At 39.4% G+C, this 135,751-nt stretch overlaps 2 protein-coding genes across 3 annotated transcripts; one reads left to right on the top strand and one right to left on the bottom strand.

Moving 5' to 3' along the window:
- The first annotated feature begins 46,513 nt into the window (after positions 1–46,513).
- CSRP2 (cysteine and glycine rich protein 2) lies at positions 46,514–59,861 on the top strand. 2 transcript variants are annotated; one of them, XM_070946916.1, is made up of 7 exons: positions 46,573–46,584; positions 52,251–52,310; positions 54,939–55,057; positions 57,565–57,733; positions 58,667–58,796; positions 59,180–59,273; positions 59,635–59,861. In XM_070946916.1, exons 3-7 carry the CDS (start codon positions 54,946–54,948, stop codon positions 59,709–59,711), a joined length of 582 nt encoding a protein of 193 aa, XP_070803017.1. In that variant the 5' UTR covers positions 46,573–46,584; positions 52,251–52,310; positions 54,939–54,945; the 3' UTR covers positions 59,712–59,861. The 2 variants fall into 2 exon arrangements, with proteins under 2 accessions (XP_070803018.1, XP_070803017.1); XM_070946917.1 differs by lacking the exon at positions 52,251–52,310 and having other exon boundaries at positions 46,514–46,584.
- A 10,986-nt stretch (positions 59,862–70,847) lies between these two features.
- ZDHHC17 (zinc finger DHHC-type palmitoyltransferase 17) lies at positions 70,848–123,510 on the bottom strand. Its single transcript, XM_070947359.1, has 17 exons — positions 123,398–123,510; positions 111,962–112,065; positions 109,854–109,976; positions 107,831–107,908; positions 99,558–99,702; positions 98,124–98,188; positions 96,330–96,492; positions 86,605–86,730; positions 86,160–86,302; positions 84,329–84,429; positions 83,241–83,365; positions 82,191–82,253; positions 79,141–79,234; positions 74,448–74,531; positions 74,028–74,185; positions 72,757–72,851; positions 70,848–71,299 (listed from the first exon to the last, which is right to left on the bottom strand). Exons 1-17 carry the CDS (start codon positions 123,458–123,460, stop codon positions 71,161–71,163), a joined length of 1,869 nt encoding a protein of 622 aa, XP_070803460.1. The 5' UTR covers positions 123,461–123,510; the 3' UTR covers positions 70,848–71,160.
- Between the last annotated feature and the right edge of the window lie 12,241 nt (positions 123,511–135,751).

The following is a 135,751-nucleotide window of genomic DNA, read 5'->3' as shown; positions in this document are numbered from 1 at the left end:
GCTCTGCGTCGGAGGCAGGAGGGGCCATCTGGGAGTTATGTGCAGACTCTGGAGCCTCCAAAGTCAGACATCAGAGAGGCAGAGGAACAGGGGGAGCCTGTTCCTAGTACGTACATGTGCAGAGCTGCCAGAAGGCAAGAACAGTTAAAACTTGGGAGTATGACTTGGAGATGATTGGCCCCTCCCATAAAACATAAAGGAAGAGCAAAGGCACATGGGCCTTTGCAGGAAGCAACGTTGTGGATGGTGTTGGTTTGTACTTTGTACTTTACTCTGTGTTTCCATGTGGCCTTGCCAAGATAATTGCCAATTAGGTTTTTGGCAGTGTGTCAAAGGAAATAAAGGTGGCTGTTTACCAGCCTTATCCAAAGGACTGTAGCAGACTTCAGTTGGACTATTTATAAACTCTTGGTGATTCACATGCTGTGAATGAAAGGAATTCACAGCCACTAAAATAAAAAAAGGGTTTTTGGGACTAATTGTGTGCTTTTTACTATATCAGGAAGCCTAGGTCAGAACACCTGGGAACCACCTTCCATGACCATTTTGGCTTTGGCTGCCAAAGAGAGATAACCTCTCTAGCTTTCTTGACCTAATGCTAGGCCTGTCTCTAACAGTAGGTCAATTGAACTCAGGAAAGCAATGAGGTCTGCCTGTTGGATGTTCCTGATTATGTCAACTGTTACGTACGTACATATGGATGTAAGAATTTGCATGGCCACCATGGATTGGATGGAATTCGCTGCAGAAAAAATGAAATGCTGTCAGTGGCCAGCCGGCAAGCCTAGGGGAGTTTAAAAGGTGACCTGCGGCTGCCGCGCTGGCAGTTCTGTACGGTGATCAGCTTAATAAATATACAAGAAATAGTTTTGGAATCCCATCTCTTATTTCCCACGCTTCGAATCTAACATCAACCTTGACTTCATTGTAGGTTTTCTGCCAATTCTACAACAGGGAATTTTGTATCACCATCTCCATGCTACGAAAACTCTTGTTGTTATGATCTTTAACTGGGCAAAATGGTGCATCAGAGAACACCGATTTTTGAACCAACATGTCAAATGGGCTGACTTACAGAATGTGTCCAAAATCTGGGATCCATGACTCCCAAGGGAATGAAATTTGGGGGAGTGGAGGCTGCTTCAGTGTCACTGGCTGCTGCTGTGGTCATGTGATCTTCATTTTGAACAAGTTGCCAAACATGCAGTTCCAAGAGCACACCTACACTTTCCTGACCCTATCCATCTCACATTAAGGAAAGTGGCTGGTGGTTGATTTTCCATGCTTCATACAGGAAGAAACAATACCAGTGCAATCAACCAGTCTTTTCCCTTAACCTGTTTAACATTAAAACACTAAAGATAGTACCAGTCTTCAGCTTTGTTACTGTCACAGAATTGAGCTTAGCAATCAGGGCAGCACATTTTATACCAGCATGCTTTTATGCCTTCTAACAGATAGTGGATAGTATTTGACACCAATCACTGTCTCTTAGCCAATTTATTTCACAAGTTCTTGCAAGGAATTGGGGAAAACGCTTCATCCTGAAGAGTTCCCTTCATCTTTCAGAGTTAATACAGGACAGAAATATAATAAATTAACCAAGTATCGTAACTGTTTTCCAAGCTGTAGCTAAAACTAGTTCTTAAGAAAGAGCCACTTAAAAAACAGGAATGTAAAGGCAACATTTTCAATTGTTCTGCAATGAAGAGAGGCACGTTCATCTCCAATCTTCAATGGAGATTGGGATCCAAATTTTACAACTACAATTGGGATCAGAATTTCCACTGCTGAACAAAGCCATTGTTAAGTGAGTAGGACCTGATTTTATGACCTTTTTAACCTTTCTTGCCATGGATGTTAAGTAATTCACTTATTTAGTGAATTACTAGTTATTGAGTGAATCACATAGCCATTAAGCAAATCCAATTTCCCCCATTGGTTTTGCTTGTCAGAAGCCAGCTGGGAAGGACACATATGGTGATCATATGATCCCAGGATACTGCAACCATTGTCAATACATGCCAGTTGCCAAGCACCTGAGTTTTGATTACACGACCAAGTGTGAGAACCGGACATAAGTCAGCTTTTTGATTGTCATTACAACTTTGAGCAGCTGCTAAATGAATGGCTGCAATCTGAGGACCAGCTATACTTATCTTCATTTTTGTACAGCTGTCTGATATACAAGCATTTTCTACCCAGACCTTTTTCTAGATTATGAACAAGGGGCAAACGAATGTGAACGCCATTGTCTGGCTGTGTAGACATATTCTGATGATGATGAATATGCTACTTTTACCATGGTAAAATATTCCTATAAGCATTAATGTCTCTCTGAACATACCAGTAATGAGAACAGATCCCAGTGGTTCCTTCTTATCATTCTATTTCACAAGAAATATGCCATTGTGAACAATTCAATTTTTCAAAATTACCTTGTTTTTTTTCTGACATATATTTTAAGAGTCCATAATCATGAAGCCATTAAAAGAAATAGCCCCAGCACGAAATAGTCAATTATGATTTGAATCAGGAACAGCAATAAGAGAATGCATTTAGGCTTCCAAATACCTACGGCTTTATAATACTTTTCCCCTAAGCATGTTGAATGTGAATTATAAGAAAAATATACAATGGTATGGAATGTTTACAATGTAAGCCAAATTTCAGCCCTCTCGGAACTGTTGTCATGATTCTGATATCTTTTTAATTGATTAATAACTTGATATACCATAATCAAGTTTTTACAGTTCCAATATTTTCCCTTAAACTCCTTGAGCCTCATAAACATATGGATTTATCTGATCTTGCAAACATCCAGGTCTGCCAATTAGGAATGAAAAGAAATCAGTTATTTTTAGTTGTGCTAATGCCCAATGTAGCCAGATTGCATGCAAGACTGAGAAAAAGTGTGCTAATTCTACTCTTATGGAAGGAATTTGGAGGAACAAAATGGCTTTAAACATGTGGCTGTGTTGCAAGTATTCTGTCCTAACAACTCAACATACTTGCAGAAAGAAAAAAAGTGAGACAAGAAATTGTGCCCATTGAGTTGCCATGTCTGCATGCTTATAGACATGGAGAGGTTGTGGCAGCCAGTTCAGAGTCATGATAGAGGCTGAGAAATGTCAGACAGCCCAAATATGCCAGTCTGGAGGAAATGACATTCAACTACTGTTGTGGTTTGCCAGCAGCCGGTGGAGCTGGCAGCGGAGTCGGACAGTGATGAGGCTGAGGAAGAACATGGGCCAGTCCTGAAGGCTGGGGAAGGCCTGGATGAGGGCTCTGCGTCGGAGGCAGAGATGGGGCCAGAGCCATCGTGGAGTGATGTGCAGACTCTGGAGCCTGTTCCTAGTGCACATATGAGAAGAACTGCTGGAAGGCAAGAGCAGCTAAAGCAAAGAGGACGACTCAGGAGTAGGGTCAAGAGATGATTGGCTCCTCCCATAAGGCTTAAAAGACCAGCAACGGCTCTTGGGCTCTTTGTTGGAAAACAACATTGATAGCATTGCAGCACTTATCTCTTGTTGGCGTCTTCTGCTTTTGACTTTTGCCAAGAGAAGCGTTGGTGATTAGACTGAAGAATTTGTGTTATGAAGAGTTTGTTTTAATTTAGTTTGGACTAATTCTCAGCTGTTCTAATAAAGTCTGTTTGTTTTGGAACTGTTTGCTTCGATTACAACCTACTTGGGCCTGGGTCACAACAACTACTGGGTCATGTAATGCAGGTCATTAAGAGATGGTGACTGAGCAACTCCTAATCTGGCTAGCAGAGGTCTGCAGAAGAGATCCTTTGACAGAAGTAGGGGTTGGCTAGCAGAGATACAGGAAGGGCTGGCTGCAATGGCAGGAATTACTTTGTAGCAAAGGTGGTGCAGTGGAAGTTGAAGAGATAGATCAGGGTCACGGAAGAGGCAGGTCAGGGTTACAGAAAGAATGAGCTCAACTTTAGCTTGACCAGTCAGCAAGTACCAAGTCACATCCAAGCACGGGGAGGGGGAGCAATGATAGAGGAGGGAGCAGAGATCAGCAGCAGTTTCAGACCGTTCCTCCTTTCCCAAGTTATGGCCCAAGGGATGAGAAATAAAGAAATAGACTAGTCATTAGTCTGACCCCAGCATTCCCCAGTGGTGGCAAAGGCCACCTGCAAGAGACAGATCTGGAACAAGAGGTAAAAGATAGGGATGAAAGGGACAGCTAAGGTAAGCCCAAGCTTTAGGTAGAGTCACGAGCACTGGAGTAGGAAGAATCAATGTGGAAGACATTGGGAAACAAGGAAAGGAAAATGAGCATATAGAAGATAAAAATCAGAGACCTGAAAAGGACTCATACCATAATGTAAACCACTCTTAAGTAACAATATACACTTCTGCATTTTCCCAATGGGAGTAGTTCTGTGTCCTGCCTGAGTTTGCCATGCACATGAACGTACATCATCCCTCATCTCTGGAGACACATTGTGGCTTCTGTAGGCTTCAGTGGATGTGTTTAAAAGGCACTTCCAGCAGGATCACCTTTTTTATGCTAACACAGTCTACAGCACGTTAAGGAGTAGATTAAGCTGAGAAATGACAACTGCTTCCAAACCACTGTTCTGACCCAGCCTTAGCAGAAGCAAGAAACAGACTCCTTGTCCTGAAATCCCACTCTTTATTTAGCTACTGTGAATTCATGGCATTCACACACAGAAAAGCCCAGGCAATAATCCTTCCAAGGGTTAACTGCACTCAGACCTTATCAGTTCCTTGGATAATTGCCAGGCTGAGAGCTTCCAATCGCAAAGCTGTAAATTAATTCCTGGTAAGCAGTCTCTGAGAAACAACAAAGATAAGCAAATCTTCTGAAAGAAATATGAACCATTGTCTCCTGCACCATCACTCCCCTTTTGCTTCTATTTATACCCCAGCCAGGAGGGGCCGTTCAGAGTCCACATGTACCTTTCTTCCAAAGTTGGCTCCTGTTCCTCAGTTGTTCTCCTCTCCTGACAGCTCTGTGCATACTGGAACAGGCCCCAGCTGTTCTTCTTCCCTACTTATCTCCAACTCCAAAGGCAGCTGGGAAATGTCGGATGACCCTGGTTCTATCTCTGCTTCCGACGCAGAACATCCATCAGCCTCCAGGACTGGCCCAAGTTCCTCCCCAAACTTCTCATTGTCCAAGTCTGCTGCCAGCTCTGCTAGCAGCTGGTGGGCCACAACAATCACCCAGGAAACTTCAAAGCCTAAAGAAGGACCTGAACCCAGGATTTCCCAAGCAAATTAGGAATCATCCAAGCAGCTGCTTTAATAGGTTTTTCTCCAGTCCTTAACATGGCACTAAAGAATTCCAGAATAATTTGCTTTGTCACTGGACTTCAATGTCCTACTTTAGATTTCAATTACACAAACAGAGTTGGCATGGAGATTAGTAATTTGCTCTAGGTTAGGAGATACCAGCTGCCAAGGAATGTAAACCAAAAGAAGTCTCTGAGAAAACAAGCTTGCCTGGGTGTAGTTTTTCTTTTAGTAGGAACCTACAGAAAAGAAGTCAAATCCAGTCTGAAATTCATGTAGACAAGTCAGGTTTGTCCTGCCAGCCCAAGGTCAGAGTTTCACAGGCAGGATTTACAGGTATGACAATGAAACATGGGTCAGAGCTCCCTCTTAAATCATGCTACACCCAGCTGTCTTTAATCAAAATATTTATTCCCTTGCTTGGCAAGAAACTTCATAGAACGTTTTTGTTTTGCTCTTCTGTTCTCACTGGATGCAGGAGCTGGGAGGCCTGTCATTGTCACCAACTGACTGCTCCTGTGTTTGATCAGCCTTTGTCTGAAATAGAATAGGGTCTCTACTTGAGCATGGAGTTGGGCTAGAAGACTTCCAAGGTCTCTTCCAACTCTATTATTCTGTTATTTTGGTGATTCTTGGCTTTGTATCTCCTGAGGCTGTCATTCCACAGGTACTGCTGGAACAGCCTCTTCAAAATCAAGATTGAGAATCTGAATCCTGGTCCATGGCAGGGGTGAAATCCAGCAGGTTCTGACAGGTTCTGGAGAACCAGTAGCAGAAATTTTGAGCAGTTCGGAGAACTGGCAAATACCACCTCTGGCTGGCCCCAGAGTGGGGTGGGAATGGAGATTTTGCAGTATCCTTCTCCTGCCATGCCCACCAAGCCACACCACGCCCACCAAGTCACGCCAACAGAACCAGTAGTAAACAAATTTGGATTTCACCACTAGTCCATGGTGTCTGCTGTCAGTAATGCCTCTGACTCTGCTCTATCAGACAGAAAATGGTGCTGTCTTGACAATTTTAAAGTAGAATAAGGAAAGAATAAATGGATTCTCTGTGGGTGGGAAAGACAGTCACTTTCCTTACTGCAGGATAGGGCTGATGGAAGAGGAAAGATTTGGCAGATGACTGCATGCAAGTCATCTATCAGAGCATGAACAGTTGGGGAGCTGGTCTGCCTGTTCTGCTTTACTGTGAAACTCCATCACTAATACAGATTTCCCTGGGTCATTTCTGTCTTTCTCACACTCATAAGCTCTTTTAGACAGCCTTTCTCACTCTTATTCCCTCTCTGTTTCTCACCCAGTCATTCAGGGTTGTGTCTTTTGCACACTATCTTCCTCAATCTCTCATTCCCCAGAGCAGCTGACACAAAAGCTGTCAGGTGGACTCCCTACTCCTCATGCCACACACACACCAATCCTAGCCTTATCGCTTGTCATCTCCCACTCCCACTGCCAGAATGACAATCAAAAGCTGCAACATTAATCACTTTATGAAAGTGCACTTCTGAACTGAAAAACGGGTGTCCACAGCAACCCAAAGCAGCCGATAGGAGCTGGACAGATTCCAATTCCTGACCACACTGTCACCATGGTCATCACCGAAGCATTAGATATCATGCATATGGCAAGGCTTGTACCAGGAAAAGATAGAAAACACAATTTTAACATCAGATAGATAGATAAATGTGTTGAGTATGGGTTGGAGTGAGCTGAAGGCTATGGGAGGACAGTCATTGAGGCATGCTTGAGTTGCAGTTTAGAGGATGTGTGGATGAATCCATAGTCCCAAAAGCCATCCCTTCAAAAAGAAACATGGGGCTGGGTAGTATATGTCATTTATGTCTTGTCTTTTGTCACTGCCCCATAATTGTTTTGTTCAGTCTGGAAATTACAGAGTAGTAATGAATTTTCAGCAAATGTTAATAGGACTTATTTTCAGATAGACTGGAACACAATTTTGCAAGATTATGTTACTATATAACCTTATCATAAAAGTAGTCTTAGCATGCATGACTTTGGTTTTCTAATCTGGTCCTTCTTGAAAGGCTGACATCAATCCTGCAAGTCTGAATGCGCTTCCCCACTCCCTCCCTTCTTTGCTGTCTTCATACTGTTGTTTTAGCTAAGGTGTTTCTCCTGCTATTATCAGACAAAACAAACAAAAGACAGAAAGGAATGTTACTGCAGAAACACAAGTCCCTGATGTCATCAGGAGCTCTTGACATGAACAGCCAGAAATATTTCCTCCACTTAAAGCAGTCAGGGAGTTTTCCTGACCAGCTTTTTCTGTTATAACCATTCATAAATCGCTGATGTTATAATAATTACCAGTGTTAATTACAGTGACCTTTCTGTGGCTGGAGATATAAACAAATCAATATGATCTTAGGAAAATACATCCCAAGGACCTTTTTCTCCCTGTTTCATTGTCTGAAGAGTCAAAGCATCACCAGGAGACAGGAAATTTGTCTCCAAAGATATGTATATTAAGTACACAAAAGGAGCAGCCTTATAAAATAATCTAGCAAAAGAATATAGAATGCCCTTCTTTTAAAGCAGGTCAATGTACCCATATCATTCGTGTATGGACCTCCAGTTTTCTCCATTTCAGTGTCTCTCAACCTTGGCAACTTTAAGATGTGTGGACTTGTGCTCTGGAAGCCAGAAATGTGCTGTTGAAGGTCACACATAGCCCATGACAAAGTGGTTACATGATTTTCAAGGACAGCTCTGAGTATTCCAGGCAACCAATTCAGGATTCTCAAAACCAAGGAGAGATAGATTCAGGTATAATGGAAGCTGCCCTCCCAACATCTGTATTGAAGTATGATGCAATTGTCAGTCTGGTCAGCTTGTAACCATTGAATGAGAAAGGGGGGCATATTATTGTTTGCCTTAGTTTTAGTTAACTCAACTGAAGCAAATGGAGAGGATTAAAAGAAAATCAAGCATGTTCTTTATTGTTTCTCACAACAAACATATAAAAGAGACTTAGAAAGGAAGTTTATTCTACTAACAGAGGTTATTTTAAAAATTAAAAATATAAATTTGGTAGGCAAAGAAAAGAAGGAAACATATGGTTCGAATGCACTGTAAACTGCAGTAATAATATGTAATCTGTTATAAGAAAAGAGAAATGCCATATATCCTGAAAATTATATTTTAAACAAATAGTCAAAATACCACAGCTCTTTGGTCTGTTCTTATTAATATGCAGAATTGCAGTTTCTGAAATTTACAGCATGTTGTTTTCAGACTATTTGTTTTCAAACCATTTAGAGACCAAAAAGGAAAGGAAAAGGATTTCTGATTAACAATTTCTGCTACCTCAAATTTTCAGGGCAGGTACGACAAACTAAAGATGGCTCTGAAAAAGTGGAGCTGATGACCGTGACAAAGATCAAGAAACAAGTGATCAGGCCAGTCTTTTGAAACTTCTCCAGATTAGGAGAAGATGGGGGTGTGCTTGCTTGCAACTTGCTTGCAATCACAGCAAACCTTTTAAAGAACACTAATTTTGCAAACTTCACTTTCTTAAGACACCTTAAGGACTGTAGTGCAAATTTAAAAAGAGAAAAGGCCAATGACATAGTTTTCTTACATACATCGTAAGTTAAGAGGAACTTAGATTGTTTTTACTGCAGTAATTCTCTTATACCATCCCCTCATCTCACGCACATAAATAGCAAATAAATAGAAATAATGGGTGAATATAATATTACTGAAAAAAGGCTTTTTGCCTATGCTTCACACAACTCAGAAATACTATAGGTAGTGAAAAATCTGTTACCATCATATATGAGGTTTCTTGCAGCTTGAAAACCAGGGTACCTACCTTTTTCGTCTGAAAGCCTTTTAACAGAGCTACCTTTGTTGGCTCAATTTCTTCTTGAACCCCTGTAGCTCCAACATATTCAAATTTTTGAGTTTAGGAACATGTTTGCCTGCCATTTAGTTCCTTTAGATCTGTGAAATCACACAGGCACCAGACACTCATTTCTTTGGATTTTCAAGCTTCTTTTTAAATAGCACACTTGTTCTTCAAAACAAGTTTTCAGCATAACCAGTTGGCAGGTTCTATTTTGTTTTCCCACTGTAATTAAAAATAATTTGCAAGCCCACAGGAGACAAAAGGTCTATTCACAGATTAAACACAGGAAATAAACTGCATCAAAATGGCACTGGAATTACATTGACAGACCTTGCCTTGGTTTTTCTACGTATATCAGTTTTCTATACCTAAATCCCAACCTATGCATTGCTAATAGATTCTACTTTTTCAGGGTCTCACATGATTGGAAAACTTGCTTCTTGTATCTATCATTTTATGAAGTTATGTAACTATGTTTAACATATATATTCATACACACACAGAGAAACAAATTTGTCATCACCCTATGATGATTACATGCAAATGATCATGTCAGATTGGATATATGGCCTTACAATTTTATTAATTTATAATTATGTGTAATTGATGACTGATCTGTTACCCTACTCAGCCTGGCTTACAGAGCCAGAACTCATATCACATAATCTAAATAAAAATGGAATGAATTTGAAAATCCTTACATAAGAAAATTTAGCAGAACCCTTTCTCGTGTATGTTTGACATTTAGTTCATTCAGTTCACAGGCCATTTGTTTTTAACATTGGAATGTACATTCATATAATTAAAATCACAATTTCAAGTGCTGCTTACCATTTTCTACATGGGCAGCACTGTGAGTTGCTTACTTTGATTTAGCAGAGTGTGTGAGCTGTAATGTATAAATATTGCTTTGTGAACGTTTGAAGGGGAGAAAACTAGAACAAACCTCTTTTAGTGAGTGCAGTATTGCAGGCTACTTCTGCTGATTGCTAGCTGCCTCCAATTTGGCAGTTCAAATCTCACCAGGCTCAAGGTGGACTCAGCCTTCCATCCTTCCGAGGTGGGTAAAATAAGGAACAAATTTGTTGGGGATAATATGCTGACTCTGTAAACTGCTTAGAGAGGGCTGTAAAGCACTGTAAAGTGGTATATAAGTCTAAGTGCTATTGCTATTGCTATTAGGAATTGTATTAAAATGTGAGAAATTGTGTAGAATACATGTCAAATGGCTTGGCTGACATTTCTTTAGGTTGTAAGGGACTTCTGTATGTTTAGTCTTACATAACAGTTTGTACAATCAGAGGAATTCCTTTAGAGCAAGGTTAGGGTTAGGGTTAGGGTTAGGGTTAGGGTTAGGGTTAGGGTTAGGGTTAGGGTTAGGGTTAGGGTTAGGGTTAGGGTTAGCATTGTCACATAATTTATCACAACTTTTTTCCTCTTCACTAAACTGGGCGTGGATTTAGCCAGCACATGATGCATCTGGCCCATGGGCCATGAGTTTGACACAGGGGTGAAATCCAGCAGACTCTGACAGGTTCTGGAGAACCGGTAGCAGAAATTTTGAGTAGTTTGGAGAACTGGCAAATATCACCTCTGACTGGCCCCAGAGTGGGGTGGGAATGGAGATTTTGCAATATCCTTCCCCTGCCACGCTCACCAAGCCACACCACGCCCATCAAGCCATGCCCACAGAACCGGTAGTAAAAAAAAATTGGATTTCACCACTGGTTTGACACCCCTGCTTTAGAGGTTTGTGTCCCTATTATCCCATGGCATTCTTCAATTAAATCAAAATTGTGTTAGTGGTCCCAGGCTGTACCTGTTGGGTAGCCAAAATGTTTGATTTGCTGTTTTAAAATATAATCTTATTGTATTTAGAAAACTCTGAGTACAGTCATTCTTAAGGAAGACTGCCTATTTATCTAATGGGTAGTACATGATTTCTTGTAATTACAACAAACTTTTAGATGTATGATGCATCAACTAGGAATACATAAATACGTTTACAGGGTCTCATATGCTACATATGAGCATTGCCTGGATTGTATGAAACAGAGAAAGAAGTAAAAGCAGGGGTAGTTGAGTTCTATTTTAATGCTGCATAATGAATAGAGATGAAACCCTGTATCACTTTAGTTCATTTAAGTGCCATTGAGTCAAGCCAGACCTCTACTAAGTGACCAGGGGTGTAAAACTTGATTTCACTGAGGGCCACATCAGAGTTGTGTTTGACCTTGAGGGGCCAGGGTAGGCGTGGCTGGGGTGGGCATGGCCAGCTTGATGTTACACATGTCAGGGTGCTTGTGCTGGCCTGAGAACTCTGCCAGCAAAAATGGGCTCCCAAGCTCCGTTTTCAGCTGCAACTTCCTTCTGCAACCCTCTGCCAGTGAAAACAGAGCTCGGGAGGGTCACCCGCAGCCCTCACGAGCTCCTATTTTGGCTGTGATGGCCTCCTGCAACCCTCTGAAAAATGGGGCTCCATTTTCACTGGCAGAGGCACCGTGGGCCAGTCCTTCACTGTTTCCAGGACAGTCCCGTGGGCCAGATCTAAGCACCCTGCAGGCTGGATCCAGCCCCCGGGCCTTGAGTTTGACACCCCTGATATAGACAAATGTTTGTCATCTTGACCCATTACAGGCAATAATCCTTAGTTCTTCCAAAGACATTCTATGTTTTCCTTGATCTTGTTTGTCTACCTTATCCAGTGGATAAGATCCAGTAGACTACTACATCCAGTTATCTAGTGTTTCTTTTCTTCCCTAGACCTTACCAAGCATACAGTTTCTTGGTTTTGTTTTGGTTTTGGTTTTTTGTTTAGTTAGTTAGTTAGTTTATTATATTTATATACCGCCCTTCTCCCGAAGGACTCAGGGCGGTGAACAGCCATGGTAAAAAACAATATACAGCAAAAATTAAAAGCTTATTAAAATAATTCAATCATTCGGCCAAATTTAAAACATCCAACTAAAATCATTTTAAAACTCCTATCAAAACCCAATTTAAACCCTTTATCCTGTCAGACCAGCTTGCTGGAATAATAGGGTCTTCAGAGCGTGACGGAAGGCACGGAGGTCGGGGAACCTTCGTATGTCTGGGGGCAGTTCATTCCATAGGGCCGGGGCCTCCACAGAGAAGGCTCTCCCCCTGGGGGTCGTCAGCCTACACTGTTTGGCTGATGGCACCCTGTGGAGGCCCTCTCTGTGGAAGCGTATTGGTTGGTGGGAGGCAATCGGTGGCAGAATGCGGTCCTGTAGGTAACCAGGTCCTAAGCCATGGAGCGTTTTAAAGGTGGTTTATCATATGTTTGCATTATATGCCAACATATGTGAGTTTCTGTTGTTTGCTGATCATTACGTCAAGGAAGCAAACAATGGTTATTTCATCCAAAAACAATTGATTGGTTTTTCTTGCACTCTAGGGTATTTTAGTAGCTGTCCAGAGTTCTACAATTCAAAACTATTTATCTTCTTTCTATAGACATTTCTCAGTGCCTAGTACCCACAGCCATTCATTAATATAGAAAAAAACATAGCTTTAACTCTTATGCTATTTCTCATTATAGAACCGCCTTTGTTCTTCAAGACCCTGTGTATACTGCTGTCCTCCTTAGAATTAATCTGCTTTTTACTTTTCCAGCATACTTTAACTGCTCTTAAGCCTAAGAAAATAAACTATCTACTATATTTCTTTGCCATTACCTGAGAGTTAATGGAACATGCAGGTTGACATTAATTTTGTCTTCTCAGTGTTTAAACAACACCCATTTCCCCATTTCCCTTTATCATATTTACTTTTCAACTAAAAAGTGTTTTCTATTTTATGTTTCTATACCCAGAGAAAAAAAATTCAAGATAAAATTTCTTGTATAACCTTTAAATTTTGAGAATTTATAGCTAGCTCACTTTTTAAAAATGAATTACACCTTCACACTTATTATACAAAAATGTCCCTTCATAAGAGGATTTAATGCTAAGATTCATTAGCAAACAATTTTGGCCTAATTAGCCTTTTAATGTATCTGTTATCCTTTATAGGGATATGCCCTCACAAATTAGTAAAATGGCTGTAATTTATGCTAATCAGCTTAATCTGGCTTGTCTTTAATTATACATGCAGTGGGGGAATCTAATTAGAAAATTAAGAATATTGTGGAAAGGATCAAACTTAGGCAAAGGAAAGTTACTTTATATAGAAAAGTTGTTTATATGTGTATATGTTAAAACAGGGTATACTTCACAAACCTACAAACAATTTTGTTTCAAGAACTTGCAGTTAAATTTGGTTCATAAAGATAATAATCCTTATTGTTTATTTAGTACAAGCTTCAAATCACTTTCCATATATATAAAATGCAATTTTGCCTATAACATACAAAATTCTAGCATTACTGAATATTTTAGTATATTCCAAGTGTGAAATTAACATCCAAGCACATCTTGGGGAAATTGTAGCAGTTTGTGAGGTAAATGATTACAGCATTAGGAGAATTGTTAACTGGACCCATAAGAAGACTGGTTTCATATAATCATAGGAGATTTGTCTTTTTGTATCATAATGCAGAAAAGAATGCTTTGATAGAGCTAATCAAAAGAGATATTATTATCAAACAAATTTAAAGGACAATTCTGCAGCAGTTGGTCTATGCTACATAGACCACCTGCTGGGATACTTCTGCGCATGTGCATTAGTGCTGCATGAGTGGGCAAGTGTGCGCATGCACATGAGCGAACCAGTAGCAACGGGATTTGGAACCCGCCCATGATTCACAGATGGCTATTTGAAAAACTTCAATGTCTTCTTCACTGTAATCATTGCATATTGCTGAGTAGTCAGTGCCTTACCTGATGGAAGACAATTATTTGAAGTTGTATGTTCTGAGAATGCAGGTCTAGACACTGGTGATACATAAATATTAAAAAATTGAACTCAGGCAGCTGCCCAGCCAAATTTACTATTATAGGGTCCCCAGGATCTCTCCTTTCAAGATATTGCCTTGGTTTACTTAGTTGTCAGTTGGAGAATGGAAAGTTCTACTTAGGCAATTTTGAGAAAAAGCATAGGCTACAACCTGAGGTGGCTGCTCTGACAAAGAAGTCTGATATATAGTGCTTATTCAGAAGATGGGATAGAAATCACACTTAGTCTTCTTTTGTTTTTTACCTTGACCATTTTGGTGTTTTTGATTGCTTTTTCAATGATTTCCCTGGTTTTGCACTTTGGAATAAGTACAGGAGGATATTAATTTCAATATGCATAAAAACCCATCTGATGAACAATGCTTTTTTGAGACATGGTAGATACTCTAGACCACTGATTCTTAAACTGTTTGATACAATTACTCCTTTTCTTGGTCTCAAATTATGTCATCATCCCTACCAAAAAATCAAAGTCTGTTATTCTACATGAGCATCTAGCAGCCACAGTCCCATATTGGATCTTCAATTCACAAACAAGCAATTACAAATTGTTCCATTACTGCTAGGATACAGCTAAACTACCAGCTTGGGGATAATTACCCCTAGTTTAAGAATCACTATTCTAGAATGAGAGAAATATCAGAGGTTGAAATTGCTGTAGCCTGACCATTTCAAAGTCTGATCCCAAGAATTCACTCTTAGTCATGACAAATGGTTATAGTAAGCCACTTTAGTAAAGACTTAGAAATACCTACAGGCAGGGGTGAAAATTTGTTACTACCAGTTCTGTGGGCGTGGCTTGGTGGCGGGGTAATGTGACTGGGTGGGCGTGGCCAACTTTTTTTAGAAAAAACTTTTCAAAGTATTTTTTCCTAATGCTTTGAAAAGCTTCTCTGCCGATCAGGCAACTCAGCTGGGATTGTCAGAGACTTTTCAAAGCATTTTTTTTACCACCTCTTCAGCCAAGAAGTTGTAAAAAAAATGCTTTGAAAAGTCTCTGATGATCCCAGCTGAGCCGCGCAATCATCAGAGGCTTTTTTTTTTCTTTTAAAAGCATTTTTTCGTCAGAAGAGGTTGTAGAAAAAATGTTTTTAAAAGTAAAAAAAAAAAAAGCCTCTGATGATCGTGTGGCTCAGCTGGGCATGGGGGGGGGGCAGGGATTTTTGCTACCGGTTCTCCAAACCACCCGCTGCCATCGCTACCGGATCAGGCGATCCAGTCCGAACCAGGAGCATTTCACCCCTGCCTACAGGCCTATACCATATTCTCTTTTCTAAGCCACAAAACGGTGGAATGGAGCCTTCGAAGCCATAGAAATTAAACCATTTCTTTTTTCATCTCTTTCATCCTCTGTTTATCTGAACTTTGTCAAGAAAACTTGTAGATGAAAGCAGCATTCTATGTCAACAAACAGGCTACTCAACACCGACTAAGGAGATTAACATGAACCACACCTAAGCAAATGTGGAAGGCAGGGAAGGGTGAACTCTCATCAAAAACATATAAGCTCCTGAATGTTCCACATGAGAATTTATGCAGGCCAAATTACAGAAACCACAATAAAGAATTTGCTTATTCTGTGGCAAAACTTATATCTTCTACTGCAGAAAATCAGTAAATGTCATCTGCTACTTATAGTTTATATACATCTATTAAAAACCATCAGAAGACACTCAAAAAAAAGAAGCTAGTAATTTCATGAGTTATGTCTTTTTTGTGGTCTGCAATGAATGTTCAGATGAATATATTAAATTTTATTGCAAAAGAGGCATAGCAAAAGCAAGCTAATAGTAGATGACATAATATTAGGTTTCTAGTCCAGTTTATTTAATCTCCAGAACTCAGAAAGCTTCCTACCTGAAATCCTGAATAACTATTTCCTGGCACTCAGTGTAGGACTCTGCTAATCAAGATGAACATATAAGTCCTCTAGCGTTTTATAAAGAATCTGGTTCAGAAACTTTCCTAGCTTTCTGTCATTGATATTTCCCCAAACAGAGTTTCAATGTATGATCCTGAAGGACTTTCCATTCTGATCTTTTTGCTTGACATCCGCTGCTGTCCTATGGCTTTCTCAGTTATCTCCGTTTTAAAAGAGCCCACTGAAGGTCGGAAAAGGCCAAAGGCAAGGAAGGTTGGATGATTGTCAAATTCAGAATTTCAAAAGCCAACAATTCATATTTCTAATAGTTGTCACATGATTACTGTTCTAATACAATAAGGAGAATCTATGCAAAATTACAAATAAAATTTAGTTAACATCAGCTAATCTCTTTAGGAGAATATAATTCATGGAATAGAGTACAATAGTTAGTATTCCAAAATTTAATATTTTTTTACTTATTTTTATGAAGAATTCAAGAAATTTGTCCAATTACCACTTCTCCATTAGGAAGATAATGCCTCCTATGTATTTCCTCAGCTCATATAATAACAGAACTAGAATTGATATAATGTTCATACAATATTTGAATAAAGTTCTAGCTCTCATTCAGAATCAAATTCCAAACTCACTGCATCTCATTTCTGGTACATTCAACCCACTCATACTAATTGTTTTCTTCTTTTTTCTGAAAACAGACCTCCCACTCACCCTCTCTGTCTCCTGGTATCTTACAGACACGCAGCTAAGACACTTATACTCCCTTCCACTTTCCCCTACCCTTAAGCCCAGGTCCATTCTCCTGCTCTCTGTAACCCTTAGCCACTTCTTCCCATGCCTAAGCTGGTCTCTGCCTCCTCCTTTCCTATTTTGTTGCATTCATATCAACTCTTCTTCCTACTGCTATGCTGGGTTTATCTCAGTTTTTCACTAAGTTCCCCACAGTCATTTCTAAGCCTTCCCTCCTACCAGATAGTGATAATGGGATCTTGTTGCTTTTTGTGGTGAAATGGAAGCTGCCAGTGCCCATCATCATTACTTCCTAAAAATGTTTGTTTGTCTACATGGAAACCTACTGAAAACACATCATTAAAAAAACTATAAGTTTATCTTATTAAATAAACAGATTACGTTTATAGATTTATAGAATATACAGTATCTATTTATAGATAAATAGGTGCAGCTTTGCAGAATCTCATTAGAAAGTTTCCATAAAAGAATATGGCTTCTAGGATATACTAAATAAATGTTTGGTTTTGTTTTTTCCTGCCAACTCACAGTTGAAACCCCTTCCGCAATAACACTTAATGGATGCAGGGAGAGAAAAGAAAAATATAGTTTCATTAGTATATCTATACAAATGGCATTGAATTCTATCTTATGACTGCATCTGAGCAGGCACACTTGGAGATAAGTCCCATTGAACTCAATGGAATGTAAGTATGCAGGTTTGCATACAAATAAGCATTTGTGGTCTTATATATCTATATATTACTAAGCTCTTGGGTCTATAACTGGCAAAATGGTGTATTCATACGGAAAATCTTTTCAACCAAGTACCTCAAATGGGATGATTTATACAATGCATCCAAAATCCATGACCCAAGTGTAGAATTGAAATTTGGAAAATTTTATAATTTATAAATTTTTAACATAAAAATTGTCATAAAGCATTTTATGACATAATATAAAAAAATCATAAAACATTTGCTGTGGTCAACTGCTGAGCTTTGTTTGTGCTGTGCAGTTCAACATGAGCTACAGTACTTTCAAGGTAGATATATCTGTGAATATCTCCCTGAATTTTCAAGAATTAGCCAAGTACATAAGAAGCTCTGCCACCATTAAAGGCATTGAGCAGGGCTGTCACGCCTGTGGCCCACGGGCCAGATGTGTCACAAGCTGATCACACCCATGCCCCCTTAGCAAAGGAGGGGAATGTTGTGATACATCACATCATGTGACAATGCGAGTTTGAAACCCCTAGCATTGAGGAATCTGGTAAGGGAATATGATGACCCAATGGGTGCTTACAAAATTAATGCTTTAAATGTCATTTTTTAAAAAACACATATTGTCTCACTTTATTCCTTCTCTTATGTGAATGTCTGTAATGATGAACGCCATCTTTGAAGTGACATAAACAACAAAGGAAATGAGCATAATTTTAGTTCATGGTACTTAAGACTCTGTACTTTCATCTCACTTCCTGTCATGAGCATGTTTACCTTTAAAAGTACCATTGAATGAACTGAAGCATCAAACAGTTATAAAAATTGGTACAAATGAAGCTGTGAAATGAATTACTGTAGATGGCATTTGACATTACTGTTAATAGTCATATTGTTTTCTGACTAAAATTTACCAGCTAGTCTATGGAAAATACGTTTCTGAGAATCAATGTATTTGGATCAGGGCCACTTTTCAGTTTGTGGCAAATTATTATTTACTCCCTCAGAATTTATGGTAACAAGACTACTATTAATAAAGTTGGACATTGTGAATATAACTGTGACATGGAAAATCTGTCATGTATGGAAAATCTGTTCTCACAGTGAATGCTAAAGGCCAGCATTTACTGTTTAAACCACAGTACTAACAAAAGATTGCCCTGTGTAATGAAAGGGCCATCATCTTAGAATTTGACAAATTGAAACAAATTAAATAGTCCATATCCTGTGAAGTATATCAACAAACCTAATGCAATTTATATTTCTAAGTAAAGTAATCCCAGTAGCTAATCTGTTAACCTTGATGCTCATCCATCATTTTCTGCTCAATTCATTAAATTCCTACGCAGTATTGTTACTGTGGCTATAGCAAAAAAACAAACAAAAACAAGGGCTTCAGTCAGGGCTTGGGAAAGTTCTGTAGTATATAGTAAACGTACACAATTCTTCTTGGACTGATATATGTAGAGTTCCAGAATTACTAGCATTTGGACAGTGATTATCAGGAAGCAAAGTGATTTAATTCAGGCCATAATCAAGAGTTCCAGAAGTTCCATAGTTCCATAGTGGTGGCCTAAGTAAATATTTGCATACTTCACATATGTAAAGTGTTTGGTTTAGTGAATTATATAAACCCAGCAAAAACAAAATAAATTTTAGTATAATGCATGAACATAATTATAAAGTATTCATTATTATATTATTGAAGGTCTCAAATAATGTCCATTGTACATAATTTACAACTAGTCTGATCAGAATTTTGACATTACACATTTACATTAAATTTTCAATCAATTAATAGTAGAGTGGAGCATGGATTATTTTCAGTACTAATATAATATATACTATATACTCTTTAAATATGTACATCTTTTTCTTTAAGGAGCTCAGCTTGACCTACAGTTCATACAGACTCATTCAAGCCAGCAACATATTTAGCTTAACAATTGCTAAATATTAAAAAAAAAAGGCATTACTTTGGTTTAATATTTTTCCATCAGTAGTTCCAAAAGAAAGATATAAAATATTCCCTACATAAAAAGGATTCTATTCATACAGGCCAGGGGCCCTTCAATCATTGATCATATTTGGTTATGTTGCAATTTTATACTGATCTTAGAAGTTCTTTACTGCTCTCTTAGTTAAGCAATTCCCTGGTCATTCATATGAATTCTGCATTCAGTATATGCTATTAGATAAAGAGGCCAAAGTGAATTAAATGACTACTAAATTTATATTACTATCTGTTAAAACATGGGATCAAATGGTTAAATGCAGATAAGTTAAGGAAAGATCAAACTGTACAATAATATCATAATGTTCTCTCTTTCATGCTTGTTCAATCCCACTTTAAATAATTTAAGATCATATCTATCAAGTAGATTAAAGCTATATCCATGTATTGGTATTATTTTTTAACATTTTCTTTATTTTTAGTATACTATGTAAAAGTTTTAACATATTACTTTATAAGAAGATGAATATTGCCTTATTTTATATGTGTTTCTAACAATCACCCAATTTATTTTAACATATATGTCTTAATTCAGATTTTAGTATTACTGCTCTTATTTCTTTTTTATATCTTCTCATATTGGTCAAAGACTGTAATAAAGAAAGTATAATATATAATATATACAGTACCTGAAACTCTGACGATTCTACACAGTGTCTTAGTTATTCCTATCACTGCTCCTGGACCCCTAGCACTCTGTTCTGGACAGAGAACTCTGATATTGTTCCTGGAATCTGTTGAAGTCACTGTTCCAGCTTAGGAGTTACTGCCTGAGTGCGCTTATCACCATTAGGGCCACTTTGGCCTTTACTTTCTACATCTTCTTTAGTTCCTCCCTTCTTCAGGCCCCGGTACTTCTCCATCTTCTTATAATTCCTTCTTCCTGGCATTGCTGTTACTTGGCACCACTACTTCTATCACCACCTCTGTCTTCTGGCCTTTGCCTACTAGTATGGGGTCTGGTTGATTGGCTAGTACCTACCTGTCTATCTGAATTGGAAGTCTCACAGGATCTTAGCCCTATTATTCTCCTGGACCTTTTCTGCAATCTCCCATCTGGGCTAAACTTGAGAGAGTGTAGCCTATACACTGGGCAGAGGTTCCTGTACACAATGCCAACTACTTGGTTGGGCCATTCAGTGTATGCTGTACCTGCCTGCATTTTACATCCTGACACTATATGTTGGACTGACTCTGAGGTCTCTCTGCAAAGTCTGCAACTTAGATTCTATCTAGTGTGATAGATCCCTACTTCTAGGGATGACTGTGAGATTTATTTGCAGGTTGTTTGTATGTCTGCTATGTGGCCCAGTGCTGGTTAACTACCTTCCTTCTCTTTAGTACCATTCAGCCACACATCTCTAGTCCAAATGAAATCCCAATGTCCTTACAGTAGACCTGTGTCGCATGGATCAGTGAGTTGATGTCTTGTTTACTCTTAGCATACAGCTTGATGTCATACATATAAAGGAGGAAGCCAATGGCAGTTCCACTTTTGAACCTGCATCTGTTTACAAACACAAGTACATACACACACACATATCCTTTCCAAGTTCTTATTTATCTGTGGCCTATGGTATACCATATTTTTCAGAGTATAAGATGCACCTTCCCCCCCCAAAAAAAAGGGTGAAATCTGGGTGTGTCTTATACTCAAATGTAGCCCCGCCCAGCCTTGCAAATGGAGTTTTCAGAGGCTGAAAGAAGCCTCTGAAAGAAGCTTCAGAAAAAAAAAGCCTCAGAAACAAAGCTTCAGGAAAAAAAGCCTCCAAACAGAGCTTCAGAAAAAAAAGCCTCTGAAAGGCTTTTATCTAAAATAATATGGCAAGCAGCAAAAGAAGAGTCAGTAAAGGTCTAACCAAACTATGCTAACAAATCTGGAGAATGATACAACAACCAACAGATCGGAAGAAGTTAATCTATATACCAATACCAAAGAAAGGAGATTGAACAGAGTACAGATAGTCCTTCAGAATAAAAGCCTCTGAAAGAAGCTTCAGAAAAAAAGCCTCCAAACAGAGCTTCAGAAAGCTATGTTTCTTTTTGAAACTGTTTCTGTTTCTGTTTGATGCTCTGTTTCGGAGACTTTAAGAGGCAGGAAAAAAAAGTTTTTTCTGAAACAGAGTTTCAGAAGTTTCAGAGGCAGAAAAAAAAGCAAGGCACAGAACTCACAACCAACGAACCTGTTGCTAAAAGTCACCTCTGGGAACAGCTGATCGGGGGTATTCCAGGAGCTGATCCACCCAGCAATCAGCTTTTTTCTTATTTTCCTCCCCAAAAACTAAGGTGAGTCTTATACTCCGGTGTGTCTTATACTCCGAAAAATACGGTAGATATAGTCAGAATGTATAACTGGCCTAAGGTGACTCATTGAGCTTGAAGGCAAAGAGAAATTAGTGGAGTAAATTATGCTGGGCAAATTCAGTGTTTGAAGCTTGCTGAAATTATGATCTACTCTACATCTCAACATGCAAAATAAAATAAAATAAAATCAAGAATAAATTAAATTACCTAACATCTTAGAATTTAGCCTGCTGATTATAAATGGATTCCCTTGAGACTTAATCTAAAATTAATTAGTTGGAATCAAAACATTAAAATAAATTTAACATGCATTTCTACATAAGAAGTTACTTCAATACTTCAGCTGAACAGAAAAAAATGAGAGTTGTCAAAAAGGATTTAACCGGTGCAGCAATACAAGTATCTGTAATTTGTAATTTCAAATTTGTCTTCTTTTTTTCTACGAGATGCCCTTTTTTTCCCACTCTGCCATCTTGTTTTTCATAAAATAACATAATGTTGGATGGTTGAAACTCTGCTCAGAATTTAAATCTTCAACTGGTAGAATTGAAAACCTGCATCACTACTGGCCTAGAGAGCAATTTCACAAAGTCAGGATTGTTTCACACTTCATATTCCTTCTTCCTTCAGTGATTTCTATGCCAGGCATGATATATAAGTACTTTAGCTAGATCATAGTTCACAAACCTGCAATATGGCTTTCTATTTTATGCTGAAAAGGGTGGAAATAGATCCACAAGCCACCTCAGCTCCATATTTCCTCTTCTGTGGAACCTCCAAAGCCCCGCTTACAGGACCCATATTTGCTGCATAGTTGTGCCGGAGTAGAGTTAGAACAGCTTTTTCCAGCTCTATGCCTATGGATAATCCTATGGATAATCTATGCCTATGCCATAATCTGTAGCTAATATGGGCAGTGATTACATTGTATAAAAACTCTGGTTAACTTTCAACACATTTGGAAAACACTAACTTAGTGTAGGCCCATCAAATGTCTCAGTTAAAGAATTACAATATTTTCACAATTTCTGATTATATGTTATTACATATATTAGTTGTGCTTTCAGTGTGTTATTCAAGAAGAGCATATGTGCAGAGTCATGAATAGAAAATTGTACAATTTGATGAGGTGTTATTTTGAAATAATTTCTCCACCCTCATCCTTTTACCCACATCTTTCACAGCCAGCAATTCAATCTTTCATTGCAGAATAGAAGGGGGTATTTGCTTTATCATATCAAAGTAATAATGAATTTATTTTCAGCATTTCGGAATACACCCATTATACACAGTGATCTGAGGTACGTGAAATATAATTGTGAAAAAAAGACAGCAATGTAATCCAGAATAGGCTTGCACTCTTTGTACTGAAGTACTCTTGATTAGCTGTCATTGAAGCTTCAAAATTAATGAATGGTAATAATTTATAAACAATTGCTGCTAATCAGAATGAGTTTCGGTAGTAATTGGATACAATTATGTAACACATGATTGTATGATGGCATATTAGATAATTGATTTGTTATGTGTCCATTTATGGATGCAAATTGAATCCCCTCTCAAAAGCTCTGAATAACAATTTACAAAATAATTGACCCAGGAACTTGTGAACTTGTTTACCTTTCATTTTGTGTTTTGGAATAAACGGATGGAACATCCATAAAAACAGCATGGTTTGCATGCAACAATCTGATCATAGCCATATTTTAGCTTTAGAGTACAGCTCATGACTAAGAGTATAACCCTATTATCTAATTTCAAATAAGAGTCTATGCTTGCAGAAATTAAGAATAAAAATTAAGAAATGAGATGGCAAAATTACAGACAGACAGACAGATGTCTGTCAGATATACAATAATTTTGCCATCTCATTTCTTAGTCTCTATTCATACATATATGCATAAAATACATGCACACACTGTATAGAAATCAAATGATGATGGAGGCAGGTCTTGAGAATATTATCTGGGAAGAGTTTGATTCTGTGACTCCCGAAGACATGGACAGGATACTGGGCAGACTGAGTGCAGCCACATGTTTTTTGGACCCGTGTCCCTCCTGGTTGGTGCTGGCCTCTCGGGAGATTATACAAGGCTGGCTCCAGGAGATTATAAATGCTTCCTTGAGTGAGGGTGTCTTCCCCGCCACCTTGAAAGAGGCAGTGGTGAGGCCTCTCCTCAAGAAGCCTTCTCTGGACCCGGCAGTGTTGGCTAATTATTGTCCAGTCTCCAACCTTCGCTTTGTTGCGAAGGTTGTTGAGAGAGTGGTAGCACGACAGCTTCCTCAGTACCTGGATGAATCGGCTTATCTGGATCTGTTCTAGTCTGGCTTCAGGCCTGGGTACAGCATGGAAACGGCATTGGTCGCATTGGTTGATAATCTCTGGAGGGCTCGGGACAGGGGTTGTTCCTCTGTCCTGGTCCTATTAGACCTCTCAGTGTCTTTTGATACCATTGACCATGGTATCATGCTGCACCGGTTGGAAGAGTTAGGGGTGGGGGGCACCCTGTTGCAGTGGTTCTCCTCCTTTCTCTCCGACCGGTCGCAGTCTGTGTTGGCAGGGGGGCAGAGGTCGACCCCGAGGGCCCTTGTATGTGGGGTGCCACAGGGGTCGGTCCTCTTGCCCCTTCTGTTCAACATTTATGTGAAGCCGCTGGGTGAGATCATCCATGGTTTTGGGGTGAAGTACCATCAGTACGCTGATGACACTCAGCTGTACATCTCCACCCTGAATCACCCCGATGATGCCCTTGAAGTGATGTCCCGGTGCCTGGAGGCTGTACGGATCTGGATGGGGAGAAACAGACTCAGGCTCAACCCATTCAAGACCGAGTGGCTGTGGTTTCCGACGTCCCAATATAGTCAGTTGGTGCCATCACTGACTATTGGGGGCAAGTCTTTGGCCCCCAAAGAGAGGGCTCGCAACTTGGGTGTCCTCCTGGACTCACAGCTGTCTTTAGAAGAGCACTTGACAGCTGTGGCCGGGAGGACTTTTTATCAGGTTTGCCTGATTCGCCAGTTGTGTCCCTTTCTGGATTGGGACTCGTTAAGTACGGTCACTCATGCCCTCGTCACTTCCCGCCTGGACTACTGCAATGCTCTCTACATGGGGCTCCCTTCGAGGAGCACCCGGAGGCTCCAGCTGGTCCAGAATGCGGCCGCGCGGGTGGTTATGGGAGCAATGTGGTGCTCCCATGTGACTCCCCTCCTGTGCGAGCTGCACTGGCTCCCAGTGGTCTTCTGGGTGCGCTTCAAGGTTTTGGTTACCACCTTTAGAGCGCTCCATGGCTTAGGACCGGAGTATCTATGAGACCGCCTTCTGCCACCAGTAGCCTCTCACCGACCAGTATGCTCCCATAGAGAGGGGCTTCTCAGGGTGCCGTCGGTCAAACAATGTCGACTGGTGGCCCCCAGGGGGAGAGCCTTCTCTGTGGGGGCACCTGCCATCTGGAACGAGCTCCCCCCGGAGATACGAAGGATCCCGGATCTGCACACTTTCCGCCGTGCCCTCAAAACATTTTTATTCCAGCAGGCTGGCCTGGCCTAACTTCCCTTTTAAATTGCTTTTTAAATTTGTCTTATAAATTGGGGTGTTTTAAATTTGTTTTGGGCCAAAGTATTTAATGTATTTTAAATGGTTTTTTAACGTTTGTACTATGTGTATTTTATCTTTTGGTTGTTCACCGCCCTGAGTCCTTCGGGAGTAGGGCGGTATATAAATTTAATAAATAATAATAATAATAAAAATAATAAAATGTTTTATCCCTATAACTATTAAAAAAGCAAAGAAAAGTAGAATATAGACAATAGAGAATTGGTTAAACTTGCCACTGTGTCTATCTTCTTTAGCAAAACTACAGATGGATGAATTTGTGAAGCTTATTCCTGTAATTTTCACAAAATATAGTTTTCAAACATTTCACAAATATAGTTTTAATATGTAAAAAATATTTTCATTTCTCCAAATGTATGTTATTACTAATATTTAGATTAGAATGAAATGCAAACTATATGATATTTTTTTAAATGAAGAGTTCAACAGTAAGTTTGCATTTAAGTTTTAGAAAAGAAATGATAAAAAAACTATTGTTAATCCAAAAGAACATAATTAGTTATTATAATCACTGTAGCAATAACAATGTAATCTCATGCAATTGGGTGTTCTTTTGCAAAAAAAAATATTCACAGTTTAAAAGGTGAGTCACATAGGAAATGACTTCATTAATTATAAACTCTGAATGAACATTGTTAAAACATGTTTGCTGTAGTTTTAGTAAGAATTATCTAGCTCTAATCAACAGTAGAGGAACAAGCAATTAAGAAGTACACTGCAGACTCACAGTTGGTAGAGCAGCCATGAAGACCTGAGAAAGGGTATTAAAACGCCATGATGTGTCTATATCTACAAAGATCAGAATCAGGCAAGCCATGGTAGGAAGCAGGATAGGAGGAATACTGACATTTTTGAACCTCAGTGTTTAGGAAGACTCTTGACATATTATGAACGGCCAAGAAAACAAACAAATGGATCATTGAATAATGAATCACTTGAGGTCAAATTCAGATTATCCTACTTTGGACACATTTTGTGAAGACCTAGGTCTCTGGAAAAGGCTCTAATGCTGAGAAAAACAGAAGAGATGAGCAGATGATCACCCACAAAGCGGATGGACTCACAGTGGGGATAAGGGCACTGTTAGAATTTTTTTTTTTTTTAATTTGATTTATATGCCGCCCTTCTCCGAAGACTCAGGGCGGCTTACAATGTGCTCAGCAATAGCCTTCATCCTTTTTGTATATTTATACAAAGTCAGCTTATTGCCCCCACAAACTGGGTCCTCATTTCACCTACCTTAGAAAGGATGGAAGGCTGAGTCAACCTTGAGCCTTGGCGAGATTCGAACCCTGCAGTAATTGCAGGCAGCTGGTCTTAAGCAGCTTAATAACAGGGTGCCTTAAACCCTTGTACTACCAAGGCTCTTGAATTGCTGAAGAACCCTTAGGAAGGGTGGGAGGGAGGGGGGGAGGAAGGAAGGAAGGAAGGAAGGAAGGAAGGAAGGAAGGAAGGAAGGAAGGAAGGAAGGAAGGAAGGAAGGAATTGCATGCTCCTGCTGACATTTCAGAGATTTACATAACTTTCATTGGTCATTGGCAGAATATGTATGTTGGAAAACTACTATTAATTAATCAGCATCTCACCAGGAAGGGGAAAAAAAGCAGAAAGCAGCTGCTGACACCTATGATTAATTGGATATGTATTTTTCTATAACTTTTATATATTGCTTTGATTTTATATAAACAGCTTTTTGCTTGGATATCCATGATTAATAGTTGGGATAGTAATAATAATGAGTACTTGGCTGATATTTGCAAGACAAAGTTCAAAGACACCCCCAAATAGTTTTTAGTTAGCATTATGGATTATTTTCCATAATGATTATCAGCTAAGAAGGTCAAAGTATATTCATCATACTAGTAGGTTCTTATCTGGATGTTCTCCTTGTAATAGTATGTGGGAATAACCTTGGGAGATAGTAGGGAAAGCCATAGACTGGGCAACCCTGTCTAAAACCACTGAAGGAGGGAGGGCATGGGAAGCATTTCAGAAGGCACCCTCCTTATTTTTCTGTTTTGGGCAGAAAGCCAGATGCTTGACCTTGAGACAGTGACTTTTTCTCAGCCCTAGGAGGCAAGCAATGGCAAATCACTGCTAAATAAACCTTGCCAAAGAAACTTCAGATACTTGTCCAGGTAGTCTCCAAGAATCCAACACAATGTAACAGAAGCAGTGGTGGGTTTCTACTGGTTCGCCCCAGTTCGGGCAAACTGGTAATGGCAGCAGTGGGAGGCCCCGCCCGGACGTCATCACGGATGCTCTGTGCACGGGCAGAAAGTTCTGCACACGCGCACGCTCACAGTTCCGAACCGGTAGCGAAGGTAAGTGGAACCCACTACTGAACAGAAGGCAAAAAGAACCTTACAATAAAGATAGAGCTAATACTTTTGGTTGTGCTTCTTGTCTGTTCTACTTCTCAGGGTTAATGCTCCTTGAAAGTTATGAAAGTACTGCATGTGAAATAGAAAACAACACCATGCTAAAGCAATAGCAGCTAAAATATCTGAAAATACTTTAAATGAAACCCTGATTCTGAGAAGTGATCACAAGACTGACAGTCCCTCCTTTACAAGCATTAAATACTGACACTCAACAAGCAGGTACATTATTATATATGATATGTGAACATCTGGTACCTAATGTCCCCAAGAACCCAATTAAATAGCTTATATACCAAGGCCATACAAATAAATGTGATGTTCAGTATTTTTAAGGGATACTGGGTTGCCAAATACCTTTACTGAGCAATATAATTGTAGACATTTTTGAATTAGATATATTGTTCTATTGTTCTAGCACAGAACAAAGAAATATCATTTCACTTCAATAAATACATGCTTTTGACTTTGCAAGGGGCTATTGTTAAAAAAACTAGAACCAGTACATATCATAATAAAGCTAAAATCCATAGAAAGTTAAACAAAATAGAAAGAGAAAATGAGACTTTTAAATAGCTGTGATTGATGCCAAAAAAATTATGGAAAACTATCTATTTTTCCAAACTATATTTTGAGCTGTACTGAAAAGTACATACAATTTTTGCCAACAATAATATGAACTTTTAATCAAGTATGTCTTCCCAGATTTATTTTATGACTATTTACGACAAAATGCTGCAAATTTGTTTAGGTTTAATTACATAATAGTCAAATTGATATATAACAATTCCCTGTCGTATATTTCCATAATACTTTCCATACATAAAATTTTCCATAATATATTTGCTTATCCAGAGATTATTGAATCCTTGTATCTAAGAAAACCCATTGCATTTTTATCAATAATGTACTGCTAAAGTGAATGTATGCAACCCAGAGATTTTGATTGATTATCAATCTTTTAGTGTATCAGAAAAAGAGAATGCCAAGTAAAAAAGAAAGCAAGAACTGGCTTTGTGAGAAATCAATGGAATAAAGAATTGTTTTTGGAATACAAGCTGCAGTAGGTTTTCATAAATTATCTATGTAGTGAGCCAATGTTCATATATCTCCTTCACAATACAGTTGTGCCACAATACTTAGCGTTAATTTATTCTGGGAGGTGCAATGGGTACTAAAAAGGATGAGTCCCAAACAAAGCATGTGATTTACATGTAACTGTTTGTTATGGCTGGGAAGAACTTTCTATCTTTTCCTTTTCCCATGTCAGTGACTTTCCCAGCATGGCTGACTTCCTATCTGTCCTCTGTAGCTATCCCACTACTTTTGCAGAGACCTTCAGCATGCCTGACTTCCTGTCCATTCCCCAGAGCTGTCCCCCTCTTCCTATAGCAGTACATCAACTGCTAAACAAAGGATGGGTACCGGGACATCATTTTCATGTCAAAATGCATCAAGAACCAAATTCAACAAATTCTGAAGCAGTCAAGTATCACTGTATAATGATATTTACACGTTCTACTAGATATCAGTTAACTTTTGATTATGCCATACTAAACTATGTTCATTTGAACCATGATTTGTTGCAATAAACTGTATTTATAAACCCCGCTGCTGGATTCATACTGTTTCTTAAGTCTTCAATTTTGGCTCTGTGTGCTATGTAGATATATTTCAAAGTAGATATGTGTAAGATTTCATTATTAGATTTATTACCAACATTCTTCAACAAGTATATTCAAGTTGTAACTGAATCCTTATGACAATAAAGGTCTATTTCTTGTTATCCAATGAGACAGGGAAATTCCTTATCCAAACAAAAACTATGTTCAAAATTCTTTAGGCATAATCTCTCAGTTTTGCTGAGGCAAAAAAAAAAAAAAAAACTACATGGGAACACTCTTCCAATGCATTTGAGACTACAGTATGTGGCTAAAGCAGTGAGGACAAAAAAATGATGGCAGTGAACGCCTACATAAAAACGACCTAAAACCAATAGCATTTTCAAACAAAATAAAGGTCACTTGAGATAGAGCAGGAAATAAAGTCATTGGGAAAAAGAATGCAAATCATGAAGAGAAAGGCAACAGAATTCAAAAGCATCACCACTTGCATTCTTGAATACAGATAATCTTTTTTTTTTATTGCAAAAGTTTTACAATTACATTTTCACCCCTTTCCCCCCCCCTCAACCCACCCCAAACTTCCCAGCCTCCCTAACCCACCCTCACCCTCCCCTCCCCCCGGACTTCCGCACAGTGTAATATCAGGTAAAAAAAGAAAACACCCTCCTTTGTATAAAACTTATATAAAACTTGAACCCCTCCCTCCCCCTTATAATTTTTCATCTTCATTACATTAAAATATTTCTATCTTAATATAAAATTTTCAAATAAAAGCTATTTGATACTTCCTAGTTTGATATTTGTTCTGAACATAATCTATCCACTTTTTCCATTCCCATTCATAAGTCTCTTGTGAACAGTCTTTTAAATATGCTGAAATCTTCGCCATCTCTGCAAAACTGGCCATCTTCAAAGTCCATTCCTCGATCGTGGGCAAAGCTTCATTTTTCCAGTATTTACCTATCAACAATCTTGCTGCTGTTATCATATACAATATCAATTTTGTTTCACCCAATGTAAAACCCTTAACTATACCCAATAAAAACAATTGTGGAGAAAATTGAATTTTTTTCTTCAAAACATTCTGCATGACCCACCAAATTTTTATCCAAAAAGCCTTAACTTTCCTACAGGTCCACCAAACATGGTAATATGTAGCATCTAAACAATCACATCTCCAACATTTTGGCTGAACATTAGGGTACATACACGACAACTTTTTGGGGTCTAAATGCCATCTGTAAAACATTTTATAGAAATTTTCCCTCAAATTCTGCGACTGTGTAAATTTAACATTCTGAACCCAAACTTTTTCCCATGTTTCCAACATCACTGGTTCCTCAAAATTTTGTGCCCACTTAATCATACAATCTTTAACCAGTTCAGTTTCTGAATCCCTTTCTAACAAAACATTATAAAGCCTTTTAATATGCATTGAACCTTTCTCTTTAATGTGTCTAACCAATTCTTCCTCATGCAACATAATACCAGTTTTTTGGTCCTCTTTCCATCTCAATTGTAATTGATTATATTGTAACCAAGTTAAATTAATCCCTTCGTCCAACAGTGTCTGTAGTGTCTTCAACTGCCATCTGCCCGCATCTGTAAAAAGAACCTCTTTGTATAAAACCCCCCCGAGTGACATTATATTTGTATTCCACATAATATGACCAAGATCCAGCCATAGCGGTATTTTATAATCCCATTTGTATCGGTGCTTCTTCCAAACTCTCATCAAAGAGTCTCTAAGTATATGGCTTTTAAATGCTTTATCCACTTTGTTGTCATAAAACAAGTAAGCATGCCATCCAAATTCAAGATCAAAACTTTCTATATTCATTATTCCAGTCTTTTTCCTTCCAAACCAATCACTTGCTAGAGACAAAGCTGCTGCTTCATAATATAGCTGTAGGTTTGGAAGTTTAAGGCCTCCCCTTTCTGGAACATCTTGCATAATTTTCAATTTCACCCTCGGTTTTTTCTCGTTCCAGACAAACTTATTCACTCCAGTTTGCCACACTTTTAGTTGTTTATCACTTTTAAGCACCGGAATCATTTGAAACAAAAAAAGAAATCTTGGCAAAATGTTCATCTTAACTGCTGCTATTCTTCCAAGTAAAGACAGCTGCAGTTTTTTCCAAGTCTCCATATCTTTCTGCACCTCTCGCCACAACACCTCATAATTATTTTGAAACAATTTCATATTTGATTCTGCAACCTGAACTCCTAGATATTTTACCTTTGGTACAATCTCAAAACCTGCCCTCCTTTCAAGCTCGTGTTTACGATCTTGTGTCATATTTTTAACTATCATCTTAGTTTTTTTCTGGTTCAGTCTAAAACCTGAAACTTTACCATAATCTTGTATAATGTCCTTCATCTGGATTAATGATTCCATTGGCTGTGTTAGGGTAACAACCAGATCATCTGCAAATGCCTTTATTCTGTAATCCTCTTGCCTTATCGTTATACCTTTCAAGATATTAGAGTCCCGTATTGTGTTTAACAAGACTTCTAGTGTTAAAATAAACAACAGTGGGGACAACAGACATCCCTGTCTTGTTCCTTTTTCAATTTTAAACTCTGTTGTCAAACTTCCATTAATAATAATCTGTGCCTTTTGCTCTTGATAAATTGCTGAAACCGCCTGTATAAATTGATCCCCAAAATCCATTTTTTTAAAGTCTTTAGTAGAAAGTTCCAGTCCACTCTATCAAAGGCCTTCTCTGCATCCAAGAAGACCAGCACTGCAGGGATCTGTTTATTCTTCTCAAGATATTCCAATAAGTCTATTACTTGCCTTACATCGTCCTTCATGTATCTACCCTCGATAAATCCCGCTTGGTCATCATTGTCACTGCGTTATTTTATTTACCAGCTGAGCTCATTATTTCTGGACTATCTGACCCTCCGTAGCTTGCCAAGAATTGTTATCAGTAAGCTACGTGTTTCCGCATCCACCCACATTCCTTCACTTGCTTCTCACTTTTTTTCCCTTTGTTCTCCTGCCAGCAAGGTCCGTCTTGGACCGGCAGGAAAATTATTTTCAAAAATGTAACAATTAACTTTTCTTAGTTAGTGAGGTGTTTTATTTTCTTTATAACAAATAAATGAGTTTTATTAGAAACCTTCCTCGCGTTTCTTTTAAGATTATTGACAACTTGGATTAAGCCACGACCCATCTCCTCTAAACCAGGGTAATTAGTCCCAGAGCCAAACATGGGATTAATAAATGCCCTGACAACTGCTAGCACGAGGATGGTCTGATTTATGGCTTTTTCCTTGTTTTGTTACTTCTGATAAGAGCGCATAGGCAATTAGTTTTTAGCTACTGAGGTACGCTAATTATATTGCTAAGATGCCGAAACAGAAGAAAAAAGGAAAAATGAAGCACAGAGCTTTATCCTCTTTGGAAGAAGAACAGGAGATAGTAACGCCCTCAAGATTCCAGCCTCTTGCTACGGCTACGCAATTGGAACAAGAAGGTGCCATGGGTGAAGAAGATCTGAAAATGCTTTCGGAAACACATCAAAGGACAGATATCAGAACAGCTGCTTTTGAAGATAATGAACTGCGACTGAGGTCGGTAGCTTTTTCTTCTCAATTTGCATGCTATGAATCTATTCTACCAGAGCCCACAGATTACGATGTGCATGGTGCCAGGCCAAGAAAGTTTCCACAAACGGCAAAGCTTTTTCACTCCCACGCAGAGAGAGAAGTAATTCATTACTCTTCTCAAAGCCCTGAGCTCACCCAGCGTGAGATGGCCATCAAATCCTGTCGTGAGCATGTAAAATATTATGAAAATGAACTGTCTCGATTTAAGAGAGATTTGTTTATGCTTGAGCATGATAAGGAAGAATCCCGTGACTTAAATTTTTCAAAAAGCGCCATATTGTCTTCTTGCTCAGAGCCAAAGACACTCCCCCTAGTGGATTCTGTGTCAGGCCAATTAAGACAGACGGCACTGCATACGTCACATGAAAGTCTCCCTGATCAAGTTACATATAAACATGCCACGTCTGCAAAGCTGCCCAAAGGTGCAGCACCATCTGCTGGCGAAAGTAATTTACTACAGGAAGCTGAAAGAGAAAAGAGCTTAGATGAACATTTTAAATTACTACAGCAGACCCTGGCAAACCTGTCTCTAACTCACTCAGAGATTCAAGCTGAAATGCCACAAGTGTCTCCACGGGCTCAAACTCCAACACCCCCTGGTGGTGATGGTGTCTTTTTAGATGGAACACAGGCAAACTTTATGCAGCAAAGGCAAATGACTGCATCTCCAGCAGGTCATGCCAATATTGCAGATCAAGCACAAATGGCAACTGGAACACAGCAGATTCCAGTGCATCAGCCACAGCAGCTACAAATGCCTGCATATGTGCCCCAGCCACAAGTGCAAATAGGGCCACCTCCTGGCCCGCCTCCAATGGCACAACCAAGACCATTTTTAGGTCCACAACAGGCACAGCAAATACCACAGGCATTTCTGCCAGCACAGCCAGCATACCAAGTGCAGGCTCCTCACCAGGCATTTTCTGTCTCTCCACTAACTGGTGAGTCAAAACTAAAAATGTCAGGACATAATTACAAAGCCTGGGTCAGTGAGATTACACTATTGCTTCTTAGAGAAGGTACTCATTTTATGGTTTTTAACCCTCCTGCACAACCATGGGACTATGCAATAAGAGATTTAGAGATAAGGGCTCGCACAACATTATTGATGTCCATGGATACTGAACTGCAGGTCACTTTTCCACCAAATACAACAGCCCGACAAATTTGGGCTGAATTGGAAAATTGCTACAGGCCTATCTCAATTGAATCTTCATGTTTACTCATGTCTGAACTCCACGGTTCGAGATTGAAACCTGGTGAACAAATTGGAGGACATTTGACCAAACTGAAAGGTCTGAGAACAGAATTGAGAGAAAGAGGCCATAACATTGAAGATATTCAAATGATCAGCATCATTATTAACTCTTTGAATTATGAATGGAAAGATGCTGTTACAAAGATTAACCAAGTCCCTATTGCTCAACGCACAGTGGACAATGTTTGTAGACTTTTAATTGAAGAAGAGGCATTCATGCTAGCTACTCCACACTTGAGAGGACCACCCGCATCAAAAGCTCCAGCTAGGCGCCCCTTCCGAGGAAGAACCTACGCTCCAAGGATGCCAAGATGCTACACCTGTAATCGTGTGGGACATGCCACCCGGGATTGTCCCCAACGAGTTCCAGCTCCCGTCACGTACCAGCCCAGAGGAACAGATTCCAGAGGCAGAGGCAGAGGCGGTAGACAAGGTCGTCGTGGTCCCCGGCGTGATCCACAAACTCCACTCGCCACACTGGCTTTAACCAATGATCCACAACCTCAACCAGAGTACGACAGACGACTCCTGTGGACTTTGGACAGTGGTGCAGCATTGCATGTTACCTACAGAAAGGAACTTTTCACAGAAATGCACGAGCCTGAACCAGAACTACGTGAACTTTATTCTTTCTCAAATCATCCTTGTCAGGTCAAAGGAAAAGGAACTGTTTATGTTGAAGAGCTCGATGCATTCATTCCTGATGTTTATTACATACCAACAGCAACCAGTAATTTGCTTAGTCAGTATCACTTGTCTAGAATTTTAAAGTTCCAAGTTCACCACCTTGAAAAAGCAAGTTACATAGTTAAAGATGGAGATATTGTTGCTGAAACCATATTAATTGGTGGTGTTTATTACTTAAAGCCAAAGCCTAAAAAACAAACACAGGCAAGTATGCAAACTCCAAAAAGGGAGAGCACAGGCCCAGAGAGAGATGCTCCAGTGAGAGATCCTGTTGCTATTCCTAAGGCTCCTAAAGCCAACAAAAATAAAATTGGTAAACAGGTTGCTCAGAGCAAGCCTGAGGTTCCGCATAAAAATGTTAATGTTGAGAATTCACTAACTGGTAAACCTTTGCATTCCAGGTGTATCCATAAATGGCATAGAAGATTGGGGCATGCCAGTTTCCGTGTTCTTAGGAAGATGCCGGAGTTCGCAAAAGGTTTGGATCTAAAGGGGTGTAAGGTGTTTTTGGATTGTGCTGTATGCAAGAAGGCCAAATCCAAAGCAGCAGCCATTCCCAAACGCGCTACACGCCTGTCAACACGCATTTTTGATTTGGTTCACATTGACATAGTTGGTCCTTTCCCGCCATCATTTGGTGGGAGAAAATATTTTCTAACAATTGTTGATAATTACTCTAGATATGGATATGTATATCCTATGAAAGAAAAATCAGAGACCTTTCAGATCTTTAAAGACTTTGCAACCCTTGTTTCTACCCAACACCAAGTTCGCATCGCCAGAATCCAGAGTGATCGTGGTGCCGAGTTCATGTCTCAGCGTTTCCAGGACTGGATGCGTAAGAATAGAATTATTCATCAGACTTCGGCCCCTGACACATCGGCTCACAATGGAGAGGTACTGCAAACCATGATGCGTTGTCTCCTAGAAGATGCCAATCTTGATATGATATACTGGGGTGAAGCTATCAAGTACGCAAATTACATTGTCAATCGTACTTGGAGCAGTGTAACAAATCAGACTCCTTTCTTCATGTTGTATGGCTACAAGCCCGATCTTAAAAACATTCATATTTTTGGTTCATACGCTATGGTGAACATTCCCTTAGCTCAAAGAAGAAAAGGAGGTCCAGCAGCAAAGAGACTGAGATTTATGGGTATTGATGATAATTCAAAGTGGAGCAAATTTATTGACTCTAAACATGCAATTGTGATTTCCCAATCTGCTAATTTTGAAGAAGACATTGACTGGTCCAGGATTCATTCCAATGATCCTGGAGTTTATTTTCCCAGAGATGATACTGCTGATGCTACGCAGATTGATGATCAAGATTCCACTGGTTCTTCTCAACCCGATGTTCCGTCTTCGCAAGCCGCGGATGCTGACGCTAGCGACGAAAATGAGGACGAGGACGAAGCAGAAGAAGACTGGACAGTTGTTCCGAGACGTTCCAAGAGGGCCACAAAAGGGATCCCTCCACAACGATATTCTTGGCAACTGACAAAAGCACCCTTGCCTTTGATTTGTAATGTTACACTTCCACCTGATAATTTCACACAAATCAAGCAGCTCCCTGATTCAGAGCAAGACAAATGGTATGATGCAATGCAGGTTGAAATGGACAGTCTAAAGAAACTTAAAGTATTTACACCTGCAAAACCTCCAGCAAACAAAAAGGTCATTGGCACTCGATGGGTCTACAGAATCAAAAAGAAGCCAAATGGTGAGTCATTGTACAAGGCCAGACTTGTAGCTCAGGGTTTCGCTCAACGTTATCCTGAGGATTACACAAATACTTACTCACCGACAGTCAGAACTGAGAGTGTAAAAATTGCTTTAGCAACTGCAACTATCCTTGGTTTAGAAGTTTTCCAGTTTGATGTTGACACGGCTTATCTACATGCAGACCTAGACGAAGAGATCTACGTGAGAAGTCCTCCAGGATTCCGACAGCAAGAAGGGGATACCTGGTTTCTAAACAAAAGTCTCTATGGTCTGAAACAATCTGGTTTAATGTGGTACTTATGTCTTACTGACAAACTAAATTCAATGGGCTTTATTAAGTCCGAAACTGATGAGTGCGTGTTCACAAAAAGATCTAACAATGCATATGAGATAGTTCTTGTTTATGTTGATGATATTGTTTATATTGGTCCAAATAAGCAAATGAGTGAAATTTTTGCCAAAGCTTTGCAGAGATACTTCACATTGAAATCATTAGGTCACATTAGCACTTATTTAGGTGTTCAGATTGAAAAAACACAGAAGGGGTTTAGTCTTTCACAAGAAGATAAAATTGAACAAGTTTTGCATCATTGCAACATGAAAGATGCTAACACAACAAAGACACCCATACAAACAGATTTTCACAACTTGACACAAGAAGAAAGTCCTGAGTTCGAGGATCAAACACTTTATCGTTCAGTCATTGGGTCACTATTGTACATTAGTAGTTGGACCAGACCCGACATTGCACTTAGTGTTAATCTCTTATCTCGACACGTAGGTAAGGCAAAACAGTTTCACTGGACATGTATTAAGAAATTATTGAGATACCTAAAATACACTAAACATTTGAAGTTATTGTTAGAACCAACACATACAGATTATGCAGAATTATGTTGTTATGCAGATTCTGATTGGGCAAGTGATAAGAAATCACGTAAAAGTACTTCAGGTTATATGATGTTCTTAAATGGATGTCCTGTTTATTGGCAAGTACGTAAACAGAATTTTGTTTCTTGTTCATCTACTGAAGCTGAATATGCTTGTGTTTCAGATGCATGTAATTCTCTAACTTGGTTTGATGCTTTAGTCACAGATATCTGGACACACCCGATCCGACCGATCACCGTGATGGAAGACAATGAATATATTTCTGAATCTCATTTCACAGGTTCTAGGTCCAGACACATTGACATTCGTTACCAAAACATAAAACATTTAGTGAAAAAAGGTTTTGTCAAAATGCAATATGTATCTACACATGATCAAATTGCTGATATGCTCAACAAACCACTTCCAGCAGCTCAACACGAGTATCTGCGTGAGAAGATGTGCCTTATTTGATGATGAACTGATATTCGCTCAACTGGCAAAAGAAGGGGAATGTCACTGCGTTATTTTATTTACCAGCTGAGCTCATTATTTCTGGACTATCTGACCCTCCGTAGCTTGCCAAGAATTGTTATCAGTAAGCTACGTGTTTCCGCATCCACCCACATTCCTTCACTTGCTTCTCACTTTTTTTCCCTTTGTTCTCCTGCCAGCAAGGTCCGTCTTGGACCGGCAGGAAAATTATTTTCAAAAATGTAACAATTAACTTTTCTTAGTTAGTGAGGTGTTTTATTTTCTTTATAACAAATAAATGAGTTTTATTAGAAACCTTCCTCGCGTTTCTTTTAAGATTATTGACAACTTGGATTAAGCCACGACCCATCTCCTCTAAACCAGGGTAATTAGTCCCAGAGCCAAACATGGGATTAATAAATGCCCTGACAATCATGAATCACCTTTTGGATTACTGGCATCAACCTGTTGGCTAGTACTTTTGCATAAATTTTATAATCAGTATTCAGAAGAGATATTGGTCGATAATTCTCCGGTTTTTTAGGACCTGTTTGCTCTTTTGGTATCAAAGAAATATAAGCTGTTGTCCATGATGGGGGTATTTTACCCCCTTGTTAAACATTACAAAATAAATCTCTAAGTTGTTCCACCATCTCTGCTTGCAAAGTTTTATAATACACTGTAGTCAAACCATCCGTTCCAGGAGCTTTAGCTGTTTTTAATTGTTTAATTGCTGCTATTATCTCCTCCTCTGTTATAGGATAATTCATTCTTTCCTTTTGTTGGTCAGTAATTTTTGTAACTCTTTTATTATCTAAGTATTTTTCTATAAGTCCATTCTGCACATCATCTTTAGCATATAGTTTAGTATAATAGTCCACAAAAGCTTCTTTAATTAATTTTTGTTGAAAAATTTCTTTCCCTCCAATATCAATACTATCAATAGTCCGTACACTCTGCTTTTTCCTTAATGTATAGGCCAGATAATACAGATAATCTTAAAGACTAAAGCTAGTATATATAGTTTGCATAAGTCAAATATTCCCATTTTTACAACTAGCAAGTATTCACAAAACATTAGTTATATGTTAATATTGTACAGTGAAGGTGATGGAGGGTTTTGTTTTTGTTTTGTTTTTTTGCAGAATCTATATTGACACATTTTATTTCCTCCTTTAGGAAGTAAGAATAACTGAGGCACCAAATAACAACTCTGCCAGCTTCCTGTAGAATTGAGCCATAGCTTGCGAATAAAATCAAAACGCAACATTGGGATGAGGTAATTTTAATAAAAATGTATCAAAGTTGGAATGTATCAATTTAAATAATAATGTATCAATTTAAATAATTCCATAACTTTATGGAATTAACAAAACACGTATCTTTGTAGGGAAATAAATATAGAAAATAGTATGTATAACAGCTAGACTCTGGTTACAGCTAGAATCATAACAATGTATTAAGTTGTAATGTAATTATTTGCTTAGTTTCAAGCTCATCAAGTGCTGATCACAAACAAAAAAACAATCCTCCTGAAGGAGATTTAATGATAAAAAATGGGGGTTAGAGTACAAACTTTTGAGACCTCATATAGGATTCTTCCAGCCCTCCTTTCTTAATAAGTTCAGTAAGGATGGGTTTCTTTGAAACTTTTTCATTTCTTTTTCCCAGGCTGTTTAACATGGTGAACTAAGAATCTGTTGTTTGGATAATTCTGTGGTCACTTCTTCTCATTATGGCTCTTCAGAATGCCAGCAGGATGGGAACCATCCAGATTTTGAGAGGAACCTCAAATAATTTGAGGCAAGCAGGCAGAATTCTGAATTAGAAATAAAAACTCTTCTGCGTACTGTCTTTGCAAAAAAAAAAGAGCCATTTAAAATTAATCTCTTGTAGTATACAGGTAGTCCTCTTCTACTTACAACAGTTCTTTAGTGACCATTCAAAGTAACAACAACATTGAAAAAGGTGACATGACTGTTTTTCACACTTACGACCATTGCAGTATTCCCATGGTCATGAGATCAAAATTCAGGCATTTGGCAACTAACTTCATATTTCTGATGCTTGCATTGTCCCAGAGTCATATAGGCATCTTTTGTGACCTTCTGGCAAGTAGAGTAATGGGGAAGCCAGACTCACTTAACAACCATGTTATTAACTTAACAACTGCAGTGATTCACTTGACAACTGTGTCATAAAATGAAGCAAACCTCACTTACCAAATGTTTCATTTTGCAACAGGATGTTTGGGCTCAATTATGATCGTAAATCAATAACTACCTGTATTAGGACAAGGGAAATATTAGTTTATTTGTCAAAACAATCAAAAAAGTTAAGTTGGAGGATTGGGTAAAACAAAAATGTTGAAAACAAAAATGTTGATTGTACCTAATTCAAAAAAAGGAGGGTATTTTTGCATATTGATTTATGTGTTAATTTTTAAAACATTTATATAATTTGTCCATTATTTTGAGAAATATTTTCAGTCATTTTCCCCCAATAAACCTAGTTTATATCTTAGGTTGAATTTATTAGTTTTTGTTTCAATCCTTTGTAATGCAGTATTTTTTTTTTAAGAAAACATTTATTCCTCATGTATAATAAAACCAAGACTTAAGTGACCACCTTGTTGTTTTCAGATAAGAAGCTCAAAACACCAGGGCAAGAACAAGAGCATTGGACAAAAACAAAGCAAGCAATGACACAAGTCACTCTTTTAGCCCTTAGAATGCAGTACTGCAGGCTACTTCTGTTGACTGCAGCTGCCAGGAGTTTGACAGTTCGAATCTCACTGGCTCAAGGTTGACTCAGCCTTCCATCCTTCCGAGGTTAGTAAAATGAGGACCCAGGTTGTTGGGGGCAATATGTAAAACACTTAGAGAAGGCTGTACAGCACTGTGAAGTAATATATACAGTAAGTCTAAGTGCTATTGCTATTTATACAGCTGTCCATATATATTTCTTATTAAAGTGAACATATTTCAGTAGAATTGTCCAGAAAAATGCAGGGAAGGGGTTTGCTCTCTGCTCTTTTTCACTTTTCTCTGGACTTTTCCACACTATCCCTTTGGTACTTTAAAATAGTAAATTAAAAATATGCAGGTTTCAAATTAGCAAGCTTCTAATTATACTAGTATTGTAATTGTTGTGCAGTTACAGAATTCATGATAAGGTTCTAGAAAACATTAAAAAGTAATAGAGCAGTTAAGAAAGGCTTTAAAAAAAAAAAAAAGCTCTTTCCGTGTGTGTGTGTAAAATTTCACTTGATATATGTGGACTTTCTGGTCCCAATTATTATTTAACTGTAATACTTAAAATGAAGTATGTCCACAGCTTGGAGTTTAATTCTAACAGGACTTAAGGTTTGATTTAGCCTTTCATCCTTCCGAGATCAGTAAAATGAGGACTCAGATTGTTGTGGGTAATATGCTTACATTGTAAACTGCCCAGAGAGTGCTGTAAAGCACTATGGGGCGGGATAAAGGTCTAAGTGTTGTTGCTTTTATTACTGCTAAGCGAACACTGCTTATATTAGCTTTGTAAGCTATCAGAAGACAAAACTAAAAGTTCTCAGGAACAGGGACTTGTATTCTGCAAAAGGCCACACCAAGTACAATTAGATTGACAGGTAGATAATAAGCATAGCCTATGGCAAAGAATTCCATGTTTTAAATTGTTCTCTTTCAACACTAATCCAGGGCTTCTTGGCATGTAACACCACTATTTTTTTTTTTTGTCTGATTCAGTTTAAACCAGGGGTGAAATCCAGCAAGTTCTGACAGGTTCTGGAGAACTGGTAGCGAAAATTTTGAGCAGTTCGGAGAACCAGTAGTGGAAATTTTGAGTAGTTTGGAGAACCGGCAAATACCACCTCTGGCTGGCCCCAGAGTGGGGTGGGAATGGAGATTTTGCAATATCCTTCCCCCAGGAATGGGGAGGGAATGGAAATTTTGCAGTATCCTTCCCCTGCTACGCCCACTAAGCTATGCCCACCAAGCCATATAACGCCCACCAAGCCATGCCCACAGAACTGGTAGTAAAAAAAATTGGATTTCACCACTGGTTTAAACATTCTAAGTCAAGTCAGAATTCAGGCACAGTTTGACTTTACTTTTCTATACATAGTTTTTCCAGTTGAAGAGAAATTTAGTCTATGCTCTGTCTGTCTGAGGATGCTGTTATTGTGTGACATGAATATGTGTTACATAACCATGTTTTTTATAAGTGGCATTGCTGGGGACAATTACTGAGCAAATGTTGATAACAGATTGCCATCAGTATTTAAGAAATTCTTAGTGTCTTTGTCATACTTCTACTAAACAACTCCTTCAGGGAGAGGGGACTATTACCAAGGCTGTATTTTAACAAGCAGCCCTCAAGGTACAAAACTGTTCTCTCCGTACTGTAGTGGAGGCAAGGAGAATGATGCAATTACAGACACTATAAAAACTGAATCACTTATGTGGGGTAATGATTTGAAAAAGTTCCACAGGTGTTTAGGGCAAAAATGTCTTGCCTGAGGTAAACATTAATTTGGGATGATATATACAGTAGATGATGGGACTTCAATTGTGATAGCCTTCATTCTGGCGCATGAGGAAAGTTTATTATTATTATCTAAGAATGATGAATCTCTTCATAGATTCATCCCAATTTTTTTATCTGGCCTTTTAAAAAACTGTCTAGCAAAGATTTGTTTGTTCCCTTCTGTTTCTAGCCTCTCTCTTCTTCTATTCCTTCTCCATTGATTATATCTTTAGGTCAGTTTTTTTAGTGGTGGTGAACAGCCACATCTCTTTTCCGCTCAATTGTACCTGCAGCTCTAGTTGGCTGCAACAACACAGCACTTTCATGTGGTATTATTCAGAAAGCTAGAAAAGAAGAATCTGAGTAGCCCATTAAAACAGCATAGAAATGGGAAAAAATAAAAAGGTCTATCTTGGCTCAGGTTTCCTTGGAAAAATATAGCATGACATACTCATGACCAGGAAAACAAGCATCAGCAATCAGTGGTTTGCATTACACATTTTCATTAATTACATTTAGGACTACATTGAAACTGTGCACTTTGTTCTTCTTGCTTTAGATACATCTGCTTAACACCTCCATATACTCATATGTAAAAGAAACACGTTTCAAAAAAGAGATCTTATGTTTCTGATTGTGGATTTTGTAATTGCTTAAAGATTTTTTTTAAAAAAAACTTCTATGTTCACCTATCAAATGAACAACCACTTTCATAATAACACTGTAGACTTTGCTGACTAGACATTATGTAATCACTCACTTTTAAGGTTATATTAAGAGTACCTTTAAACTCATTAGACACTGTTATCATACATAATAGTTCATGGAGGAAATTAAATACACATAAGGAGTGCCATATTAATGTAAGCAAAACTGTAAGACAATCTGGAGCCAATGCCAATTTAAAATTCTTCAAATTTATTATTATACATTTCCACTGCAGAAATTTTAGCACAATTTTTAAGTAATTAGATATACAGTAAGTTAATCAAAGACTGTGCAATACAAGTACCTTACAATCACAACATCACATTAATTGTTGAACTTTAAAACCACACTGAAATTGTTATATAGAGAATAAACTACAATGGATTAAGTTCACATATCATTTTTTTTTCTTACACCACTTTTACTCTGGAAGTAAAGTAAACCTAACACTTCTTCCTCTAATTTTTTTCCATCAGAAACCCTGTGAGATGTTTGGATTAGAGATAATGACTGTCCCAAAAACATTATTAGCTTCTTGCCCTAAACCTGAGTTTTCCTAGTTGTAGTCCAATATCTATAGCTTTGATAAATCATCATTTATAAATACAGAGACTAGGCCCAAATCAAACAAACAATATTATAACTCAGTAAGATATGTGAACCCAGTCTACATCAATCTTCCCCAAACTAGTACCCAGCACAAATGTAGGATTTTCAATATTCACAATCTGTAGAATGTATGGCAAATAACTCTGATGGACAGGAATTTTGAAAGGAAGAAATCTAATTCAGTACCATGTTTAAGAATGCTGACTTATATTAAAGAGCAATGCCCTTTCCTATTGTCAACAAACTTCTATAAACCTTATTCATAAGTAAGACCTACTCACTAATTTCCAACATTTCTTTTTAAAAAACTTCTTGTTTTAAGGCTCTGGTCCTTACACTGGTTCCTATTGACCATGGCTGTTGATTACTAATGAATAGCTTCATTTTGGACCTTTGAATTATACAATATTAATTTTTTAATATTAATTTTATACAGGCTAACTATAAAGTATGCAATTGTGTATATACTATGCATATTTGGGACTTTAAAATTCAAACTTACAACAAAAAAATAGAAAGCAATTGAATGAGTCATGAAAATATGCCTACCTTCAAATCAAAACAATGGTTTTCTATTACAGTGTTATTTGGCAGTTATGCCTAAATGACAAAACAAAACAAAGAGAGCCTTGTGTTTCGAAGTACTACTCAGCTGATACAAACATTGATCCTCAAAAGTTCAACTGGCACTCCCCTTGCAAACTGAATTAATGCTTTTTAGTCTAATTAATAAGGCAGCTTTGATATAGGAAAGTAGTTTTCTGAATGTATGTTCAAGGAAGAATATAAAACCAGTTCTCTGTTGCAAATCTTTAATCCAGTATGGATAGAGACTTATGTTTCACAAAACTAGATTAAATTATAATTAGCAAAAGGCTTGCGAAATAATTTTTTTTTTTTTTAAATTTATATACCGCCTTTCTCCCTGAGGACTCAGGGCGGTGTACCGCCAGAATTAAAAAACATAAAATACAAATATTAAAAAATAATAAGGCAAAATTTTTCTCAGGGAGAGAAAAATAATCTTGTTAATAGTTGCCATTTTCCAAAGACCACAATGAAAGTTCTGTGCTTTAATTATAACTTTAAAAAAATCTTTTATAAAGCTTAAGGCCAAGAATGAGGTATGGGGCAGCCACCCTGAACTCCCATTTAACTAGAAAAGTTTACTTGGGGCAAAGGAAATACATCTGGTCACAAACACTTCTGACCACAACCAAATCGGATTCCGACCAAAAAATTCACATTTTTTTCCTGCGGCCGATTTCCCCTTCTGCACCATTTTTTTTGTAAGCGCCAAATTTCCAAAATTAGGTTCGGGTCACTACCAAATTGGGTTGCAACCAGTTATTGAACGAATTATAGTCGTGACCTGAGGTTCTACTGTGTAGGGAGGCCATTCCAGCCCTCACAACCATGGACTTGTCAAGAGTCACACTTAACATTTGTATAAAGTGAACCAATGCAGGTTGTTCTCTGCCACAAGATTGTATAACGGTTCCAGTTGAACAGTCAATGAACAGCTTTGTTTTCAGTGTCAGTTCTGCAAACCAAAATGGCAGCTTATAGGTTCTCATGTAGATTAAGATATACCTCTTGTGGGTGTGGGGTAGCAGGACATACAACTTGGTTAATATGCCACAGTGGCTTTGCATTTTCTGACATGGAGCAAGCCAGGATATGAGAAATTTTTTAACTGGGGATATCATATTGTGGATAGATGAAGGCATAGTGGCACTTCAAGTAATGCTGTTTTGATAATGATGTTCAGTAGGTGGGCCGATCTTTACTTCTTTAATCTGATTTAGGACTATGGAAATAAAATAATGGTTGATATCATATACACCTTCAAGGCAGGCTATACATACAACAAAAAATAAATGAAAGAAAGAAAGGCCATAATGGTTAAGTCAAAGATCTATCTGTGTTCAGGACCTGATTGTCACAATGGGCATAACTAAATACAACTAAGAAGTTTATATCTCCCTTCCCTGTAATTGCTTTCTAATAATTAGTGCAATCTCCATATTCCATCACTGTTCAAAGCTAAATACAAGTTTACCGGTATATCCCAAATAGCCTTTATTAAATATATTCCTAATTGGGATTAGATTAGATTACATTAGATTACATTACATTAGATTACATTACATTACATTACATTACATTACATTAGAATTCTTTATTGGCCAAGTGTGATTGGACATACAAGGAATTTGTCTTTGGTGCATACTGTATGCTCTCAGTGTACATAAAAAGAAAAGATACATTCGTTAAGAATCATAAGGTACAACACTTAATGATAGTCATAGGGTACAAATAAGCAATCAAATCATACTAGGAAACAATCAATATAAACCGATGCTGAGAGAATATCTAGAAATGTTTCTACTTAGCTAGCCAGGGATTTCATATTTCAAGTTTACTTCACTCTGAATCCTAAGATTATTAAATTCCAAGCTTGCCTACTCTTCTGATGAAATGCAAGTGGGATGGCCTTCCAGAAGGGGACATCAGAAGCTCGCGCGCGGCCAAAAAAAAAAAAAAAAAGACGACCCAAAACCACTACGACCACGAAAGACAGCACGAGAGGATTATTTTACTGCAGCTGGCGAACGTCAGGAGGAGGCGGGGACTCGGTTGGAGAAGCCGTCCGAATTGCTCCACCTCCTTGCGAAAGCCTATAAACAGACACCAAGGAGGCTCTAGGTTCGTTTCTTGGAGACCCGCGGCTGAGGTGCGGGGGGCCTCTCACTGCAACCGGCAGGTAAGTGGCGAAGTGAGGCGCGGCTAGCGCGCTACGTAGAGAAGCCAGTGGAACAATGCCGGGATTTTTCCCGCGATTTGCTTTCCTCAGCCGCCTCGACTATCTTCGCTTTTGTGCCTTAGCCCTGCTTGGAGGCTCCTGAAGTTAGTTGCCGCCTGGCCAATCCGAGGGATTCTGCGGGGAGGCTTCACTCGGCTCAGACCGGTGGCAATGACGGAATCGCCTTTGCAAAGGCCGTCAAACGCGACCACCTCTAGCGGGGGCGTTTCCAAAGGTGCTTATTCCAAAATGGAAGGTTTTGCGAGGGTTTTTTTTTTTTTTTAAGCGTCTGCTGGAATGAATTATTTCTTTAGCTTGGAAGACTGACTCCCTCCTAACCAAGTACGGGGTGGGTGCAGAACCTCTGTACATCAGTGTCTGTGGGAGTTTCCTGATTTGACTAGGATTGATCCTGTCTCCTCCCTTAAGTAGGTTAATTGTCTTCGTTTTCTTCTCCTGCATTCTCCTCTCCGTCTCCCACCCTTCATTAATTGCACTAATAAGGAACTCATTCAACCCAGATGTCTTCGTTTAACTTTTTTTTTTTTTTACTTTAAGCTGCAAGCTTTCCTTCCAAAAAGGCTTGCAGGATCTCAGCGTCCTCCCTGGCCCGACTTGCTCTAAGCTAGAGGATGCTGAACTTTTGTTTTGGTTGGGCTTTAGATCAAGCGCTGGGTTCCCATTCTGAAGGTATTTGGGGAAAGTTATGTCATTTTTAATTAAGAAATGGTAATCTCCTTAAAGGAATCTATTACATCCTGGCCTGAAGATAGCTGTATTTTGTGAAAAGGCTGTGAGTATATAGCTTAATGGAATGAAAAAACCAAAAATTTAAAAGAAGAGATGGGACAAACCATTGGTCCAGAATGGTATAAGGTTTTCTGTTTGATCACCGGGTTGGACTAAAAGACCTCTGAGCTATTCTGTCTTCTAATTTAGCTTGATCCTATTAATGAAATCACTGTAAACTCTGTTGCTTATGAGAAAGCAGGTTATATGTGAAATCGTAGCCTCTAGCTAAAAATTGAGAGTTTAGTAACACCTTTTCAGATTCACACATTTTATTAAAAGGCACCACTTTCATGAATTGTTGCTCATCAAGTTTATGTCTGCCAGCATACTGCTATTAAAAGGTGCACTGTTCATATAAAATAGATTATATTGGATTATATCACTGGGAATAGACATGTTAAAAGCTCAATAAAACACAGTCTCCTTTAGTGCATGTGGATGTGCTAGTAAGGAAATGTTTGAGATTTATTGGTTTATGATAGATTCCCACTGGGGTTAAATATTAATTTAAAATGGAAGTGATTACAGGATAGCTGCCCTTTTTTAAAAAAAATTCAGCCTATTTGCTGGAGATTCCCATATTTCTCTTTTGTGAGACCTTTTTTACATTAAATGATCCTTAGTAAAAATATGAGTGGTAAACCTCTTAATAGAAAACTAATTGATGCATGTAATGTAGCTTAATCACATTCATTGACAGTCTATGTCAGGGCTGTCAAACTCCCGGCCCATGGGCTGGATGCGTCACATGCTGGCCACACCTAGTTTAGCGACGGGGGAAAAGATCCATAAACATCACATGACCCCACTGTGGCAACATGAGTTTGACACTCTTGGTCTATGTAGTTGGCTTGCTGATGTTTATTATCCTGTCCTCAAAGCTTGTAATAATGGAAATTCTTGTCTTGAAAATGAATGAGAACGCATTGAGAATCTAACAAAAATTTTAAATGTTTACTGAAAATGGCTGTCCATTGTTGGATGGATTTGTAAATCTGACACTGTCATCTATATTGCAAAATAGTTTTGTTTGAATTTTGTCAGTGCAATATTTACAAACTTCTCAGTTTGAATACTTAATAACTTCTTGAATAGTCTCAAACAAGCAATTTATATTCTGTTTCATCCATCAAAATATTTTTTATTTTATTTTTACATTGAATTCTTACTCTTTAACACACAGAACAGGTTTTTCATAAAGGTAAAATGAGGAAAGATGGAAAGTCTAACGCTGTTGCTTTCCTATGGTAGATCCCAAAAATTATGTAGCCGTCTTATCTGATTCACATAACTTGTTCTACAGCAGTGGTTCTCAACCTGTGGGTTGGGACCCCTTTGGGGGTCGAACGACCCTTTCACAGGGGTCGCCTAAGACCATCGGAAAATACATATTTTCAATGGTCTTAGGAACAATTTTATGGTTGGGGGTCACCACACCATGAGGAACTGTATTAAAGGGTCGCGGCCTTAGGAAGGTTGAGAACCACTGTTCTACAGCCTCCAAATTGGACTATAGAAAATTTTCTAGGCTGGAGGGTTAAATAGCATGGAAATGCTTGGATAATAGAAGCTAATTTTAGATATTTTATTAAAACTTATTTTATCCTATTTGCCTTTACTGTGATGAGTATATTCAAGGTAAAATTGTGTAGTATGGAAATACATTTTATCTTGCTTTACAATCATGAAAGCATCCTATTTTAGAAATACTTTATCAAACTTTGGAAAAAACATGGCCTGAACACATTTTTAGGCAGATAGAACTAGTAAACAAGTCATTTTTGAAGTAGATGGAATAACATAAAAATCCATATTAAGAGAAATATAGTACATTAGCTTGTATCCTTTTTAGCTCATTACAATGTATGAAATGCCTTGCACTGATTTTCTTTTCTAAAAGAGCCTTTGAGATTTAGGGCCAAAGTACCGATACATGTTACATTATTATTAGGTTGTGTACTTTAAAACTTTAGATAATTATAAAAACTGAAAATGAAGATTGTCATTGGCTAAAGATTAAAGATATTTAATATAGTACAGGTAGTACTCGACTTACAACAGTTCATTTAGTGACCATTTGAAGTTACAGTGGCACTGATTAAAGTGACTTATGGCCATTTCTCACATTTATGACCGTTGCAGCATCCCCGTGACCTCCTGACAAACAAAATCAATGGGGAAGCCAGATTCACTTAACAACCATGTTACTAATTTAACAATTGCAGTGATTCATTTAACAAATGTAGTGAGAAAAGTTGTAAAATGGGGCAAAACTCACTTAACAAATTTCCTACTTAGCAAAATAAATTCTGGGCTCAATTGTGGTTGTACATCAAAGACTACCTGTACTTTCATAGAGGCCTTAGATCTAAAACATCAAGTAGTGAAGTCTGAACAATAACAAATACTCAATAAGATATTGTTTCAGATGTAATCAATCTTTCTCTTTCCCAAGCATTGTTTTACAGTTTATCGGTACAATACACATTTTTCTTGCCTGGATTCACAAAATATTGTAAGCTAAAATGTGTTGATTAGTTTGTGGTTCAATGTGATTAGTTTATGGTTCAGTATGGTGTGAGAAGGCTAGAAAATCTGATTAATTCCATTAGCCATGGGTACTGAGTGTCACGTGAACACAGCCTGTCTATGTTGTCATTCTCCAGGTATCTCTACATTTTCTTCTATGGAATGATGTAAAATCTGAGCTTAGTTATTTCTTTTCTATTAAACTATAAAGAACTGAACTGGTGACTCACTATGTTACAAGGTTACCTTTCATATTCAATTGCTGTGTGTTTCTTTGTGCCATTGAGGATTGAGTTAGAGGGCTAATCCCAAAGTTTAGATCCTACAAGTATGACCAGAATCAGTTTTGTCATTTTTCATAACAAATAATACAAATCTGGCACACTTTTTATACTATCTTGTTCTTCTGGGAGAAACTTTCTTTTTCAAAACATGAATACATGCTAGAATGTTAAATGATTGTATATGTCAGATTAAAAGCAATCATTTTTAGGGTGACCTTTCTCTGCCAGGCAGGGGCCACAGGCTATTTTGGATAATTGGTTAAAGTTGCTCAAATCTGCAATATGTTGGACTCCAACTAAACATGTCTGGCAGAAGTGCTGAGGGCTTTGGTATTATCTGGGATGAATTTATGATATTAAGTATTGAAGAAGCAGATAAGGGCCCCTGCACTATTTGTTTGGTCACTTGATTCTTGGACCCAAATTCCTCTGAGATCATTAAGGCAGCCAAGCAATGGGGAGTATGTGGTGGTGTCAGCCTTTCTGAGAGAAGAAGTGGTGCCTTCCACCTTGAAGAATGTGGTGGTGTTTTTCATCTTCAAAAGACTAATCTTGGACCCAACTATCAATTACCTTCTAGTTACCAACCTTCGCTTTTTAGAGACAGTTGACCAGATGGTATGATTGCAGATAACTGTGAAGAAAGCTAGATTCATTCTAATCTGATTTCCAAGCTGAGATTCAGTACAGAGGTGGTCTTGGTCACACATGTTGTTGATCTGGAGCAAAGCTGGAATGCAGTTAGTGAATCCATCCTTGATATTTCAGCAGCTTTTGATACTGTCAATTCTGGTATCCTCCTGGACTGACTCCAGGGTTTGGGAATTGGAGGCACCATATTGCAGTGGTTCTCTTTTTTTCCTTCAAGGCTGGTTTCAGTCAGTGTTGGCGAGGAGGGGAAGAGGTTGCTCCTCATACCTCTCCTTTATGGAATGCCACAAGGTTCAATGCTTTCTCCTCTTGTTCAACATTCACATGAAACTGTTGGGGCATCTGCCATCTTAGGGTCTAATTTCAGTATTCTGATGATAACCAATAATATCTTTTAATTCCAGGACAACCAAGTGAGGTTGTTGAAGTAATGTTTCAGTGCCTGCAATATGTGTACGCCTGGAAGGGAAGGAATTGATCTTGGCTCAATTCTACTAAAACCAAAGAGCTATGGTTCTTAGGATCACCTAAAGTGAGATTTTTCTATCCTCACTCCTGGGTGAGTTGCACTTCCCCATTCAGAAGTGATCTGCAATCTGGAGGTATTCCTTGATTTACCACTCCTGTTGAAGGAGTGGCAATAGCCAAGGCAGCCATTGCACAACTTCAAGTGGTGCACTTGTTGCAACCCTTCCTGAATTGGGAGACTTTATAGACAGTCACTGATACCTTTGTTGCGTCACGGTTCAACTGTTACTTATTTATTAAATTTATATGCTTCCCATCTTATTATCCAAAACAACAGGACGTTGCCCTTGAAAATCACTTGGAAATTTCAACTGAGCCATAATACAGCAGAATGAACAGTGCTGGGCCTTCTCAGCATGCCCACATAATAGTCCTGATTTGTGAGCTGCTTGCCAGAATGCTTCTAAGTGCAAATCAAAGTGCTGATTATCACTTATAATAATCTATATGCATAGGACCTAGTCATTTGAAGAACTGCCTGTCTCCTGTGATTTCTGTCAAGCTGGTAGGAGCCAACAGAGTGGGCACATGCTAGGTCCTCTCAGACTGGCACCCAGGAAGCACACTTTTTTTGAAGTGGCACTTGTCCTCTGGAATGAGGTTCTCCCTGAGATCCAGAGAGGTCCCATCATGATGGTATACCAGAAAGCTATAAACGCCCTGATGTTTTCCCAGGCCTTGAGATACAGGGAATAGAACCTCCTTGTTAGATACGTTTATCTTATGTCATAAGATGTCATATCTTATGACAACTATGATAAAGTTTTCTGGATTTGCTTCTATATTTCCCTTTCTGTATTTTTATTTATTTTGTTGTATTTGTCTTGTTTTTTACACTGTCAGTAGTCTGGAATCAGGCAGCACCAAAGACAAAATAAAAAAAATACTTCTAAAGGATTCTAGGTATGCCACTGAAAGGGTTTCCAATTCTGTCCTTTTGTTTCATGCAGAATTGTACTAAATGCTGCTTGACAGAATGCTGTTGGAGTTTGACTTTTTAGGTGAATGGTAACACAGAACTTGGATACAATATTATAATAGTTCATTGACTAAAGCATGCGTCATCTTGGTTGTCTCTTACATCTTGGACATTGTCTATTTATAGAAGGTGATAACAATTTTCTGATTAAATCAGAAAAGTCTGACAAGTCATTTATGATGCTAAACCAAAGGCAAGTCTAAAATGGAAACAGACTACACATTACTATAAGTGTGAAGCTTGTATATAAATCAAGCAGTGAGATGTATTACATGAAATTTGAGGGCCAACTGCATTTAATGTAAAACTCTTCAAGTTGTCATACTATATTAATTTTAAAAAGTAAAACAAAAATATGGATTCTGCAGTGAAACACCATAAGGAGCAATCATAATATTTCTAAATTGCTTCATGAAGAACAGTTTTCTGAAACACACCAAGACAGACTGGAGCACTAAATCCTAACATGTATTTGCCTGTGTCACAAAAATGAAAATGTGAATTATTTCTAAAACCATCCAGGGAATACTATATATCAGTATTTCTCAACCTCGATCACTTGAAGAGATGTGGACCTCAACGGAGTTGAAGTCTACACCTCTTCAAGTGGCCAAGGTTGTGAAAGATTAAAAAGGTAAAGGTAAACTTTCCCCTTGCACATATGTGCTAGTCATTCCCAACTCTAAGGGGCAGTGCTCATCTCAGTTTCAAAGCCGAAGAGCCAGCGCTGTCCAAAGATGTCTCCGTGGTCATGTGGCCGGCATGACTAAACACCAAAGGTGCACGGAACGCTGTTACTGTCAGTGCTGTTTGGAAATTCATTTATTTTGAGATAGCATCGAAACCTGACAGTTACCTTCCCACCAAAGGTGGTCCCTATTTTCTACTTGCATTTTTTACATGCTTTCGAACTACTAGGTTGGCAGATTAAGGGATCTCTACAATTTTAAATGTCTAGATTCTTAGACTCTGAAGAATTACAGAGATTGTGATATCTTGCTAAAAAAAAGTAACAAATATTCCAAATAAAAATGGCAAATCTGCAAGAACACCAGTTTTAATTATTTGTAATAATATCAATGAATTATTAGTGTTGTAAACAAAAGGAAAAATTGTTTATGGTTACTTTGTTGTCAAAACGAACTGTGGAATGACAAGCTTCTGCTAATCTTTAGGAGATACCACAAAATGTGGGAGTCTTCTAACGTTAAGATTTTGAAACACGTTTGCCTGTCTTGGGCTCATACTTTGAATAATTTTTGAAGAGTAATACTGTAAAACAAAACTATAGGATAAATATATCATTTTTAGTGTGAAGTTATGAAAAAGTACAAGTACTTGAAGTATATGGCACATTGTCATTTTCCACTTCCTTTTGATCATTACATAATGCAAAAACTATGCCGTTATCTAAGATTCTCAAAAATATAGCACTACTGGCATGCTACTACTAAATTATGCATGTGCTGCAATGCAACAAATGGGTGAATATATTTTATTTGGGATTAATTATTAATCCTAGCCATATTCCAATCATGTTTACATCTAAGCAACCATTGCTTAGCAGCTCCTCTATATAAGTTCTACAGGAAAAGTAAATCATAAACTGAACCTCACTTTCAGTCTAGTCTATTATTCTTCACTTAAGCAGCAGAAAGAACAGTAAACATGTCTACCAGATGCCTGTAATACTGGTGAGCCTCTGTATTGAAAGAACAATTGAGTGGAGGATGGCTGGAAGCTTCATCCAGCACTGTTCCTTCATCCTAACATTTGCACTCATTATTGGACAAAGGTTTACCAGTCTTCCAAATGAATAGGAGACAAATTTACCACTCTTCCGCTGACAAGCTACCAGTGTTGGCAAATGCGACTAAAGCCTCTGTCTCCCATGGATTCATCTTTGCCCATCTATCAAGTGGGTCTTCAGCAGCCAGTAATTAATTGGCACCAGAGAAGATATTGATCATCACTCCTCCCTCAATGTCTTTTGTAAACAGAACCCACTTTCTCTATTACTGAGACTGAATAAGGGTTGGAAGTATGGTCAGCACTTCCTTAAACCAGTTTACAGCATGGATTATAATGCTTGGGGGTTAGGGCAGAAAGGCTTTAGTGGGAGCACATTTTAAGCTATGTGCTTAAAGCTCGAAGCATTGTTAGAGACCCCACACACCCACTTCACAGCCTGTTTCTGTTGCTCCCCTCTGGGAGGAGGTTTCAAGGTATTTATAGCAGGACTACTAGATTCTGTAACAGCTTTGTTCCCTATGCCATCCATCTTGTAAATTCATAGGATGCTTTTTCCTCCCCCTCATGTATACATTTGAACTAGACTGTGATGTTTCTCAATGTCATATGTGTGTGTGTGTGTGTGTGTGTGTGTGTGTGTGTATAATGCATAATAGTTATCTTTTGAGAGCTGAATGCAACTAAATTTCATTTTAATGTATGCTGATTAGTGTACATTTAAAGTGACAATCAAGTTCAATTCTATTTCTGTTTCTAATACTATTCTATTCTATTGTTAATTGTTAACATTTATTCTGCAGACTCAAAATGCCAAACTGGGGAGGTGGAAACAAATGTGGAGCCTGTGGCAGAATAGTATACCATGCGGAAGAAGTCCAGTGTGATGGGAGAAGCTTCCACAGATGTTGCTTTCTTTGTAGTAAGTACTTAGGAAACTCTTTTTGAATGAATTACCAGTATTTGAGCAGTATGGATCATAAGATTATAAATCTCAAGAACCTAAATTTAGCATTGAGCTATACAGTTGCCACCTTAAGCTCCAAAGAACAAGCTCCAAAGACCTGCGCACGTTTCGCCGTGCTCTCAAAACTTTTCTATTTCAGCAAGCTGGCCTGGCCTAACTCCCCTCTTTTAAATTCTTAAATTTTAAATTTTTGAATTCGTGATTTTATAAATTGGGTGTTTTAATCTGTGTTTCGGCCGAAATATTTAATAATTTTAAGGGATTTTTAATATTTGTATTGTCTGTATTTTATCTTGGCTGTTCACCGCCCTGAGTCCTTCGGGAGTAGGGCGGTATAGAAATTTGATAAATAAATAAATAAATAAATAAATAAATAAATAAATAAATAAATAAATAAATAAATAAATAAATAAATAAATAAATAAAGGTCAGGATGTAAAATGATATAAGGTTGTATTTTGCAAGTTTGTATTCCATATCTCCTGTGTGATTCATGCAGACTCTTAACTTTGCAGAACAAATGTACGGTTAAAAGAATGCTTTCAGATAGTCATTTCGCTCTGACTAACATTGGCAGGTTTAAAAGAGTATAATTTTTAAATATATCACCATACCTGCTAATGATACACAAGATTGTCACTTTGATCCATGTAGACAACTTTAAATATAAAGCTTATTAACTCAGCTTTATTCTGTTGACAAAAATGTACTAGCAGAATACAGAATTATTCCATCAAGATACAGTTCTCATTTGGTACGCTATTCTAGAAATCTACATTTTAAATATCATTTTGAGAAATTATTCACTAGCTTGATTCCATTCAATACTTATATCAAAAAAATTAATGATGTGATCTACAGTAGTCGATTTTCTAATTTCAGCCTAATGGAGACAAAATTCTCTTGGGTTTTGCCAGAGGTTGTAGACTCTTTAAAAACAGAGTTGATATGATTGTTCAGTTCAGATTGTTAAAATGCTGAATTTTTGTATCTTCTAATTATTTCATACAATTGGCTGATGAGGTGTCAGGAACAGTACAGTACAGAACAGAACAGAACTGTTCATGACACCTCATCAGCATTTGATAAATGATAATTGTAACTGATATAAACTAAAAGGAAAAAAACCAATTAAACTGAAAGTTGAATTTGGAATTTTTATGAGGTACATTTAAATAGAAGCAAGTTTTATAGTCTGCTTTCAGGATTGCTTCTTCACATTTTACAAAACTGAACATCAAGAAGGAATACATTTCTAAAATATACAGAATATACTCAGTGATGAAGGAATACATAATTTAGCTTCTCTAAGTGTGGAATTGAGCTCAAGAGTTTCCCTGTTAAACTTATAATTGGTAAATCCAATGAATTTCAAACCTGGAAACATGATAGTGTCTTAGGGAAGTCTGAAACATATTGATACTGTACACAATTACGGTATTATATAAAATAATTTAAACTGAAGCATGGAATCCAGTTTAAGTACCTGAACAAAAACTGATACCAAAATCTAAAAGTTACTGCAGTGATACAGCTAAGTTTTAATGTAGAAAAATGATTTCCAGAGAGGATATCACAATGGAAAAGTGTCTTCACTAAATTTTGCCAACAACAACCTAGTTGAGGAAAGGAGTTAGAGACAGATCTAATTCCATAAAGAGTTAATTCTTTTACACCACTTATTTCCATGCCCTTGGCTTGAAAATTTAGAATGGATCTTCATTTGTATTAATATCTGGTTTGACTATGATGCCAGTGTTTCAGCTTTTATAATCTTAGTTGTGGAGGAATCTTAATTTGCTGAGCAATCATTATGGTCCATTACTATATTTATTCTGGAATCTAGAATTCTAGAGTTTTTGATCAAATACTCAAAGCAATACAAATCTAAATTGAACTATTTTACTCTTAATTTTCATAAAATGTATATAATGCAGAACTGTAAGTGATTGTATAAAAACTGTTTTTATTTGCTTATTAATACTGAGATACTTGCTTGTTTCCCAGCCAACTAAACAAGCAATATACATCTAAAAGAGGAAAAAGTAATAAGCTAGTATGGACATGGATTTAAATTGGCTGTCTATATATTTTAGCTGTTTCATACAAAAATATTAATGAAAGAGCTAGGAAAACACTCCTTGTTTGGCATAAAGTTGTAGATGTTTTGTAAAGGTAACGTGTTCTTGGAAACTCTTGCATGATTAAACTTATTGGCACTGATGTAAATAGTTCTATGAGGTTTGAAACAAAGAAAAAAATGTTTCTTTCATAGCCTCACAAATTAAACTTAATCAAGTTTCCCTTCTGCAAATGCAAATCATAAAAGCCAAAGAGGACAGAATGCATTAATAGAACAGAATTTAATACTGTTATTCCAAGAACCAGCCCCCTCAGTTTTCAGTAGACATAGCTACTGAAACTTACTTTTAGGTAATAAATGTATCTAATTTTTTCCTTAGTGGTATGCCGGAAAAACCTGGATAGCACAACTGTGGCCATGCATGATGAAGAAATATACTGCAAGTCTTGTTATGGGAAAAAATATGGCCCCAAAGGATATGGCTATGGGCAAGGAGCAGGCACTCTCAATATGGACAGAGGAGAAAGGCTTGGCATAAAACATGACAAGTAGGTACAGCAGTTATTTACCTCTAGCTGGCTGCAGTTTGAACTGTAGCAAATAACTGGATGTAGAAAATAACCATCTCTTTGCCTTAGGTCTATCTTGAGACATTAAATGTATTACCTATTAAATACAAACTATCAAGACCACCTTAAGTAAAAATGAAATAAAAAGATCACTCTGGTTCTGTATTTGAGCGTTCATGAGTTGAGGCTGTTCAAGAGACCAGCATTTCTAGAAAATTGCCAGTTCTTTTTTATTTGTATGTAATGGATTGTTACATCCTGTGAGAGGAAAGCTCAAAAAAGTAAGATTATCTTTTTGTCAAGATCAATTCCTGCTATTGACTAAAATGTTTTATGATCAGATGAAACACTGTGAGGAAGAAGTAAACTTCTATCTGGTTGAATCATGTTAAGATATTAAACATGAATGTTAGATTGATCAATCTTATAATTCAATTCAATGCAACACAAATCGTGGCTTCCGACTGGAAAAACAAGGTTGTATGTTCTTCCTCTTCAGCTTACAACTTTGGCAGCAGTGATTTCCTCTTGTGTCAAACCAATATGTATTAGCTTGCCTTTTCTGATCACAGAGGCAACAGACAACTTTAGTAACAATAATAACCAAAGCATTATTGAGGAAAGACTTACTGAACTATGTCAAGAGATCAATGTGTTATATCCTTTGCTGCCCATTTTGTTCAAGATCTAAAGATTCCTTTTTTCTCTTGTCACAATTGAAGTCGACTTATGGCCCTCCTGGGGTCAATAAAGGCAGCTAGATTTCAACAATATACTCTTCCTTTGCCGTGGTTCTTTGTAGAGCTATAGTTGCTCTTAGGGGAAGAAATAAAATGATTTTGCACCCTGTTAGCCTACTTGTTCTTTGCTTATTCAGAAATGCACTCATTTCAGCAGTTCTTTTCATTCTAGCATACCTTCTCATCGACCAACAACAAGTCCAAATACTTCAAAATTTGCTCAGAAATTTGGAGGGGCAGAAAAATGTTCCAGATGCGGTGACTCTGTGTATGCAGCTGAGAAAGTAATAGGAGCTGGAAAGGTAAGGTGATATGCAATAGTTTGCAAATGCCCTGGCAAACTATTCTGGACTTGCTTGGTGATTTAATTGAAAGTGATGACCTTGACCTGTTAGAATTGGATTGATTTTGTTTGCTTTAAAATGAATTTTGTAAAAAAGAACATCTGGGAATGGGAACTAATTCATTTTCCCAAATGAATTTGTATCTGTGGTAAATGCTTTCTACTAAAAAGAAGCAATCTAACATGAAAAACAAAATTATCTCTAGAAGACTTGATTGATTGATTGATTATGTGCCATCAAGTTGGAATCAAGTCCTCTTAGTGACCACATAGATTTTCTCCATGTGCATTTACTGAAAATGATAAAACACAGAAGTCTGAAATAGTTTGTTTTCTTTTTAGCCTTGGCACAAAAATTGTTTTCGCTGTGCCAAGTGTGGTAAAAGCCTTGAATCAACAACTCTGACAGAGAAGGAGGGCGAAATCTATTGCAAAGGTAAGGTAAAATATTAGAATTGTTCTGGTGCAAGATGTGTAATTTTAAATCTAAAAAGGAGATGGGATTACTATTACTTTAATGTCATTTATCACACTGATTTAGTTTAAGCAGATGAAAATGTAAGTGACAGTATGCTCCAGTCACTGTCATATGAGACAGCTTTATTGAATGGTGAGAGATCTCTATATAATGTATATTCTATGTAACATCTGCACAAGATACACATGTAGGGAGATTGGTTCACATCAGCAAGTGTAAAACTACATTGTAAACTAATATTTCTGCACCTGATTATATTTTAAAAAAATACCATATTTATAGTTGAATGGAACTAATAGTTTATTCTTTGTCTTTTCAGGTTGTTATGCAAAGAACTTTGGCCCCAAAGGATTTGGCTATGGCCAAGGCGCTGGTGCTCTTGTTCACGCTCAGTGACACATTAGCTATTTGGCACAGAGAAGGTTCCCTTTTTCCAAGGCACAACTTAAAATGCTACTATTAACTGTGAAACAGCTCTTGGCTTATGCGACTGCTTTTCCTTAGCTACCGCATGTATTCCAGTCTTGAAGCAGATTTTTAAATAACCTGTCAATCAATTTCAATAAAGCTTTGTACTTAGACACTCATTTGCATTGAAATGTCTGATGGAAAAAATCATTCACATTCTATTGCTTAAATAACTGCAACTGTTCCTTTTTAAAATAAATTTGATACACTATGCATATATTTTATAGCCTCATAGAAAATTGGTGTAAAAGTATAGTAATCTAATACAACTATGTTTGGGCTGCATCATGCAAATGTTCCAGAAGTTCAGGAAAAAAAGGTTTATGTCCCTAGCATCCTCCAATTAAACAATTTCTGTTACAGAAAATAAAACAGAAATTACTTGTGTGCATTGAGCATGTCATTTTAAAGACTCTTGATATGAAAAAGATCCCCAGAATTATAATTCATTCTAATTAATACTCGATTTCAGCATTCTGAACAGACTAATTAAACTAAATATTAAAAAATTTCATTGGATAAAGTGTCACTTTAGCAACAAATAACAGGGTTAAATCTCTTTAAAAAAATAGTTTGGTGTAATGGTTTAAGGCACTAAGCTAAAAACTGGGAGACCATGTAGGAAGAAGGATAAGGGCAAAGCAAATCTGAAAATGTTGCCAAGAAAATTGCAGAGACTTTTTCAGGCAGTTGCCTGAAGTCAGCATTGATTTACAGACATTTCCCTCACACCAATTCTTTTAAAAAACATCTTTTAAAAATTTAGACTCAAGCTAATCTTGACTTGATGGTATAAAACCACAAAGAAAATTGCTCTTGATGTTAGGAAATCTCAGCTAGACTTCTACTCCTTAACATATTAACTGATTGAGTATTAGACGCCATCAAGTCTGTTACCAATGCTTAGTAACCAGGTAGAAAGAACTGGACTGTTATTACCTATCTAATAGGTAACAAAGTTGAGATTCCATTGCAATCTGGATTTATGTGTGCAAGGAATAGGTCATTTACAGAGTGTTTCTGAATTCAGCCAAAATAAGTTTGCCATAACGAGGTCACTCAATTCTAAATCTAAATGATTACTCAATTGCAGCAACAATTATATTTCATTGCTACCATCAAGTGAAATTTACTTTTATTGCCCAGATAGAATACACTCTGTAAAGCGTAACCTGTGATCAACACAGAAATAGAATCTGAATGTGGAAATGGTATGGTAATGTGAGACGCTAAGGAAATCTTGCACATTTAATTAGGAATATTTTTGGAGTGGGTATTGAATTTACTAGCATATACATTTCCTATCTTTCTCATTAATTTTTCAGCCCTGTCAATAGAGTCCTTGCAATGTTTGACACAAGTAGCAAACACAGCCTCTGCAATGTTTCTTCTCTCATGTCGGAAATGCAGGAACTAGAAAGGGGGAAAGTATTAACTTATATTGAAAAATATTAAAAACTTTAATAAAATATATAAATATATATAGTTCTAGCCCAATGCTAGGCCACATTGATGGCAGGGATATTTCTGACCAGTAAGTCATTCTGTGTGCATGTTGGCTCTAGGAGACACTGTGAAAGATGGATGGTTTTAATAATGCCACATTCACAGTAAATATCCTTGTTCTCTGGAAGAACCCCCATTTTTCCATGTGGTCTTTAGTTCTAGCCAAACCATGCACTATTTAAACATTTTCAAATCATCCACTCCTCCTATATACTTCTAGGCAACTCCTCAAGTGGTTCTATCCAGTTATAAAGTTGTTTATCTTGAAGTTTCCATCTTTTTAATTGTTCTGTTTGAGATGTAGTAACAATCTCCTTGACACAATCTAAATAGGTCCTTCTTGACTTCAATTTCTTTTGTAAGGGGTACTTGGCCAAATAATGGATGCGTCAGATCATGTAATACCTTTCCTTATTTCACATCTTGTGCCACACTCCTAACCTGGCATAGCTATTCCCACCAAGATAAATAGTTTGCCTAGTGAAGTGGGGAGCAGACATCCAGTAACAATGTGGCATGTATCACTAAATGCCCTGTCCATCTGTGAGGCGGGTGTACTCTTCCAAGTAACACAATGCAAGGGTGGCCATGCATAGATAATGTGGTGGGCACATCAACTAGTAGTTCTAGCCAGCTTTATGAGGAGATTATTACGGGTGGAGATCTTTTGCTTTAAATTGCAACAATGTCTTTTAAAGGTTGATGTTTGATCCAGTATAATGCCGAGGTAACGTGGCATCTCACAATGTACCACATATCCCAGATATAATATAGAGGCTAGCCTGCCTGTTTTTGAGATGGAATACACAGACATTAGTTTTTGATGGATTAGGTTTTAGTCCATTCTCATTATAGTATTCTGACATATTCTTAAGAGCCAGAATAAACTTGTCTTCCACCTCCTCAAAGTTAGTTCTCTAAGCGGTAAGTGCCAAATCATCAGCATAGACGAAGGACAATATATCAGGACCAACAGGTTGATCATTAATATATATTTTGAATAATAGAAGAATGCAAGAAATGTCTGCAGTATCGCCCTTGTATTAGGCTCATAATAGTTAAATACTTAAATCGTACTTTAGGTGCATCATTGAGTAGAGAATAGTGCATTCTCTCCCCTAACTGGGTGTGTCATTCTGTTCAAAACCGGCCTGGCTGATCTTCACAATTACTTTTTCTAAGGATCACTATTATTTTGCAATGTAATGTCTTAATTTGTAATGTCTTAGAGCAACAAGTGTGGATTTGGCCAGGAGCAAAAGATTCAAATGTTTAACTGATGGTAATAACAGTTAATGAACTCATATTCAAGACCTACATGTCTAAATTGTATTAAAAGTAATTGCCAGCATGCAAACACAGGAACGTTGGATTGAGTTGCCTACCTGTTCATTACACCAAATTATTAAACACATAATTTGAATTGGATAATATACGTTACGCAAAGAGAAATATCCTACAATTATATGTATGTTGAGATTGACTTTTAAGCTATATTACCATCTGTTTGTCTCACAAATACATGGCTTTTTAATGATTAAATGACCAATCAAAATTCAGTCATGGTAAGCAATAAGTGAGCTCATATTTATTTTAAAAACTAACTACTGCACTTTTCATTTGTATTTTAATTTAAATGTTCCAAACTCTCATGTCTTTTGTCCTTCAATGTGGTCCATTGACTTTTGCCTGGCCTGTTGCTTCTTTTCATCCAATCTTAATGCCAAATCTCACTCTGGGGCTAAAACTATATTTCAATGTGTAAAGTATTTCTTGCTTCAATTCTTCATGTCCCTAGTTCACTCAAACGTAGCTTTATCCGCTGCTACTTTAGGTTGGTGAGAACAAAATACAAAAATACAAATCCTAGCAACATTAGTCCCATTCTGGAATGGTAAAACTCTATAATCTTTCCTTGTGTGACCATTCTACATGTCAGGTGTGACAAAGGTTGAATGCTATCATTCTTGGGGATTCTGTGAATTGATAAAGAGGAATGTCACTGGGAGATTTTGACATATGACAGTCTTCACAATGCAAAAATAATCTAAAGATTTATCACTCACAGCAAAATTTTCAGATGTGTAGAAAATTTTGATATTAAGAAACTGCATAACATTTCTGTTGCAAACTTGATCCATAAGAAGACCTACTTTCAGAGAAGAGTAGTTTGCTTGGAAACTGCAAACAACATCAATATTAAGTATAGTTTTGAAAGCATAGAGAATACTGTAGGACAATACTTTCCATATGGAAGAAAGACCAGACATTAGCAACTGGGTAGTTGTATAAATATCATTTGGGAAGAAAATGCAGAACTTTGCCAACAGAATGAAAAATACTAAATAGCATTCCATCTTTTAGTTTTGTCTTAGCTTCAAAGATTTCAAACCTATTACAGGTATTCCTCAATTTATCACAATTGAGCCCAAAATTTGAGCCCAAAATTTATGTTGCTAAGTGAGACATTTGCTAAGTGAGTTTTGCCCCATTTTACAACCTTCTTGCCACAGTTGTTAAGTGAATCATTGCAGTTGTTAAGTTATTAACACAGTTGTTAAGTGAATTTGGTTTCCCCGTTGACTTTGCTCGTCAGAAGGTCGCAAAAGGGGTTCACATGGTCCTGGGACACTGCAACGGTCATAAACATGAGTCAGTTGCCAACTGTCTGAATTTTGATCATGTGACCATGGAGATGCTGCAATGGTCATAAGTGGGAAAAATGGTCATGTTACTTTTTACGGTGACTTTGTAACTTTGAACCATCACTAAATGAACTGTTGTAAGTCGAGGACTACTGGTTCTGGGTAAGATTAGTGCCGCCATGTGTTTATTGGACCCGTGTCCCTCCTGGTTGGTATTGGCCTCCCGGGAGGTTACACGAGGCTGGCTCCAGGGGATTATAGGTGCTTCTCTGAGTGAGGGTGCCTTTCCTGCCGCCTTGAAAGAGGCGGTAGTGAGGCCCCTCCTCAAGAAGCCTTCCCTGGACCCGGCTGAATTAGCCAACTATCGTCCAGTCTCCAACCTTCGTTTTGTGGCGAAGGTTGTTGAGAGTGTGGTGGCACAACAACTTCCCCGGCACCTGGATGAAGCTATCTATCTAGACCCGTACCAGTCGGGCTTCAGGTGGGGGTACAGCACAGAAACGGCATTGGTCGCGTTGGTGGATGATCTCTGGAGGGCTCGGGACAGGGGTTGCTCCTCTGTCCTAGTCCTATTAGATCTCTCAGCAGCTTTTGATACCATCGACCATGGTATCATGCTGCAGCGGTTGAGGGGGTTAGGAATAGGGGGCACCATTTTACGGTGGTTCTCCTCCTTCCTCTCCGACCGCTCGCAGTTCGTGTTGGCAGGGGGACAGAGGTCGACCTCGAGGCGTCTCGCATGGGGAGTGCCGCAAGGGTTGGTCCTCTCGCTCCTCCTATTCAACATTTATGTGAAGCCACTGGGTGAGATCATCCGTGGTTTTGGGGTGAAGTGCCATCTGTACGCTGATGATACTCAGCTGTACATCTCCACCCCAGACCACCCCAACGATGCCCTTGATGTGATGTCTCACTGCCTGGAGGCCGTGCGGGTCTGGATGGGGAGGAACAGGCTCAGACTCAACCCCTCCAAGACCGAGTGGCTGTGGCTTCCGGCGCCCCGATATAGTCAGCAGGTGTCATCGCTGACTATTGGAGGTGAGTCTTTCCCCCCCACGGAGAGGGCTCGCAATCTGGGTGTCCTCCTGGACGCACGGCTGTCTTTAGAAGAGCACATGACGGCTGTGGCCAGGGGGGCCTTTTATCAGGTTCGCCTGATTCGCCAGTTGCAGCCCTTTCTGGATCGGGACGCCCTGCGCACGGTCACTCATGCCCTTGTTACTTCCCGGTTGGACTATGGTAATGCTCTCTACATGGGGCTCCCCTTGAAGACCACTCGGAGGCTCCAACTGGTCCAGAATGCGGCCGCACGAGTGGTTATGGGCGCACGGTCACTCATGCCCTTGTTACTTCCCGGTTGGACTATGGTAATGCTCTCTACATGGGGCTCCCCTTGAAGAGCACTCGGAGGCTCCAACTGGTCCAGAATGCGGCCGCGCGGGTGGTTATGGGCGCAACCCGTTGTGCCCATGTGACACCCCTCCTGCGCGAGCTGCACTGGCTCCCAGTGGTCTTCCGGGTGCGATTCAAGGTGTTGGTTACCACCTTTAAAGCGCTCCATGGCATAGGACCCGGGTACCTCCGAGACCGTCTTCTGCCACCAATAGCCTCCCACCGACCAGTCCGTTCCCACAGAGAGGGTCTCCTCAGGGTGCCATCAGCCAAGTTATGTCGGCTGGCGACACCCAGGGGGAGGGCCTTCTCTGTGGGAGCCCCAGCCCTGTGGAACGAACTGCCCCCGGAAATTCGTAAGATCTCCGACCTCCGGGTGTTTCGCTGCGCATTGAAGACCCTGTTGTTCCGCCAGGCCGGACTATCAACACAATAGTTTTAAATTGGGGTATTTAAATTTTTTGGGCTTTAAATCTGAGCCAATTTATTTAATTATTTTAAATTTTATATTGTTGTTTTGTCTGTGTTTTTAAATAGGCTGTACACCGCCCTGAGTCCTTCGGGAGAAGGGCGGTATAGAAATAAAATTATTATTATTATTATTATTATTATTATTATTATTATTATTATTATTATTATTATTATTATTATATATGTTTTTGCATCAAAGGCAAAAGCAGTGGTGGACAATGGAGTTATACATTGCCTAAAATTCCAACTATTTCTATATTTTTCTGAGAATGCCAGATTGCTCAGAAGCATTTTAGGAAAAACAAAATAGTTCTTTGCTGAAAATTCAGCAAAAGCTTTTCTTCTCAGCACTCTGGGAAAAATAATGTAAAAGCAATGCTAACTGCTCCAGCCTGCCCTCTGGACTTTAGTTAGATGAGACAAATGCAGAGCCCCAAACTTCAGAGAGAATGTGATGCTAGCCAATGACATACTTTTATGTAAAAACTAGTTTTGCTAAGATAACAGACTGTAATAAGGTATTTACCTATTGGCAAATACCTTGAACCAAATAAGTGTTTCCCAGAGATTGTCACCTGTGGTCAGCAGCCTGTGAAACCAGGAAAGAAGCAGTATCATCAGTGGTGGGATTCAGCCAGTTCGCACCACTTCGGGAGAACCGGTTAACTTTCTGAGCAGTTTGGTGAATTGGTTGTTGGAAGAAATCATTAGGGCAGAGAACCGGTTGTTAAATTATTTTAATCCCACCACTGAATATCATGTACATGTTTTCGCACACTCCAATAAGAAATTTACTGTTAGAAGCCAGATGTGGTGGTTCTGTGGCTGGGTAGCAATAGCAGTAACACTTATATACTGCTTTATAGCCCTCTCTAAGTAGAGTCAGCAGATTGTCCCCAAGAATTTGGATGCTGAAGTTCTACCTATGACTGATGCATTAAAGTTATTTATTTTATGACTGATGACAATAAAGTTATTTTATTTTATTTAGTGCATAGGTGTCAAATTCGATTGAGTCACATAACATATCGTGACTTTTTTGCCTTTGTGGAGCTGGGGTGAGCATGGTCTGTGCATGAAGCATCTGGTCTGCAGGCCGCCAGTTTGACAGGCCTGATTTAGTGGAACTCCTGATAGCAATTATTTATATCGTAAAAGAAAGATGATTGTAATCAAAATCATGGGGGGGCCACTTGCCTTTTCCGAGGGATATACTTAAGGATCCATATTCCTAGAGATATGGAAGGTGATGCTTGCTGAATATTTATACTATTTGAATTGTGTAAATCAAGCAAGCAGCTATGAAGGTTTAGATAGCTCTTGGCCCATGTGCAATTGTCTACAAAGGAAATCCATGCTGCAGGAAACAATCTCTGTATAATTCAATTTTGCATAATTGCAGACCATTTGCAGATGGCTGACACTGTGCAAACTTCAACAGCTGCTTCTGCTCCTTATTTGAAGGTATTTGTTCCCACAAATTCCAACTGTATGGGAGGAAGTACCACAACATGTATGACCAAGGGCAGACAAAACAGTCCTGCTAGCAAACATCATAATCCATTTGATGAAATGAATAACCTTGTCCTTTTCTCTATTTACAAGGCAAGGCAGTTATTCTATTGTACCTCAAAATATTTATTTGTTAACATTCAAGACTAACTGTAGAATGAGGTGCATTTCATAGTTAAGGCAAATTCTTATTCAAGTGTTCAAAAATTGAGGGATCTTATCTTCTTTTATCAATCAAATACTATTACATTTTACATCATTTTACATCTGATGATTTTAATGGTTGTTTAATATTTATTATGCTGCAAGTCACCCAGAGTCATTTGAAACGAGATGGGTGGCAAATAAATTTAATAAATTTATAATAAATAAATTTAAAATAAACAAGCAAATAAATAAATTACAGTAGTCTCATTATTCATAGTAATAGCATAGATAAAATAAGCAAAAGTTTCTTTCCATGTGAAGGCACACATATGCATTATTTATCAGTCCTCTGTGGCTAATGTCATGAGTGACATCTCTATGAGGAGGGTTTACCAAAGCAAGTATGGGGGGAGTTTTCTCCCTTTTGATAATCTGCATAGGATAATATTAATTGCTATTAAATGCTTCCTGCTTTTCTCCAATCTCAAGGAGACCAGGGCAGGGAGGTGATGAGAAGTTAAAGGTAGAACTGCAGGATAGCCTGTACAAATTATTTTCTTGCCCATCAGCAGTTGAATTATTTTTCATTCTCTTTCTTGCCTATTTGCTAAAAACATTAACAAAATAGATAAATTCTTTTTATTTAATCAGGAAAGATTCAAAGAGCTCTGGCCATTTGTCAAGCTGACAGAAACCTGACTACAGAGGAGAAACAAGTACCTCCTAATTTGGGTTCAATCAGACTCCATCTCTAAGTAAAAAGAGATCTCCAGAGCTGGGCCACTGGAGCAAAATAATCAGAGCAAAATAATAAGCAAAGCAAGGGCAAAAGCTAAGACAAGCAGTAGTATCTATGAGACAAATGCTTATTTGATTAATAACTTACAAAAACGACAACTTTATGGAAGGAGAACTATTTTATTAAACCTTTTACAGATTTTGTTCACAATGTAATACATCAGTCATAACAATAAAATAATACTTGGCACAGTTATAAATAAATTAGAAAAACAAAATACTCAATTTAAAACAGTGATGCACTTTTAATGCATGTTAATTGTTGAAAAGAAAATCAGGGGGGAAAGTTGTGCACTGGAAAACTTAAAACCTGCATAATATATGTATCATTTTTCTAGGTCACATGTTAATCCTTAGTATATGTCAAACTTCTAATCTTTTTAATTGGGTTCACAGAGGCCTTAGGGTGCGGTAGTATGCTACATTCAACAAGCAGAAAAAAATATTCTATATATTTTCCCCTTTTGGGTTCCAAACTATGCATTTCAAAATTTCTGGCAATAGAATAATTCTATTTATTCTATTATAAATATTGAACCTTTATCTTCTACTACTTCTTCTCTGACAATTATGCAGAGTACAAAAACAAAATTTATACTTTTTCCCCACTTAAGTAAAATTTACTTTTTATTGTATGAAGAACACAATTATTTGGACATGGACTCTATATGGTATATATTTTTAGATATAGCAGAAGAGCTACAAATATATTGATCTTCTGAGGCCTTTCAAAAGCAATTGTTTATGTGAAAATACATTTTTCCCAAAGCAGAATCAAGGGTATTAAGATTGTAAACGTGATTATTAAAGGAGAAAACATGATTATTAAAGGAGAAAATAAATAGGGCTTCTCAAACCTGCTAAAGATTGCGGTATTAAAATATGAAATGAAGTGCTGGCTAATCTTTTCAGCTTTAACATTAAAAGTTAGAAGGAATGATGCAAGAATAGTATATTCTTAGTATTTTTCTAAAATGTATCTTTCAAACTGGCATAGGCCTTTTACCTCCCTGCACATAACTTCATTTTCATAACCTCAACTATAGTGTATTATAGATTAGTTGAAGTTTCCCAATATTAAAATATCCAAATTATACTAAGGTTGCATTTCTGTAAATCTTGATATCTGGTACTTGCAAACTATGGACACCTGGCAATCAAAGAAACACCTTGAAGAGGGGAAAAGCATACTTGCAAATACTGAACATCAACTATTTACAGTTTCACTGCTCCTCTTTCTAAGGCAAGGGGTGGGAATACCACTGGATTGCTTTAATACCTGTAATCTCAGTATTACAGGAACTGCTAGTTTTGCCAAGCATCAAACATGCAGTGAAGTTGCAGGGTATAGTGCCTATTAATAGCAATATTGATCATTACTAAAAAGCCCATTAGATATTATCCTACATTTTTTGTTGAATAAAATGAAATGAGCAGCTTTTAAATATACTAACATACACACATGTACATACACACACACTTACAAAAAACTAGTTGATAAATTATTTATATACAGATACATATTCTTTACACTGGTCTCTATTTCTGTATTAAAGATTCCTTCCCTAGATCCTCCTCACAGGATTCTTGAACCACTATACTGCTACAGCACTTAAAGAGAACCTAAACCTATTTCAAGTCTCTCTGTAAACAATATTTAAGGAAGCAGTGAAAAATTCACAAGGAATATATAAAAATGCTGTAACTGAAAATCAGTGCATCACATTCAACAAAAAAATTGCTTCTGGAATGTGACTTTACACCACTCCTTGCCTTTCAAATTTCATAATTTGAAACTAAGTTTATTGTATTTTTCCACTTACCAACATACCATAAAAATCAGGACACCTGTAAATATCATTGTTAACTTACGTGTGCTACAAAGAAATAAATTTAGCTTAAATTTATTTTATCTTTTTAAACATTATTTTAATCTAGCTATATTTCCTGGAACTGCATCCAATATAGTAACAATCATATCCTAATTACTAAGAATTTAACCTTTGATTTTTTTTGGCTCCCATATAACATTTTGTTTACCAATTCTCTAATGACAGTAGAATATATCATGCACAATGTCTCACATTACTTATGAAACAAAGTTGTACTAACAGCGTATATTACATTTTTCTTCAATTTTTGCAGATATTTATCTTATTTTGTAGTCTAATTTTAGAAAGTATCATCATGCACTTAAGTGGTGTTTTGTATTAGGCAGAAAAGTTGATTTTCTCTATGTTGTTTTTTCTGCCCAGGATATACAATTTCATATAAGATTTATTATAAGTAATTTATTGTATCAGAAATAAATCAGCCCTAACAACTGATAATAATTACTGTTACATTTAGGTAAGAGTTTTGTGACGAACATCCTCAACTTCACAATTTATGGTAGACCCCAACAAAACTACATAATTCATTACAGTATTTAATGTACATTTTTAATGCACATAATACTACAGCAAATCTATACAAAATTCCATTGCAGTAAATATAATACAATGATCTCAAGATCTGTTAGCTTCATAAAATTTAACTTCAAATGAAATTGTTCAAATTATGAAATAAATATTGAATCTTCAGCACAGCATGACTTTATTCTGTTTGAATTTTTAACAATTCATGCTTCATTGTGAAACTAAAATATAATTGTGTGAATATGTCTTTCTGAGTTATTCCTGTAGTAAGAACAGTTAAAATTCCCTTCTTCTTCCTCATTGTCAGGATTGGCAGTTTATTCTGTCCTTTTTAAAACTTCTGTTAATAAAACAGATGCAAAGAAGGTACCATTAGATTCACTGTTAGCTCTATTCATAACATGCTACTGTTCAAGTGACGTGGATTCAAAAGAAACAAACTTCCAGGCACCACTCAGATCTGATATGCTCACGGATTGGAAGTGGGAGTTAAACCAGCTGATAGCCAGGTCCAGAGGTTTGGTCATATTCTATTGTATATTGCCGTGTCCAGTCCACAATAACAGGACGAAATAAACCGCAGCATCTGAATTCAAAGAAGTCTATAATATTTCTTATACATCCATGGCTAAAAAGAGAGAGAAAAAAAAAAGGTTTAATACTTAATATTGCAACTAACAAATACAAGGTTACCCCTAATAATAACATGGATGATTTCCACAGTAATTACTGTGCTGATTGGTACTGACAATATTTACTATAACTGAACTGCTACAGTTATAAACTATTAATTGAATACCAGATTCAAATAACTTATTTGGAGTCTTATATACATCTGCCTTTTCTCAGCCGTGTAATGGGGACATGCTACTAATCCATTATTCTGGATTTCAAAAAGGACTGATACTATATCCAAGGAGTAATACATGCCATTTAGCATTAGTGATGAAATCCAAGTTACAAAAACAACAGCAGTTCTGAGAAAGAAGCCCAGAAGAGCTGTTAGTAGTAAAAATCGAGTGCTATATGAAGACTGGGAGAATGAAAAGAAAATTAAGGAAAAATATCAAATGTAATGTAAACTTTTCTGGAATTTTATTGGAAAAGAACACTTGAAAAAGTTGAGTAGATTCATAGGTGAGGATTAATATATTTTACAAGTAATATTTTTGAGATCATCCATCAGACTATTCATTTTTTATGGAATCAGGTTACTGTTATTTTGACCTTATTGTAAAATTTGAATTTCAAAGCGTTCAGGAGAGATAAATGAGATAACAGAAGGTACAGTGAACTGAAACTAGACAAAGTTTGAGGAATTCAAGGGAATATTAAAAAATAGGACTGTCATGGGTCATAAAGAAGTAATTTAAAACTGTTGTGTGACATATAAAGGCAGTTTAGTGTTATATGCTGGACCAGTGCACATGAGGTGCTTTCTTTCATTCACAAATGAAGCACTCCTTTGTATGTACGCTAAACTACAAGGCAGCTAGACTGCTTCAACAATGGGCATATCCAGAAGACACTCCTGCTGTAATAGTGAATGAAGCTTCTCAGTGAATTATTCCTACTGTTCTATTACAACTCTGGTTGATCCAAAATTTGTTATTATTAAGATTATAATTTGAGCAGATTTATTTTTAAAAAGTTGAAATTCAATCACAAGGTGCTTGTCAATTTGAATGGAAGAGTAGCTACCCTGTTTCCCCCAAAATAAGACATCCCCTGATAATAAGCCCAATCGGGCTTTTGTGCACATGGCAATAAGGCCACACGCTTATTTCAGGGTTCAAAAAAATATAAGACAGGGTCTTATTTTCGGGGCAACACGGTAGTAAAAATGGATACTTAATCCATGAGCTATTTTTTGACTACTCAGCTATTTTTTTCTTCCATGATAAAATTCCATACCACCATCACATAAACCTACTGTACTGATTTATTATATTTGACTGAAAAGTTAAAAAGATAATTAAAAAATCTACACCAGTTAACTGTCAGTCATATCTAACCTGTTTCATCTTGAGTATCATATAAACATTTAAATAAACATGCATTTAAACACATTTTACTTATACTTACTTAAATGGACTTTCAATAGATGTTGTTGTTACTTTAAAGTGCTTATATCGTCTGGCATTCATTCTTTCATTTGTAGTAATACCTAAACAAGAAATCTAGAAAAAAATAAAAATAGCCAATTAATATTTAGAAGCACTGAAATTATAGAAGTATCAAGCAACAAAAACCAGAATCAATATTCATTTAAAGATAGTTACATATGACAATGAAAATGTGCTATCTTTTCCAATTGTATGTTAAAAGAATATGTTTTCACACATAAAATATATTTTCACTATATTATAGGTATCCTAATAGCGATTCTGAACCAAGTTAAACACCAAGCCAAAATCTGAGTCAATACTTCCCTTTGTAAAAGAGGTAACTAATAGGACCATACAATACTTTGCATTTGATTGGGCAAAGGAGTTTCAAAACCTAGTGTGAACCCAATCCACTGTACCAGTGACTCATGAAACAACCATGTCTCCTTTCAGGAACAAGCAGTCAGGCACACTCACACATTTCCCAAAACATTGAACTCTTGATGGAAGTCAAAACATTGCACAGTCCTAATAACTGTGGGATTGTGATAACATTTATTTAGCATTAAATTATTCCCTTTTCATTAAAAAAAGTTCTCTTCATCTAGCTGTATTTTGCTTTTTACTAAATGTAAGTGGCAGTTAATAAGAAGGCATGTACATTTTCTGAATAAATTAAAATAGTACTTAAAACTAAACTGTACGAACAAAAACCCCAGGATTTTTTTTTAAAAAATGTTCAGCTGAACTTTCAAGGATCAGCAATATTAACAAACAAACACACACAAACAAAAACAAACCCAAAACCCTGGAATCAACTACTAAAATATTACTCAAGCAGGGTTTGACCAAATTAATGACTCTTAGTAAAAGGAATACTTCCAAGAGCAGATTCCAGACCTGCGTTTTAGGATCCTTGTTTCAGTTCATTCTCAGAAATTTTGGGAGCCAAATTTTATTGGTAGTATTATATTATCCTTCACAAATAGAACAGCTGCATCCAGTATGTACTTCTTTAAGTCTTCTTTAGCCTCTTACTTGTCTCTCCCACTTAGGATAGTTTATAATAAAAGATCCATGAGAACAGATTTAAAATCATAATTTGCCCCCATCATTTGATCTACCAAACTGACCACATCTTGTCTGCCTATCATTTCCTCATGCATTAACTTATTTTCTGTGGTAAGATACAGAGCATATATTCCACAGAAGATTCCTCTATATATCTAGTAAGTTGGTTTTTCCTACCTGATACATTTGACACATTAGTAGTACAGCAACCCACATGAAGTGAAACACACTGTTCAAAAACATCCAGAACATCCAAGGAGAACAAGTGGCAATTTGTGTAATGTACGTCCAAAAACCATCTGTTGTATAACTTGTGTGACAGTGGATTCCCCAGTCTGAAATAAATATATATGTATATATATCAGAATTTTACAAAATAGCTCCATACTATTTTCCTTACAGCATTTAAATGGACTTTTTTTTTTGCTCCAAGAGTAAACTGTATGGAATTGTTTCAAAATAAAAGTATTTAGTGATTAAAAAATCAGATAAAACAGATTAATCAATATGAATAAAAACTTACAAAATTTGATGCAGAACACAGATACATTGAAAAAGCTAGGCAATTAGAAAATATGTGAACCAAACTAAACTTACAAGAGATACAGCCATAAATCATCCAGCAAATCATGAAGAGTAAAAAGAATAAATATCCCATAAAATAACGGTGATTGCCTGCTCCTGAGGAAAAAACAAAGTATTGCAATAAAACATTGTTTTGCACTACATTAACAGTACAACAAAGATAATGTGCAGGCCTAATTTTTCTGCTATAATATTTAAAATAATTGTGTTTCAGCTGGAAAGTGCACCTCATCAGGTGCACTTTGCAAATAAATCACAAGTCTCTCAAGGAACCAATGAAGATGGATGTACTAAAATTAATAAAAATACTAATGAGCATAAACATGAAATATAAAACCAGATGTTTTGTTCAATGGGTTTTAATTATCTCCTGAGATGATAACGTAACACAAAAACGAGTACTGGAAATTATTTGAATGCAAACTTTAAAATTGTGGGTTGTATTCTACATTTTGACCTATCAATGAGAATAATCCATCACAAGAACTTCACTCAAGATGTTTCAGCTCCTGATAAAGACTACAAACCCTGCATATTTTTCAAGTCTTGTATAGCCTCAGGATTTTCTCCTGGAAAACTGAACAGATGGATCCTTCCTAACTGTGAGAGACAGATGCTGATTCCTAAGTTTATGTTTTAAGTTACCAGTATTTTATAAAACATACTGTTTACAGATTATATTTTTCTTGCCCCAAATCTAACTCTACTCTACTTATTTATCGGGTAATTAGTGGATTTTGTTGTTTTTCTCAAATGTTTCTCTTTAAGTTTCCACCAAATTCATATTTCAATTTCATATCAGACGAAAAATGGAGGTTAATTATTTCTAAATTTACAAAATTGACTCTTTTAAGATTCAACAATCAGCTTCTACCTACAATAATAAGAGAATATGGTATGGCTTTATTTATTAATTAATTTATTAATTTGAGCCATTTATTAATGGCTCAAATTTACCCCTCTAAAATTTTGCAACATTAATCCAGCACATCATCATAACTGCTATCTAGAAAAGGAGAAATCCAGGGTAGAGTTAGGTATTACTTTTATAGTATCCCTGAACTTAGAACAGCAAGAATTGTGGCCCCTAACTATTCCTGAAGTACAGGTAGTCCTTGATTTACAACCACAATTAAGCGCAATATTTCTGTTGCTAAGCAAGACTGTTAAGTAAAAATTGTTTCGTTTTATGACCATTCTGACATAGTTGTTAAGTGAATCACTGCTGCTGTTAAGTTAGTAACATGATTGTAAAGTGAATCTGGCTTTCCCATAGGCTCTACTTGTCAGAAGATTGCAAAAGCGATCATGTGACCTCAGGTCACTGCAATTGTCAAAAATATGAACCTGTTGTCAAACATCTGAATTTTGATCATATGACCACGGGGAATTTGCAACAGTCATTAGTGTGAAAAATTGTCATACATCCCTTTTTTCAGTGCATTGTAACTTTGAATGGTCGCTGAACAAATGGCTGTAAATTGAGGATTATCCATAGTCTTGTCCAACTGTCATAGTCAATGACTATTTTTTTAAAGAAATGAGTGTATTATGGACAAAAATGCTTGCCAAACTTTATTGGGTAATCGGAAGATGATACAATTGTTTTCCAAGACTCTCATAAACAGAAATAATTTTTAAAATGGAATGATTTACATGCATATATGATTTTCTACAACAGCTAAAAATTATATTTTTGGAATAATATATAAAATGTCTGTGGTACATCATTCCCATAACTGTTTTCTTATATATTTTTCTATATTATTCCAATAATGGAAATAGCTGCAAAACAGTATGCACATCCATTTTCTTGCTTGTTCACATTAAGTCTGACAAAGTCTGCATGGTAGATATATGCAAAATGTTCCATTTCAGGGATAAAATATTCTGGAGAACATAGATCAGGCTATTGTAGGAAGGTGCAGCAGTCTTCTTGAGGTGAATACTTTTAGGATGGACTTGCTGTTTATCCGTGAACATCCACTGCAAGCCCAATAATTATACTATGGATGGGTTGTATTACCTCCTCCCCTCAAAAAAAAAAAAAAAACAAGTATGAGACTTGGTTGTCCTCCTAGACTCCTGCTGAAACAAAAGATGGGGACCTTTGTCCAGTTTTGGTTGATGACCACTTATAATCTTATTTTGACCAAAATGCCTTGCTGATAGTTACTTATGCCCTAATTGCCAATCCAATGGACTGCTTAAAATGTTATATGTGAGGCTTCCTTTGAAGATACCGTGTTTCCCCAAAAATAAGACCCTGCCTTATATTTTTTTGAACCCCAAAATAAGGGCTTGGCCTTATTATTGGGGGGATCTTATTATTTTGGGGTGCAGGAGACAGCGAGCGTGGCCCCGTCATGGCTTCTGCTGTTTCGCTGCTGTGGCAGCGCAACATAGCTACTCATCAGCTGTTCGCTGGGCACTTGCCCGCTTCCCATCCATCCATCCATCCCCCTTGCCTGCAAACTCACACCCCGCTCCCACCTCTCTGCTGGGCAGCCCCCGGCAGCCCCAGACGCCCAAAGCCTGCGCCCACCCGGCTCCCTTTTCTACAGCACCCGGCTCTTTATTGAGGGCGGTGGCACGTGAGGCGGGGGAGAAGCAAGACGCATCTTGCAGTCTCTTCTTCCCCCTCTCGCCAGGGGCCGGGGAGACCCGAGACACGCGTCTTACCTGCCTTGCAGCTCTGTCGTGTGTCTCGCTGTTGTCTGCAGGCAAACAATAGGGTAAAACCAAACTTCTCGCAAGTTCGAGAAGTTTGATTGAACTTGCAAGATGTTTTTTTACTCTATGTGTTTGCCTGCAGACAACGGCGAGACATGCGATGGAGCTGCAAGGCAGGTAAGACGGCTCCACGCACCCCAGTGGTAACAGCAGCCTGGCTTCTGCCCTTTCCCGCCGTCTCTTTGTCGAGGGGGATGGCAGGTAGGGCGGGGGAGAAGCAAAAGGCATGTAGTGAGACAGGGCTTGCTCTTCTTGCCATCTCTTCTCCCCTTCTCGCCGGGCATGGTAGGGCTTCCTGTCCCTGCCCAAATTGGATGCAATTTGGGAATGGCAGGTGGAGAGGGGTGGGGCCGAGGAGACACACGCCTTACTTGCCTTGTAGCTCTGTCGCGTGCCTTGCCGTTGTCTGCAGTCAAACACGTTGTAGGGTAAAACCAAACTTCTCGCAAGTTTGAGAAGTTTGATTGAACTCGTGAGGTTTCTTTTATCCTACAACGTGTTTGCCTACAGATAACGGCAAGGCATGCGATGGACCTACAAGGCAGGTAAGGCACATTTTACGTCTCCCCAGCCCCACACTTCCCCACTTGCAATCCCCAAATTGCATCCAATTGGGACAGGGACAGGAAGCCCTGCCATGCCCGGCGAGAGGGGGAGAAGAGACGGCAAGAAGAGCGAGCTCTGTCTCGCTCCATGCCTCGTTTCTCCCCCATCCCCCTCAATAAAGAGCCGGGCACTGTGGAAAAGGGAGCCAGGCGGGCACAGGCTTTGGGCATCTGGGGCTGCTGGGAGTTGCCCAACGGAGAGGCGGGAGCAGGGCGGGAGTTTGCAAGGGATCACTTTCCCTTTGCCTTCTCTCCCAAAAGCGCTCCTCGGAGCAAGCCACTTCTGCAGCAGGAGACTCACACCGGCTTTCCGAAGGGTACCATAGCAGCAGCTATCCACAATTTGTTAACCCTTATTTCGTCCTGACCCATGTGGCCCAGTACGGTCGGGACAAAATAAGGGTAAAAAAACTGGATAGCTGCTGCTACAGTATGCTTTGGAAGGCTGCCGCAAGGCACATGGGGCGCATCGCTTGGCCTCCTGCTGAAGTGGCCGCAATCCATGGCAAAAACGGCCATGCTTGCTGGAGGGATTATTTTCGGGGGAGGGCGTATATTTACGCCCATCCCAAAAATCAGGCTTGGCCTTATTTTCGGGACATATCGTATTTTCAGGGAAACACGGTAACCTGGAAGCTGCAATTGGTAAAAAATACAGCAGGAAAATTGCTGATCACACTTTCATCAGTTAGCATAAAGAAATGATGGATTGGTTGCCAATAGGCTTCAGAGCCTAATTGAAAGTGCTAATCATTATCTTTCAAGTCATCAACATCTTGCCTGTCCAGGTCAGACACCAAGGAGGGGTCTGCTTAAAGTCCCTCCTAGTAATAGATTTCCTGAGATGCAGATCAGGTAATAGATACTGTATTTTTGGTGATGGCTCCCAGTTAATGGAATTTTTTTAACTACCAAAAGTACAGGTGGTCATGAAGACTTTCTTTAGAGAAAGCTAAACTGGTAGATGACACTGAGCTTTTAGCTTGTTGGTCTTTTTGAATATAATTATTTTAATTTTGTTTTCATTATATTATGAATTGTTATATGCCATCCAGAACGAGTATAGATTGGGACAACTTAAAAATATTGTTAAATAAACAAACATATATTCAGGAAACAAAGCAGTCTTGAAAATTATTGGATCATACCTGGAACAGCCAGATTAGCATGACCTGGAGTTGAAATGGAACATTCTGGACTTCTATATATACCAAATGCACAGGCACAAGATTGGCTATGCTCACTTATTTGTCTAGAATAAAAATGCATTGCTAGGTACATAAAAACTGAAGTACAATGTTTGTTTAAAATAAAAAGCATATTTGATAAAATAAACACATTGGTCATTATCTCTAAACAATACTTACCTACACAGTTACCCACCCATGGACAGTGATGATCAAACTTGGCTATACATCGATTGCATACACCACAATGTTTGGACCTCACTGGCTTCCGTATCTGTTTGACAGATTTTAATATGCATAGTATATAACAAAAGCTTTACAAATATATATGAAGTTTTAAATATGCAGGGTTACCAAGAATTGTAGACTTGATCTTTAGATTTTAAGCCTATTTCACTATGTAGCTATGTGTAAGACAGAGAGATAAAGAGAATGAGAATATTAATTTAAATCAGAGCTTTCTTTTTATATAAATTCAGTGGTTTAAAAGAATAAAGATAATTTGAAACTGATAAGTTTCAAATGGATAAGAAATAAACAAACATAAACTGGACTTCTATCCCTCTTTACTAGTTCTTTCATGGTAAACAACAGAAGCCTTGATATTGTGACAGGCTTGCGGTAAAAAGCTAGGACTTTAGTAATTAATTTTTTTTACTAATTAATAATGAAATCTTAAGGAAATTTATTGTTACCTAAAGATCAACTAATTACCCATGAATAATAAATGTTAAGTTACAAGGGAAAAAAATTCAACAAGAAATAGTTTCAATATTATGCATGAATATATTTCATCAAAATAAATGTTACATCATACATACAAATTCAATTCAATTCAATTCAATTCAATACGAATGAAGTAAAATATTAGTGTAGGAAGTACAAAATTAAGCTTTAATTTCTTAAACTAAAAATTATATAAAGTGTCTCAAAACTATCAAGATTAACATTCTGCCACCTGCAGTGCCATACTCATTTTTAGTTCACAAACAGAAGTATATTTTGCAGAAATTGTAGGCATTTCTGCAATAGTTCTACATACTCAATCACTCAAAAAGCAGCCAAATCTGATACATCATGATTGTGCTTTTTTTGCTTTAGTTCATGGTTCAGATTAATCTTAAACTCATATACTGCATAACTGAATTCCACACAAAAAGCATAGTGCATATGATTTACTGAACTATAATAAAGCTGTAAACGTCATCTGTAATTGTTGATAGAAATATATTTGTATTTCATGGTTGATAGTTGACATTTAGACTATGCATACTGAATATTTAGGAGAGAAAATAAACTGCAGAAAGGGAACATCTACATGTCAACGAACTCCTGTAATAGTCTGAAAGTTCCCTTGATCTAAAGGAAAAATGAAAGAAGCAGGCTTAAGACAGAAAATGTAGGATGCAGTCTAACCATTATCTGGGACCCAGTATGAAATACATGATACATAATCATAAAAGTACTGTAGTTAGATTGACAATATGGAAGTAGAATGAGGCCAATAATTTAACAGGTGAACTAAAAATGATAAATTAGCCACAAAAATAACATAGGAAAGTCTATAACAGTAACTGAATTGAATTTTTATTACAACTTATATGCTATTCCATTTCAAGGGACACCGAGTGGTTTGCAGCAATACCATAAGATTAAAAACAAAAATACAATTATAACCATTGAGTCCAACGTGCCACCATTCAGAGCAGTCCCCAAATCCATTTCATAGGAACCATGATTTGTTTTTGCTTTGGCTGTCCAACAAAAAGATGATTCAGATATTTGAGGACGAACTATTTCAAATGATATGAGCTATCAATAAGAAGACTTGAATCGGGAATCCCTAAAATGGCATCTCTCAGTGGTAGAATCCTCAACAAGTCTTCTCTCCTAAATCTTATTGGGCAGTTCAATTCAACTTGGAGAAGGCAGTTTCAGAGATGCCAAGGTTCTGTGCCAGGTAGTGGCAAAGGGCACTTGAAATGTACTCAGAAGCTAGCTGGTAGTCAGTGTAGCTCTAATTGTAGTATTACTGCATGGGCAAACTTTGGTGCACCTATAACTATCCACCTGCTCCATGTTACATCATATTGTGGGCAGCCCCATGCACAACACATTGCACATGCAATAAATTGGTGGCAAGGGCATGAGTGACTGTGAGAAATCCTCCAGATCCAGGAAAAGCCACAAACTGAGCATGAAATGAAATGGTACAAAGATCTTCAAGGCCACAGCCCCCATCTGTTGTTAAAGTGGGAATCACGACTGAGTGCTATCAAACATCCAACAATAATAGCCATGTGTTTGCTCATGGGACAGTTTCCGTGAAAGAGCTGCTTTGTGAGCAGAGTCCTTCTGGACTCTGCAAAACAGGAAATTGAAGCTTTGGCCCAAGGGACCAACCGTGAATGGGATGCTCTTGCAACAGTGTCTCAGTCCCAGATTATTGCTTGAATGCATTACTGCAAGGCATTCAATGAGGCTAGTTCTGAACTGGTGCTGAGAAAGCAGATTATCAACTGGGGAAACTTGCTATGTGAGAATTACATGTATTCTTAGGCTATTGCACTGGCTACACAAGCCTCCAAAATTTTATTCAAAGTGCTAGTTAGTATCTATAAAACCCTATATGGAATGGCACCAAAATTTCTGAGATCACTTTACCAAGCATGATTCTGCCCATTCTAGCTGGCAATCTAGGAAAGATAAAAAAATCAACCCCTTTAAAATGTTGCTTGTATTATTTTTTCCTCCTAGTCCTAGTTCTAGTGACTAGGTAAGGTATTCAAAGCTAAATAAATAAATCTAACCCTAATCCTGTAATTTCATATGGATTTCTCTATAGAGTTTTTTTTGTCTTGAAAAGTCTTGAACTTCTGGTAGAGCCATCTGTCAGAATTTATCTATCTAATTTAATATGGTTCATTACAAAATGTTACATATATTTTAATTCAAATTTCTAACAAGAGTCACCTGAACTATTTTTCAGATGTTGCAGCTTCATCAGTGTGAAGACTCCAGTGTGGAACCTTGATATCCTACTTTAAGTTTCATATCAACAAGAATACTGATACTGCTCTTTATGGTATTCAAATGTCTGAATGAACAAAAAAATGACTTATATTCTATGTGTATATATCCTCTTGCAATCCTAAAGTATACATTTTTTAAAACATTCAATATTAAAATGTTTTGTTTAAATTCAAGTAGGTTGGGAAAAAGTATATTACCAAGCAGGTACTGCAGAATATACTGAGATCCAAGCTTCCTGTCTCTGCAAGTTCCACTATTGTCTGTAGAAAAATAAAACAAAAAACATATTAAATCTTTTAAGAACTGATTTTATACATACTATGTACATTTTTATAAACAGACATATTAGCATATAGACCATCTGAGTATCAGGTAAGTAAATCAAATTGTGCAATTTCAATGCTTCTGCTGCTTGGTTGCCAAGCAATTACCATATTTTTCAGAGTATAAGACACACCTTTTTCCCCCTAAAAGGGGGTGAAAATTTAGGTGCGTCTTATACCCTGAATGTAGCCCTGCCCACCCACTGGCCCCCACTCTTTGGCCACTGCCTCGCAGCAGTTACCTCCTTGCAAGCAAACAGCAAGAAAAAACAGCTTTCAGCTTCAGCACAACCTAATTAGCAAAAGTTGATTGGATAGGCCTCCCGACTCTGAGCTGATTTGCTCTCAGCTGTTTTGCACAGGGCTCTGCTGCTTGCTGCAAAGAGGTAAATTGCTGGAGCAGATTTTTTTTTCCTTGTGCTAATCAAGCTATGCTGAAAACGTAAATGAAAGTAAAGTAGGCTGTTTGCTGTAACGAGGCAAAATTGCTCAGAGGCAGAGGGAGATTTCTTTTTCTTCTTTTCCTCACCAAAAAAGGTAGGTGCGTCTTATACTTCGGTGGGTCTTATACTCCGAAAAATACAGTAAACATTAATTCTAATCAGCTGTGTTTGTTGCTAGATTGGGCCCAATTAAAGGATTGTTATTATTCAGTTCTATATGTTTTGTATCAGTCACTAGAAAGACTGTCTGCACTTCTTGAGTCTCTTAAACATTTATTTAGACACAAAAAGATAAAGGTTAAGGAACTCAGTCCATAATCTCCAAAACAAGGGATGGGAGAAAACTGAGAAGTCATCAACCTTGTGATATAAGGCTGAAATTATACTATATTCAATCAAGAAAGAACCTTCAATCAAGAAAGGAACTATTCAATCAAGAACCTACATTTCACTATTTATTAATAAATACAAATCTTGTTACCTTTTTCTTTTGTTCTTCTGTGGCTTTAATTATTCCTGGGTCTGATTTCCAGGACTTCCCAAAATTATAGAAAAGTGCAACACTATTAGCAAGAAATGGAAGGTGAATAAAGAGAAAACTGAGATGTACAATCATTAAGGAATGTAAATATATGTTCAAATTAATGTAACTTTTATTTTTAAAACATCAGTGTGTCCTTGAAAGTAAATTTTTTAATTAAATTAATTTAATTTACTTCTACTGTAGATACCAAAGAATCTTCCTTAAGAGGTCTAGATCAGTGGTCCCCAACTTTTCTGGCTCCATGGATCACCAGCAGCAGCAGGGGAGATGGTTTCACGTGCACAACCTAGCTCCCATGCATGCACAATGAAGCTTCACACACTTGCTTGCCACTTGCACAGCCCAGTTCCCAACCAGCTGCGCACCAGTACAAGTCCATGACCCGAGCATCGGGGATTCTTGGTCTAGATAAGAAGGGAAGATGGGAAACTGGAAAAAATTGTCTAGGCAAGTGGGATCAAGTGATTTTTTAAAAAAGATTTACTAGTGGATGACCATCTGATGAACTGCCTACCACTTTCTTCCTGGTTCTGTCCAAATCTTCTTTCTCCACCTGGGCCACTTCCACAATCATGCTCTCCATCAGGCAAGGCAGGCAATCATCTCTTCTTAATCACATGTTGTAGCTTGCTTGAAATACCACGGCTTCAGCCGTTGTAAAATTCCAGTGTAAAATTGGGTTGCCAATGCTCTACTGTTTTCAGTTCTTACTCAAGTTTACCCCAAAAAACCCTCTACCAAATGTGATAATCAGTGAAAAAAGGAGAAAACCTATGGAATCTAGGAAAAGGAAGATACTAAAAGGAGAGGTCCAAGAATTTCATTAACCACTTTGGACAAATTTCATTTTGCCAGATAAACTTCACTTAGTGTTGTGCCTGGAATAATTTAAACCAATGATTTTATAGTTTTTTAAAAAACATTCTTACTTCTGTTGTATATTATCAAGGAAAATCTGCACTGTTCCCTTCTACACACTTAAACAGTCTTTCTGGCATAATTGCTGAGATCAAGAGAAAGGATATCATTCCAAAACCAGAAAAACCACGTCACATACATCCAAAATTTTGTTGCTAGGTAAATTCCAAGAGGCAGAGCACTATGCATGGAATGATCAAAGAATGATCTGTAGGACAGAGAAACAACATCACATAATTGATTAGTATACATACTACATTAAGATTGAAAATCAGGCTTATCAGATGTTATCTCTTTTCTATCCTGCTCTACGGAGTAGAGAGTTGGTCTCTGACAGAAAGCCATTTGAAGGGACTAAAAGCATTTGAAATATGGATTTACAGACAGCTGTTACTTATAAGCTGGGTTCACAAAATCAGAAATGAGGAGGTGATAAGCCACCTGGGAAAGGAAATCATCAAAACCATAAAAAAGCAAAAGTTAGAATATTTTGGACATGTGATGCGACACCCGGAAAACCACGGCAGACTTCACTTAATCCTCCAGGGAAAAATTGAAGACAAACAAAGTCCAGGCAGAAGAAGAACATCATGGCTTCAAAATTTTAAGGGACTGGTTTGGACAAAACTCAGCAGCACTTTTTCGTGCGTCTGTTGATAAAAATAGGATCGCCAACATGATTGCCAATGTCCGATGACAGATATGGCACAAGAAGAAGATACATGCTACATATTCTTGCTTGCTGGAAAATAGTTGAATATGTTTAAAAGGTCATGTAGACTAAAATAAATATCATTTCACTGGAAAAATATATAATATCATTTGATAAATGCTTGCCAGGTTCACAACTGACTGATTCAAAAATTACATCTGTTCAGCTTGCAAACTTCACATGATGTATCAATTAAGCCAATTTCAAAACTGGAATGTACCATGACCAATGCTGGGAATTAACAGTGTTATGATTAATTTGTCCAGCAAATATATAACACCAGCAACCATCTGGATGAATTTTTAAACATTTGTCCAGTAAAGCTTTCAAATGTTATATCAATTTGCACACACACACAAATTTCACACATTTCCTCTTTCTAAAATGATCAATGAAAAAGTAAGAGAAAGGAGAATACTGAGAAGAGAGAACTGGACAAGAAGTTCTTCATATATTACAAAAAATATTTTCACTGCTACAAGAAAAGTGTTTTAATTCATTAATAAAGAGAAGTCAACATTTATGGCTAACAGATAATCAAACCAAAATTGTGAAAGAGGAACCACTTTTGATTAATTTCTTCAGTGTCGCACTGCAAGATGGAATAATGATTGAACTGGTAAAGCTCCTATTGAAAGCTACATTATGAAAGCCACTTATAGCATCTAACATGAGCAAATATGAAGAATTTCAGATATAAGACCATAAGAGCACATTTCCTTACAGAAGACATTTAATATTTTCCATGTTTCATTATCTGTCCTTAATATTAATGCATAAATTACTGCAAGTTCAAATCTCACCAGGCTCAAGGTTGACTCAGCCTTCCATCCTTCCGAGGTAGGTAAAATGAGGACCCGGATTGTGGGGGCATTAAGCTGACTTTGTATAAAAAGAACCCGCTTGGGGGGGGCCCAAAAGCCCTACTAAGCAGGTATATACAAAAGTATGAAGGCTGTTGCTTAACGCATTGTAAGCCGGCCTGAGTCTCCGGAGAAGGGCGCATATAAATTGAAAGAAAGAAAGAAAGAAAGGAAGGAAGGAAGGAAGGAAGGAAGGAAGGAAGGAAGGAAAAGAAAGAAAGAAAGAAAGAAAGAAAGAAAGAAAGAAAGAAAGAAAGAAAGAAAGAAAGAAACTAAATAAAACTAATTCCTTTCAAAAGAAGCATCTTAATGTATCTGGCAGTATATTACATAATAAACAAATCAACTTTTGAGAGTACCTACTTGGAAAGAAACTGAACCATAGCCCAAACACCACCATACATTAGTCCTTTGATTAGCCAAGAATCAATATCAAGATCTGCTATAAATCCAACCAGCCAAATAACTAGGAATGGTGTTCCTAGCATCACCTTCTGACGAAATTCCTACAAAAAATAGTAAATATTAATTATTCTATTTTTTTAAATGAAGCACTGCAAAAATGTAATTTTTATTCAAACATTTCACAGTAATTTTAATTTAAAAAAATCAAAGAAGAACTATGTTCAGTGAAATATATGAGGTCTACGTATGGTCAGACACTTCTCCCCAGTAGGAAAAGTTATTTTTTTAAAAAGTCAATTTAAAAGATACAAAAGCACAACATTTCAAGTACCTCTTGACATCATCTCAAGAAATTACATGTCCACAAAACCAAAGTTTATCAGTTTTTAAATATAGTTCTCACCTTATCAGCCCTCAGTTTCCTGAGAAAAGATGGATTGTCATAACCTTTTGCTTGCCTTGCCTCCTGAAGATGATTTATCATCCAAACATTTTTTCTTTGCTTTGCTAAATCAAGTGGTGATTCTCCCTATTAAAATATAAAAAGTTTTAAAATAATTTTAGATTAAAAGTGGAAAATATTTAACAATTTCATTTTAAATATTATTTAAAAGTTTTAGAAATATTAAATCAGTTCATTATATTATATAGTTCACTAGTCTGGAACACGAAACTCTCTTTCATATATTAACAAGCAGCAGAGGCAAAGAAAAAGTCAATTTCATTAGCGAACAGAATTTAGTTAACAGATATGTTTGTGTATTATCAATATCTCATGCAGATGTTTACTCTATACATTAGATCAGGGGTGTCAAACTCGATTTCATTGAGGGCCACATCAGGGTTGGATTTGACCTTGGGGGCCAGTGTGGGCGTGGCCAGCTTGATGTAACTCGTGTTGGGAGCATCTATGGTGGTCTGAGCACTCTGTCAGTGAAAACAGGCTCCCAAGGTCCATTTTCAGCTGTGATTGCACCAGTGAGGCTAAAACCAATTTCATTGTATACATGATGTACAATGACAATAAAGGCTATACTATACTGTGATGGCCTCCTGCTGCCCTCTGCCAGTGAAAACGGAGCTCAATGGGCCGCAGGCTCCATTTTTGCTGGCAGAGGGCAGCAGAAGGCTGTCACAGCCAAAAACAGAGCCTGAGAGGACCATGCGCGGCCCTCCCGAGCTCTGTTTTCACTGGCAGAGGCACCACAGGCCGGTCCTTTACTGCCAGATCTAAGCAACTCGCGGGTCAGATCCAGACCCAGACCCAGGGCCTTGAGTTTGACCCCCCTGCAATAGATTGACCACAAATCAATTGGAGATTAAAGTATGTTTTAAGCATCATTATAAGGGATATAATAGAATTCTACTCATCAATTTGCTCCCACCAAATGTTCACATTTTATGGGCATTTTGTAAAGATTAATCCAACAACTGAGCAATTGGGAGTTTTTCATTATTTACAGATAGTTCTTGACTTACAACTCTAATTGAGCTTGGAATTATGGTTGTAATTTGTTGAAGTTGTAAATCAAGGCATCACATGACTGGACCTGATTTTTTTTTTGACATTTTTTGCGACAGTCATTAAGCAAATACAGTGGTTAAATAAATGCCGCAAACAGTAAGCAAATGAATTTTACTCAAGAAGCTTTTTGCCAGAGACTAGAAGTACATGCTAGAAACCGGAAAAAACACTTATAAATTCTGGCCATTTGACCACAGAACAGCAAACTGTTATAAAGGTGAGCCAGTTGTCAAGCACCCAAAATACAATCACATGACTGCAGAGGATGGGGGTTGCAACCATCATAATATGTTGTAAATAGCTTTGGGGGATCTGTGGTAGCTTCGAAGAGTGGCTAAATGACCAGTTGTAAATTAAAGATTACCTGTTAATATTAGTATGAAATTTAAACTAAGAAATGTTTTACGTTTTCAAAATCATGGCTATAACAGATCTAAGAAATAAAATTAATAGTGAATAATTTTTATCCTTCCTCTGAGATACACTACATTAATAATAGGTCCTGATCACTTTAATCTGCAAGTCTCATAAATTTTGCACAACATAACAAAATGTTTTGAGATTGTGGCAATCTCTTTATATAATTCATCATGAAATACAGAAATCCTTCCAATGCCTAAAAAATTAAAATAAACCTGCAATACAGTTTCATGTCAGAGACTTAGGACAAAACAGTAGACCTCATTTACACCTAAGGAAAGAAAAGTTCTTATGGAACAGAGGAGGCAAAAGACAACCAACTGAAGGTACCTTCAGCTCCAGTTTTGCACTCCTCCTCTCTTCTACTGAAGGTAACTCCCCTCCTAAACAAATATTCATGGAAGCTTGAAAAATGGTTGAATCCTCTATCGTTTGGCCCCCGCCTAAAAAAAAATGAAACAGGTACCAGAAACTGAAATTTACCCCGAAAAGGCATAAATCCTTTGAAACAAAGTAAAAATTGCAAGGATTACACATATGTACTCCAGCATCAATAGAAACTAGATATACAGAGAAGTAGGTAGTTAATTTCTATTGGTAGGATTTGAACTCAAAAGCCCTGTGTAGTAGTATCAAAATCTTAGTCAACAAATCATCATGAGAGACGGCAACAGAAATAAAAATCAGCTCACAGTATATTATGGTTCTTAGGAGGAGTGTCCTTGCATTTCCACTATTCATTTAAAAAGTACTTCACCAAACTTCCAAGATATTGGGAGTTTACCCCTCCCTTGAAACATCACATGCTTCAAGGAAATCATTGCCTATATAATCTGGATATGCCAGGTTGGACAATGCCAAACTCTCTCTGGTTCATCTTTTCTGGTTCTACCTAATAACAATTTCAGACCATGCAAATATAATAATGGTTTAAGGCTGCTTAATTGCTTTGGTCCCTGAAGACAAACTAGAACACTGCAACAACTTAGCCCCAAAGTTTGTTCACTGGAGAATGAAGTTTTATACAAATGTGGATGATTCCTAACTAGCCTACTAGAAAGAACAGACTATAGAAAGGACAGTTCAATGTCTTGCTACTTTATTTTAGTTAGAGAAAATGTTAGAGAAAGAAGCAGAAATAAATAATCTATGAACTTCTAGAGCAGCAGGAAATACTAATACTCTTTTGTATGTACTGAAATACAACAGTCTGAATTGCAGTTTTTCTTTTCTACCTCAGTTTTAATATCAGAACCATGCATTTGAAAGCGTATGAACAGAGCCAGTTTAAAAAGGAAAAAGGAAGCATAAATAGTACAAGTCCCAGTTTCCAGGCAAAACTCTTAATCTGAATCACAAATGCATTATGGAAAAATTAAAATAATTGGTCCCTTTCTCACCTATCCAGTTAAAAGTATCTATTTATGTATTTGTATCCTGCCTTTATAATTTAGACAAATAACTCAAGGTGCTGAATATATTCAACACACCTTTCTCTTCCTATTTTCCCCCACAACCACCACCTTATGTGGTGAGCTGACTGAGAGAGAGTGATTAGCCCAAGTTCATCCAACTGGCTTTCATGACTAAGGCAAGACTTGAATTCACGGTTTCCTGCTTTCTAGTCTGGTGCTTTAAACACTAGACCAAACTGTCTCTTAGTATAGTTGGGAGTAAATTAAAATCACTTATGTGGAAAGACCAAAGATTTTGTATATTATGAGCATTCTGACTAGAAGCTGACTAAGATAAAGATTTTCAGGTGGAAAAAATCTGCCATGCAAAGACATAGATGCAAGATCTGATTTTAAAAGTTTCATGTAAAATAAAGAGTGATTTAGAGATTGAATCTGAATTCCCAAAGCATTGTTTCTTTAAATTGGCTACCTATATGCAAATATATGACTTTTAAGAACAAAAATAAGAATGGATTCAAGATTTTGTAATACAAAGTTATAACTCGGTGTCTTATCTTTATGCCAGGATATTCAGATCTTAGGAAAATAAGTAGTGAGAATATTGGGTTGTGTAAAACATTATCAATTATAATAGAATTATCAATTATTCAGAACTGAGAAACTGAAAGAAACATGAGTGGTAACCATTATCAAAACAATAACTATCTTAAGCTCGCACAGAGGCACTCTGCCATAACATGAATGATTTCAGTCCTTATTTTCCTTTCATTTTGTATAGTATAAGACAAATAACTTTTCCCCTATGACTCTTTCTCTAGAAATGGAAACCTGTAGCTCTACAAAAACAAAAAACAAAAAGGCACAGTATCACAAAGCAAACTTACAGTTTTAAAAGAAATAATATTTAGCAGTGACATCCGTATCTTGACTAATCAGAGCCCCTTCTCCATTAACTGGAATAATCTGGGTATCAGACTTTTATAATTGAGGCTGGCAGGACCGGAGCAAATGTTTCCCAGAAAGATATATAATGTGTCTCACCTACTTAAGGCTACCAAGACACCAAGTAAATATCTGTTAAATTGAAATGGCAGAAGGAAAGTTTATAATTTGGAGGATAGATATAGATCTATAAGTTCTCTGTGCTGCAGTAGGCAATTAATTACTTTTCCAAGACCTCATTCTTCTCTGATATTTACAATGAAGATACAACTCTAAGTATCTAACATCTGAAACATTAGGCTAGAGCTGATATACTATAATATACTGTTGAGTCCAGACGTTTGATTGTTCCCAGTGCTATGAGCAAAGAGTTGTTACCCTATGAACTGAGGATAAACATGATGGTTACAGTTACCCACTATCAGGCAAGTTACCAATACCTTGTTTCAATACGGTAGTCACAGGTTATGGTGGCAATTGGGACTGGGATTGCCGTCAATAAGCTATGTCATCATAAAATGTGATGTCACATGACCACATCAGTTAGTGATGGCAATCCTGGGTGCCATTGTAACCCCAGGACTCGCATGGCTGTTAAGTGGAAAGCAATGGTCAGGCAAGGAGTACAGGAGGAATGCCACGGGCAGGCAAACACGGGTGGGCAGCAGGGGGCTCCTTGGGAAAAAAAAAGCAGGAGTGACTTATTAGAATTACTTCCAACCTTCCTTGCTAGCAATGCAATCATGTGACACAGCTCACCCCAATATCATAATTGTGAGCTGTGAACCTGGATCGCAATCAATAACCACAGGGACATTGAGATGGCCAGAATTTCAAAGGTCGGTCATAAGTCCATTTTTTCAGCACTGATGTAACTTTGAAAACTTGTAACTTAAAGACTACTTTTTTTAACAGAATCAAGTGATGATAATAGATGATAATCAACCATATGATAAATCAGTTAGCTCAATAGGCAGGATTAATCTACTAAAGCCAGTGTCAGTTTTAACAGTCCTGACCTGTTTAACAGGAAATAGAAATGCAGCAATTGCTAGAATATGCAAGATCAAATCAAAAGGTTTGAAATTTACTAATCCAGTACAACAGGGGTGTGAAACTCGTGGCCCATGTGGCAGATGTGTCACTTGTTGGCCGTGCCCATCCCCAGTTGAGTGAAGGGAAAAAAAGTTGCAGTATATCATATGACTACATATAATCGCAAGTTTGACATCCCTGCAGTATAATAATCATAAACAACACAATCAATTCTTCTGCAAAGAAACAAATGACATTCCATGCTGGTCTATGACCATAATAAAGATTTGATCTGATTTGCAAGTGGCTTTCAGATCTTTACTATGAGAAAGAGATGTAAGATGGGAAACCTGATAAGCTATATGAATATCCGTTTGCAAGAATTACTTTATTTCTAATTAATAGATTACCAAGAAATGTGCCCTTTGATTTATATGTGAACCTTCTAGTTAATGTATCATTTGGATAAAGCAAAATAATACTTAGGATCATCCAATGGAGATTAGAGCCCTACGTGGAAAAAGAGATGCCAGATGTTCAAGTTGGCTTTAGAAAAGGCCAGGGTATATGAGAAATTATAGTTGATGCGTGTACTGTAGAAAAATTGAGAAAAGCAAGGAATATCCAAAAGAAGACACTGTTGGTTATAGAAATGCTTTTGACTGTGACCATCACATCAAGCTGTGGAACATGATTAGAAAAATGTGCATCTCAGAACATTCATTGTCCGCATTAGAAACTTATATATGGGTCAGGAAACCAAAGCATTAACAGAACACAGAGAAACAGATTGGCTCCAAGTTGGTAAAGGAGTAATATCAATAACCTGCATTACGCAATGGGTAGAATAACTAGTCTTAGAATTAGTAATGACAATATCAATGGTGGATGACTTTTGCCTTTTAGGATCAACTTTCAACAATAAAGGAACAAGCATTTAAAAAATACACTGCAGACTTGCATTAGATGGAACAGCCATGTATGCCTTGTAAAAAATATTCTCTGCCTACAAAGATCAGAATCATACAAGCCGTGAAATTCCTTGCAACACTCAATGGAAGTGAAAGTTGGACTTTGAAGAACCAGGATGCGAAGAATATTGATGCTTTTTAACTCTGGTGCTGAAGACGACTCCTGAAAATACTGGAGACAGCCAAGAAAACAAACAAATGTATCAGCAAACAAATCAATGCAGAGTTCTCACTCAAGGGCAAATGACCAGACTCAAATTATCCTACTTCAGACAAATTATGTGAAGACCTAGCTTCCTAGAGAAAGCTTTAATGCTGGGAAAGGTGGAAGGAAAGAGTATAGACAACCAGCAGCAAGGTGGATGGACTCAGTGGAGATGAGACAGATCATAATGAAGAAAATCTATCAATGTGATCATTAAAGTTGAAAATGCTGTGATGGCACATAATCAATCAAAAAGCATGACAGAAAAAGTCTATTCCTATTTCCAAACCGACAAAGAACCAATAATTATCAATCATCCTGTAACTCTACTGAAGGATCAAGTGGTGAGTTACTTGCTCTAGTATCTGAACCAAATGATGTTGCATCAGAATCAGATAAGTCTAGATGAATTGACCAAGATGATGAATCTACTGCTCATCTAATACACCACAATGTACCTACTGCAGCACTCCTGAGCATAGCAGTACTTTCCTACTTACTGTCCTCATGTAGGATTTCTAATTGATCTTTTGATCAGAGCTTCAAAGTGGGTAATTTCAATTCTGTAAAACAAAAAAAAAACCTGGAAAGGTACAATTATACTAATTTTATAGGACTCAAAGCTGCACTTTATATCCATTTCCCTCTCAATATTAGATAAACTGTTCTAAACCATTTCCCCCTTTTAAAAATAAAAACATTAAACCCACATCTCTCATTAAATTGGATAAGAAAAAAGGCACACTTTTTAAAAAATTAATATAAAAAAGTCATATATCTCAAATACCAGCAGATCTAAACTTACTGCCATGTTTTCTTTCAAATGAAGTCTACCTTAGACAGAACATATGCAATACTACAACATACCTCCAATTCTAGAAGATTTATTCCCAGAAGAGTAACAGACTAATCTCCCAAATAACCAGATAGACATGAAGAAACACAATAGTTAGGAGTTATCTAGAATATTCTGTTTCTAAATTATATGCTTTGCCCATTATTATTGAATACTGGATCATTTTCAATTTTCAACCTTCCTCCTAACACTAATAAACATTCTTGGTGATGCCATATGAATTCCTACTTGCTACACCAGAACCTCAGAAGGGCTTTAAAGTTGGCCATCATTATCTGGCTTCTTTGGAATGGTGACAAAACAGGTTCTTTTAACAGCATAAGACTTTGACACTGGCATGAAGATCTGAGGGTAATAAGATACATAATTAAAAATTATTTATTTTATTCCACATTCTTTGGAGGTCCACTAAGGCAATGTACAATATCTCATCCTGGGCACCCTTTTTTTGAACTATTACCATTTGGCAGATGGTACAGGATAATAAAAACAAGGACAAATAGGCTGAAAAACAGCTTCTATCCCAGAGAAGTAACTATATTGAATTCTACCGTATAGTACAATATTAATGCAATATCAGGGGGTTTTAATTCAATTGTATAGAATGTGAAGGATGTGTGCTTTTGTTTTATTTTTTATGTATAATGTACACTGAAGATGGCATTTAATTTCATTGTACAAGATGTAATGACAATAAAGTAAACTAAACTTATGGGGTATGCCAGGCTGACAGTGATTGAGCCAAAGAATTCAGTGAGCTTCTATTATTGTGGACACATCTGAATCTAAGTTTTTCACCTAACACCCTTATATAAGGTACACTTACATTACACAAAATCAGCATTCTAAAAAACAGTTTCTAGTATTAAAACACAAACACAGGTGATTGAAAGTAAACCATACATCATGCCAGATTACAGTGTAGAAGATGTAATAAATCATCTTCCATTACTCATTCCCCATTCCCCTGGATTAATAAAAAAAAATAGGGGGGGAAACAGAAAAAAAATAAGGAATGCATGAGTTTGGAACATGTGCTTGAGTATTTCAACCACAGAAAACACAAAGAGTTTCTGGGTTTTCACCCTGAGTTTCTGGGTTTTCACCCTTTCACAAGACACAGAAACATAATTTCTTTTATTTTACTGACTGGAAGGTAAACAATATTTAGCATTCAGCTATAAAGAAGCAAGTATCCAATATGCCTTTGAAGGGATACTTCTGAAAACTCTGAAAAATATCTTTTAATTTTTTATAATATCTCATTTGAGAATATTCAGCTCAAATTGCTGAATAATATTTTTATGCCCTTATTGAAGAAAAATTTACTCTGTTTTTTCCTCTGGAACTGCCATTGTCCAGACATTGCAGGCCTTTCTAAGTTATCTTCTCCCTCTTCCATAAATTATAAAACAAGTAACTATATACCTGAATTTGTCAGCTTGCTGCAGCAAAAGCACAAGAAAAACTGTGCTTAGTAAAGATTAATTTGTTAAATCCCAAGCTTCTGTGCCTTACATTCACTTCACTGAAAACAATTGATGAAAATATAGGTTATAGTATCTGTATTCATTTTTAAGGTTCCACAAAATTCTGTATAGGATTTTCTATCTATTCATTACTTTGCAGTTTTCAAAAAACAAAACATGTAAATGTTAGTTCATAGCCAACTGCTGCTTGCCATTTAATGAAGAGAAAGCAGAGATGTTCCAGACTATGGAAACTATTTTTAGATAAATCTATCCATGGCTTTATTAGGCTTTTGCAATTAACAAAATTAACAACAAAACTAGTGTCTCACAGGACCTTAAAGATTAATCAGAATGATGTTACAAGGTCTGATGAAAAAAACAATCTAACGAAGTAAATATTGTCCCACAAAAGTTTACATTAATAACAACATTAAGAAGTTTTCAAGATGTTACAGGCGACTTTGCTTTTTCTTTAATAAATATATGAATACTTTATTTTCATAGATCTAAACAGTGTGTCTGTAGTTACAGTATTTCAAAAAATATTCTTAGAGAATGAAATGATTGCTGTTTGCAGTTCAGTGCTTGGTTTGAAAGAGTACCTATCTATCCAGAAAAAATAGCTAAATTAAACTGAGATGTTAAACTGAGATCTCTGGGCAAAGGAAACCAGCCACACTTGTTTGCCTTGCGGAAAAACAGTTTTGTGACTTGCCATACCCATCATGGTAGCAATTCTGTGACAATATCAGGACATGCTCTCAAAATTCCAAATATGTTAACCACTCCCCAAAGTATTGGGGATCTCTGAATATCTCAAAAAATAATACTCAGTGGAGGAATGGGCAGTAGAAAATGTTAAGTCAAAGGAGATTTTAATGAAGCATTTATATACTCTTTAGCACTGATTTCATAAGATTGGAAATCATGCCACAGATAAAGCAATGGTATTAAATATAAGGCAGACAGTGACAGAAGATGAAAGCAGTCCTAGAAGATATGGGGCTATGTTTGTATAATACAAGAGACAAGATAACTCAAAGAAAAAAAAACAAGTAAATAGTAAATCTGTGACCACAACAAAGGGATGGAGGGAATTTCCATGGAGATTAAACAGTTGAAAAGCAAAATGAACACCAGGCATTGGATATGGGGAAAGAGCCAAAAGTATCTGTAATGCAGAAGAGAGTTTTTACTGAATGTATGTGCTGGAACTGAATCTTGTTCTTATTAAAAAAATAACCAACAAAATGTGAAATTTCTACTACATGAAGACAGACTTACCTTGATATTTTGGGCATCAACATTAGCTCCAGCCTCTAACAGTAGACTAATCACTGTAGTATTTCCTGCTAGAACTGCCCAGTGTAATGCTGTATTCTTATGATATTTGTCTCCCAAATTCACTGAAACATTAAAAGTAAGCAGCAACCGAGTAGGATCCACACTGGAAAATTAACAAAAACATTATATAAACAAAGACATATTATGTTCATTTAGATCAAAATTCCTTGGCGAAAGAGTATATATTCTTTCAGACTGGATCAGGTTGGTTTCTGAATTAATTAAAATACAAATGAGTGATTTATTACTGGTCACAACCATAACAACTCCATTCACTGGAACCACCCATGCATGAAGAAGCAGAACTATCAAAGCAGAACCCAACCCTCAGAAGCAGTCCTGAAAAATATCATGGCCATCTGATAATCTGTTGTAACTGAAGTCCTATCATCTTCTCTATAAACTTCCCTAAAAAGGGAGACTACAAATTGAGTAGAAATTGTCGAAGATTCTTAAACAGAAGTGCACACTGAACACTTTGACAATAACTATGTAGCATCTTTCACAAAAGAGGTATTTATCTCTTCTTGAATCAAGCTATATACACCCCATCTAATTTCTTGAAAGATCCAAACTGGGCATGGATCCATTTTAGTGAAAGCTAACCTCATGTCATTGAGAGTTTTATCCTTTTTCTCAAACTTCACTAATTCAAGTCTCATATGATCTTACAAAATATTGCTCTAGTCATGGCACTAGATTAGGGGTGTCAAACTGGCGGCCCACGGGCTGGATGCATCACACACAGGTCACACCCACCCCAGCTCTCCAAAGGGAAAAATTTCATGAAACGTCATGTGACGGCAACGTGATGCCGCGAGTTTGACACCCCTGCACTAGACTGTCCAAAAGCTGGATCAAATGTCAGGAATTTTATCTGTGAAGAGCCTTCCAAACATGATTCAGGGGCAAGCAGTCAGTTTTCCTAGCTGTTCTGAGAATACAATTACAGTGGAGAAATACAGTTTATCATTGGTCTGATCATCACTGTATACTGCCAAATCTGGGCTGTTCAGTGACATTAATTCATTTCCTCAGTCCCACAATCTATTTCGGTATTTATCAATAGAACTGCCATGTTGTCTGGATTTAATTTCATGTTCTTTTCCTTGTTTAGTCATTACAGTTCAATGATGTCCAAGCTATTGAATATTTCCTTGGAACTGGATAATAAGGAGCAAGAGCTAAGCATTATCAATATAATAATGTAGATGATATGCAGTAGATCAATCCTTGTGTATTTCTCAGCTATTCATTAAAGCAGAATTACTTTTTCAGGTTTCTATGCAAACTTGAAAAAAGATCCTGTTGCTCTAAAAATGTGACAGAATATCAAACAGACCAAGAAACAGCAGAAGAAAAAACAAGAATGATGTAAAATAGACTTATCAGCTCATAGAGACTAGAGCTGGCATGGGCAGGTATACTGTAAGAAAAAACTTCACCTTAATTATGTTAAGTTGAACATGACAACTGCTTTGACAGGCTTTCAAATTTTGTTATGTTACCCTATTGGCAATATTTTTCTTGAAAGTGGCTCTTTTTTCCTGAGTTTGCTAGCTTTGTTGAACTACCTTAATGGACAGTAGAAGAGTGCTATGCATCTGTGAAGTATGAACTATTTCGTTCAAATAATATTTAAGAATACAAAATTCTAACTTATTTTATGTTATGTATGCTATTGGAATGTTAAAAATAATGACCCAGAGGTTTAATCTTAAATGAGCAAATTACCTGTGTGTTCTATAAGCTGCCCACATTAAAGGTGTCATTCCATTTTGATCCATCATATCAACATCCTGATGAAAACAGAAATAATCACATATAAAAAGAGAATACCAAGGGAAAACATCTGGATACCTCCTCTGAAGGAAACTAAGATAGTATAATACTATGCTATTATGAAGTATTTTAGATGTTGACTGAAGGTTTTATATTTTTGCAGATTATATTAAACAATTTTGTGTGCATGCTCTTACACCTACAACAGTTTGTTGTAGGTGTAAGAGCACCATCTACTGTTTTAGGTCAGTCATTTCTGTAAATGAAATTACAAATAATCCTCAATTTACGACCACAATTGAATCCAAAATTTCTGTCACCAAGTAAAACATTTGTTAAGTGAATTTTGGTCCTTTTTACAACCTTTTTTGCCACAGTTGTTAAGTGAATCACTGCAGCTATTAAGTTAGTAATACGGTTGTTAAGTGAATCTGGTTTCCCCATTGACTTTGCTTGTCATAAAGTCACAAAAGGTAATCACGTGACCCTGGGACACTGCAACTGACATAAATACGAGTCAGTTGTCAAGCATCTGAATTTTGATCACATGTCCATGGGAATGCTGCAATGGTCATGTGAAAAATGCCCATAAGTAATATTTTTCAGTGCCGTTGTAACTTTGAACAGTCACTAAATGAACTGTTGTAAGTTGAGGAATACCTGAATTTTATACAGGTAGTCCTCGAGATACGACTGTAATGGAGCCTGCCCATTAGGGTTGTATGTCATGGCCGTCGTTATGTGAAACGTGTCCATTTGTGAGTGGGGACAAAAAGGTGGCTGCATTTTGGTCGCTGCCACATAGCTCGGGGACAAACTACTTTGTTCTTCTACCTTACCAACTGTTGCAGAAGCTTTCAGCAGAACTGTGCAGATCTCTCTAAGGCAGCAAAATGCAGCAAATTCTGGTGTCCATTTTGTCCTGCCCACAAACAGATGGGACAAAATAGTGGCCACATTTGGATCGTTGCTGCACAGGCCAAGGATACATGGTCTGCCTACTTCCACAACCTAAGGTCTGGAAAGGTAAGTGTGAGATGTAATGGCTGTGTGGAATGGAGGCCCAAGCCTTGCAGGATTCCAGCAAAATGGGATGGGGGAGAGAGTCAGGAGGGTGCTATAGGTTGTAAGGGTGAATAACCATAGGCTTCAAAGTATTATCTCCAATTAAACCAATTAAATTCCCTATTTGCAATTGAGTCCATTTAGATAATATAAAACAATTTACTAGTACTATATTCAACTATTCAGTGATAAGTTCTGTTGACTTCAAAGAATTATACCCAGGAAGTTATGCATAGTACTGCATAATCTCAGAAATGCAATTATAAAATACATGTGAATATGTAATTGTCACTCCTAAAGTTATGAAACAAATGTACATACCTGTCCCTTGGCTATTAGGTAAGCAACAATAGATGTATGTCCAAACTGGGCTGCTAAATGAATACAACTACATCCTTCTCCATCAATTAATGATGGATCTGCACCATATTTCATAAGCTGTACAACCATTGATAAATGACCCTGTCTAAAACAATAAAAACAGCATTAAATTTTGTAATGTAGCTTTTCCTTTATTTGTAAATTATTTCACGTAGAGGAGAAATACAAACTTATTTAAGTCTATCTATTTACAAGATCATTTGTTCTCAAAATCATCCTAGGTAACGATTTCAAAAATGTTGCTAACTTCATATTTCTTGAAAGTGAGAATTTTACCTTTATTTAGCCAGCTGAACAACTTGACTGAATAATTTTTATGCTATTCCAAGTCCTTAATATGTCAAATAAGGAAAAATCCATATTTGCTAAGACTCCTAACAATTATTAAATATACAGTGCATAATTTTTAAAAACCATGGTAAATATGCATAAAATAACACATAAATGTCAATGTCCCAAACTAAAACCAAAACAAACTCAGCAGTAACAGAAGAACCCAACTGGCAGCTACTTACTCTTTGGAGCATCTATTTTCAGTGTCTTCTAAAATAAATACAGGGAGTCCTAGACTTACAACCTCAAGAATGTCCAAAATTTCTGTTGCTAATCAAGGCAGCCGTTAAGCATGATTTGCCCCATTTTATGACTTTTTTGCCTCAGTAAAATGAATCACTAGAGCTAAGTGAATCATGCAGTCATTAAACAAATCTGGCTTCCAATGTTGATTTTGCTTGTTGGAAGCTAGTAGGGAAGGTTACATGACCCTGGGACAGTGCAACTGTCATAAATACCATATTTTTCAGAGTATAAGACCACCTTTTCCCCAAAAAAAGAGGGTGAAAATCTGGGTGCGTCTTATACTCCGAATGTAGCTTCGCCCAGCCTCGCAAACAGAGATTGCAGAGGCTGAAAGAAGCCTCTGAAAGAAGCTTCAGAAAAAAAGCCTCTGAAAGGCTTTTATCTAAAATAATATGGCAAGCAACAAAAGAAGAATCAGGTCAAACTATGTTAACAAATCTGGAGAATGACACAATAACCAACAGATCGGAAGAAGTTAATCTACATACCAATACCAAAGAAAGGAGATTGAACAGAGTACAGATAGTCCTTCAGAATAAAAGCCTCTGAAAGAAGTTTCAGAAAAAAAGCCTCTGAAAGAAGCTTCAGGAAAAAAGCCTCTGAAAGAAGCTTCAGAAAAAAAGCCTTTTTTTCTGAAGCTCTGTTTCAGAGGCTTTCAGAGGCAGAAAAAAAGTTTTTTCTGAAACAGAGTTTCAGAAGTTTCAGAGGCAGAAAAAAAAAGCAAAGCACAGAGCTCACAACCAAGGAACCTGTTGCTAAAATTTACCTCTGGAAACAGCTGATTGGAGTTATTCTGGGAGGCCGATTCACCCACCAATCAGCTTTTTTCTTATTTTCCTCCCCCAAAACTAAGGTGCGGCTTATATTCCGAAAAATACAGTACATGCCAGGTGCAAAGCGCCTGAATTTTGATCAAGTGGCTATGGGGATGCTGCAACGATCATGTGAAACCTGGTCATAATTTACTTTTTTCAGTGTTCTTATAACTTCAAGTGGTCACTAAAAGAATGGTTGTAAAGGGGCGTTGGTCCTACCTGATACGCTCCTTCTCGTTAAGTGGAGACAGCAGCCAGGATGGGTAGCAGCAGCCAATCAGCATGAAGGACTGAGTCTATCAATCATCAAGTCCCGCCCTTGTTGCCGGGTAGACCCGCTTTTGGCGAAGAACTGAAGAGATAGACTCGGCGTGTGGGAGACGAAGAACAAAGTTCATAAGAAGAAAGTTAGAAGCACCAGACTGACGAAACACCAAGGGGAGGGTCTGGCTGCTGTCTCCACTCAACGAGACAGAGCGTATCAGGTAGGACCAACGCCCCTTCTCCATTGAGAGTGGAGACAGCAGCCAGGATGGGACATACCCCAGTTCACTGTCCCGAAGTCAGGGTGGGACCAGGCTGGTGCGAAACGTCCTCCCCAGAAACAACCTGTTGCAACACCTGCCTACCAAACGCAGCTTCCGCTGATGCAAATGAGTCAATTTTATAGTGCCGAATAAAGGGAACAGGTGAAGCCCACGTAGCCGCCCGGCAAATTTCCAACAATGAAGCCTGAGTAGACCAGGCTGCCGACATGGATGCACTGCGGGTGGAATGCGCTGTTACACGTGCCGGTCGTGGAAGAGAACGGAAGTCGTAGGCCGAAGCAATGGTCTGCCGAATCCAACGACCGATCGTAGAAGCCGTCACTCGGAGACCCAGGGAGACAGGTAAGAAGGATACAAACATCGACTCTGAACGGCGGACCCCAGCCGTTCTCTTTAGGTATATTTGCAGAGCTCGCCTGACGTCCAAGGTATGCCAACGGCGTTCCCAAGGATGAGATGGTCTGGGACAGAAGTTAGGTAATATGAGCTCCTGGGAGCGATGAAACACCGAGTTGATCTTTGGGATGAAAGTAGGGTCCAGTCGGAGCACCACACGGTCAGCATGAAACACGCAAAGATCAGAGCGAATTGACAAGGCGGCAATCTCTGAAATATGGCAGGCTGAAGTTATGGCCACCAAGAAGGCGACCTTGCAGGATAACAACCGGAGGCTCATTGTCCACAAAGGTTCATAAGGAAGACCCATAAGCGAGTTTAAAACCAATGGTAAGTCCCAAGTAGGATAGCGGTGCAATACTGGAGGAGACATGTTAGAAGCACCCCGGAGGAAACGGTGGTGTGCCAAGGACGAGAGAGAACCACAGTGAAGTACTGAGGAGATAGCCGCCACCTGGCGTCTCAAGGTGTTAGGTGAAAGGCCCTCCAAGAAGCCCTCCTGAAGGAACACCAACATGTCCACAATAGATGCCTGAAGGGGAGACACGTCATGACGGGCACAACACGAGCAGAAAGCCCACCAGGTAGCCGAGTAAACTCGGTCTGTCGAAGGGCGGCGGGAGGCCTGAATAATCCGAATCACGTTGCCTGGAATGTGTGCGTCACTCAGACATCGCCGCTCAACCGCCAGGCGGTCAGACTGAGCCAAGGCAGGTCTGGGTGAAACAAGGCACCTTGAGTGAGAACGTCCCGATCGAGCGGAAGACGCCAAGGAGGGGCGACTGACAGAGACACAAGGTCCGCAAACCAAGGCCTCCGAGGCCAGTGGGGAGCCAACAATATCACCTCCGCCTGTTCTGTCAGGATCTTGCAAATGACCTTGGGAATTAGCGAGATCAGAGGAAAGGCGTACTAGAGACCCTGTGGCCAAGGGGATCGCAGAGCATCTGTGGCAACGGCCTGAGGCTCCGGGTATCGGGCGAAGAAGAGAGGTAGCTGGGCATTCAGGTGCGTGGCAAAGAGGTCGACCACAGGAACGCCGAAGTGATGAATCAGATCTTGAAAAATGCGAGGATGAAGCTGCCATTCCGCATTGTCCACCTGTTGACGACTCAGCCAATCCGTCTGAGTATTGCTGGTTCCAGAAATGTGTTCTGCACGAAGGGAGCTGAAATGGCGTTTCAGAGACCAGCACCATGGAAAGCAGAGACTTCGACCTGGTGCCTCTCAATTTGTTGAGGTGTGCCTTGGCAGTGACATTGTCCGTGAGCACCAGAACGTGTGCACCGGACACCAGGTGGCGGAAGGCTCGGAGAGCCAGGAAGACAGCCTGCAATTCCAGCCAGTTGATTGGACGGGCGGCTTCTTGGACGGTCCAAGTTCCTTGAGCTATCTGCCCCTGACAATGAGCCCCCCAGCCGTGAAAACTGGCATCCGAGGTGATCACCACCCGTTGAGGTTCGAAGAAGAGGGAGCCGGCCGACAGAGCCGGCGACATCCACCACCTGAGGGACTTGCGAACTGCCGAGGGAACAGGAATCGGCCTGGATGATGAGGCCCTGCCCGCCTTCTGTAAAGGTAAAAGAAACCATTGAAGCTCCCGATGTGGAGCTGAGCCCAGGGAACAATGGTTATGGACGAAATCATCTTCCCCAAGAGTTGGGAAAGAACATAAGGGGAAACAGCACGACACCTTTCAATCCTAGATATCAACCCTCGCAGATTATCCTGTCTCTCTGAAGAAAGAAAAGCCCTCCCCTGGACAGAGTCAATGAGGGCCCCCAAATGGACCAGGGAGGTACGGGGAATTAAGTGGCTCTTCTCAAGATTAATCGAAAAGCCATGAGAAGCCTTGGTGGTACAGGGGTTTAAAGCACCCTGTTATTAAGCTTATTAAGACCAGCTGCCTGCAATTACTGCAGGGTTCGAATCTTGCCAAGGCTCAAGGTTGACTCAGCCTTCCATCCTTTCTAAGGTAGGTGAAATGAGGACCCAGTTGTGGGGGCAATAAGCTGACTTTGTATAAATATACAAAAGGATGAAGGCTATTGCTGAGCACATTGTAAGCCGCCCTGAGTCTTCGGAGAAGGGCGGCATATAAATCAAATTAAAAAAAAAAAAAAAAAAAGAAGCCAAAGTCTCCAGAGTGAGCTGGAGATCCCGGGTAGCCTGTTGGAGGGACGAGGACAAAACAAGAATATCGTCCAGGTAGCAAAGTAATCTAACCGAACGAACCCTGAGGTAAGCAGCTAAGGCTGCTAATACCTTAGTAAAGGTACGGGGGGCAGAGGAGGGGCCAAAGGGTAAGGCCCTGTATTGATAATGGACCCCCCCGTAAAAAAATCTCAAATAACGCCTATGGGAATGACAAATTGGGATATGCAAATAGGCCTCAGTTAGATCTATCGAAGAAAGGAGATCGCCCCTCCTAACGCCATCAAGAATGGATTCAAAAATTTAACCTTTTAAGGTCCAGAATGGGTCTCCACCCCCCCGAGGACTTAGGCACCAGAAAAACCCGGGAATAGAATCCCATACCCCGTTGATCAGGGGGAACAAGTTGGATAGCCCTGATGGAAAGGAGATGCTGAACCGCAGCGTCCATAAGGACCCGTTTTTCCAGATTACGAGAAATTGGACAGCAAACAAAGACACTCGGAGGAGGGGAAAGGAATTCAATGGCCAAACCAGATTTTAAGGTGGCCAGGACCCATCTATTGGAAATGGATCTCTCCCAAGAGGCAGCAAAGAGAGCCAATCTGCCGCCTATGGGAGGACCTGAGATGCAACTAGCGCCGGTAGGAACGACCTCCTCCCCCCCGAAAGGGCCGTTTAGAAACAAAGGGCCTACCCCAAACCGATCTATCCTGAGAACCCCGGAACCTATTAAAGTTAGTGGAAGGCCGAGGAGACCCAAAGGAGGAAGACCCACCCGCATCATTACCTCTAAACTGAGAACGAGGGGTGTAAGGGGAAAAACGGGACTCCCCCCTGTGGAACACAGGTGCCAAAATCTTCTTTTTGTCTCTCGTTTCAGTGAGAAATGGATCCAAGGCGTCCCCAAACAATCTGACACCCCCAAAGGGAACCGAGGCTAGGCACCATTTGTGTCTGGCGTCAGCCTGCCAGTGACGCAACCACACTAAACGGCGGGCAGCAACAGAGGAAGCCAGGGCCTTAGAAGCGAAACGGCCGGCAATTAAGGAAGACTCCGCTGAAAATTGCAGGGCAGCCACAATTTTGTTAAGGTCCTGCTTGATCCGCAGGTCATCAGGCGGCAATTTTTCCTGCAGCTGCTGCAACCAGAGCAGAGTAGTACGGTTAAAAAAGGAAGCCGTGGTTGCAGCTCGAATAGCCCAGGCAGATCCTTGATGTGCTCGTTGTAGGACTAAGTCCGATCGACATTCGTCCGGGCGTAGTACTTCATCCGGATCCCCAGGGACGTTGACATTAGGCAATAAGGCGACGATGGGAGTGTCGACAGAGGGAATTTGAAGGATGGAGTCCAATTCCAGCCACATGAAAGTTCTTTCGGTCATTGGCCGAAGGCAGGACAGCTGAAGTTGGAAAAGAACACTGTCGCTTTACTGTGTCCAAGAAGAGCGGTGGAGTCGGCACAGATGTAGTTGGTTTAGCAGGTTCGGCAAACATGGGGTCCAACGAGTCAGCTGAAGAGGCGGGCACTGGATCCACGACTGGAGAGGACATACAATCCTGGAGCGACATTTGATCAGGCGTGACCGGACGAGAAGTAGTCGCCGGAGCCGGAGTCACCCCCACGGCAGAAGGCTGAGTGACAGCGCAGGTAAGATCAGCACAGGCCTTGTCGCATATTTTTTTCAAAACTTTGTCCCTTCTTTTTTCAGCTCTGGAAATCAAGACCTGTTTATCAGACTTATGACGGGCGTTAGACGCGTGTAAAGCTGGGGATGGCTCCTGAGAGGCCTCCCGAGCTAAAGGCTGGTCAGCAGACTGAGGGTCTGGGCGACCACTTTCAGCAGCTCCGGCCTTACTTTAACTTTGCCAGCGCCTTTGGCATAATGGCTGGCAAGGAGCTCACGTGCAACAGCAAAGGGAGCGCAGGAAGCTCCACAAGGCCACAAAGTCAATGTGAGCAGGCCAAGACAATAAGGGAGCGTAAAAATTCCTCTGGTAAGCGTTTTGCAAATTCACAGTGCAAAAGAGCCAGGGGGCGCGAAGCTCCACAAAGGCTTGCAGCAATGGTCAAATTTTGCTCCAATGATGCACTTGATGAGGCAATAACACCCAGGCAGGAAGTGCAAAGGGGATCCAAATAGCTTGGCCACTAAATGGAAGCAGAAGCTCCACTATTCCTGTGATCCAACAAGTCCAGTAACTTTAAGAGCCGTCATTCAGAAGCAGAGCAGAACAAAAGGTGAGACTTATCAAATTGAGGCCAGAAACGACGAAAGTAGCAGTCAAAATGGCCGCCGCCCTCACTCCGAAGCTAAACCTTCTGCTGGAAAGGAGATCTCAGTGTTGAGAGAAGCAAACAAAATGGCCGCCGCCCTTACTCCAAAGCTAAACCTTCTGTTGGCAAGGAGACCTCAGAGTTGAAAGAAGCAAACAAAATGGCCACCGCCCTTACTCTGAAGCCAGGACCTACTGAGGGCAGTCAAAATGGCCGTCGCAGGCTCCAACGATGGAAATTGCAGAGGCCGAGCAAAGGGAAACAAAATGGCCACCGCGACTTGCCGATAATAATCTTTTGCCACCCACTTTGCAACGAAGGCTAAAACGGCCGTCGAGCAGAGTTAGTCCCTCTGGGAAGCCTCCCAGCCCAGGCAAATCAACAAGGAAGGCAAGCGCCCCCCCCAGGGGTGCTAAACTCAGGAATAACGTCCTGTGGAGAAGGGCAAGTAGAAAGCTGAACAATACCACATACAATGTCGTTAAGCAGTCCGAGAGTCGATCCAACCGATAAGGGGGAATAGAGGAAAACAGTAGTCAAAAAGCCAGAGAAACCATCCAAATAGAGCTAAATAGCCAGAAAAAAGGTAGAGCTAAAGACCCACACGCCAGATCAAGCTGAAGGACTGAGTCAAAAGCGGGTCTGCCTGGCAACAAGGGCGGGACTTGATCATTGATAGACTCAGTCCTTCATGCTGATTGGCTGCTGCTACCCATCCTGGCTGCTGTCTCCACTCTCAATGGAGAATTGAGCACTACTTGTACACTGAAGATGTCAATCAGGATGCTGTCCAAAAAGACAGTACTACTACAAAACCAGCAGCTCTGTGCATCACTCCCCCACCCTTTGTGGAAATGGGATACTACCTACATCTTCTCTGGGACAACTGAGTCAGTCATGTCAGTTCCAGTTGCAGAATATGGCTCAAGAGAATGCTCAGTGCCAAGCTATACAGGACTTTAGAAATGGAAACCAACATTTTGAAATGCATCCATAAACTTATTGAAAGCTCATGCAGGGGTTTCAGTAAAATATGCTCCTGGCAATGTTTCCTCTACAACCTAACAGGCAGGTTTCAAATCAACTGTGAATTCCAGTTGTTCTTCAAAGCAGCCCTGCACTAAACATTGCACTAGTACAAATAAGTGGTGATGATATGAGTTATTCTAGGTATGTCTTTCTGCTACAGATAGCAGTTGATTTACCAAAAAGAAAAACCTGAAACAAATGCTGACCTAGCTATAGCCTACACCTGCCCAGCAAACAATAGCTGTGAGTCCAAGTTGCAGATCTGCTTTTTCAGAGTCTGACAGAGATGATATAAAAACTCAATGTCAACCAGCAGCTCTTTCTTGCTGGATTTAATTTGCAGTAGTGTTGCAAAACTGTTTAATAAACATTAATTAATAATGAAAGTATGTGAAAACATCCAATTTTCCCCACCTAGTTGCCCAGTGGAGTGGTGTGGAGTTCAGGTCACCTCCTAGCTGGTCAACAATAGCACCTTTTGATATGTAGTACCTGTAGACAAAGAATAAATGTAAATCTAATAATAGGAAGACAGAAAATGGTAACACTTTCATCAAGAAATGCAGGATACAAAAAGAGCTTTTATAAACATGGAAAACAGTATTTTATATTCATTATAGTTTTGGATTAATCAGTAAATGATATACTCCTTTTAAATAGTAAAAGATTAAGGGAATCAAAGTGCATTTAAGGTGAATACAGTTCTCAAAAAACAATGACTAATCAGAAAACTGACTTTTAAAGTAAAACTATAACTTGCATAACTATATACAGAAATTAACTGATAAAAATATTTTAAATGCATCTTCATTCATGCTGTTACCATTAGTTTTTATCAGATTAAAAAAAACCAAAGACTAAGATAAACAACTCAACTGCAGACCTTCATTGAAGTTGGGTGGCCAATAAATTTTAAAAAATTCCATATTCACTGTGGGGAGCCAAACAGTAATTTGCAGAATCACTGCTCAAGAAGCATTAAACATTTGAAAGGTAATGTATATATAATCCATGTAAACTGACTTTATTTCCAATGTTCTTCTCTGCATCATATCCTACTGTGAAAGGAGATAATGACCAGGAAAGTTTCTCATTTGTGGTGATCCATTTGCCTAATTTGTCACCTTTTCAGTGCCTATGACTTTTAAGCTTTTAAAAGCTTTTTAAAAGCTTTTGTTTCTCTTCTTTTTTAAACAAGTAACATTTTAGTTGTTTTATGCTACGTTTTAATAATATAAATTACCCAGCAATCTTAGAATGAAAAACACTATACAGGTTCATAAAACAAAAAAGCTTTCTCTGTGCAACGTGCATAGCAATCCTACTTCTTTATGAACTCCTTGACTATTAAAAAGCTGAAAAATAGTCTTGATTTCATTGCTACATAAGCAGTTACAGTAGCTGACAGGCTTCTCTCCAAACCCTTATGTACCATTTCATCTACTGCAGACTGCAGGTGGTGTCAGCTGACAAAAGAACATCAATGATAGTATTTAAAAGCAGTAGATTGAAATTTTGTAGTTATGCCAAGTAAACTGGACTGGAGAGATTTTAAATATTTTAAGTAACCACATTTAAATGTTGCTTTTATAAGCAAAAGTTTTATGAATTATGCATGAATTCCAAAACTGTTAGTATTTATTTTATATATAATATAGTGTGTATAAGTGTATTAATATATTGAATATTATATTTGTATTTTCTGTTCTAGAATATTCTTATTTAAACTTTATGACTGTAATCCTCAAGATGACAGTACCAAATAATTCAAATATCTCATAAAAATAATGCATGCCATTAGCCTGACAGAGGCACAATTCTCTACAAATGTCTCTAATCAGTTTGCCTTTGGCTTCATTTTCCATACTAGGCATTTATTTTGATGAACATAAATAAACTTCATTTGTTCTTTAAATACAGCTTTCCTTATATTTCAAACTAAACAAATTAAGCTTTTTCAAGGCACTACATATTGTTTCAGTAATGACTAAAGTGAAAATGGAAATTATAGCATTTATTAGTGAAAAAATGAAACAGCTACTCTATTTTTTTAGTTTAATAATCTAAAATGATAGAAATTTAACTATTGGCAACCTATAGTTTTGACCACTACAGAATAAGTATTTGAAAAATGGCTTTCAAAAGCTAGAGACAACCCTAAATTAATATTTTTATCAACTACTATTTATTGAGGAAATAGTTCTATAGAGGAAAAACACTAAAAAAGAATAGTCACCATTTGAATGAACAAACAAACAAACAAACAAATGAACAAACTAACTAACTTTTCTTACAGCCATTGGCCAATCAGTTAATTGCTGTTTAATGTATATGACTACACAATGTATTTATGCCTAATCCAACTATGTTAGAAATATGGAGTTAAAATCCTATTACGAAAATTAAAAACTGATTGTGGCAGAAAAGTAGCACTTACTTCACTAAATCTAATCTGTTGTTGATTGCAGCCCAATGGAGAAGCGTAACATTTTCTTTATCAGGTTGCCGTACATCATAGCCTGCTTCTACCAACTCACAACAACGATCATATATTCCATACCTTGAAGAAAAGTCTAATTAGTCAGTAATTCTGAATTAATCGAACTTAATATTTGAATTTGAACACCACTGGACAGAATACAGAAAAAAGGGAGACATCTCTCTTATTCTCTTTTTCCAAATGACTTCTACATTTAAAATGCAATGCACATATTTTCCTGTTCTTCCAAGGTGAAATATTATTGTTTCTGCCCTACATAATCAATATTACATATCAATAAAAACTTTATATACTTTCATTATGTAAACCAAGATTAGATTTAAGAATTAAGAGCCATGGTGGTGCAGAGGTTAGAATGTTGTTATTGCAGGCTAATTCTGCCGATTTCCAGGGGTTCAATCCTCACCGGCTCAAGGTTGACTCAGCCTTCCATCCTTCCAAAGTCGGCAAAATGAGGACCCAGATTGTTGGGAGCAATATGCTGACTATATAAAACTGCTTAAGAGAGGGCTGTAAACCACCATGAAGCGGTATATAAGTCTAAGCGTTATTGCTACCGTATTCGCATTTTTACAACAAGGAAAAAGTTTTTAGGCTAGTTATCAAAGTTACCACAAAAACTATTTTGTTTTATGAAGCTGCCATATATGCCTGTTCATTGTTATTACAATACTTACTTGAGGACAAGGAAGCAATAACTAGTTTTCATAAAATGTGTGTGGGTGTTAGTCTTTTGTAGTGAGGCAACTAGATAATTACAAGCAGTCCTTGAGGTACAAACGGCTGCCTAACAACTGTACTGTTCATTTGCACACAGTTTAAGATTGCTTGCAGAAAGATACTTTGCAGTCAATTGTACTGTGTTTGTTTGCTTTGAGGATTAGTGTGAAATACTATAGATTGTTTGTAGAACAGCTGATGGGTGGGCAGTTTTTTCCAAAGGCTCGACCTGGAACCCTGCAAATTTACCCCCATCACAATTTAAGTCTGGGCACTTGCCTGGAGGTGCTGTGGTTCAGAAGTAAAGGAACACCTAGCCTTGTCAGAACCCTCTGGAGGCTCCAGCTGGGGAGCCCGGCAAATTCCCTAGCCTCTCAGTTCACTTAAGGGTGGTAGAGGTCATTTACTGAATCAAAGCAAACAGTAAGCCCAATCTTCAATCGTTTAGAGACCCGGTTGATTCGCTTAATGAGCATATTTCAAAAATGTCATTAAAATGAGTCCAATTCATTTTACAAAATTTTGACTTACGACCCTAATGGGAAGGCTCCATTAGGGTCATAGCTTGAGGACTATCTGTAAATCATGGAGATAATAATTATTCATCACCATTACTTTCATCTATTCCTTCTCCACCCTTCATCAATGCATTATTTATAAGATCTTCTAAATTTCTAAAGCATTCAGAATGAAAACACAGAGTTTGGCAATCCTGATTTAAAAAGTGCACTCTCAACATGTGCAATTTCATTGACTCAGTTTATACCACCTGTGGAAGAACAAGTTGTGTAACACAGGGGAAGAAACACTCTTTGTCTGCTCCTTTTAAATGTCCCCTCCTGCCTATGCTAGTAGCAGAGGTAAGATAAGAGGCTAGAAGAGGCTTGGTGAGTGACTGCCAAAATCTCCTAAGGCACTAAGCAGTATTGTAATTGAAGCCCGCTGAAACTGACCAGCAGACGGACTAGTTTGGGATTGTGTAGCCTATAGTAACAGTTGAGTAAGCATCATTATTCAAAGAATAAAAAAGGAATCAGAAACAAGTAAGTAAAATCATTAGATAAAAAGTAAACAACTACATCAATGCTATGCACTATATTTCTATATTTGTTTCATGTGGAAATCAACACTTAAAGTATTAATTTTGTATTGTAGAAAAGATTGTTTAGGAGCAAAAGAGTCAAAAGATCTAAACAATCTTTGCTTTTATCACATCCATTCATAATTACATAACAATACAAAATTGTTGTTGGTTGGTTGCTTGGTTATTGGTTGATTTCCAAATGAAACAAATACCTATATGCTGACTAAACAAATACACTTACTGTGTGGCTTTGACAATATCCCATGTGCTGTAATCATCAACGTGGCTTTTGCGCCCAAGAGTTTCATTGTATCCGTGGTTATAGTGACCTTGAGATTTGATTTCCTGAAAAGAAGCAGTTTTATTAAACTATTTGAAATATATTAAAATGTCTAAAACAGAAAAGTATCAGTTCCACTAAATCAGACTGCTGATCCATTTAGGTCAATATACTCTTTTCCACTATAGCTCATATCCCTAGATCAAGTATGGGTAATTTTTGCAATTCAAGTTTCCAGACTTCTAAAGAAGGACAGCCCATTTTTTTTCCTCTGTTTTTAAAAGATTAATAAAAATGAGAATAAACTAATTGCTCCCATTGCCATCCTTAAGACTTCCCTCTCCCTAAAACAGCCTGAAATGATACATCATAAATGTGACCGTATTACTCTGGAGTTTCATAGGCATGATTTTGGACTGATTTGAGGGTAATTTAAATAGCTGAGATAGAATTCATTTTCTCTCTGAAAGCATCTTGGTCCCATCCTGACTTTTATTTTAAAAACAAACAAACTGCTGAAATTATGTAATCTCATGATGCCATAGATGCCATAAATTGAGATATGAGAGGCTACATGTAGTTTGTGGGGCACTGATTACCCCCTTCTTCCAGACAGATTACAAACTGGATGAGAGTAACAATCCTCTTTCACTATTAATCCCCAAACGATATTCAAGCACACTGTTGCTAAATCTGGGCTTTCCGTATGGCTATTGTAAGATTTCCTTCAAAGTCAGGAAGCACTTACATCAACAATTTCAGCAAAAATTGCACATTAGTTTCAATGTAGCTTATTTTGATGTAACCACTGTTTTATTTATATCCATATATATAGTTTGCATTAATAACTCTAGTTACAAAACTAGCTAATGTACAAATAGATGTACAATTAAAATAATTACTTTAAAATATGATCATAAAAAAGAGATGAAAAGATATACAATTCTTTTACTTAATATTATTAGATATATACACATCATTTCATTCAAGAGTTCAAGAGGCATATAGAGTGGTCCCTCTTTTCTTATTTTTTTCCTCAAAGCAATATTCCTGTAAGCGAGAATGAGGCACAAAAAGCAGACTAACTGTACTATGCTTTGTATCTGTTCATTATTTATAAACTTCCCAGATGTACCTCATTTACAGTGGGAATACTTTTATAATCTAGTTTTAGTTACTCACTCTGAATGCTTTCAAATTCGAAAATTTAACAAGAAAATCCCAGTTTAAAGAGCAAATACAGATGAATGAATCCTTCAAAATGAGAACTGTAAAATCTTGTAACCAATTACAACATCAAAGAGTTCCAAAGGATATACTGACACAAAACTCTTGGTAGCAAGTCAGTAGAAAACGGAAGCGAATTGAAATAAATCTATAGAAGAAAGAGAATTCAAACCAAAAAACCTGTACAGTTACAACATCCCCAAATTAACATACCGGTGCTATTAAATATTGATAGTTGGAAATATCACCTGATTAATATGCAAAGAACTATTGTGTTGCCAAGTAATTGACCTGGGACATATTTTGGAATAATTATGTGTTCAAGTCTTAAAATGTGCTTAAAATAGCTACTTTCTTTTAACAAATAAGACATCAATCCCAGGTGCATTCCTGATAGAGAATGGAGATTCCACAACATGTTTACAATTGTAAAACCTATCAGAATCAAAGATGTATGAATTCAACTATAAAATGTCTATTTTTCATGTTTGAACTCTATTAGACTATAGAAGATAATGGTTCAGATAGCACATGTTTAGACGAAGAAAAGAAAAAAGTTTATTTATAAACCATAGTTTTCGGAGTATAAATCGCACTTCTCTCCCCCCCCCCAAAGAAGGTGGAAATGTTGGTGTGTCTTATACACCGAATCCAGCCATTTTTGGCCTCCAGAAACTCCATCCCGCGTGTCCCGTTTTGGTGAAAACGGGCCCGTTTTTTGCAAAATTGGGATGTGCAGAGGGCTTGGGAGGCCTGCAGAGTACTCCTGGGGGCTGGAGAGGGCAAAAACATGACCCGTGGGGGAGTTTGGGAGGCCAAAAACAGGCCCATTTTTTGCAAAACCAGGCCCTTTTTTTGCAAAATGGGGGTGTTTTTGCCCTCCCCAGCCCCAGGAGCACTCTGCAGGCCTCCCAAACCCTTTGCGCATCCCGTTTTTGTGAAAAAATATTTTTTGCAAAAACAGGATGTGCAGAGGGTTTGGGGGGGCCTGCAGAGTGCTCCTAGGGCCGGGGAGGGCAAAACTTTTTTTTTCTTGTTTACCTCTTCGAAATCTTGGTGCGTCTTATACTCCAGTGTGCCTTATAGTCTGAAAAATATGGTAGCTTATTATTTCTATAGAATTTAACTCTGTTGCCCTGACAGTCCTCTAGGGAAGAAAAGATTTAAAAAAGCTGATGACTGTAGTGGAATGAAGAACCAAGCGAGTAGGCAGGCTCTTAATTCCTCTCTGGACAAGGAAAGGACTTGGGATCAAAAACAAATGCTTCATACAGTTGCTCTTTGAAAAGAAAATGTAAGACAGTGGTATCTGGCAGATTTAGAGTTATGACAGACAATCAAATAGTCATCTTTTTGCTCAAACCAAGGTTGGCACCTTCAAAAGGACACTACTTGCTTTTCTAATCACTTGCGGAAATTACCTTTGAACTGTTTTTCAGCTATTAGGAATTTTTGGATTGACAAGTCTGAAAACAACTGGTGTGTTTCTTCAATACTTAGCAATAAAAGTTTTAAATAAAAGTTTAAGGATTTAAATAATTGTTTGGAATAAGCAGCCAAAGGATGCTCAGAATTTTGACTTTGGAAAGTTGCAAGCAGAGTAAGATTCCAGATGGATCTGAAATAAGAATTTGGAATTGACTATAAGAATCCTTCCCATGGTAAAATGCTTTTGTTTTGAATTATCTTTAAAAACAATGGCAGGATTAGACTTTGAACACTGGATGCCAGAAGGCAACCAGAAGAAACTGAAGATTACAAATAAAGGAGTAGAACACTTAAATTTGACTTCATAGTACAGATGGAGCAAAATATTTTAACACTGGGCATATTGAAGGATATTTTTGAACAATTCATCCAGAAGTTAATTTTAAAAGTGTCTCCCTCTGCAGATTTAAAATACATATGTTATGGAGGATGAGCAAGTTTTACTAGAAAAGTTTGAGACTGCCCTGAAAGTAAATTTTAAAATGACAGGCTACAAGAATGATACAGAAAAAGATGCTGCAAATACAAATAACAAAACAAAAAAGTAATCTGGAAAACTTCATATTGGATTTACTTTTACTTACTTTTACTTTTATTTGATTTATATACCGCCCTCAGGGCGCCCTCAGTTCACCGTCCTGAAGGACTCAGGGCAGTGAACAGCCAACAATAAAATACATACATACAAAATTTAAAAAGCAGAGATAAAATCGAATTAAATAGTTTGGCCCAGACAAATTTAAAACCCCAATCAATTTAAAACAAATTTAAACTTTGAATATTAAAAATACTAAAAAATATTAAAAATGTTTAAAAAGAGGAAGAAAGTTAGGCCAGGCCCGCCTGGTGAAATAAAAAGGTCTTTAGAGTGTGGCGGAAGGTGTGCAGATCCGGGATCCTCTGTATCTCCCGGGGGAGCTCGTTCCAGATAGTAGGTGCCCCCACAGAGAAGGCTCTCCCCTGGGGGCTGCCAGTCGACTGTTTGGCCGACGGCACCCGGAGGAGCCCCTCTCTATGAGAGTGTACCGGCCAGTGGGAGGCTATTGGTGGTAGTAGGCGGTCCCGCAAGTACCCAGGTCCTGAGCCATGGAGCGCTTTAAAGATGGTAACCAAAACCTTGAAGCGCACCCAGAAGACCACTGGGAGCCAGTGCAGCTCGTGCAGGACGGGTGTTACAAAGTAGACTTGTTGAATTTTGTGAGAAGCACCAAAAAAACCTGAAAAGAAATCAAGTTCTGTGGCATTAGAAGGGACTAGATCAAGATTCCTAAATGTAAAAGGAAGAAAAATAAAGTTGCTTTATTTGATCAAGGTTAAAATAGATAAGTAATCTCTGCTGATCTTTTGCTGATTAGGATTGAATGACAAGGCTTTAAGATATAAAAATATGTTTGTAGATAAGAGAAGAGATATAGGAAAGAGTTCCTTTGTTACATTTTAAGGGAAGGTAGTAAGTTACAAAATGATTATGATGAAGAGGAAATCATTTCTTTATATATTTCTTTATTATATTCTTATTTTTATCTTTTTAATTATAATTTTCAATAAAATTACTATTTTCCAATAGTCACCATTTTCCAAGCATCCACAATTCAATGTTTCTGTAATCCGAGCTCTAGAAATCTTTGAAAGCAAATTAGGAGGAGAGTGTGGGGCTTGGTGGGGTGGGAAGTAAACCCAAAATCTATGGAGATAGGGTGGGGAGGATGGGGGGTAGATAGGTGGAGCATACCTATAGTCAGCTGTAATGGTAAATGACAACTTTGGGACCAGGTCGTAAGTGGCTTTGGGGGAGGGGGTCTGCTGAAAATTTTAACAGCTGCTAAATGACTGCTCATAAGTTGAGGACTAGCTGTTTTTGTAGACTCCACTGACGACACAGCATAGCACCCCTACTTGGGCACCAGGCTCCCTAGTCAAAGACTTATAAACTAATTAATTGACTGAAAAGTGAAAAAGCCCCCAGTTGTGATCCTTTTTCCCTGACAGCAACACAAAATAATAAACACCAGGTGACTAGATCTGATCTATAACCATTCCCATCCCTTTGGGAATGGAAGCTTTGGTGATGGAACTTTCCTTCTCTGTATGAAAATACAGTCATCCAAGTTAGATATGAAAGAGCTGGCCACCTACTTGCAGATATTCCAATCTATCAAGGAGCGAAAAAGCAGTTTTCTAGCTCCCCTGGGTTTAATATCTATTTGAATTCAATGATAGTTGCCTTAACCAAAAAGGAATTCCAACCTCCTGAACTCTGTGACAAGTATTTGGCAATATTGTTTATGCTGATGATACAGCAATTATTTCACCTGCATAGGTGGACCTCAGAAAAAGTCTGCAGGCCTGAATGGAATTCTGTAAGGAGGAAGATTTTACAATCAACTATTCTAAGACCAAAATTATAGTTTTCTCAGGAAAATCTAGTTATCACGAACATCAGTAGTGTACTGGAAATAATAAAAATTGGGTTATACTAAAGGAGGCAGATACATATAGAGTCCTCGGTTAATGACCATTCTTTTTGCAACATCTGAAGTACTGATGACGCTGAACATGTGATACTTATGACCAGTCCCCAAAGTTCTGACCATCACAACACCCACACAGACACTGATCATAATTCAGGTATTTGTCAACTGGCTCACTCTTATGACAGCTGCAGCACTCTGCAGTCAGGTTATCACCATTTGCAACCTTGCCTGCCAGCTTCTACCAAACAAAGTCAATGGGGAAGCCAGCAGAGAAAGTCATAAGTCACCCATCTAAATTGCTCCTGCTGCTTTTTCTCTCAAGGAGCCATTACAAACTACGAGATTCTAGCAATATTGTAGACCAGTGATGGCTAACCTTTTTGGCACCGAGTGCCCAAACTGGAATGCGCACATGCCAGAACGCCAGAAACTGGAAGGCCAGCTGGCTGGTGTGCATGCACACGCCAGAAACCAGAAGAGTAGCTGGTAACTGTGCACGTGCCCACAGAGAGGGCTCTGCGTGCCACCTCTGGCACGCGTGCCATAGGTTCGCCATCACGGTTGTAGACCATAGTGCACGCCTGCCCGTAGCATCCTCCCACCTGTACTCCATAGCATATGCCTGACCATACTTGTGCAGCACTCAGCTCTGTCACTGAATTGCACTTGCACAGAGCTACAACCCCCACTCCCCTGCCTGGGTGCACTGTCATGGTGCTGCAACACCCCTCTGCCCAGCTGCCCTCCATAGCACCTGCCCAAGAGCCAACCAGTTCTTGTAACTTCCTGTTGGCATCCCCCAAGACTTTGCTTATGGAAATCTGCAAGTCTTGGTTATGTGTTCTCCTCATTTAATGACTTGAGATCCTCACTTACTAAGTGATGTGGTCACATGACATCGCACTTTATGACTATATCACTTAGCAGTGGAAATTCCAATTCCAATTGCTGTGGTAACCCAAGAACTAAGTACCTGTACCTGCCGACATCAAGCTTTTCAAAGCTAAAACTATGTTTCAAATGCAATACAGTGAAGCCTTCAGACATTATTCAATTTAGGCTTTTTTACAAGTCATAAAGTAAAAAAATCCAGCAATTAACCAATCTAAATTATCAATTAAATCTCCAAACTAGATGCCTAGTCATTTTCTCATATTCCATGAAACATTCATATCTCAATCAGAAAACTCTGGATCTTGTTTGGTCAAAGAAAATATGAATTGTGAAAATCATTACTTTTGTTTAAGATTAGATGCCAGCTGAACCTAACAAATTCTTTCCTCTTAGGGAGACAACCACATCCTAACTTAAAATGATTTTAATTTCTGTAAGGTAATCTCCACTGAATCAAGTTCTATTCCTGGTGACTTTAAAGTCATCTCCATGTAAGGTTTTTTGGTAGCAATAAAAAAGCAGATTGTCTTTGACTTCTGCAAGGTTTTTTTTTTAAACTGTGCAATGTAGCCTACAGTTCTTGGCTTTGATCAAATTATAAACTAGGTTTTACACTTCCTAGCTTTTTGGGATCAACCAAGATTGGAAAGAAATTGCCAGAAATCTGAATAATTAATTTCCCCCATGAATAAAAATATATATAATTATGGTCTTGTACTTCAGCAAGTGCTGAAGGCAAAGGAAGCTTAATTATTAGGAATCCTAGCTGACTGGGTAGATGTTTAACATGTTCTTATATATAAGTTTCCAGGCATCTAAAAGCAGAGAAGGAAGAATGACAAAATGTTATTAATACAGTATTTCTCTCAAAAACCACTTTTGGAAGAAGCCTCCCCAAAAGCCTTTATAGGTAGACCTTGCTTAACAACCATTCATTTAGTGACTGCTCAAAATAATTACAACGCTGAACAAAGGGTTGTACAACCTGTGCACAACATTATGGCAGTTGCAGCCTTCCCCTGCTCCCCCATAGTCCCTTGAATGAGATCTGGACTCTAGGAAACGTGTTCACACTTATAACAGGCTGCCAAGTGCCCCATGATTATGTTTCTCCAGAAAGTCAATGAAGGAACTGGCAGAGACGGTTGCAAGTCACTGCCACCTGGTTCCTAGGGGCTGACTGAAAAAGGTCCATTGGAACTCATTTTGGAAAGGACCTTTTTAATCCAGCCTCTTTGAGAACAGGAGGACTGCTTCCAGATTAATTTTACCCAACCCAGGATGGAATACCTCGACCAAGCAGCCCTGTTGCTCTCAAAGATGCTGGCTAAAAAGTTTATGGCGAAAGCCAAGAGGGATTTTAGCATGGGACGATTGCAGCATGAGGCATTCGGAATCAGTACTGCAAGTGCCCCACGTTAAAATCCAACTTGGATTTCATCATGGACTTTTCAGCCATCATGTTAAGAGTGGTATGGCTGCCTTTGAGATTGATTTTGTTTCTAAATCCAGCCATGTGCAGCCATTCTGCGCACAGAGGAGAGGAAAACTCCAGTGCTGAGCTGGAGAAAAACTGGGATTTCAAAGATCTGAGCTTCTTTTCTCCAGCCCAAGCTGCAATTCCCTTCTGCCCAGAGGTAGAAAGAGCCTAAAAACATCATGAATCAAGTGCCAGTTTTATGGTGTTTGGAAACTCTTCTACCTTCAGAAACATTTTGTTGGCTAGATTTCCACGCTACAGGTATGCTTCTTAGTAGCAGAAGTTAAGAGAAAATAAGTGAATCCGTTATGGAGTACTGTATAATTCACTGGTAGGTCTAGCCAGCTGAGGCCTACTGCTCCGGGGCAGGTTTCCACATACCATGGATGCTGAGCCTCTCAGGGGCTCCCACTCTGAGGCATCCCCATGCAGTAATTGAAGACCTGCAATGAGGGAACTGGGATTGTGGTCACTGAACAAAGCGGTCCCTTGGGCATTTCGCTTAACAGCTACAATGACGACCTAAATTCCAGGCTCAGTTGTGGTCAAGGAATAGCTATCCAGTAAAATGGAGTCAATGTAAGTGGAGTACATATATAATTTGAAAATCAAACTATCCTGTACTTAAGATCAGCTGCTACTTCTTTTAAAGAGAAAGAATTGTAAAGAACAACTGCAGAAACTGGGATAAACAGTGTTGAAATATGTTTATTAAAGCCTAACTGCAAACATTTTTGAAAGCACAGAACATTAACTAATATTTATGTTTTAAGACCCTGAAAGCTAATTAGCATAACTAACTTATTCAGTATAACTTTTAACTCACATATTAATCTTTCTTATTTGCCATTATTATACAATTTTTATATACCAATAAGGTGAATAGTTATATGACCACAGTCTTTTATCCAAACCCTGTTTTTAGCCTGAAGAAACGTGTTCAAATTCATAATGCAGAATTCACTTATTTTAAATATTAAAAACATCAATATTCATGATATAAATTATATAAAAATGAAAACAGACCACCATACAGTGGTACGTTGGTACTCAACTGCTTTGAAACTCACTAAATTTGATACTCAACACATTTTGATGTGGAATTTTTGTCCTGGTCCTCATCATTTGTTTGGTACTCAATGCACAAGCTAGAATTTGTTGGTGTTGGTTGACTCACTACATTATCCCTTAGGGGAAAAATTTGTTTGGTACTCACCATTTTTGGTACTCATGGAACCAATTAATTATGAGTACCAAGGTACCACTGTATGTGTGGGAGTGTCTGTATATATATATATATTGATATGTAATATCTAGCATTCATGCTTATTGAAATAACAATTATCTAATTCCAAGCAATTAGTAATTTTTTTAAAAATAGATTGTTCGTAAGTGGTAATCTATCAATTTATGTTATCTAGCACAGCATTCATAAACTGCAAATCAGGCATAAATTGTCCTACAAATGTTTGTTGTCGGTTTATAGCCTCTTTATAATCCTTCCATTGAATTACATTATTTTTCTTCCTTTTGTAAATTAGGACTCACAACTGTAGCCATCTCTAGCATATGGAAATTGACCCCTGAAGGCTCATTGTAACAAGCAATTACTCGTGATGTCACTAAAACTTACAGAATGCAGAATACTATGAAATTGTGATGTAGAGATGTGTGCTGGGCAATATGTCTCAATGTTAAAAGTCAGTTGACTCCTTCTGGATCTCGGTGGCATTAGGACACAATTATAAAAATTTCTGATTTGTGGAAAAAATAATATTCCTACCATATTCCAAATATCTCTACATTTTCATAACACCTGAACTAAGTGCCTTGGTGGTGCAGTGGACTAAGTGCTGTTATGTAGCACTTAGTTGCCAGCTGCCTGAAATTAGTGCGAGTTCAAATCTCACCAGGCTCAAGGTTGACTCAGCCTTCCATCCTTCCGAGTTAGGTAAATTGTGGACCCGGATTGTGGGGGCAATAAGCTGACTTTGTAGAAACACAGTTTATGGGGGGCCAAAAGCCCTAATAAGCAAGTATATACAAAAGAATGAAGGCTATTGCTATAAGTGCATTGTAAGCTGCCCTGAGTCGGAGGAGGGCAGCATATAAATTGAACTAATAAATACTTAAGTATTCAAGACAATCTCTTCTATTCCATAATTCCTGTATATTAGTGAACAGAATTGCTATATTCTAACAATATAAAATATAACTTATAGTTTTTTAAACTTATTATTATGGAATTATTGTGTATATTGTCATTACAGTATGATTAAAGTGTGTCCACTGTCCATAGGACTGCACTATTTTCACTGACAGACAATAGAGTTTTGTATAAGCATTCTCAGAAATAAGTGATTGAATGCCATAAAACTTATTCAAGATAGAGAATTGCAAGCTGCAAAATAAGATTTCCAAATTTAAATTATTGTCTTGAATGAAACTTGAAACTATTGATGAAGAAATATATATATTCCACAAATACTCCTTGATATTTGGCACAGAGATGGAATATCATTTTAATGGTAGAAGCATGTTCTTCAAAGCGGGGGGGGGGGGGGGGGGGAAGGGGCTGGGCTAAAAAGAACAACAAAATAGTCTTCCAGACATTTACCATATTGTAAAAGCTAAAATCAAGTTTCAGATTAACTTAATAGTGAAGATTCTTCTAAATACTAATACAAAAACTATTACAATGTTTTGTTAGCCCAAGCCATAGGTTTCAATATTGGAAGGAATGGGACTAACTTCTATGATGCAATGAAGAGCAAATGTTTTAATTGTATATGACATATGATTTTCTAGAAGAAAAAGAAAAATACTTTTCTGAGATTTTTATTATTTTAAGTGTATCTGCAGGCAACCGGTGTACCAAATACAGGTAACGTAAAATATCATCCATTAGGTACTCATTGTATAATCACCTTTCTAACCAAAAATATACAGGATAAAATGGTCACTGTTTCCCAGTAACTGATTTTGGAGAAACAAGTAAGTTTGTCTAATTTCTAGATAAAGATCCATCAAATAATATTTATTGCTATATACTTTAAATCATATTTATAAATAACATAGATCAAGACATACCACCATCAGGCCTCATCTGTATGTGTAATATAAGAAAGTAGATCAATAATCCTATGAAATCAGAGAATGTTTTTTAAAGAAAAACTTCTGCATTTTTCAGACACAGAAATTAAAACTGTGAAACCCTCAGGATGTGGTAAATTGTGTAACTCCCTGCTAGAACGATCAGAAAAGTTGAAGTCTTTTTCTAGGCAATAAACTAAACAAAGATATACCGAGCATATAACTGTACCTAATGCTAGTTAAGATGAGAGTGTTTCAGAATCTGAAAACCTCCAAGAGCACAACAGATACGGCACAACCCCATCAATAAGTGCCCCATGTACACCTCTGGGGTAATAGAGGCGCTTTCACACTTTTGGACACCAAGGAAAAAGGGAACTCCGGGGAAACGCAAGCTTAGAATAGCCACCTCAACCAACTTCCTTTCACTTCTACATGGAATAAAAAGGGGAACAGCTGGAAACAAAATCTCTCTCCTCAACCTGTCTACATGGGACAACGGTTTCTACACCCACTTCCCTTCAGCTCACAACCCAGCAAGGATCCCGCCCGCTTCTCTCTCTCTCTCGCCCTTTCAATTCCTCCTGTGCCTCAGGGCCATCCTCCGCCCCCGCCAGAGAAGGGAGTGTCAAGGAAGGCGGTGGCAGCCACCAGTATCTGCTCCTCCCCCGTCCTTTGCTCGACCGGATCCTTCTTTCTCAGCTGGGGCTGCAAAACAGCCGAAAACCCACAGGGCCTCACCTCCGAGTGCAAAATAGGAACGCAGCCTGCTTCTTTTTCGTACTCATTTAGAGGCGCCGCCATCTTGGTGCGAACGCACTGCCTGCTGCATGCCGGGTAACGCGCTCCCTCACGACCTCTCTCTCTCTCCTCTCTCTCTCTTTCTCTCTCTGTGCGCGCGAGGAGAGGGGAGGGGAGGGGGTGGGGTGGGCAGCGCCAGCCCAGCTGGAAGTGAGGGGGGGAGGGGGGAGGAAGGCGAGCCGCGGATTGGATGAGCGACTGAAATCGGAGCCCCTTGCAGCCATCACAAAATCCCCAGGCCACTTCTGCGGAGCGTACGGGACCGATGTATTTGCGCACATAAATGCTTTTATCTTGATCCCAACTGATCGAGTGCTAGGAAGTTGGGGGAGAAGGAAAGAGATAGATGATCATCCGAGCCAAACTCGGGTTATCCTTCCCTATCTATCAATTCGGGCCGTTTTCTCCAACTCCTCTCAGTGTGCAGGACGGGAACAGGACACTGACGGATTCGAGCTGGGTACAATCCCGAATGGAGAAACGACGTTGCTGAAAAGTGAGTTAGGATGCTTCAGATGCAAGCGACCCAAACTCGTACTCTGGCTGTATTCACATAACCCAGTATGAATTGTGATAGCCAAAATTCATAGGGTTTACATTATAAATGAACCATACTTCACAAACTATGAGCTCTGGATGCCCACAACTTGTTACAAACAAGCAAGCAAGCTTAAATTAGCTTAATGTGTGGCACAAAAGCCTCTTGAATGCAGAATTAGGACTCCACATTTTAATCTAGTTTTACATTGTTTTGCTCTTTTTGTACATCACTGATGGGGTGAGGAGTTGGATTTAGAGTATAATTTATGTAAGGCTAGGGAAAGCACTACTCCAACATTAATAATTTGTTAATTTTCAATAAGATAAATTTTTAGGAGGTTTCTTAAAATCTAGTCAATAATATGTAATAAATCAGATGTATTACCCCAATGCTGATATTAAGTTTGGATGATTTTGTAATGGAACTACTAATCAAAGCAGAGTCGTGGAGGATGTCTCCTCCCAATTTATAGTCAAAAGGGAGGGGAGAATTGAGAAGCCTGAAGGTAGCTCAGAGAGTCCTAGACTTGGAAAAGATGTTAGAGACAGAATTATAAATATGTCCAGGACTATGGAAGGCAAGTATTGACAGTCTATAGATATACTGTTATATTAACTGACTATATATGCTGAGGAAGAAAGAAAGGCAGGTTAAGTTCCTTTCTTTAAGTTAGATGTTAGAAATAGTCCTATAGTTGCAGTTTGTTCTACTCTTTCCAACCCAATATAAAATTGCATACAAATTATGTAAAGCAAGAGTGTCAAATTCGTGTCATGGTGGCATCACATGACGTATCAGGACTTTTCCCCTTTCACTAAACTGGTAATGGGCATGGCCAGAGCGTGACCCATCTGGCCCATGGGCCAGGAGTTTGACAGCGCTGATGTAAAGGTAGCTTGGTATATTTATTTTTATTTTATTTTACTTCGAATTTATATACCGCCCTTCTTCCTGGGAACTCAGGGCGGTGTACAGCCAGATAAAAACACATAATATAAACATTAAGAACAAATTAAAAGGAAATATCTCAATTTGGCCAAAAATTTAAGAAACATACAAATTTAAAATCATTTAAAAGGCATTGTTAGGCCAGCCTGGCTTGTTGGAAAAGGAAAGTTTTAAGGGAACGGCGGAAGGCAGGGAGGTCATGGATTCTCCTTATCTCTGGGGGCAGCTGATTCCAGAGGGTAGGTGCCCCCACAGAGAAGGCCCTCCCCCTGGGGGTCACCAGCCTGCATTGCTTGGCTGATGGCACCCCGAGGAGGCCCTCTCTGTGGGAGCGCACGGGTCGATGGGAGGTCGTCGGTGGCAGAAGGCGGTCTCGGAGATAACTAGGTCCTATGCCATGGAGCGCTTTAAAGGTGGTAACCAACACCTTGAAGTGCACCCGGAAGACCACTGGGAGCCAGTGCAGCTCGCGCAGGAGCGGTGTTATGCGGGAGCGCCATGCAGCTCCCGTAATTACCCGCGCGGCCGCATTCTGGACCAGTTGGAGCCTCCGGGTGCTCCTCAAGGGGAGCCCCATGTAGAGAGCGTTGCAGTAGTCCAGGCGAGAGGTGACAAGGGCATGAGTGACTGTGCACACGGAATCCCGATCAAGAAAGGGGCGCAACTGGCGAATCAGGCGAACCTGACAAAAGGTCCCCCTGGCAACAGCCGTCAGATGTTCCTCCAAAGACAGCTGCGTATCCAGGAGGACTCCCAGATTGCGCGCCCTCTCAACGGGGGCCAAAGACTCGCCCCTGATAGTCAGCGATGGAGTCAGCTGACTATATCGGGATGCCGGGAACCACAGCCACTCAGTCTTGGAAGGGTTGAGCTTGAGCTTGTTCCTCCCCATCCAGATCCGTACAGCCTCCAGGCACTGGGCCATCACTTCAAGGGCATCGCTGGGGTGGCCTGGGGTGGAGATGTACAGCTGAGTGTCATCAGCGTACTGGTGGTATCTCACCCCAAAGCCACGGATGATCTTGCCCAGCGGCTTCACATAAATGTTGAACAGAAGGGGCGAGAGGACCGACCCTTGCGGCACTCCACAGATGAGAGGCCTCGAGGTCGACCTCTGACCCCCTGCCAACACGAACTGCGACCGGTCTGAGAGAAAGGAGGAGAACCACCATAACACGGTGCCCCCCATCCCCAACTCTTCCAACCGGTGCAGCATGATACCATGGTCGATGGTATCAAAAGCCGCTGAGAGATCTAATAGGACCAGAACAGAGGAGTAACCCCTGTCCCGAGCCCTCCAGAGATCATCAACCAATGCGACCAATGCCGTTTCCGTGCTGTGCTCAAGCCTGAAACCCGACTGGAACGGGTCTAGATAGAACGTTTCCTCCAGGAATTGTGGGAACTGTTGTGCGACCACACTCTCAGCAACCTTCGCCACAAAGCGAAGGTTGGAAACAGGACGGTAGTTAGCCAATACTGCCGGATCCAGGGAGGGCTTCTTAAGGAGAGGCCTCACCACCGCCTCTTTCAAGGTAGCGGGGAAGTGACCCTCACTCAACGAAGCGTTGATAATTCCCTGGAGCCAGCCTCGTGAGACCTCCCGGGAAGCCAGTACTAACCAGGAGGGACACAGGTCCAATAAACATGTGGTCGCATTAAGTCTCCCCAAAACCCTGTCCACGTCATCCGGAGTCACAGAGTCAAACTCTTCCCAGATAACATTCTCAAGACTATTCCTCGTCATCCTGCCCGGATCTACCCAGTCAGAGTCCAAATCCTGCCGGATCTGAGCGATTTTGTCATACAGATACCATCCGAAATCCTCAGCCCTGCCCTCCAGAGGGTCCTCCCGCACTCCCGGTTGAAGCAGGGAGCGGGTCACTCTGAACAGGGCCGCCGGACGATTCTCTGATGACGCAATAAGAGCGGAAAAGTAATTAGACTCTGCCGCTTTTATCGCCACTAGGTAGATCTTAATATGCGACCTTACCAGTGTTCGGTCAGATTCGGTGCGACTGGCCCTCCAACCACTCTCCAGGCATCTTTTCCGGCGCTTCATCTCCCTCAGCTCCTCAGTAAACCAAGGAGCCGCGTGGGATTGGGACTGGGTCAGAGGCCGCAAAGGCACGACTCAATCTAAGGCTCCGCTAGCGGCCCGATCCCAGACCGCCACCAGGTCCCCGACCGAGTCCTGAGCTAGAACCTCAGGAAATGGCCCAAGCTCCGTCTGGAATCTATCAGAATCCATAAGGCGCCTGGGGCGGACCCATCTTGTAGGCTCCGCCTCCCTGCGGCAGGGTGTAGCGGTTCGAAGATCTAGGTGAAGGAGTGAGTGGTCAGACCATGACAAGGGTTCCATGTCTATATCCCCTATAACAAGGCCACTCAACCACTGGCCAGAGACGAAAATCAAGTCCAGAGTGTGACCCCCCCTGTGAGTGGGGCCATGAACTAACTGGGTCAGGTCCATGGCCGTCATGGAAGCATGAACTCCCGTGCCATCTCAGACGTCTCACCAACAGATGGCAAGTTGAAATCACCCATGACCATAAGCCTGGGTGTATCAACTGCCACCGTGGCTATCACATCAAGTAGCTCGGGCAGGGCCGTTGCCATGCGGCAGGGAGCCAGGTACGTGAGCAACAGGCTCATCTGAACCCCATGACCCCATCTCACAAAGAGGGTTTCACATCCGGCAATCTGTGGCACAGTGGTTTCCCTTGAACCAAGATCTTCTTTAATAATAACCGCCACCCCCTGGCCCCTCCCCTGCGCCCTCGGCTGATGAAATGCTCTGAAGCCCGGTGGGCACATCTCAACCAGGGAGACCCCTCCCTCCGGGCCCAACCAGGTCTCAGTAATAGCTGCCAAGTCCGCTCCCCCCTCCTGTATAAGATCATGAATGAGGGGGGCCTTATTAACCACGGACCTGGCATTGCATAACATCAGCCAGAGGCCCAGGTCCTGAGTATCTAAGCCACCTAGTATCTGAGTGGAGTCTTGGGGACTGGGGCGCACAATTGCTCTCAAACAGTGAGTGTGCACCCCCCGCACATGATATGGTCCCCTGCTCCCGCCATATCTGCCCCTCCCATTCACCGTGCTGATGGAAAATTCCTCTTCCGGATGGTCCTCCAGCCCCTCCCCAATCCCTCGACTCGCACCCTCCAGGCCGTCCCCCTGTGCCGGGCTCGGCTCTGACCTTAGTGGGTTTGTCCCCCCAAACCCCTTGGTCTTCCTCCCAGTTCCCCTTAAAAAAATCATTATTTCCATCCCTCCTCCCAGGTCCCCTTAAAAATTTCATTAAGAATTTACGTAAAAAACCCCTCAACCCCCTCTTCGCTGCATGCCATCTCTCGGGGTTCCAAAGCCCGTCATCAAGATAAGCCCTCGATAATGTGGAGGGCCAGGCCCGTGAGAGGGGGGAGTCTCACAGTGCGAAGAGATCAGCAGATGAGTACATCTTAAGATTCCAAAAGTCTGTCTGGGGAAGATGGAAAAAGGCCAAGGATTCTTAATGATGGTATAAAAAGTCCAGGGGAGAGAGTCCACCATTTCGGCCAGGGTCAAACCGGACTCCAGTGTCCTCCCACAACAGTGGAGAGGAGTCTCAGGCAGCTGTCCCAGAAGGCAATGACCCGGTCACCCTCTCACGGTGGCCAGTGGCAGCAGGACTTATACAGTGGCAGCTGCAACAAAGATGACTCCCTCGGTGCCCCCGCCCAGACTCACATCTCTCCTCACAGCAAGTGGATGTTAATGTCAATAGGGCCGATGGAATTGCCGGAAACCGGAGGTCAGCTGTGGGCATACAAGGAGCTATTAAGTCCGGGTGCAAGAAAAATCTGGTCGGGGAGATAGTAATCCAAGCCGTGCCAACAAACCAGGCCGCGGTGGAAAAAGAAGAGGGAAGAAAAGGGCGGGGTGGAGACAAACCAAAAAGGGGGGCGGGACAGTCCACGCCATCTCCCAGCTCTTCCCAGCTCCCCCGGTCTCCACCAGATCTTCTTCCCCTCCTTGAACTCCCAAATCTTCGATAAGCCTCCAACCAGCGAGCTCCAAATCGATAGATTGCACTCTCTCCTCCACAGTTGACAATAGACCTGGTTTGTAAAGGTCTAGATTCAAAGAGATTCAGGCAGGGCCCTGCAATCCTCCCTCGGTGTCACCCCAGCGGGTAGCATTTCATTCGTCGCCACCGCAGCCCTACGTCACCGTCGCTGCTGGCAGCCCTTCGGGGGGGGGAGGCTCCACCATCATCACTGCACCCCCCCCGTTCCGGCCCTTGCTGGGGGACATTGAGGCAAAAACACCGCCCCAACGACGTCACCACTGCTGCTGGTTGACCGTAAATTTTTTCGGGGGGGGGACAGCAACACTCCAAATCGCCCCACACTCTCACCCCCATTTCGGCCGTCACAAGGGGACCGCTGGGGAGACGCCGAGGCAGGAAGTACTGCCTGGCCGTACCCGAGCCTCCCATCAGCGTCGCCATAATCCCATGGCGCTCTTCGGGTCCCGACGGCCCCACACATGTCCCAGGACAGCCGAAAGATCGTAACAGGCTGTCCTCACTATTCTCTTGCTGGGCCGAGGGCTCACAGGTGGAAATTTGGCCTTCGAGGAATCCAAAACAGCCCTACATTACCCCAGGCATCAGGAGCCTCAGCTGCAAACCACCATCTTCGGGCATGCACCCGAAGGCTAGTTGATTGCTTCTTCATGTCTTTTGATACAGAATGGGATCATATTTGGTGTACAGTAGTGTGAGAAGCCAACAAAAGAAAGATTAAGTTAAAAAACAATCCAGGTGCAGTGGGGAACAACAGAGAAGAGTATTTTAGAACAAAATCTCCCAAAGCATCCTATAGGAGAGTCTGTTGGGAAATAGCTAGAAATGGCTCTAACTAATACATTCTAAATTCCATCTCTCTTCCTGGTTCTGTAATGGGAAAAGGTGATAATATTCATAGAATCATAGGGTTGGAAGGGACCTTGGAGGTCTTTTAATCTAACCCCCTCCCCAAGGCAGGAGTCCTTATAGGCTTATATCATTCCAGATAAAAGGTTGTCTAATTGTTTAAATGTCAAGTGGTTTGGGGGAGGAATGACATATTCTGTGTTTTCACTCCAATTAATTATTAGAGAGAAAAGTAAAAGGCTTAGAATTTAGTCCATTTATCCAGGTGCTGTAAAAAAGGGGGAAAAACCCACCTCATCAGTGTACTGAGCAGCAGTACAGAATGGACGTTGGTCTTACCTGATACGTCCGTTCTCGTTGTAGGGAAACGGATGTCACTCTGGGGGGGTCGACAGTTCCATGCAGCATGTGACCGAGTCTACAAATTAACATAGCTCCGCCCTCTTGGCCCAGTGTTTCGGCGAGGGCAATGATGTAGACTGCCGTGTCTCCCTAGAACGAGAAAGAGTTAGTACATCTCCCACCCCGTGAACCCAAAAAAGGGAGGGCGTGAAATCCATTTCCCTACAACGAGAACGGACGTATCAGGTAAGACCAACGTCCATTCTCCATGAAGAGGGAAACGGCTGTCACTCTGGGGACATACCAAAGCCGAATGTCCTCCAGGGCGGGAGAAAGAAAACCGGAACAGCCGAAGTCAGGGATGAAGCACTGCTTGCAATACCCGGCGGCCGAAGGCAGCGTCCGATGAGGCAAAAGCATCCACACGGTAGTGTCTGATGAACGGCGTGATAGATGTCCACGTGGCCGCACAGCAAACCTCTTCTAATGGAGCCTGGGTGGCCCAGGCTGCCGAAGTTGCCGCACTCCGGGTCGAATGAGCCGTAATACGAGGAGGAACCGGAAGATGGAGATGCTGATAAGCAGTCACGATGTTGGCCCGAAGCCAACGGCCCAGGGTAGGACCTGAGACCCGGGTGCTAATGGATTCCAACTGGAACGAGACAAATAGGGCTTCCGATTTACGGAAGGAACTAGTCCGAGAAATATAGATGCGGAGGGCTCGTCGTATGTCCAGAGTGTGCCAGGATCGCTCGAGACGGTGAGAAGGGCGGGGACAGAAGTTAGGTAGGACCAGTTCTTGAGACCGATGAAAGAGGGAGTTCACCTTGGGCAGGAAAGCAGGATCAAGGCGGAGAACCACTCTGTCCTTGTGGAAAATACAAAGGTCCTGGTGAATGGAGAGCGCACCCAACTCGGAAATACGACGAGCCGAAGTGATCGCCACCAAGAACAATACTTTGAACGACAAAAATCGGAGAGAGACCTCCCGGAGTGGCTCAAACGGAGAATCAGTAAGAGCCTTAAGTACAGAGTTCAGATCCCAGGTAGGGAATCGATGGACCACTGGAGGTCTCAAATTAGTAGCCCCCCGCAGGAAGGTTCTGATGAGGGGGTGACGGGCGAGGGAGTCCTTAGCGCCACAGGTTAAGACCGTTGCAAGAGCAGCCACCTGCCGGCGCAGAGTAGAGGGAGCCAATCCAGTGTCAAACCCGTCCAACAGGAAGGACAGGACCGAAATGACTGAGGCGGTCAGGGGATCTATTCCCTTTCGTCCACACCAAGAGGAGAATGAAGCCCAAGTATCCTTGTAAATGCGCGAAGTCGAATCGCGGCGGGCCGCCTGCATAATGGAAACAACTCGAGGAGGGACACAGGCGCCAGTTAGGAGGCGCCGCTCAGCCTCCAAGCGGTCAATTGGAGGCTCGACGGGTCCGGATGGTGGAGTGCCCCCTGGGAGAGAGAGAGGGAGGCCCGAGGCAAGCGCCAGGGAGGCGCCACTGATAGGGAGCGAAGGTCCGCGTACCACGGTTGCCGGGGCCAGTGAGGAGCAAGGAGTATGAGTTCCGCTCCCTCCTCGAGAAGCTTCCGAATCACCTTTGCCAGAAGAGGCAGGGGCGGGAATGCGTAGAGGAGGCCGGACGGCCAGGGACTGCGGAGAGCGTTCATGGCCTCTGCCCTCGGATCCGGATAACGGGTGAAGAACCAGGGAACCCGGTGGTTCGAGGAGGAGGTGAATAAATCGACAACAGGAGTCCCAAACCTGGCTGTGATTTCCTGAAACAGGGACTGCGGAATGCTCCATTCCCCGTGATCCAGAACGTGGCGGCTGAGGGCATCCGCCTGAACATTCAAGGCCCCGGAGATGTAGTCTGCCCTCAGGGACCGGAGATGACGTTCGGCCCAAAGGCCCAGACGTAGAGACTCTGTTAGCAGTAACCAGGAGCGAGTGCCACCCTGCCTGTTGAGGTGGGCCTTTGTGGAGATATTGTCCATTAGGACAAGAACGTCCTTGCCCTCCACGAGGTGCTGGAAACGAAGGAGCGCTAGACGGACAGCTCAGAGCTCCAAAAAATTGATGTTGTGCCGACGTTCCTGCACCGTCCAAAGGCCCTGGGCCTGCTGATGAAGGAGGTGGGCCCCCCAACCCAGGAGACTGGCATCGGTCACCAGAGACAGACGGTGGGGTTCTTGAAAGAAGCTGCCTCGAGCAATGGCGTCCGACGTCCACCATCGAAGAGAAGCGGAGACTTGTGGGGGCAACCGAAGGAGGACGAGCGATGAACTGCGGCCGGCCCGTTGAAGAGGAAGCAGAAACCACTGGAGCTGTCTGCTGTGTAATTGAGACCAGGGAACTATTCCAAAAGTGGAGACCATTTTTCCCAACAAACGGGACAGCTTTAGAGCTGTGCCAGAACCCTCTATTAAACACTCCGAAGCCAGAGAGGAAAGACTGGCTTGGCGGTCAGGGGAGAGGGAAACTACAGAAGAAATCGTGTCGATAGAAGCCCCTAAATGGATAATGCGGGAACAAGGAGTAAGTTGGCTCTTGGCCCAATTAATCGAGAAACCATGATCCTGCAAGATGGAAAGTACAGAATCCAAATCCCGTTGGGCAGAAGGGAGGGATGGGGACAGAACTAAGATGTCGTCTAAATAAAACTGCAAACGTATAGAAAGTGTCCTAATAAAACCAATGAGGGAGGCCATGATCTTAGTGAAGACCCTCGGGGCCGAGGACAGCCCGAAAGGGAGGGCCCGGTATTGATAATGTTGGCCCAAAAAACAAAAACGGAGGTACTGACGGTGCAGGGGAGCAATACGAATGTGCAGGTATGCCTCGGTTAAATCTATAGAGGACAAAAAATCCCCAGGGCGAATGCCCTCCAGAATGGTGGAAAGAGAGTGCATCTTGAACCGGCGGTAAGTTACGTACCGGTTCAATGCCTTCAAATCCAAGATGGGACGCCAACCCCCCGAGGACTTCTTTACAAGGAACAAACGTGAATAGAACCCCTGGCCCCACTGATCCCGAGGGACCTTCTGGACGGCTCTAATGTCCAAAAGGTGGGAGATAGCTGAAGAAACCAAAGCCCTCTTAGTGGCATCCCGGGAAACGGGGCAAGGGAGAAAAACAGAGGGAGGAGGGGAAAGGAACTCTAAATAAAGGCCTGATTTGATTGTAGATAGAACCCAGACATCAGAAGTAGAAGCCTCCCACTGGTGAAGAAAAAGGGATAATCGGCCCCCTCTAGGAGCCGAGCTAACGAGACCTACGTTGGAAATGACCCCTTCCCCCCCGGAAGGAGCGTTTGGGAAAAAATCTATTCCCCTGTCTAACCTGGGCATCCTGGGGCTGGGATCTGGCGGGGAAGGAACGTTGATAACGGTGCTGGTAAGAGCCAGGTTCGGAAGGACGAAAGGACTGGACCCGGGGAAGAGCTGAGAAGCGAGAATCTGCACGTCTGGAGACTGAAGGAAGGATTTTCCGTCGGTCCCTCGTCTCCACGAGAAGAGGCTCCAACGGAGGACCGAACAAGGATCCTGCAGTGTAGGATGAGGAAGCTAATTGCCATTTGCTCCGCATGTCGGCGTTCCAGTTGCGCAGCCACAGGAGACGACGTGATGTTACGTTGGAACTGAGAGCTTTAGCTGCGAATCGGGTAGCATTAAGGGTGGCGTCCGCAGAATACTCTAGAGCCGCTGAGATCTTGTTCAGATCCTGCCGGGAACGTGAATCAGAAGGCGGAAGGCGGTCCTGAAGTTGCTTGATCCACAACAATGCGGCTCTATTGAAGAAAGAAGCCGAGGAAGAGGCCTTGATTGACCAGGCGGCAGCCTGGTGACCCTTGATCAGGGTCTTTTCAGCTCTGCGATCTTCAGGGCGCAAGGAATCCTCCGGCGGTCCCGTAGGGTGAGAAGAATTGCAGAGAGCCACGATTGGAGCATCCATGGACGGGGGTAGCAGTAGATCCGAAAGAGCGGGAGCAGAATTGTAAAGCTTTTTGTCAATGCTGTTGGGGCTGGGACAAGCTCCGGGAACAACCCACTGGCGTTGAAGCACGTCCAAGAATAGTTTGGGGGCAGGGATAGTCTCGGGGTCAATCGTAGGTTCCGCGAAAACCACAGAAGCCGGATCTGGAGCAAGAGTAGAGGTTGCAGCAGGAGGGACTGTGCCCAAACGAGTAGTGACAATAGCCTTCCGCAATAATGATCTAAAAAGCTGCGGTTTAAACAGACCAATAAAGGGAGTCTGGTCGGGAGCAAGGCCGTCATCGTCAGAAAGAGCCGAGTCAGGGGCCTCATCCAAATCCGTGAGAGAGACATGGTCTGGAGAAGCAATGGACTCAGCCAGGTCCTGCTCTGACACTGTATCACCAGATAAATCCCGTTGCTGGATTTGGGAAGCAGGAGGCTCCGGAGCAGAGACGCCCTGGTGGAGGCATTGGGCGAGACCCTGCCGTATAACCCTGGCTAACATCAGTTCAAATGCCTCTGGGATAAGAGGAGCAGAATTTGCGGAAGGAGGCACAGGAGATGGATCGTGGTGCCCTGTGTCCTCGACAGCTGCTTCTCGGGAAGGCGCAGTATCAGGTAAGGTCTGAAATAAAGGTTCAGATCCTGGCAAAAGCCGAGGTTCGGCCAAGACCGAACCATCAGGAGAGAGCTCCCGAACTGAGCTGGCTGTCAGAGATGAAACAGGAGATCTAGCCCTGGGTTGGGCTACTGGAGTCATGGCAGCTGTCTGGCTCACTTGAGATTGGGCCTTGTGGAAGGCCTTCTCAATAGCTTTGTGACGACGCTGCTCATCCTTTGAGGGTGCAGTCACTGAAGCAGAACTGGATTTGCTGGTCTTGGCCCTTTTGGCCCTGGGCTGTGTGGAAGAAGGGCCCTCTAACGGATCGTCCAGGGGAGGCCTCTTACTGGCCTTGTCGGAGTGCTGTTTAGCCGCCATGTTAGAAGCGATGCAATTTTCTATTCAAAATGGCCGCCGGAGCAAAGCTGAGGCAAAAAAACAGGCAGGCGCCAAATATTGCAAAGGGCGAATCCACAATTTAATTAGCAGGCAGCCAAACGTAGGATCGCTAGCTCAAAGGCTATTACTGCGATCGTTTCAAGTCTTTGAAAAACCGCAACCAGGGGAACAGGAAACACGCCGCCAGCCAAATGGCTGTTAAAGCGGCCCTACGAGCCAAGAGAAAAACTCTACCCCAGCGGTTTAAATGCGATTGCAGGCAAAAGCCGAGTAGCGATCTAATTAGCGTCCTCTTCGCCGGCCAAAGGAGCGTCGCCCTTCTTACCTAACAATCCGAAGGCAACGGGGCGAAGGCGCGCGTAAAAACACCGCCGCACTCAACCCGATGACTGAGGGGAGCGCGAAAACGGCGAAATCGCTTCAGGGAGAACGAAACAGCCAAAAATAGAACCAAATGAGAGCAGGAACGGAGAAAATGTCCAAATTGTTCAAACAAGCAGAAAAAATAGCGCTGAAGTAATTAGGAGTGGAAACGGCTACACTGGGAGACACGACCGGCCAGCA

Source organism: Pituophis catenifer, unplaced genomic scaffold, assembly GCF_029215685.1.
Source record: "Pituophis catenifer annectens isolate HBS135680 unplaced genomic scaffold, rPitCat1.0.hap2 SCAF_7, whole genome shotgun sequence".
Lineage (NCBI taxonomy): Eukaryota > Metazoa > Chordata > Lepidosauria > Squamata > Colubridae > Pituophis > Pituophis catenifer.
The sequence above is the reverse complement of the archived record's forward strand: the minus strand, read 5'-3'. Positions and strand labels throughout refer to the sequence as shown.

Bases quoted from the DNA above. Each gene is read 5' to 3' on its own strand.
- CSRP2 (XM_070946917.1), top strand. From the start codon at position 54,946: ATGCCAAACTGGGGAGGTGGAAACAAATGTGGAGCCTGTGGCAGAATA. The intron at 55,058-57,564 runs GTAAGTACTTAG...TTTTTTCCTTAG, and splicing joins CAGATGTTGCTTTCTTTGTA to TGGTATGCCGGAAAAACCTG. The intron at 58,797-59,179 runs GTAAGGTGATAT...TTTTCTTTTTAG, and splicing joins AAGTAATAGGAGCTGGAAAG to CCTTGGCACAAAAATTGTTT.
- ZDHHC17 (XM_070947359.1), bottom strand. From the start codon at position 123,460: ATGGCGGCGCCTCTAAATGAGTACGAAAAAGAAGCAGGCTGCGTTCCT. The intron at 72,852-74,027 runs GTAGGAAAAACC...ATTTTTTTCTAG, and splicing joins TAATGTGTCAAATGTATCAG to ATTTCTTGTTTAGGTATTAC. The intron at 71,300-72,756 runs GTAAGTATAAGT...CTCTCTTTTTAG, and splicing joins TCTATTGAAAGTCCATTTAA to CCATGGATGTATAAGAAATA.